General features: G+C 31.6%; 8 protein-coding genes and 1 long non-coding RNA gene across 26 annotated transcripts; 4 read left to right on the top strand and 5 right to left on the bottom strand.

Moving 5' to 3' along the window:
• The first annotated feature begins 725 nt into the window (after window positions 1-725).
• On the top strand, window positions 726-20,595 carry LOC106761861 (BTB/POZ domain-containing protein NPY3). Of its 11 annotated transcripts, XM_022780891.1 has the most exons (11): window positions 13,962-14,017; window positions 14,253-15,591; window positions 15,667-15,709; window positions 15,775-15,870; window positions 15,957-16,005; window positions 17,000-17,259; window positions 17,597-17,708; window positions 17,847-18,098; window positions 18,565-18,718; window positions 19,526-19,689; window positions 19,966-20,595. In XM_022780891.1, the coding sequence occupies exons 2-8, from the start codon at window positions 15,503-15,505 to the stop codon at window positions 17,873-17,875; spliced, it is 678 nt and encodes a 225-aa protein (XP_022636612.1). In that variant the 5' UTR covers window positions 13,962-14,017; window positions 14,253-15,502; the 3' UTR covers window positions 17,876-18,098; window positions 18,565-18,718; window positions 19,526-19,689; window positions 19,966-20,595. The 11 variants fall into 11 exon arrangements, 1 of the variants encoding a protein (XP_022636612.1); XR_002667886.1 differs by lacking the exons at window positions 13,962-14,017; window positions 14,253-15,591; window positions 15,667-15,709; ... (2 more) ...; window positions 17,000-17,259; window positions 17,597-17,708 and adding exons at window positions 746-1,127; window positions 2,415-2,671; window positions 2,756-2,842; window positions 3,333-3,920; window positions 7,995-8,082; XR_002667889.1 differs by lacking the exons at window positions 13,962-14,017; window positions 14,253-15,591; window positions 15,667-15,709; ... (2 more) ...; window positions 17,000-17,259; window positions 17,597-17,708 and adding exons at window positions 754-1,127; window positions 2,415-2,671; window positions 2,756-2,842; window positions 3,333-3,380; window positions 7,995-8,082.
• A 3,752-nt stretch (window positions 20,596-24,347) lies between these two features.
• On the top strand, window positions 24,348-33,447 carry LOC106762344 (transcription initiation factor TFIID subunit 5). The gene is made up of 19 exons (XM_014646210.2): window positions 24,348-24,601; window positions 24,702-24,783; window positions 24,873-24,951; window positions 25,058-25,155; window positions 25,264-25,320; window positions 26,580-26,667; window positions 26,754-26,863; window positions 27,319-27,426; window positions 27,617-27,768; window positions 29,459-29,569; window positions 29,652-29,721; window positions 29,828-29,867; window positions 30,424-30,588; window positions 30,687-30,763; window positions 31,382-31,498; window positions 31,889-32,154; window positions 32,270-32,365; window positions 32,960-33,032; window positions 33,124-33,447. Exons 1-19 carry the CDS (start codon window positions 24,429-24,431, stop codon window positions 33,175-33,177), a joined length of 2,016 nt encoding a protein of 671 aa, XP_014501696.1. The 5' UTR covers window positions 24,348-24,428; the 3' UTR covers window positions 33,178-33,447.
• Window positions 33,448-47,170: 13,723 nt separating this feature from the next.
• Window positions 47,171-59,212, bottom strand: LOC106762030 (transcriptional regulator ATRX). The gene is made up of 14 exons (XM_014645711.2): window positions 58,888-59,212; window positions 53,038-53,241; window positions 52,743-52,924; window positions 51,909-52,035; window positions 51,594-51,791; window positions 51,454-51,501; window positions 50,443-51,351; window positions 50,218-50,325; window positions 49,976-50,049; window positions 49,397-49,448; window positions 49,150-49,236; window positions 49,032-49,075; window positions 48,214-48,288; window positions 47,171-48,141 (listed from the first exon to the last, which is right to left on the bottom strand). Exons 1-14 carry the CDS (start codon window positions 58,987-58,989, stop codon window positions 47,697-47,699), a joined length of 2,655 nt encoding a protein of 884 aa, XP_014501197.1. The 5' UTR covers window positions 58,990-59,212; the 3' UTR covers window positions 47,171-47,696.
• Window positions 59,213-62,136: 2,924 nt separating this feature from the next.
• Window positions 62,137-62,984, bottom strand: LOC111241617. The gene is made up of 3 exons (XR_002667637.1): window positions 62,761-62,984; window positions 62,637-62,676; window positions 62,137-62,544 (listed from the first exon to the last, which is right to left on the bottom strand). It is a non-coding gene; the product is annotated as an uncharacterized LOC111241617 (long non-coding RNA).
• Window positions 62,985-64,298: 1,314 nt separating this feature from the next.
• LOC106762282 lies at window positions 64,299-72,765 on the bottom strand. Of its 3 annotated transcripts, XM_014646098.2 has the most exons (14): window positions 72,469-72,765; window positions 70,601-70,804; window positions 70,310-70,491; window positions 69,524-69,650; window positions 69,214-69,411; window positions 69,069-69,116; window positions 68,094-68,996; window positions 67,872-67,961; window positions 67,643-67,716; window positions 67,082-67,133; window positions 66,214-66,300; window positions 66,072-66,115; window positions 65,238-65,312; window positions 64,299-65,164 (listed from the first exon to the last, which is right to left on the bottom strand). In XM_014646098.2, the coding sequence occupies exons 1-14, from the start codon at window positions 72,568-72,570 to the stop codon at window positions 64,624-64,626; spliced, it is 2,727 nt and encodes a 908-aa protein (XP_014501584.1). In that variant the 5' UTR covers window positions 72,571-72,765; the 3' UTR covers window positions 64,299-64,623. The 3 variants fall into 3 exon arrangements, with proteins under 3 accessions (XP_014501584.1, XP_014501583.1, XP_022636611.1); XM_014646097.2 differs by having other exon boundaries at window positions 68,094-69,116; XM_022780890.1 differs by lacking the exon at window positions 72,469-72,765 and adding an exon at window positions 71,016-72,210 and having other exon boundaries at window positions 68,094-69,116.
• Window positions 72,766-79,877: 7,112 nt separating this feature from the next.
• LOC106762445 (stromal cell-derived factor 2-like protein) lies at window positions 79,878-84,474 on the top strand. Its single transcript, XM_014646363.2, has 6 exons — window positions 79,878-80,293; window positions 80,431-80,577; window positions 80,910-81,050; window positions 83,465-83,514; window positions 83,594-83,723; window positions 84,085-84,474. The coding sequence occupies exons 1-6, from the start codon at window positions 80,177-80,179 to the stop codon at window positions 84,166-84,168; spliced, it is 669 nt and encodes a 222-aa protein (XP_014501849.1). The 5' UTR covers window positions 79,878-80,176; the 3' UTR covers window positions 84,169-84,474.
• Window positions 84,475-91,306: 6,832 nt separating this feature from the next.
• On the bottom strand, window positions 91,307-93,539 carry LOC106760926 (U-box domain-containing protein 4). Its single transcript, XM_014644374.2, has 3 exons — window positions 93,354-93,539; window positions 92,648-93,200; window positions 91,307-92,555 (listed from the first exon to the last, which is right to left on the bottom strand). The coding sequence occupies exons 2-3, from the start codon at window positions 93,187-93,189 to the stop codon at window positions 91,610-91,612; spliced, it is 1,488 nt and encodes a 495-aa protein (XP_014499860.1). The 5' UTR covers window positions 93,190-93,200; window positions 93,354-93,539; the 3' UTR covers window positions 91,307-91,609.
• Window positions 93,540-97,409: 3,870 nt separating this feature from the next.
• LOC106761969 (pentatricopeptide repeat-containing protein At4g39952, mitochondrial) lies at window positions 97,410-101,813 on the top strand. Of its 4 annotated transcripts, none has more exons than XM_014645609.2 (4): window positions 97,410-100,373; window positions 100,568-100,658; window positions 101,003-101,117; window positions 101,195-101,813. In XM_014645609.2, the coding sequence occupies exon 1, from the start codon at window positions 97,791-97,793 to the stop codon at window positions 100,056-100,058; it is 2,268 nt and encodes a 755-aa protein (XP_014501095.1). In that variant the 5' UTR covers window positions 97,410-97,790; the 3' UTR covers window positions 100,059-100,373; window positions 100,568-100,658; window positions 101,003-101,117; window positions 101,195-101,813. The 4 variants fall into 4 exon arrangements, with proteins under 4 accessions (XP_014501095.1, XP_014501094.1, XP_014501096.1 ...); XM_014645608.2 differs by having other exon boundaries at window positions 100,998-101,117; XM_014645610.2 differs by lacking the exon at window positions 100,568-100,658.
• On the bottom strand, window positions 100,859-110,190 carry LOC106761968 (chaperone protein ClpB4, mitochondrial). Of its 3 annotated transcripts, none has more exons than XM_022780889.1 (11): window positions 109,782-110,190; window positions 109,049-109,267; window positions 108,732-108,969; window positions 108,088-108,283; window positions 106,856-106,910; window positions 105,659-105,809; window positions 104,566-104,874; window positions 104,114-104,379; window positions 103,096-104,025; window positions 102,409-102,749; window positions 100,859-101,200 (listed from the first exon to the last, which is right to left on the bottom strand). In XM_022780889.1, exons 1-10 carry the CDS (start codon window positions 110,043-110,045, stop codon window positions 102,444-102,446), a joined length of 2,934 nt encoding a protein of 977 aa, XP_022636610.1. In that variant the 5' UTR covers window positions 110,046-110,190; the 3' UTR covers window positions 100,859-101,200; window positions 102,409-102,443. The 3 variants fall into 3 exon arrangements, with proteins under 3 accessions (XP_022636610.1, XP_014501092.1, XP_014501091.1); XM_014645606.2 differs by having other exon boundaries at window positions 100,859-101,188; XM_014645605.2 differs by lacking the exon at window positions 100,859-101,200 and having other exon boundaries at window positions 102,202-102,749.
• Between the last annotated feature and the right edge of the window lie 13,092 nt (window positions 110,191-123,282).

Raw genomic sequence — 123,282 nt, 5'->3', positions numbered from 1 at the left:
AAACTAATAAAAACAAATCCTAAAAAATGAAACTAATAAAAACAAATCTTAAAAAAGTAAACTAATAAAAACAAATCTTAAAAAATAAAATTAATAAAATAAAAATCTAATAAAAAAAATTCTAAAAAATAAAACTAATAAAAAGAAATCTTAAAGTATAAATCATAAAAAAATAAAACTAATAAAAACAAATCCTAAAAAATAAACTGATAAAAACAAATCTTAAAAAATAAAACTAATAAACACAAATCTTAAAAAATAAAACTAACAAAAACATAATCTAAAATAATCTAGAAAACGCTTAAACGGATGTGGGAATCCGTCATCCGTTTTAACGGTTTTACGAAGGTATTACTAACCTCAACTCGAAGAGGATCGCTACTTAAAGGTTGGATACAACACCACCACACCAATGTAATGCAAAGATATAATAATTCAAGGACAAATTCTTTTAGAAGAAATCGATATTTCAATTATCACTTGAAATACAAGAAGAATGAGAGAAAAAATTTCTAGAAAAATAGAACAAAGAATTCCTGGGAAGAAAACGTGTAAAGATGAAAGCATGAAGATAAAAAAAAAAATAATAAATAGGTTATGTGGGGGGTGGGAGAATAAAATTATAAAATTTTATTTCTAAATATAAATTTTTACTAAAAAAATAAAATTGAAATAGAAAAAATAGAACAAAGAGTAAAAATGGAATGGAGGGTGGGTTGGAATTGGGGAGGTACACCCGTGTTTAGTGCATATGAAGAAAGCTGCAGCTGTTGCCGCGTGTTGGAGCTGCTGCCAACATGGAGTTTAATTGAAACAATGTGGGCTGCTGCCGCCTTACATTGGGTGCATGGGCTGACACCAAACATTAGTGATACGCAGCGTTTTGAGAGCAGCTGCCTTAGGTGATATTTACTTTGACAATTCATTTGGCAGAGAAGAAGGCATTCTCTCGAACATTTCAGAAGAAAGAAAACCTTTAGGGTTAGGGCAGAGCGAGAGCTGAAGAGAGCTGACTTGTGCGAACCGGAGATGGAAGATGCTGACCGTGAAGAGGATCAAACGGCTGGAAGAGAAGAAGGGGTGATCGTCCGTTGAGAAGTGAAGCGCGAATCATCCAAGTTGCCAAGGTTCCTTTTCCCATTTCCCTCTTTCGTTTTCCACCCTATAAAAAGGGGTTTTACCATGTAAACACTTTTTTTTAGACTTGTAAGGAGACCGGACACAGATATTTTTCTTGTCATTTTTCGTCTGAGAGTAGATAGAGCGACGCGTCGCACTCTTCGATTTTGTTGCGTAATAGAACCCTAGATCCTTGATTAGGCCTAGATTTTCAAGAGGTCTTCTTGAGAGATGTTGCGCTTCATAATTATCAAACTAAGTCAAATTTCAGTTTTGTATTTCTGTTCTTGTGAAACTGTGCATTGATTGGACAAATTAGTGGAAAGAGTCAACTTACAGTTCTGAAATATGAACTAGAATACCCTGGATTGGAATTGGATGTCTTCCGGAGAACTCTAAGCACTCTTTTATTCAATCCAATGTGCATTTCACCTATGAATTCAATTCTGTTTTGAGATTTTTAATTGTTTTGATAGTAATAGACTTTGATTTTGTTATATTTTCTTAGGCTTTTCATTTAGTTGTTGACTTTAGTTTTAGTTGACAATATTTCTGACTCTGATTCTTTGATTTTTGGATTTCCTGTGAATATAGATTAGATACATTAGCTTACATTCTATTTTTCTTCTTTTCTTTTTAATTTCTTTGTTTAATTTATTTTCCCACCTTGTCTGTCTTTTAGTTAGTAGTGATTAGAAAATAAAAGCAAGAATTAACCAAACACTTTAAATTTAATTGTACCGAGTCTAAAGAATGATACCTAGGTTGTCTCTTTGCTACATTAGTGGGGAAATCTAGTTTGTTCTGATTTAATTGACAGTACTGTATTTTTATGAAATTAAGATGACTGTGTTAATAAACTGGAGAGTTCTGGGACCTGAAGCATATTATATAATTTCTTTTCTTGATATGTTCTTAACATAACTGATTAATGCTTTGTCCTGTGTTATAGCATTGAGATTGTTCCTTAATTTGGAGTATGTTTCAGCAAAACAGTGTTTGTCTTCGAAGTTGCTGCATAAAAGAAATTTATGCCCTAGATTATGTTTATGATTTAGTTTAATTAAACACTTATTAATAAACTTATTGAAAGGTTATATTCTGCATTGTCATTTCTCATGTAAGTTTTCGATAGGCCAATATTCTGATATAAGCCAAGTTGAGATTTTGTGCATAGTTATCAAATTGAAACAAGGAAATTTAATAAGCTCAAATAAGTCTGCATAAGCTTTCAATAAGCTATGTCCTGTTGACATTGGTATGTGTTTTTCTCTTAACCAAGTCTTCGATGGCAGGGGATGTTAAGAAACTGCTTGCAAACAAAACTGGTTTGCAGCCTGAAGAGCAGCAACTCTTCTTCCGAGGAGAAGAAAAGTACAATGAAGAGACTTTGTACGTAGAAGGTGTGCTGGTCAAATCAAATATTTTTCTTTTGGATAATACTGCTAGTGAAGAGTGGAAAATTGAGGAAATTAGAAAACATAATGACATGTTAAAGGCTTTTGAAGCTGTTGCTGAAGTCAGAGCAGAGGTGGACGAGCTTGCTTAGAGGGTGAGTTTGTGTTTCCTGTATTATTATCCCTTACCGAGAAATAATAACAGGACCTAAGAATAAGGTATGCATATTGATTTGCAGGTATTTGTATTGAGAGTCGCTGCAGATGGAGGGACCAGGGTTTCTGACAAAGAGTTTTCGACGTGCACAGAGTTGCTTATGAGCAAGGTTATCAAACTCGCGAGTTTACCTAAACTCATGAGAGTCGAATATACTCGACTCGGAAACTCAATTCTTTAACTGTATTAATTGTTGAGCTTATGTCCATAACCACAAAACAATTCTATTGGTTTGTCATTTGCAATATGTTGGTTAGCACCTATTTCATTTATATTAGATAAGTTATCATTGGCGCAATATAGCTCAATATTTTGTGCCAGCATGTGGATCAAAAAGTTTAAGAGAGATAACTGTTGGCTTTTCCTAATTGTCTCTGCACATGCCTATTAGATATAGACGTGGCTATCTTTTTTGACTGGGCATGGTGAAGAATATGATGTGAAATTTGCTTGTTACTAGTTCCTTCTCTTCTTGCTAGCTAGCAATGTACTATGTTTCAATGTGATCTATATATTTTTTCTTCATTTTCTTGTCCATTATCCTTTTCTGTCTTGAGAAATTAGTACTGATGATTGCATATGGATGTCATCTTCTGCAGGAATCGGCATATTGTTCAGTACAAGACTGCTTATTATTCGTTTCACCAGTAAGTATTATTATCCTTTTTTTGGTATAACCTCGCTATTTTTGGTTTCCTCTTTGCCCTTTTCTTAGAAACACTGTTGCCAAATAGCTATGAGTTGCTCAGTATTTTACACTGCTAGAATCTTTAATAAACGTCTTTCTTCCTCTTGCTAAAAATCCCTACGCATGCGTAATGATACATCAAAGGGAGAAAGAGTGTTTAAATGGCTTTAGCCAACTGATCCAAATTAATCACGAAGAAAGAAAAATACAATAAAGACAGAAAAAATCCCAAGTCGGGGATGTGCCCCATCTTCCAAAAGGCAGAGCTGGAGAGAGGAGCTTTTTCGGGGCGTCAAATTGCTTTATCACGGCCCTTTTTGTTCCCATTCCATTGATCACATCTCATTACCACAGCCTGACTGAAAACTCTGGCCTCACTCAGCTCCAACACCAACCATCATTCCACCCTTTTACGGGAACCATCTTTCACCTACAACAGAAAAAGAAAGCCAGCCACAGGGAAGAGGAAACCGTCTGAGGCGAACAAGAACTCCAAGAAGTAAGCAACATCTTTGCACTCGTGTCGTCATGCTTTAATGTGTTAGCTTGCTGCATTCTATACTTCACTTTTATACTTGCTGTTGGAACACATTTCTGCTCTGTTTGTTAATGATATTGTTGTGTAAATATTCCCCTTTTTCCATCATTACCACACTTTATCTTTTACCTGGAAACCTCTAGAATGCATAACCACACTTCATCTTTAACCTGAAACCTCTAGCCGCGTGTTCAATCACCATCATCTCTGTCTTTTATAATGATCTCCATTGTTACCCAACACCATCTCCACCCTTCCCTCACTGGGTCCACTCTTTGATTTCTCTTTGCCATCAAAATCATCGAACGGCGTCAATACTTAATTATGACACCAATATCTCCATTCTCATCCTTCTTGTTACATCCTTCCTATTACATCTTTCTCCCATTTCCCCTGTATTCAGACAAAAAAAAAAAGAAAAACAGAAAAGGCCAAATCAACATCCCGGCCACAGCCATCCTCACCCACGCCCACCATCCTCACCCTCATCAGACCCTAACCTATACAACTAAAAATTCCAAAAAGCTCTTTCCTGCAAAAACAAAAACATAACAGTTTCATCATCCTCATCAACTTCATATCATTCAAGCCCTATTTCAGTTCTTCCACCATCTTTTGCATTTTTCAAATCACAAAAAAAATCACTTGCACGCGGTAGAGCACGAACCTGTTCAGAGCAAAGAGAAAGAGGAAGAAAAGGGATCCCCGGCTACGGAGGGCAACGGCCTTGGAGCCACATCCGACAGCAGGTTCTGTGGGGAATGGTGCTTATCTCAATGCGAAGATGAAAATGCAGAGAGGAGGAGTGCAGTGACCGGTGAGGTTTACAGTGGCTATTGGCGTTGCCGGCAACACCTTTGGCCATGGGGAGGGGGCCGTTGCGACAGCTGGAGCCAGTGGGAATAGGGTTGCTCGCGGAGAAGAAGAACCTCTTGTCTCCCACGTTGAGAATGAGGGCACAAGGAAACCCTAGTGGTTTCTGTTTTCACAAAAACAATTTTTAACAGTTTAATCTTTCACTGTACTCTTTCTCTTATCGATCTCGGTTTTTCTCCTGTTTTCTTTCTTTGCTTTCTCCTAACCTTTCTATGATTAAAAGAGTTAGAAAATAAAAGCTGTTTTGAATTAATTAAATTTATTTTAAGTTAAATAATTTTATTTTTATATATTTAGTATAATTTAATAAACATTTACATATAATATAATTAAAAATTTTAAAAACAAAACTTCAAAAATCATAAATCCGATACATGTTTTTCATATTATTTTTAAATTTTTAATAAATTTTTCTCACGGATTTTAAATAAATTTATTTTTTTAATAAATTAAAAAAATCCATACAAATTATTTTATAAAAAAACTTAAAGAAAATAAAAAACTAATATAATTTTGTGATATAAAATAAACTTATTACAGTACTGTCTCAACTATTTCAGAATATTTTAGTAAAAATCTGAGTTTCATTAACATTTATTCATCTGGAATTGACAACACAGTAAGCGTGTATGGTATGCCTCAGCCATTTTGCTACTAAGTTTCATTAACTTTTATTCATTACTGTTTGGAAATTGTCTTTTTGTGCACTTATTCTAGTTACTAATGATTAGGGTTTGAATGTTTTGTATTAATAGGTTGAAAAGGAACATAACCTTTCTATAATAGGTGTTTAAAGAGGATGAATGAAATGTTTTCGGTTGTTAAGAAAGGATGTGGGAACTAGCCGTATACTTGTTTAAAATGTTTTAAAATGTGGGAACTTGTAGTGCAGATTTTTAAAATGTTTTCTGTTGAAATTAACCATTTCACCATATTTATTTTGAGCCATCTTATTTTATTATCCTGTAAGCCATTTTTCTTGGTTAAATAGTTTTCTAAACAAATGTGTTGGACTTGCTTATATTGGTGGAAGCAGTTTCAGTTGTAAATTTTTCCCTAACAACTACATAAATTTGATCAGATTTTGGTATGACTCATGAACCAGAAAATTATTAAAATGCTACTAGAAATATAAAATAATTGAGTTACTCTTTCATTCCACCGAATGGGGCCAGAGTTAGCCATTCCCCCTTTCTTTGCCTTTTCTTTTCATTATTCATTGAAAGCATGGACCAAAGTCGATTTCTCGCATCTTTGCTGTCAAGTCTGTCCGTTTCCTCTTGGTGTACTAATGGTTCCTTAAAGTTATAAAATAAAGTTCGACCAGACTTTCACAGTGGTAAATGGTAGATAGTTGAAGATAAGAAATTAAGAATAGGACATGTACATGAATTAGATTTAAGTATGGCTTCTTAATTATCACGTTAAGGTTGTTGTTTTTGTTCCCAAAATGATTGTTTATATGTTGCTTTGTGCTGGTAGGACAACTCTCCTCTTATTCTCATTCATTAACTCTCACGGTGATAAAACTGTGGCCTTTCAATCATTGACTATTACATTAGCTATATGGAATTTGGTTACCATTCAGAACAACCTTATTCTCCTTGGTTCTTCATCCTTTCTAGATCAAAATTTCAGATTTCTTCCTTTGATGGATAGACCTTTGTTTAGTTGATATAAGGTAGAATTGCTACTCTCTTATATAACACTTTGAAACTAGTTTGAAATCTGAATTATGTGATGAAAACCTCTTGAAATTAGATTGGATCTCAGTTATGTTTAGATGTGAACCTTTGAGTCCATAAGTTCCTCCTTGTTTATGTTGGTTGAGCGAACCGAGGGGAACATGTCCTCCCCCTTCCTAGTCACGTTTATGTGTGTCAAAACTTGATCTATATAGAAAGCAAACTCCCTTGGAATAATAACTCCTTAATCTGATTTGAAATCTGATTGTAGTATTGGTAGCTTCTTATTCTGGTTTTGGAAACTAACTTAGGAAAGAAATTCTAATGGGCGTATGAGGGCAGTAGCTTGTATGCAATTAGATTCTGTTTTCGGCTGGATCTATGCTTCAATGGTAGAAAGATAATATTTATTGATTAGGAAATTGAGTTTGGTGAAGAGACACGTTCCAACTTATAATGTAGTCAAGAAACTGCTGGAACGTATTGGAGTAGTGATGAATTATTTCTGAAATTTGTTTGTGCAGAAATTTTATGAGATAAGGTTAGTATATATATAATTTAGTGTTAATTGTGTATGCTGAAGAAGCACCTTTGTTTATAATATGACTGTGAGTGTATTTAATTGGATTGGAATTTAAATTGTAGTGAGTGGTTTATGTTTTAAGTCAAAGATGCAGGACGTAAGGAATTATTCCTAGGTTAGTCTTTGATGTGGCTATTCAGTGCAGCATGGTTAACCAAATATTCCTTGGTTAGTCTTTGATGTGAGGACAAGTTGGTTAGGATTTAACTTTTAGAAATAAAGAATTATCACACCCACTTTTGAACAGTGACCAACATGATAGTTAAAATCTAAGGTGTTAAATTGGTGGTTGGTGACTGAAATTAGAAGTGTCCTTGGAAGCAAAATAAGTGCAGACCAAAATTATTGAAATTAAGTTCATTAAAATTTCTTTTGGGCTACATACAATGTTTAAGTTATATTTTAAAGTAGTGAATATCGTTTTACGTGAAAGACAATTTTGATTGGTACATCTTTTATCTTGTTTTAAAAAAAATTAATAATATAAAATAATAATAAAAATAAAAATTACAATAATAATAATAATAATAATAATAATAATAATAATAATAATAATAATAATAATAATAATAATAATAATGGTTGATGAATTGCATAGCATTATTTAAAATTTAGACAAATTAAGTTTGGTGAGATTTTCCAGAGTTGGTGTTGTTTTAATGTTTTGTAATTGAATGGATGGAAATTTGATATTTTCACGTGATAGAAGGAGATGGTTTCTTTCATTTTAATTGTTTTTATTGAAATTTTATATCTTATTTGAATTGATTAAATTATATATATATATATATATATATATATATATATATATATATATATATATATAAGTATATATTTGTTTGCATAACTCATGAATAATTTTTTTAGTTTGTTGGACTTTTATTATACAAGGAGTAATAAGTATGATATATCTCCAGAGCTTGCTTTACCATTAAGAAAGGTGCAAGTAGGAAAGAGAAGAAGGAAAAATGCAAAAGAGGTATTAAACTAAACTTTTATGTTTTTGAAAACTTACAACTATTGTTTCCATAAGGCTATGTTATTGTTTAACATGCGGTATTGGTTATGTTTAATAGGCCGAGTCAATATTAAGTAACATACAAATATCTATAGTTTTATAATGATGAGGTGTACTATTTTCATCGGGTTTTGTTATTCATTGATCAACCACTAAAACGTAGGTTGTGTCATCTGATTTAATCCCAATTGTGCTTCTATATTTTTGTATGATGTTATCTATGTTATTTTACGTATTGGATTATATGAAATTGATCGGAAAATGATTGAATCTCACATGTGCAAGCTATTGGTTCATTGTGTTTATGGATAACAAAGGGAATAGAAAATTAAGATAATCTATTTTTTTTCTTTATAAAACCGTAAGTTACATACGGATTTTTTGGTATGTAATTATATTTTTAATTACATATCAATTCTATATACGAATTTTTTCGTATGTAATTAGATAAAAATTTTCTATACAGAAATTTTTGTATTTAATTACATATGAAAAAATAGTATATAAATTATATATGGATATATCGGTATATATCTTATCTATGATAATCTAGTATATATTGTCCATGTGTAACCAAGTGTTATATATGGAATTTTGGTCTTATATACAGATTTCAGCTGGATGTAATTCAATTTTTTCTTATAGTGATTGTGTTTAGACAACAACTTCATAACTAAATAACGAAATACTGCCAAAACACAATACTAAAAACTAAACACCATTTTGATGTGGGTATATCCATCTCTTTCTATCAACACTAAACACAATATTAAACTAAAAGAGGTCTAAATTTCACATGAACTAAAAAAGCGGTTGTCAGAGTGTTAAAAACTTATTGGATAATTTGCAATGCAATGTATCTGCCTTAGAAGTTGTTTATCCAACGCAGATTAACAAAAGCTTAAAAGATGGTTTAATGTCTCAATAAATTCTTATTTTTGTCCAAAATCTTAAATAGGTCCATTTTTTTAGTGTCTCAATTAGGTCTTTACTTATTTTTTTAGTGTCTTAATTAGGTCCTTACTTTTGTTAAATGTTAAATGGATGACCGTTAAATTTAACTAATGGTGTTAATGAGGGTGTAGCTTAACATGGTGACAATCTAATTTTAATACATGTGTCATTAAAGTCGTGTATCAATTTTTTTTAATTTTAAATTAAAAATGAAGTAAATAGAGTGAAAATATAATTAATGAAAGGACAAAGTTGGAAAATCTTGTTTTAGTTTCTGCTGAAAACCCATCTCTGCAATTGCAAATGGAAATGAAATTGGAAAAGTTAGGCTTTGACAACATTGCCTCCATCATCGCTGCCCAGCACCGTTGGTTGGCAAGCTCTGATACCTCCGCCAGCCTGACCATTTCTACTTATATGACCTCAAAACCGACATCCTCTAATCGCGAACCCTAATCAAGTACCCCATCAACATTCCCCACCTGAGATCTCCATTGTCGACAACGTATCACCGATGTCGCCATCGTCCTCCAACACACCGCATGGAACTTTCGCCAAGGAAGATTCCAGAAAGGTGATGTCATCCTCATGCTTCACTACGCTTACGGTCCGTTAAGAAATCCATGGAAGCGTACTTCACTCGTGTCGGAAGTAATCTTGTCGAGGTTCCCCTCCTTTTCCCTGATAACTCCAACGTCGAGATCGTTTCTGAGTTTAGGAAGGCCTTGGAGAGAGGAAAAAGTAACGAAAATAAGGTTAGATTAACGGTGATTGATCACGGGACTTCCATGCTGTGTGTGGTTATTTCTGTCAAGGAGTTGATTCAAATTTGCAGGGAGGAGGAGGTGGATCGGGTTTTTGTTGACGCTGCTCATTCCATTGGATACATTAATGTTGACATGAAGGAACTGGCAATTTGCATAAGTGATTCTTTTATCCACCTTCAATTGTGTCCTAGGAACCTTAAAGGTTCTAGTCCCTATTTACATCATCCTGTCGTGTCTCATGAGGGATGAACTCTAAAAATTAAATTCCCCAATTTCATTTCATTTTGATTTTGTCGCAGAGACAATGGAGGCTTTTAGCAAAAAATAGGATTAGAATTACCAACCTTGCCCTTTCTTTAATTATATTTCCAATATGTTTACTTAGTTTTTTAATTCAAAATTTAAAGTTAGAATTGGGACACATTTTTAACGACACATATGCCAAAGTTATACTATTACCCTACAACTTGACACACTTGTTAACACCGTTAGATCAATTTGACAGAAAGGATTTATTTGTATAAATTTAGCAAAAATAAGGACTTAATTGATATGCCAAAAAACCCAAGGACCTATTTGAGATTCTAAACAAAAATAGGAATCTACTTAGACATTAAACTTTAAAAGATTGAATCACAAAACAAAGTCAAAGGCAAAATAAAAATTTTAAAAAACAGAAGAAACACATCACTGTTATACTAATAATAACTCGTTGTCAACAAAACAAGAAATGAAGTGCTCACTTGTCATCGCCATTTTATACAGGTAAATTCATCTCTTTCTGATAACACTAAACACAATACTAAACAACTAAAAGAGGTCTAAATTCCACATAAACTAAAACAAAGTACTTAATAACCATCCAAGACAAGTTTTAATAAGAATTTGACTCACTCGTTATGGGTTTCTTCAATTATGCTAGTGTCTAATGTGTTTTTGTCTTTGAATATCTTAAATATAAAAAAAACAACTTTTAATAATAGCATAATCAAACATAGTAATTGATTTAACATATATATTTAAATTGATTTAATACCTTTCCTCAAGAGTCAACAATACTATAACGGGTTATTGTTCACATCCAATGCATGACATAATAATCACATTCATAATTTCTATTTTGCCTATCGCACTGAAATATGATATTTGAAAAGTTAAGCTATTTGAAAAATAAAACATAATTATTTGAATAGTTTGATCAAAGTATTAAATACCTTAGAATAAATCTAGCGCAATGATGAAGGTTACTTAATAACCCTAAAAAGAAAGGTCATTAGTGATTAATACATTATATAAAATAAAATAACAATGCACATTGGAATTATGTCATATCTTTGTACCATAGTTGTCAAGTCTGCACTTGGCTTTCTATGTAATGAACAAAACCTCATCACAATATTATCGCCGGAACAAATTTGCATCCATTGTCAATGACACCTAATATATATAAATTTATTAGTGATGTTAGTTTAAGACTAAAACAAAATTTTGTGAGTTTTACTTATATTTCATAATAAGATGTCATATAAATCTTCTTTTGGATGATTTATGTTATCTCTAATGTGAGTCTTACATTCTATCTCTTCATCCCCAAGTTTTTGTATTGATTGGGGTTCAAGAAAACCATACATTTCAGCCTTCCCTATGTTTATAATCACTTGATTCATACCTACATTGACATATAAATATTAGTGACAATGGTAGTTATCATAAAATTAAGTGAATAAATAATATGAAATAATTTAAAGTATATTACTTATATTATCCATAATTGAATCATTCAAATGTTTAACATTTCATTATCTGTAATGATTTGAGAGACATCTTGTTTGTTTATGTTAAATAACAAACATGGATTAGATAAACTCGAGACTATAAATTTCTCACCAATAGTGAGACAAAAGTTCCAAGACCACTTGTTTGAAAGGTTCTCCAACTCTTGAATTGGATTAACATTTTCTTGTGGTTCAAACACTACCCTAGGTGGAGATGGTTGACCTAGTTGGATACACTTTCGACATGGTGTTGAATTATTCAAATTCATGTCTTACTGTATCAGTTATTTCGGCTCTTATTATCTTAGTTAATTGATGTGCTAGCCTTTGTGTCAACTTTACAATGAGTTGCTCCATTTGTAGCTATGCTCACCCGAGTCTAAAGATTTTCTTGCTTTGCTATCTTGCCTAGTAATAGATCTGGTAGATGGTGGGCCAAATAATAGATTTTCTCAATTTCTTTTGGATCAAAACCATTAATTTGGTCATATTTTCTGTTAGTTATATTAATAGTCATATACTAAAGTGCATATACAATATGCAAAAGACCTTCTGCTTGATGTTTATTGGATATAAGTTGTCGTACCCAACTGACGTAGAAGTCACTGTTGACCAATATAGTGACGTTACGTAGCTCCGGTAGAGTTGTTTTGAATGTGAAAGGAGACTAGACTTAACCATGTGGATTTTGGATTATCATTTCTAGCCAGAAAATGAAAAATACACGCAATAGAGTTTATAGAAAACAGAGTTACCTACAAAAGACAATCATTATGTCACCAATCTAAGGAGAAAAAAAATAAGAATGTAATATAGTGAATTTAATTTTGACATTATGTAATTTTACACTCTAAACCAATTTACTAAATAAGAGACATTTTCTTGTAAAATGTTGAGCACGATCTTAACTAGATGAAATCGACTAACTTAACAGACTTTTATAATATAAATATGAAGGCACAAGTTTTATAACAATAATTACACATATAAGTTTGCAAGCGTATACAGTCATAGTTATAATTTTTGTCCTTTTCCAATCTGATAAAAAAAATGAAGGGAATGTCATTAATGTGAGATCAATAATAAAATTTCGCCCCATTACAAATACGTTGTTTTTAATATAAGAAATCACTTATCATGAAGTTGAAACATTTTAATAATGATAATTTAACAAAATTATCAAATTATAATTTAATAGAAACATTTTAACATGGAAGTACATTAACAATTTTATGAAACTATTAACTAAAATATAATATAAAAGTAAGATAATTACCTCACAAAAGTAGCATTAATTCTTCGAATGTGCCAAAGATGTAGTAAATTGACGTAGTTATCTATCTTTGGCCACACACTCAAGATAATTCCAGGAGAGAACGTGCAAATCATGTCAATAACAACAAATCTTCGTATATATTTAAAAATAATAAAATATGGGTGATACTCGAGTATACGTGTCTTTTTATCCATGTAAACAGCGAAAAATGCGAGAACAATGTCAATGACAAAGAAATCATTCAACACTGTGTCTGTGTCTGTGATAGAAAGGGAACGCGGTGGTGTACCCATAAACCTAAACTCAAGAGGAGTAATAAGGGTAATATAAAAAGCTAAGAAAGTTAAAAACGCATCCCATAATCTGTCATCGATTAAACATAAAGAATGTTAACAAATAATACTCATATGTAAAATCATATATGAAAGTTAAAAACGCATCCCATAATTTGTTAACATTCTTTATGTTTAATAGGTGACAGATTATGGGATGGTTTTTAACTTTCTTAGCTTTGTACATTGTCATTATTACTCCTCTTGAGTTTGGGTTTATGGGTATATCACTACGTTCCCTTTCTATCACAAACACAGTGGTGAATGGTTTCTTTGTCATTGATATTGTTCTCATGTTTTTTGCTATTTACATGGATAAAAAGATACGTATACTCGAGTATCAACCATATTTTATTATTTTTAAATATGTACGAAGATTTGTTGTTATTGACATGATTTGCACGTTCTCTCTGGAATTTTCCTGAATGTGTGGCCAAAGATATGTAACTACGTCAATCTGTTACGTCTTTGACATATTCGGAGAGTTAATGCTACTTTTGCAAGGTAATTATCTTACTTTTATATTGATTTTAATTAATCTTTCATAAAATTATTAATGTACTTCCATGTTAAAATGTTTTCATTAAATTATAATTTGATAATTTTGTTAAATTATTATTATTCAAATGTTTCAACTTGATTCTAGATAAGTGATTACTTATATTAAAAATAAGGTATTTGATATGGGACAAAATTTTTTTATTTGATCTCACATTCCCTTCCTTTTTTTTATCAGATTGGAAAAGGAAAAATATTATAACTATGGTTGTATACGCGATTACAAAATTATGTGTAAGTATTGTTATAAAACTTGTCTTCATATTTATATTACAAAAGTCTCTTATGTTGGCCGAGTTCATCTTACAAGGAAATATGTCTCTTATTAAAGTATTTGTTAAATCGGTTCAGAGTGTAAAATTACATAATGTCAAAGTTAAATTTACTATATTACATTCTTATTTTATTTTTTTTAGATTGATGACATAATGATTTACAATAACTTAACCTTTAAATTTGTCTTTTGTAGGTAACTCTGTTTTCCATACACTTTGTTGCGTGTATTTTTCATTTTCTGGCTAAAAATGATGATCAAAAATCCAAATGGTCAAGTCTAGTCTCTTCTGATTTCTTCCACAAAGAATTTCTATTGACCTCCCGCTGGATCCTCTTCAATCGGGTGATTACGGCCTGAAGGATCGAAAAATGTGGCTTTTTAGCCCTATATCGACTTTCATTCCCACTTGAAAGTCATTGTTAGGTAAAGAATCTCTAGCAGACGCTATCAATGAATCTTCTTAGTCGATCGGACATTCAAAACAACATCTACCGGAGTTACGTAACGTCACTATATTGGTCAACAATGACTTTTACGTCAGTTGGGTGTGGTGAGTTATATCTAGTAAGGTGTTTTGCATATTTTATATGCTCTATAGTATTGGACTATTAATGTACCTAACAGAAAATATGATCAAATTAATGGTTCTGATCTAGAAAAAAAGGGAGAAAATCTATTACTTGGCCCACCATCTACCAGATCTATTACTGGGCAAGTTAGCAAAGCAAGAAAATCTTTAGACTTGAGTGAGCATAACTTACAAATGGAGCAACTCATTGAATAGTTGACAAAGACTAGCACCTCAATTATAAGAGCCGAAAGAGACCTGAATTTGAGCAACAATTCAATACCATGTCGAGAGTGTATCCAACTAGGTCAACCATCTCTACTGTGCCTACGTAGGATAATTTCATTAGGGTGGTGTTAGAACCACAAGAAAATGTTAATCCAATTCAAGAGTTGAAGGACATTTCAAGCAAGTGGTCTTGGAACTTTTGTCTCACTATTGGTGAGAAATTTTACATAGACAGACAAGATGTCTCTCAAATCTTTATAAGTAATGAGATGTTAAACATTTTAATCATTCTGTTATGGATACTGTGAGTAGTATACTTTAAATTATTTCATATCTATTTTTCAGTTTAATTTTATGATAACTACCATTGCCACAAATGTTTATATGCCAATGTAGGTATGTAAATCAAGTGATTATGTACATCGGGAAGGCTGAAATCTGTGGTTTTCTTGAACCCCAATCAGTTCAAAATCGTGGGAATAAAGAGATAGAACGTGAGACTCACATTTGAGATAACATTAAATCATCCCAAAAAAAGATTTATATGGCGTCTTATTATGAAATGTAAGTAAAACTCACAATTTTGTTTTAGTCTTAAACTAACATCACTAATAAATTCATATATGTTAGATGTCATTGGCAATAAATGCTAATTTGTCTCAGTGATAATATTGTAGTGTGGTTTTGTTTATTACATAGAAAGCCAAGTGCAGACTTGAAAACTATTGTACAAAGGTATGACATAATTCCAATGTGCATTGTTATTTTATTTCATATAATGTATTAATCACTAATGACCTTTCTTTTTAGAGCGATTATGTCCCCTTCTTCATTGTGCTGGATTTACCCTAAGGTATTTAATACTTAAATCAAACTATTCAAATATTTATGTTTTACTTTTCAAATATCATATTTCAGTGCAATAGGCAAAATGGAAATTATGAATGTGGTTATTATGTCATGCATCGGATATGGACAATAGCCCGTTATGATATTGTTGACACTTGGGGAGAGGTATTAAGTTAATTTAAATAGATATGTTAAATCAATTACTATGTTTGATTATGCTATTATTAAAAGTTGTTTCTTTTGTATTTCAGATATTCAAAGACAAAAACAAATTGGACACTAGCATAATTGAAGAAATGGGTCAAATTCTTATTAAAACTTGTCTTGGATGATTATTAAGTACTTTGTTTTAGTTTATGTGGAATTTAGACCTCTTTTAGTTGTTTAGCATTGTGTTTAGTGTTAACAGAAAAAGATGGATTTACCTGTATCAAAATGACGATGACAAGTGAACACTTCATTGCTTGTTTTGTTAACAGCGAGTTATTATTAGTATGACAATGATGTGTTTCTTCTGTTTTTAAAATAGCTTGGTTTTGTGATTCAATCTTTTGAGCTTTTGTTATTCTACGTTAGATAAATCGGTTTCTAAGGCGGAAGGATTCTTAGTTTTAAAAATTGAGGTGTTTCTTAACTCAAGTATCTTCCGCTGCTGGAAAGATTCTATAATTGTTCTCCAAACTTCTAAATCTCTTATGCCATGGTATGAGGATCTGAAGATCATTGGGAGATGCATAGATTCCATAGCTTCTAAAACTAGTGTGGATCCAGCATACCTCACTTGATCTTACACTTACAATAGGAAATTAGCTGAACATGATATAATTGTTGAGGACAAGATGACATTTCTAGAAAAAATTGAGTCTGTTCCTAAGGATTGGTGGGTTGAAGACATATGTGAGCTGGACATTGATCTTTACAAACGAGTATTAGTTGCTGTGAAATCAAAGGGAAGAATGGATGGTTTTGTTATTGGGGAGGCACTAAAAACCTATGCCTTAAAGATGGATACCTGATTCTGTGGATACATTAGTTTCTGGTGCCAATGCCTCAAGGATTAAATCTGTGGTAGAAACAATTGTTTGTCGGTTCCCATATGATAATGGTATTGGTTGTTCGTGTAGTTTCTTACTGAAGCTATTGAGAGTGGCCGTACTAGTCTCTGCAAATGAGTCATCAACAAAAGAATTGATGAAGAGCATCAGCCTTAAATTTCATGAAGCTTGTGTCAAAGATTTACTGATTCCAGCAAGGTCTCCCCAGACTACTAAATATGATGTTCATTTGGTACAAGGTCTTTTGAATCAATACATGAATGACAAAAAAGGAAGCTGTGGCATGGAGGTTGTTGAGGAGAAACATGGAGAAGATGAATATATTTTAGCAGGAAGGTCTTCATTGAATGTTGGCAAGATGGTGGATGGTTATCTTGGAGAAATTGCACAAGATCCTGATCTTGGCCTCTCTAGTTTTGTTGATTTGTCACAATCCATTCCAGGTTTCGCTAGACAAGATCATGATGGTCTATACAGAGCTATAGACATCTACTTAAAGGTAACATTCTGCTTATCCTCCACGGTTTTGTTGGTCATTCCTGCATAGTTGTTAACTTTTGATTATTACCTGTCTCATAATCAGTGTTTAGAAACAAATATAAATCATACTTTATGAACATAATCAACACTCAGTTTTTGTATTGTTGATATCTTTTAGCAGTGTTTTTTTTACTCTGCTTAATAGTTTGTGCATTTTTTTCTCTATAATGAGGAAATACCTTATCTCCAAATGGGAGGTTCCTGGTTAAATTCATTCCGATCCATTTACTGATATGATAAGAAAACAGGCAATATATATATGTTCAGTATTAACTATGTTCTTCTTCTGTCTTCAGGAGCACCCAGAATTGACTAAAGCCGAAAGGAAGAAACTATGTGGACTGATGGATGTCAGAAAATTGACTGCAGATGTCAGAAAATGGATGTCAGAAATGCATTATGTTGATTGTTTGTTACTTTCTCTTAGTTGTTATCTTCTCAGTAGATATTTTTTCTAAAATAATTCTTCTCTTCTTCCATGTAGACTTCTGTTATCTGTTCAATCCATGATACTTTGTCTCATTATTTGTTACTTTCTGACTCTAGGTCAAGGAACTGGGAATTTACTTTACTGATTGTCCTGAAATAGCTGAAAAGGTTGAGCTGATGTTAGGAAGTGGAGAGAGAGCTTGTTAGGAATTCTTACCCGAATCCCTAACAGCTGTACTTTGACAATTTGTGGACACTAGCATCTCTCAATTCTTCAGCTTACACGAAAACAGTGTTTGATCAAGAGTGGCAGGTGGAGAGGAAGTTTCCTTGCGGGTCACATTTCATTGATCATAGAGAGAGGTGCAAGTAAGTCTGGGTCTGATGATTAAAATAAGTTTGCTTCGCTATTTTATTCTCTACTTTGATGTCATTTTTATTATTATTTATATTTGAACATCCTTAGAAAGTTAAGGTTTATATACAACAAAATTTCCTTCCTTCACTGGAATTTCTCTCTTCTTAGAAGAAAGAATTGTTCACGCAACTCTGTGAATAAGTGTTAGAACAATGTTAACTGTGTGTTTTTATACAAAAGGCTGGTTAGGATTTTAACTTCAAATAAAATGTAGTACTCTTATACATTAACATTAACAAGAGAGGCAGGAGGTGCAACTTGGTGAATGGTGTAGAAAACTTCAGAAAGCAAGCAGATTGAAGTTAATAAGTTTACATCCGCAAGCAACTTAGAATGGATGAGACAGTAAACTAACCATGAGGAAAAAACATCCTTTCATCTTTTTAGTTCATAACAGTATCGAATTAATTTTCACAGGTCACCTCTTCCTCGATATCTGAAGACTCCTCATGTTGCAGGATATCCTATTCTGTCTGACCCTTACATGTTTGTGGTTTCATTTCAAACCCCTGGGACTAACTATTCAACAAAGCTCCCCCAAGTCGGCTATCTATCCTTTGCACCCCCAGAGGTAATGTTTACTTGTAGTTATTTGTTTTCCAGGCGGAACCTAGACAGAAGAAATGGGTTGTTTTAGAGTTACATGTGCCAAATTGATTTAGATACAGAAGAGATGGATCTTCTAGTCTCATTCATTGAATAAAATTTGTCAATGCGTCTCATTGAATTGGGGGTTAGTGTTTAGGGCCCTTCCATACTTGAGCTAGGAATGGCCAAATTTGGGTTTAAATCTACAGATAATTTACCTTGCATCATCTCCAATTAGCAGAGAAATCTCTAAGCCATAACTTATGTTTTTAGTTCAAATCTGTCATTTAAGTCTGAATTGCTGCAGAAACTGCTCCCTTATTTTTCCATAATAGACTAGTCAAGGATGTCCAGTGGATTGGTCATAGGAATTTTGTTCCACTTCCACTCTTAAAGTTGGTTTGGTTAACATGTATTCTGCAGATTTCTAACGAGGTGAGAGTTGCTTTTCCAAGAGAAGTGAAAAACATATCAGCTTGCCATGTTGGTTTTTGNTGTAATTTATAGTGCTTATGCCCCAAAAATTTATTGCTGAAGCTTATGCAGCCACCCACCTGACATATTAATGAGTGGTTTATATTGCTGGGCTAGCTTGCTGTCAGCATGCATGTGAAATACTTTACACTATACGAAATACTTGGAAATTCATTCAAGCCCTGAGGCATTAGCTGAAAGCCTGAAATTTTTTGCCAATATTATTTTTGTTTTCAAAGAAAAATTTCCTGATGTAATGTTGCACCATTATCTTGAACATATCAAGTTTCAAATCTTCATTGGATCATTCCTGCAGCTATTATTTGGCAAATATCAAGCTGATGAGCAGGCATGGATTGATACAATCAAGTCTGTTGGAGATAAGCGGGCAGTTAGAATCAGTACAATGGACTGGTTAGGTCAGTCACAATTTATGGACCAAACATTTACTGGTCATCCTTATCCTCTGCAATATCAGAGGTAACTTCAAGTGTCATGGCTTCCTCTTTTTTCTTCACTCTTTTTGCTGTTTTTGCCTGTCTGAAAATTTTACCTTATAAATGTAACAGAATGCAAAGCATCATCATTCCTGAAACTCTTACAATGTTGTTTAGTACCATTTTGAGTGACATGTGCCAGAACATGACTCTATTCTCACTGGTTGCCACTGCAACCCTACACATCTCAAGTTTAGACTTTTCAACTTCATTTCTATAAAAAAATTCTCAAACTTTCCAACAAATTTCTTCCAAGCAGGTGGTGTTTTCGAAGAATGCAACAGTACAGCTACTGGTGGCATATTGGGCACACTCCATGAGTAACACAGATGTGTACCTCAAGTCTCTTCTCCACACCAACAACCTATTCTCTTCCTCAAAGTACAACAAATGCTCTGGGAAAGTTGAGATAAAATATTATGTGGTTCCTGATTTCAACATGACAGGACCTGCTATTCATGGAGGAACTAAACCAGGAAACAAATACCCTGATTTTACAAGAGTGAATCATGAAAAATATGCAGTTAGTGATGTAAGGGCTCACATTGGGACTAGCAACCTTGTATGGGACTACTTCTACACAACAGCAGGTGTCAGCTTTGGGACATACAACACTGCTATCATCTCTAAACTTAGTGAAATTTTCAATGCTGATTGGAACTCACCCTATGCTGTTCCATTAGAAGAGCTGGAGAAAGGTCACAAAAGTTCAATTTAATCAAAGACAATGTGATGGATCAGTCCCAGAAAGATGAAAAGATGAGGTGAACACTAATGTGTTGTTGGCATTTATTCGAATGTATTTTTATATTTCTTTTTTGTGTTTTTATTGTAATAACAATAAGTAATAAATTATTATTAATAAATTAAACAATCTCAAGAAATTCAATTTTACTCTTTGTTTTATTTTACTTTACTACATATTTTAAAACTTGATTTTCTTATGCGTAACAATTAAACATTCTTAAAAATGAATTTGAAAGTTATTTTCCTTTTAAAAAAATATTAATTAAATCTAGTTTTTTTATATAAAACGTTAATCCTATCTCTATATTTTGTATGGATAAAAAGATAGAAGACGTGAAAACTTAAAGAAAAGAATGGTAAAAAGTCGAGTTGTTTAAATTAAATCAAATGAGTGAAAATTTAAATATGTTTATTTATTATTAATATTGTTTTATTTATTAGTTTTATAATATTATTATAACTTTATTTTATTATAATAAAAAACATAAATATATTTATCTTAAATAACCTGTAGGTATTAAAAATATTTATGCTTATTTTCTTCCACTACTAAAGTAAATTTAGTCTTTAGTATCTAATAAATTGATTTTTTATTTAATTCTGTCATTATTTTTCTTAATCAGTGGTATGTTTATTAACTTTATAGGTAAGTAGTCCACGTGTATTTATTTTTACTGTTAAATATTATCTAGTCGCATTATTTATTGTTACCGTTTACTATAGCTTTAATTATTTTTTTATCCTCCATACAATACAACAGACATACTAATCTCTATTATTTGGGTCAACTTCATCTTCATTATCCGTTTTTATTTATTTTTCGATACCAACCTGTGTCACCTACTTAGGTTTTGCATTCTTATTTTAAAATATTCACTCACATTTCGACTTGTATATTTTAATATACCTCTACCAACTCAACTATAGTACATAAAAAAAAAAAACTTTTATTGCTTACACTTCACCTTATTTAAAGTTCTTTTGTAGTCATGTTCTAATTATGGAGTATTCATTAGTCCTATAAATAAATAAGTAACTATGGAGGGCTAAGTAGATAGAAACCAAAGAAAACTAATTTCAACTGAATGCTTATATTGGTCATGTCTACCTAAAAGACTGGTTGCAATCATCCCCAAAAGGGGAGGGAGGGAAAACTAATTTCATTTCAGACATGATTAGCAAAGAAAAACAGAAGTCATGAAAAATCTGAATTTCAAATCTTCAACCAGAACCCCAGAAAAGAAAAAACAAAACAAAACAAAGTTCCCGTGTTACAACGGTAATGGGAGGTGAAGAAACAATTTAAATGAAATAAGTCTTTTAAAATATTATTAAGTCTTATCTAGGAATTTTTTCCATGCATTCCCTTTCAACAATACCAAAAGATGTCATGTTTATCCTTATAAAAAATCTTCCTATTTTACATTCTAAATCACTAAAATACTTTAAATTTGAATATCTCTTATTATTACTGGTCCAAACATCTCGGTATCTCTTAAGAAAATATTAACTAAAAAAACATTTAAATACATTATTATTCATAAAATCTAATTCAGTTACATTTTCTTATAAATATCTTTATCTGAAAAAAAGTATTTATTATCTTAATTGAAATATTATTTACAAACCTTATTTATTAATTTTTTTAAAATTAAACAAGTCTTTTAAAATACTACTAAACCCTTTTATATCTAGGACTGAGAAAAATAACTGATTTGTCATGTATTATAGTTAACTGTACTATATTATACTATATAAAATTGATCAACTTTTATTAAAAGTTCAATATACTATTTTATGGTTCAGCTTTTAACCGTTTCAGTTCAATTAACTTGGAGAACTGTTTTTACTCTTTCATCTTCTCTAGTTCCCATTCAACTGCTTCGTTTTGTCAAGAAAACATTATTTAATAATAAAATATTAATAAAAGAAATTGTTCACATAAAAAAAAATAATAATTAATTTTTTAAGATAAAATTTTATTATCACAAAGTTTTATATTTTTTTTATCATTAAACTATTAACATATATAAATAAAGAATGTAATTTATATTTTTAAAGTTATATATATATATATATATATATATATATATATATATATATATATATATATTGTGTCAGTGTATCACGTTAATTTTTATATTTTTTTATGAATAAAATAAAATAGAATAAATAATATAAAAATAAAATAATTTCCATACACCTATAATAATAAAAGAGTTATAAATAAAATAGAAAATAATAATATCAAATAATGAAAAAATAATTTGTAAGGCACTTATGAATAAAATAAAATATTAAAATAAATTTTAATTAAAAAGAACATGTATTGTTATACTATTTAGTTTAAAAAGTACAATTAAGTTTAAAATTAGTACAATTCAGTTTAAAATTAGTATAGTTAGTAGTTCAATTTAGTTTATATTATAATTTAGTACAATTTAATATAGTTTACTTGATAAAACAAAAAACAGTTCAAAATTTGTCTGAACTTCAGTTTACACAAATTAGTTATTAGTTCAGTACAAATTTTAGTAGTGTGCAGTTCAATTTTATTTGTCCACCCCTATTTATATCTAAAATGAGTTTTACATAAATAATTTTATCTCTTATCATAATATTTTTAAATAAAATAATTTTTTGAATTAAATCATTAGTAAAACATTTACCTCTCCTTATTTGATTCCTCGTTTATTAGTAAAACGGCATTCAATTAATAAAAAAATAATAAAAAAATATGTATACTTTTGGAATTCAGTTAATAAGAATGACTGGTATGATTTACGAAATTAATATTTAATAAAAATATTATATAATTGAAAAGTAAATGATAAAATTTTTCATAAGTTAAAAAATTAACTAATAAAATATATAATTTAGAGTTGATACCATACAATATCACACATTTTTTATGGATCAGAAGTAATTAATTTAAAAGGCAACTTAGGGAAAGATAAAGAAATTGCACGATTTTTATGGATCAATTTTTCTACTGTGGCTGGTTGTATGCATGTGTGTTAGGAATTGATTTATTGATTGAGGAGAGTAGAGATTAAATTCATACAAAAAAAAAAAAAAACTAGGGGCTTTTCTATGAAATTAACATGTTCTTGGTTTTAGAATAGGCAATGTTTTGAGATCCAAACAAGATGAATTAGGGAAGGATGCGAATCCACGGGATGCGATTAGAGTTATAGTTTTTTGAGAATATGCATGTTCTGACTGATTTTAACTGTGTTTGCTTGGGAGTTAGTAACTAATTATCCTTGCCATTAGATCATAATTCTGCTCACGCGGTTAGAAATAATCTTGGTGTGAATAAAAAAAATCCTGATACTGTTACTGGGACTGTGGTTGGTTTGGCAACTGTTTTTTGTAACAGTGTATTTTTATTTGGTTCCTATCAGCATATGACTCTCAATATTTTAATGTTTTTTTTCTTAGAAGTAGTTGTTAGTGTATTTTAATTTTTAATTGTTTAAAATTAGGATATTCTTTAATTTTTTAATAAATTCTTTAGTTTTATATAATAGTAGTTAAAATTACATTTTTAGGAGTATATTTTGTATTCCTAAATAATTAGAAATTTAATTTTTAAAATTTTTTTTTGATAAAAATCTTTTTCTTTACTTTTCTTTTAATTTTGAATAGCTAAATCTTTAGAGTGTTGTTTTAAAGTAGGTCTGTATCTTTACATTATTTTAATTTATTTTAAAAATATTTTACATTTTTTCATTATTTTTTTATTTTAAAAATACTTTATATTTTTTCACTATTCTTAACATTTTTTTTTTCTCTCTCTTCGGCTCAAAAGCTGGTTATCGAGTTCAGCCCAAGCCCACTTAATTGACCCCGTTCCAGAAATAAGCCCAATGAAAAATCAAATTTCTACAAAAAAATTGAGTGCGTTCGCGAGGTAGCAAGAGCGCAGTGGAAGAAGAGGAAGAAGAAGGGGTTGTGGTGTGAGATCAGAGAATGGAGGATGATAAAATAGTTGGATATGTTACCGCGTACCTGAAGAAGAAAGGTTTCACGCAAACCGAGAAGATTTTCCAGGAAGAGTTTCAGCAAAACAAAACCAACAATTCCTCCTCCAGTAATTCCCTTCTCGAACCCGACATTGCCAACCACCTCCTCGCATTCTCTCAGTACTTCTCCATTCTCCAACCTCCTATCGTTACCCTCCGCTCACGCTTCTTTTCCTCACCGCACTCACTTTTTCCCTCTTTCAAACCCTATCTTTTGCAGATTGGAGAGTGGTCCGGCTAGGTTCCACGACGGCTACAGCAAACTGCGAACATGGACTTATTCTTCACTGGATTTGTACAAGGTAACGCGCGCCTTTTCACTTTCCTTTATCCGTTTTTTCTTTTTTCTATTTGGTTCGTTTTTGTCACGTTTATCGGCGTATTGCTGCAGCACGAGTTGCTTCGCGTGCTTTATCCCGTCTTTATCCACTGCTTTATGGACCTCGTGGCGAAAGGACATGTTCAGGAAGGTAATTTGCCGTGTTCTAAATGGGGGCGCTTGTGCGATGCCGCAAGTGTTTTGTTTTCTTTTGGTTTGTTCTTGTGTTTGTGTGTGACTGTAGTTGCCGTTTTCAGCTCGGAATTTCTTCAATACTTTCCGTGAAGACCACGAAATGATGCACTTGCGTGATCTTCAGAAGTTAGAAGGGGTTCTTTCTCCTACCCATCTAGAGGTTGGTTGCTGTCTAAAGTTTTGTATTGGTCTTTTAATTTTGTCGAGGTTGTTGGATAGTTAGCAATTAGTGTAAAATATTCCTACGGTAATGTAATTTCTTTTGCAGGAAATGGAATTCGCTCACTCGCTTAGACAGAGCAAATTCAACATAAAGATATGTGAGGTAACGAGTTGATTCTTCTAGATGTGTTTATCAGCTGCGCTGTAATTACTTTCTATTTTTATTTTGCACACATTCAAATTGAATCATCTCACTCAACTACTTTCTGCAACCTTTAGAACTCTAGTTCCCGGCCCCCTCTGTGGCTGCTTCCCTTACTGTTTAATGACGATTACGTAAGCTATTGTTTGAACCATTATTTGTGACGCCTTTTCTCCTTGGGGGTTTTCAGGTCATAATGTATGTCATGTTGGGTCATGCCTTTAACTTAAATGCAAATCGGTTTATAGCAGTTTGGTTTTCATTCAGCTTTTAAGTTGTTGTAGGTCTAACTCTCCGTTGCTAGTTATTCCAATGTGCTGGTTTTGTATGCTGGGCCATGGGGATTTGTGATACTAGTCAATTGCTTAATCTTATACATTGAAATTAATGTGTATAAGATTTTCATCCTTTCATTTTATGTTGTGGACAAACTTATTGCAGACAGGAAGTGCTTTTATGTTGCATCCTGTAGTTGGATATAATTATACTAAACTATGACCGTACCAGCATACAAATTAGAAGTCAATCTTAACCTGAAACCCTCTCAATTGCTAATTATAGTCAATGTCCCCTATCTGTATGCACTGCATACTGCAGGGATTGTGATTTAGGTAGCACCACAACCAGCATACAAATTAGAAGTCAATCTTAACCTGAAACCCTCTCAATTGCTAATTATAGTCAATGTCCCCTATCTGTATGCACTGCATACTGCAGGGATTGTGATTTAGGTAGCACCACACGAATTAGTGGTGGCAACTATTCATCATTTTGTATAGTGTCACACATGTTCAAGTGTGGAGCTTTGGAATCAGATAACTTATTGATTGGTAGTGAAAATTTGGGATGTATCCTAATTTCTAATCTCTGACTCACTTGGCTACCCAGCATTTACAGTGGGCATTTATGGTATGCCATTACTGTTGATTACCTTATCTTGGTGGATTTGGCTCATGCAAGGGCTTAATGGAGGTATCATGCAGGTGTTAGGCTCAGGATTGGTTTATATTTTATATTATAAATATTTGAAATTTATCACTATGTCTCTGGACCATGTTCAAAAGGATGACTTATTTTTCTTCTGAAGCCCATGAACCATCATTATCTTTATCTACCTTGGTGCTTGTTCCTTTTAACTTTTTATCACTGGTCTTTATGTTTTTCCATTAAAATGGAGCTAAATATATGGGCAAAGTTGATAGCAGTTGATGTTTTGCCAGTATTCCTATGAGCTTCTCTTGCAACATCTACACAGTACTCAATCCACCACTATACTCGGTATTATAAATGAGCATATTAACTTTCAAGGTACTTTTATTCGTTTTAGATTGCTTCTCTACTCATTTGAACTACTTATTATTGCGTACACTTCATTGTCTGTTGTTGTAATATAGTTTCCCCTGGACAACCTAGCTTAATTTCTGATGATCCGGAAGCTGTTACCCTTACTGGAAGCAGCCAGGAAGCAGCAAACCGGATAAATCAAAAAGAAATTCATTGGGGGGTGAGTCTACTAGTATTTCTACTAATTTTGATAAAGTTACAAGTTTTCATGGTTATATTGTTTCTGTCATTAGAATCCTATTTATTTACATTTGCAAGTTGGTCTAATGAAAGTGTCGTCCTAGCGTGAGAAACACTTGAAACTTCTTGAAATGCCTTGCTTTCACCAATAACATCCAAGTATTGCTTATTTTCATTTTGTTTTCTGTTTTCAAAGATTTGAACAATTAATGGTGGATTGTGTTGTTTTTTTAGAATTTTTTTATACAAATACATTATTTTAAAACAAGAAATAAAGTGTAAGCTCAGTGACGTGACAGCAGTTTTACATGTTCCTGGACACTTGTCCAAAAGGAGCTCTTATTCTATTTTCAAAAGAACGGAGTTACTGATTTAAATTATTATTGACTGATTCAGTAACTATCTGATTTAATTCTCGATGTGTATCTCCTGTAGTTACTTGAAGATTCTCTTGAAGAACGGCTAGAGAAGGCAGGGACCTTGCTTTCAGACTCGGAAAAGGGTGAAGGGGAAACAAAAGAGGGGGAGAATGACGAGACTAAGGTATATCTGTTATAAAATTCACATGACCCTGTCAGTTTATTAAATTTCACTTTTGCTTATATTATATGAGGAAATACGGCACCGTTTATTAGAATGTAGGCCTTTCAAAGAGTGTGTGTGCATGAATTTTAATTTGGGATGTCTTATTTGAGTGTTTTATCACTTTAGTTTTCGAATGTTTTTCTTTTAGAAAAGATCCATTGAAGGAGGAAAGCAAGGCGGTTCAGTAAAAAAAGTAAAAAAGGACAAGGGTGGTAGTACAACTGGAAAGAGTGCAAAACCTGAAGCTAGTACTGTACCTGCAGCTCCTCGAGTTAAGCCTGAACTCCCCTTACCCTTAATGTATTCTCTCTATCCCATAAGATATATTCATTTTCTTTTCATTAGAAATTGTATAGCTAATGTGAATGGCATAATTCTAAAATAATTGATGCTATTAAAGCTGGAGCAAAGGATTCATTTGATTGGTATATGTTATCTAAAAAGGATTTTTCTTTTATTGATGATTTTTCTTTAGTATTTGTAACTGTCATTTTTGTTTAACCATATAGCCAAATAAAAAAAAAATCAACATTTAGTCATTCACATATCATCGAAACTAAATTTAATACGGCTACCTTCCTGTTTTGGTTGGAATAAAAATTATTCTTATAATTTGAGTCCTTTTGCTTACAGAGTTTATCAAAATTCTGAGACTGGGCTCTATTGCTTGCAATGTTTTGCATGACATCTGCAATTAATTGAATGGAACCTAAATTAATGTATATCACTGAGTGAATTTATATTTTTAAAATTATAGTCAGCTTCTAAATTAGACTGAACTCTAAATGGTTTGTTTGTGATAAACATTTGCTGGGTCCCGTCAGTGCAGTTTTTGATTTGTTGTAGATGTTTTAGCATTGTGTTACTTTATTTAGCTCTAGGCTTAATGCTTGTTCTGGATCAGACAGGAAGAAAGTTCAACCTGATAAAAATGATATGGAGGTATGGGCATTACTGCTTTTTGTATTTTGGGGGGTTGTAAAATGAAGAAAATCTATTAGAAAGGGGGTGGGGGGTGACATCAAATAGTAGGAGGATAAGAAACCCTGCGAAAGAGAAACTCTAAATACAACCATAAACATGGAGAAGTTAAGAATTCGGATAGGTTTCCGAGTTTCTCTGTGAATGCAAGCCTTCCCACTATTTTGATCCTTTATTCTGTGGAAATTTGGTTGAAAGAAATAGAGAATCGAGATCAGGTAGAAATTTCCCATTTAGTTTGCTTGACACGATAGAAACGAGCAAGAGAAAATTTTCACACATATTCTCGTATGGAAACCTTTTTCTCATTTCTCTTTTTTAGTGTGGACTCTAAACTCTTTATTTCTATCCTTAATTTCTCCTTGTTTCTTAAAAAAGAATAAAAGTGTATACATTTCTTATTTTTTCTATATATTTCTCTTCATCCAAACTAAATAGAATTTCTCTTTTGTATTCATCCAAATAATTCATTCTTTTCTCTATATTTCTATTCATAAACGACAAGATGTAGGAGGGGAATCCTCTACTTTAAACGGGAGTTCCAAGTCTAAGACTTGGTTGATTTGGGACTCCTCTATGCTGCATCAATCCTGTTTAAATGGAAAGAGTGTTCATGTACTATGTGCAGATGATCCTACACTTCATGTACTATGTGCAGATGATCCTACAAATTCAAAGTACATAACTATTTACCCGTTATTCTATTTGTTGATAAAGTCTTTAGATCCCGCATTTCTCATAATTTGAAGGGTAAAAGGGCCGTTTTCATTTGTTTCTATCAAAATCCTAAAATTGTAGTTGAGTTCTTGAATTAGTTATTCAGCATATTTATTGGACGAGAAGTACATAATTTTCTAAATTCTCCACTTCTGTATATTTTGTTATCATATGATGCTAGCTACGTAATGCGAAGTATTAATATTACTAATTGATGTAAATATTTGAATCACCAAATTCTGAATTTTTTGTAACTTCTTTTAACTGAATTTTGTAATGTTGAATTTTGCAGCCCAACTGAGGTGGAACAGTCCATCCTTGAAGATTTAAGGAACCGTGTACAGCTCAGCAGTGTTGCATTGCCGTCAGTTAGCTTTTACACATTTATAAATACACATAACAGGTATTGTTCGACACATCTACTATTGTTATCTATATATTGTTTGGATTTCTGTTGTCCAATTCATTTTTGCATACCATCTCAGTTTAAGCTGTTCATCGATATCCCATGACGGATCATTAATTGCTGGAGGATTTTCTGACTCATCACTCAAGGTTTTTTTCTTCTCTATATTTCCTCTTCCATTCACCTCTAGAAAACCCTCTTTCTATGAAGTTCTAAATTGATTGAATTTCTGGTAATTCTGATTTGTATACCCAGGTTTGGGATATGGCAAAGCTTGGACAACCGACTGCCAGTTGTAAGTTTGTATTTGTAAATTTTTTTTGCTGTTACTGTTGCATCATTGCTTGAGAAATGTGAACATAGTTGACCAGTTACAATGGTTCAGAGAAAATATAGTTTAAGAATACACTGATGATATCAACCTGTAATTAATTTAAGCAAGACATTCAATGGTATAGCAGTTATACTTTTCACTGCCTCATGTATAAAGAGAAGAGAGTTTCTTAGCAGCAGTACCATCTTTCTAGTCATCTAGTGATGGAATTATTGACTTGGACTTTGTTAGTTTATGAGCATTTAATTCACACAGAAAAATAAATGGTGGTTTACGAATGTGATCCGCACCAGTGTGTTGGCATTCTATTTCAAAATGGTTTAAGAATGGATCAATTTTCTCCCCTCTAATTGTTAAACGCTCTACCCTGGTCTCTTACAGTAAAATTGAGATTTGAGTTGAATGAACAAGGCAAACTTAGGTGGACGAAAGCTCATGCAATTTCCTAGCATTTGGAGAATGACAAAAATGGTTTTTCTAGCTGTAAAAGTCTAGTTATCAATTTTTCTATCATTAGCTCTTTTGCAGGGTGAGAATGACACATCACCAAATGATCAAATATTTGGGCAAGGGGTTGGGAAAAGACAGTATACACTATTTCAAGGTCATTCAGGACCTGTTTATGCAGCCTCTTTTAGTCCCGTGGGTGATTTTATCCTTTCATCCTCAGCAGACTCAACAAGTAGACTACCTGATCTCATTTTTGTGCCGCATTCTATTTTTTTTCTTTTATATTATAGTTTTAATTCTGAACCTTATGCATCTTGAATTTTTATGCAGTTCGGTTATGGAGCACCAAACTTAATGCCAATCTTGTTTGTTATAAGGGTCACAATTACCCTGTCTGGGATGTTCAGGTAAAACAATTTATTGTGAACTTTTATGTTCTGATAGTGAATGTAGAACAAGATACCAGTTGCATGAATAAAAGTTTAAAATTTAAGCATTAAAATATGATGCCTATATGAAAGTTAGACCACATATCTTGTTAATGTGATCCACATTATTTAGTAAAGTAAATACAAGAGAGGAATGAAGAGCCTAAAGAGATGGCTTAAGAAATGACATCAATGTAGCAAAGCCTCCCCTATCTTTTTAGCATAATATTTATGAGGGAAAGCCTTTATAATCCCACCCTGTTTTTCTTGCATGTTTAATGTGGTATAGTATGTAAATGATACAAGTTAGTTCTTTTTGGCCTCTGTAAATTACTTCATAGTTTTTACTGGTAAAATGTCGTGAAACTTTTGTCTGTTACGATTAATAAGTTGTGTATATGACGGGCATGCATCTATGGGATTTGCTGAAGAGTCAATGCTGTGCTTTGTACCCTCAAATTAATAGTTGCAGCTTGCAGAATTCTGCTTTTTAGTCCAAATATACTTTATTCCTCTTTTTTCTTGCCTTGGGATGTCATTCTTGGCTGCATGTACATTCTGGATGGCTGGATTATTTATTTCTTTATATGGATGCAGTTTAGTCCTGTAGGGCATTATTTTGCCAGCTCTTCACACGACAGAACTGCTAGGATTTGGTCAATGGACAGGATACAGCCCTTAAGAATAATGGCAGGGCACTTATCTGATGTTGATGTAAGTTATTGCATTTAAGATTCTTTGTTGCTTCTGTTTTTTTGTAGAATTTTTTCTCTTTTGTGATCCATAGTTGGCTCTAGCTTATTTAATTTTATATTTAAATATCGATTGCTTCGGATTCATATACAGTGATTTAATTAGGTGTGCATCTTTAAGTTTATGATCGAGCAGGGCTTTGTGAAGTCTGTTTTGAATGGGGGAAATCATGTTTTGTTTCTCTTGTTTAGTCATAATAGTGTCATTGAATTCCTAACTGGTTATATATGTTCAAAATATTTGTCTCAGAAAACTATATTTTGCCACCTAATCTTAGAAGGTAAAGAATGAGCTATACTCGTCATTATGTATTTAAGCCACAATCCTTACGTATTTTGTGTTCATTTTTAGTGTGTACAATGGCATGCCAACTGCAACTACATTGCAACTGGTTCCAGTGACAAAACAGTTCGACTATGGGATGTGCAGAGCGGTGAGTGTGTCCGGGTTTTTGTTGGTCACAGGGGTATGATTTTGTCTTTGGCAATGTCTCCTGATGGTCGCTATATGGCATCTGGGGATGAAGATGGCACGATCATGATGTGGGACCTCTCTAGTGGCCGCTGTCTCACCCCTTTGATTGGGCACACGTCTTGTGTCTGGTCCCTTGCGTTCAGGTGATCCCTTATTGCTGTATTTTATCTCAATTAGGAAGTGGAATAAAGGTTTTTGAGCTTGCTATCAATTTGGTAACAATACTTACGGTCTACTCATAATGGTTGGATGTATCAGTTCTGAAGTTTCAATTCTAGCATCTGGATCTGCTGATTGCACTGTAAAATTGTGGGATGTAAATACGAGCACCAAGGTTTCAAGGGCTGAAGAAAAGTAAGTTCGTCTGTTGTGACAATTGTTTTTGAATCGTTTGTTGTAGGAAATATTTTATTTCTAACTAATCCAAGTTCTTGGGAAAATTTAAAAATGTGTCCGGTTATTATTCAACTTCTACAGGAATAAATAATATATTTGCCACGAGGTATCATTTAGAGGTGTATTAACACTCAATTATTTTCACTTACCCGTTGTTATCAGAACCTGACCGAACCGGCTAGTTGATTCAGGAATCTGGCCAGTGTTCGGTCCAAAACTTTTTAATATCTGGATTTCATTTTAATCGGGATAAAACTAGAAAAACCCACTGTTTAAGATATTTTGGCTCTTGAAGCGTTTTTTTTTTTTTTTTTTTTCTTTTCTGGTTGTAGCTGGGTATTTTAATAGACTTGTTGCTTGTAATGAATTTTATTTGTTATAGATTTTAAGTCTGATGTGTCTTAGATTTGTTTCTTTTTATTTATAGCATATTTGTTGTATGTTATGATTTATGACACTTTCAAGTAAAATTTTTTTTTATAAACTTATGTCTAATTTTTTTTATGTTGAATTTTTGAAACATGAAATCCATATCTTCCGTTACGTTGGTAGAAGTGGGAATGCTAACAGACTTAGATCGCTGAAAACTCTGGCAACCAAATCAACCCCAGTTTACTCATTGCGGGTAAGATCACTTGACGCTTAATTACATGATCATGGATAATGTTCATATAATTTTGTAGGATTCAATCGTGTATGTATGTTGTTTGAAACAGTTTTCTCGAAGGAATCTTCTCTTTGCGGCTGGGGCTCTAGCAAAAAGTGGGTAATATATTTGAGTACGTCTACTAATAATAGATAGATCAGATCAAAATTGTAGAAGCTGAATTTATCGCCTAAAAAGCAACGCACATCATAGTTTTGTACTCCCTCGTGTCCTTTATGTACGGAATCTTCACAAGGGCTGAGAAGTTCCGTTAAATTTTAATGATACTATATTTGTCAGTAATCTGTATATTTTTTTTATAGTTAATTATAAATTTATTCAGACATTATTCTCTTTTCATTTGATTGATGTAATTCCACTTCAGTTATTACTATTAATCTTTCCATATTTTCACGAGAAAGTAAGAAATTAATCTAATATGTTTATTGCTTTTCGATAAAATAAGTTTTATGATTAAAAGGATTTTGTAAGAAAATCCTTTGATTATTTTGTTTACTACACTTTTTTTTTATATTGTTAATTTTGCCATCGATATTTTTTCGTCCATATGAATCGAGGTACAATGTATATAGCAGTGAGAAATAATAGACTTTTTGTTGCGTACGCACGAAGAGTGTCAATATTTGATTGCAAGAAAAAAATAGTCAAATGACCCTGATTCTCGGTAGCTCTCCCCAATTTTTGTATTTCGAAATAATTAATATTTGATTATCGGTTAAGGGACATGTTAACGAAAAAAAATAATTCTGAATATTAGTGGATATATTAATTCATTAATTATAATCAAGACGCTGTCATTGAATTCATTTTTAATATATCTCAACTGAGGGAGAAAGTTCTGTCAAATTACGTACGGTCATGAAATATTTCAAGCCAATTTTAAGGTCCAAATGTTAGTGATGGAACATTTTTAGTTTAAATAGTGGTTTAATATGAGGTGCATTAAAAGTTTGTTGAAAATATCCACAGGTGTGTGTGTGTGTATATATATATATATATATATATATATATATATATATATATATATATATATATATATATATATATATATATATGCACAGATTAAAAGTTTCTGGGTTCATAAAAGAGAATTATCTATTTTACTAGATCCAACCTGTATTAATTAAAGTAATGTGATGTAATTAATCAAATGTGAAGTGTTTGAATACGAATAAATCGGCCGGAAATTTTGTTTCAGAATCTGATAGAAAGAAGGCATACATGAATACGATGAGGCTATAGTTTTTATGATTATAAAAACGCCCCAAAAGTGCAGGCAGACATTTAATATTACAAGGTTGTATGGTTAAGTTTCATCCTAAAACCTAAAAGTGGAGTTAATTATTACATTGGTAGGAGTTTAATATTGGCCATGACTTGAAACTAGTTGTTCCAAAAATATCTCCATGTCCCAATGATGACATGGAAGTTGCAACGACCAATTACAACCACCCATCATCACAGACCATTCTTTATATAGTGAATGCCTACGAAGATTCTTTTCTTATCAACTAAAGTATTTTGTATCTTTCCTTCTCATGCCCCTAAATACTACACTGAACAACCACTTCACAATCCAAAGAAACCTTTCATTTATTTGCATACCATAAGCCAAATAAACAAGGTCAATTATAAGAACTATTCACATAATAATAAACATCATAACACATTTTTCTTCCCACAAACCTAAAGTATATATGGTCGGCACAGCTACCCCACTGCAGTCCAAGGCTGCCTTTTGCTTTCTCTACCACAAATTTAAAATCACAATATTCTCAATCCATATTTAGTAATTAGGATGAATCCAACTCTTCATTATACCACACCCAAAATCAAATGTCAGTCCAAAGTCCAAAACATAATTATCGAATCTTCAACTTACAAGGAATCTCTTGTTGATTATTTGTGCAGAAAAAGAAAAAAAACTGCAGACAAATCAAGAATACAAATTTTGCATGTGTTGATGGAAGTTATAATTAATAGTAATTGACTTAAGATAAAAAGTATCAATTAGCCCAATAGGATCTTGACAATATTTTTCCTAATTACTGGTTTTGCTGAAAACTTGATAGATTTTACCGTGATACTGAGACTGAAGCTAATATATATATATATATATATATATATATATATATATATATATATATATATATCAATGACATCTTTCATTACTTTGATGCGTTATTAGATGAGCTCCAAAATGTCATTTGAAAATGGTTGATCATGAACAATTATCAAATACAAACACAAACACATCCTTACAACATGATAGGGTGAGTTTAATTTGGTGAATAGCTTAATTAAGTCTTTAATCAAAAAACTTTTTCCAATAAGAGCTTGCCTTGTAAGGTAAATTGCAAAGATTCATAAAATAATCCGTTTTTTTTTACAAGTTTAGCTGATATGTTTATTAGTTTATAGGGTAAAAGAATGTTAACGTGGAACGATATAATCTTAAATGAAGATGCAAGCTTAACCACAAAGACTTTTTGTGAATTAGAAAAAGATTTATAATACAACAATAGAGCCTGAATCATTACCCTAAACATTTTTGTATAAAGAACAATCAGACAAACTTAGGGCCATTTGGTTTGAAAAAGCTTTCTATTTTCACTTTTACTCAAAATGTCATTCTATTTTCTATTTACAGAAAATTGTATAAAAAATGTAAACAAACACGAGTGCCATTTTTGTGATTAAAAGTAAAAATTAGAAAACCTTTTCTGAAATCTAATAGATTCTTACTTCAATTTTAAACTAAAATTTACACACTTCAACATACAAGAATGATTCACTGGTGCAATCTTTAACCTCTGGAATACAAATTTTCTGTGGCAACGTTTAAATCAACTTTCACTTCAGACAGAAGTCCACTTCCAATTCATTTTTCTGTCTATCTCATATTTCATCATGTTTATCACTTTTGCTTTTATTTTTCTTCTTTCATTACAGAAATCTAAAAGGTTTTCATATATATTAGTCTGGTGGGGTGATAGTAAATGTGTGGTTATCTGACCTAGGTAGGGAACAACTGTAATGACAAGACAAAAAAACATCACAGGAGTAGCAACCTGTTACCTACAAAAACAATAGCGTATATGAGTGAAATGTTTTTCAATGAATCAATCCACTGCTATATAAACCAATAATCCATGTAGTTATATAAGAACAAATGCTTACAATATATCTTCATTTCCCACAAATCTTTTCTAGTTATTCAGAATTACAAAGCAAATTGAGTTCCAAGAAGTAAAATCGAATCACATATATTTACAACTCGTGATAAATGTAGTGATATATATATATATATATATATATATATATATATATATATATATATATATAGAAAATTGTGGAGCGTATTTTTGAGATCATATATAGAATATAAATACAATTGAATCTAAAATTCCAATAAAATAAAATAAAATAGAAATGCAAGCATATCCACGAATTACTCCTTCTAAGACAGCCACCAATTCCATGTTCTCTTTTCATAAATGGGGATATATATTGTCTCCATCAAAGGAAAACCAAAATAAATGTGAAAAGGATAGGTGCTTCATATTACAACTCCATAAAAGATAAATTCTCAACCCATTAAATAAATATCGAAACTTCGAATTTAAAAACTACAAAACCTTGTTATAGCACTAAAGATTATAAATTCTAAATAATAATAATTATACCAGTGCTTACAAACCAACATAAATATAGACCAGAAGACCAAAAACAGTTTTTTTTTTTTTTTTAAGAAAAAAAATTACGTTTTCCTTTTTGTTTCGAGATCTTAACACATGGAGGAAATAAATGGACCAGTAATCTCCACCTTCCAGTAAAAGGGAAAATTTGTTAACCTTCTTCACAAGAGTGGAATGAAGCATTGGCATTAGAAAGCACTGTGTAGAGGTGGTAGTTGGTGACTATGCTATGAGTAGTTAATATCATTTGATTTTATGTATAGAAATGAATTTCCATTAATTAGACACGACAGGTTTTGATTAGCCTATGTCTGAGATTGAACATTAACCTCTTCAATTCTCCATCATTCACGTTATATCATACCACTACCAGCTTTAGCTTGAACAAGCTATTTCTAATAATTAACAGAAAGGAGATGGAAGTAGTCACCAGAAAGAAAAACAAAAACGTATACAGTCACCACATAATCATGGTTCTTTTCCAACATTCTATAAAGAAGTAAGAAGGGTCAAAGCCTAAGCTTAAATCTGCATCAAACTCAGAAAAATCAGAGTGCAGCTTGTGCTGAATATCAATCGAAACATTTATTTCCACACTCAAACACACTGCAAAATTCAAAAGTAAAAATAACTTAACAAGAAAATCTCCTAAAAGGTGAAGACGTAGCAAGGAGTGAATCAAAACAGTGTTTACATTCCCAAACTCTCAAACAAGTTTGTCGTAGCTGAGTACAAACAACGTACAATACAGTTAAGGTGATAGGGTTTAACATATAAGCCAGCCAAAACCGGTTAACACACGCATCCAAAAGTCCAAGAAACTAGAATCTAGCTAACATGAAAGTGGGCACAAAAACTAGTGAACAGGAATCAGTACCTCAAAATAACCTCGTTGGCATGTGCAAGAATTATAAAATATAGGGAATGATGAACATGAAATCAGGAAGACAATGTTAGACAGAGAGAAAAAAAATCTGTGAGGACCATTCTAAATGACGTGAATGGTCCATGGTCCCATGCTATGCTATACTTATTAAAAAAATTGCCGCTAATTAACCTGCACTGTTGATGAGGGACTTCGTTCTGCCACGCTATCAAAAGTCACGCTTTCTGTTTGATTACAGATAATATAAAATTGAATCATGAGTAATATATAACAAAATCCTTCTATCATGAAACCGAAACATAAAAATAGGGGAAAGAAGCAAAAAACGACAGCGGTTTTCACTGTTTGATATAATGAATTAATAAACGATGAACCTGTTGTGTTGTGAGGCATGGATGACGATGTTGTTGTTGAGTTGAAGTCCATTATGATGAGAGTGTGTGGGGTTGAGTTGGGGTTTGTTTGGTGGGAATTGGAACAAAGCAGAGCCAGATTGGAAGTAATTTCCAGCAATGGAAGTTGACAGAAAGAGAAGTGAGCACGCAAAAGTAACAGCATATAACTATACCAGGTGCCTCTGTGTGCTCACTCTCTTCTGTCAATTTCTATGTTCCAAGAAAGAAAAACAAACTGGAAACTGCCCAAATTTGGAAAGCTTCACGAAAAGGAAAAGTGGATTTGAACAATCAAAAGGGGAAAAAAATCTGAATTGATTCAGATCTGGAGGAATAGAGAGATACCCATTAAAGGAAAAACGAAGGACTGTTATATACGATCCACACCACCCACACACCATCTTATTCATCCACAATTCAATTACTAGAAAAAATCTATTAGGGTTTGACTATTGACAACTATATATCAAGAACATATCTGAAAATAAAAGGAAAACTTACAGGTACATATTAATTTATGAGTAAGTGAAAAAATGTTATGAATAAAAAAAAAACAAGAAAAATACATATATATATGAGTATGTAAAATCTTGAACTGATATAAAAAAAAAATACTTGTTAAGAAAAATAAGAAACAGGAGAAAAAAGAAAAGAAGAAAGATGAACTTTTATAATCTGTGTGGGAAAGGTATGAGAAAGCCCTTACTCATGCAACACGTCCCAATGACACGTATGAGATCCCAACCCACCCACACACCCCTCAGAGACTCTGAACTTTGAATAGTTACATACACCTGCTGCATCTAACTCTCTTCAAAGATGAAGAGCTACAAAATGGAAGTCATATTGCAGCTTTTCTCTGCACACTTAAATAGTTAAATGTCACAAATGACATTCCACTTCATTTCCTCTTTCTTTTTCTATTTTTTCCTTCTAAATCTATCAATCTTTTCACCCAAACCAAACATCATAAATCATTATTATTTATCAGATAGCAACCATAATAATAATAATATTTTTAAGGTTCCTTTGGTTCACAGACGGAGGATTAGAGTGACAAAGCCGACACACGAGATTATGATTATGATTATCATCGTATATATTATTTTTTGTTTTTTATTATAATAATTAAGAATTAAAAATAAAATATTCTTTTATTTTGTTGTATGAATCCAGTGTGTGTGATGGGGAAGTGAATGTGACGTTTTAGGGGAAGACAAAGAGAACAGGAAGGACACGATAAGAGAGAGAGAGTGTGTACGAAGAGAGGTTTCGATATGATGGAATGATGAGCGTCTGATGAGGGCGGAGGCGTTCCCTGCCGTGTGATCAGAGTGGGTACCAAAGCTGTTATGGTGGTAATGATGGTATTGGAAATTGGGCTGATTGGACTTTGGGCCTGCGACATTTGGGGGAGACAAAAAACCATTAGGATTCACTGCGACCACACGTACTATAACATTTCCCTAACATCACCTCACTCACCCTATTCCTATTCTACTCTTTCTTTCTCTCTGCTGTTCGCACTCTCACCTTAATAACAATTTTATCTTCTTATTTATAAAATGATAGTAAATATTATTAAAATATTGTTAAAAATTGTTGTTAAAATATTATTATTATTTTATTTATTTTCAAAGATTAAAACACTGAATTTTTCAAGCTAAAATATGAACATGTGGTTTATGATTTTACGAAAGTTAAAGTTTTTGTGTTTTTGATGAAATATGACTTTTTTTTAAAAAAATATTTGTGTATGTTTTAAATAAACTACATAAATATTTGTACTAGTCATATAAAGCAATAAAACAAGAAGGGTACAAAATAAAATAGCATGATTGCAAAGACATGTCAGTATTTTAGTAAATAATTCCATTGACTAAAAGGGCAGTCAAATTATATAATAAAGAGGGGAACAAGATGACGCTTTTTAATTAAGGAAGATGTTTTGTGGTAGGTTGAAAGCAATGTGGTGTTATTATTATAAGACAAATAATTACAAATAAAAAAATAATTAATTTAATTAGAGATGGGAACCTGACAGAAGCATGAAAGGTGTATTGTACTATACGATGACCCAAAACGGAATGGTTGGCCTTTGGAGTAAAATTGAGGCGCCATCCATTTTATATTTTATTATTATTATTAATTGAAGGAATAAATAAATAAATAGTAATAATAATAATAATGTTAGCCGTAGAGTGTAGCAGAGAGAGGCAGGGAGCAGGGACCGTTCCTTGGTACTTTGTACCATTTTTCTTTAGTCGTTATCGTTATGTTTCTTTTCTCTTTTTAATCCAAAGAGTGCTATCATTTACTTTAGAACAATGATACTTATACAATTTTTCTTATAAGATTTAAATATTATTTATATATAATTATGTGGTTGATTTAGAATAATGTTTATAATTATTAATATTAATTATAAAATAATTTTAGATCAATCACGTAATGACACATAAATAATATTTAAATATTATAAAAAAAATGTCGACTATGCTTTACTTTATTCTAATCCTTATAATTTATTAATATCGCATCTGCCACCTAGCTGCTAAATTAACGTCTACATCATCCATTCCCTCACAATAATTTCCTTAAATAGCTTTTTGCTTTTACAACTTCAGATTTTCTCAACTAATCCCTAAATTTGGAAGTTTCGTATTTGAGGAATACATTCGAGAAAGAGTGAAATAATGAATTTGAGATCATGAAAATGAAATTGCACTGTTGTTTGCATTAAGATAAGAAATTTGAATGGATGAATGAAAAGATTTGAAAAAAAGAGTATATGACAGTTTAGGATATAATGAATATGATAAATTAAAAAAATAAATACCTTGTGTAGAAATTTGATATAAATTTAGATTTGATAAGTGAAAATTATATTAAAAGAATTAATATTGATAAAGAATTAAAATTGCAAAATTAAAATTTATAAAAGTATTTGTAGGATAAATTTTAAATATTATTTCTTAAATAATAATTTGTATATTATTAAAATATTATTGTTAAAAATATATATTAAATTTGACATAATAAATAAAAATATTCACATTTATAGTTAATTGAAATAAATTTTGAATAATTCGTTAATACAAACACAATAAATTAAACTTAACAAATTTGAAAAGTTATTTAATTAAACTTAACAAATTTGAAAAGTTATTTAATAACTTGCATCAATTCGATCTTCCAAATTTTGAAATCTTGTGTAAATGTTGTCGAATTCTTGTCTCACAATCAATGTTAAATTGAAAAGGTTATTCTGGATGTTATCAATTTTGTTCATAGTTTATATAAACCTCTCATTTTCATTGAGGATTCCATCTAATTGTATTGATTGTTGTTGAATTTAGGGTTGTAATCCAATGTTAGCAACATCTTCTACAACATTTGGAGTGTCTTCATCATCATCATCATCATTTGCATTCACATCCTCTACCCTTCTATGTTCCCAAATGTCGTCGACATTAACAATATCCAATTTGAACAATTATTTTGTAGCAAAGTAGTGATTCCTTCTCAATTTAATGAGGCTCTCATAACTGAAGTCTACCTCAAAGAGAATAAGTATTCTTGTAATGAACATTATATACGAAAGAGACATGTTGATCTTCCTCCATTTTACCATGTGTTGGATAATGCTATGTGACCAGTTGATAACAATGTTATTTTTCAAACACCATAAGAAGAATATGTCCTCATGAGTTAGTTTAGCAAAATTTGTATCTCGAGGTGACAACATATGAACAAACACATAATGCAGGAGTCTATCATTGATATTTAAACTTCCTACATTCCTAACCATTTGCCCATCCAAATGAGGTTTGACCATGAAGTTTAAAGCTTTAGAGTCATAGGTTTTCAGATATGATTTGAAAAAAATAACTTTTGACCTTCATATAACAAATTGCATATAGTGATCCAATATGCAAGTTTAATTATAGTATTTGTCGATTTCACCTTACTAGAGGTATGACCATTATCATTAACTTTGAGGTTTGTGTAGAATACTTTAACGAGTTTCATATAGTAAGTAAGATTGTGGACCTACACGAAAAATTTTAAATCTTGAAACAGTAGGGATTGTATGAAGTCCAGCCCCGATTTGTTGAAGAACAACGAGACTGTGATTTTAGGTGACAATACATGTTGTATAAAGAAGTACGCATTGTAGTGTAATAGTTCACATATTGTTTTTCAGTAACATAATCAGGAGGAGTTACAAGTGATTTTTCCTTACATGTTTTACCACATTTTTGCCTTTTACTTGAAGACAAAGCTCTAGTCCAATGATTTTATGTGTTATAATAAATATAATTAGTGATCAAGTCATTAAACATATGCATACTAAAAGTCAATAAAACAAAAGAGCAAAACAATACATACTAAAAGCCAATAAAACATGTCAATTTAGTTAACCATAAAACATGAGTTGCTACATATCAAAGACAAGTTAAATGTCAATGTACGATACTGAACCATAGAATATCACATATGATTAATTTCTAGAAAGACTAATTTAAAGAACCACCACCCAAACTCCCGTTGACAATAGTTGGAGGTCCATATCCTTCGTCCATTTGTAGGTCTATTTGTAGTTATTGAACTCAAACTCAATATATGTAACCTATATTCAATAATGCACAACATTATCATCATGCTAACTTTTGTCGTCGTAATTATTGCCACATGTGTGGAAGAATATTAAAATTCACATATACGACATCGTTTATGAAGCCTTTCTCATTGATAGATTAAAACTTTTTTTTTCCTTCAATGTCTACATGTCAATTTAACACATTTATCTTAAACGTGAGATAAATCTAAAAATATTAAATGTATTATGATTGACATAACATTTTACATCAATATAAACTTAAATTAAAATTATAAATAAAGTAATTTAGATTATTTATATCAAAATAATTAAAATCTAAATATAATAAACTATTTTTAGTTAAACTTACTTTACCTAAATTATAATCAATATCTATTTTTAAACCTAAACTAAATTAAATAAAATTCTATCCATGTTTACCAAAAGAAAATATATTAAAACCCTATAATAAAATACATATATCACTTTACACAATAAAAATATTAAAACTCGCCATAATGAAATACATATATGCCTTTTATTTCTATTTATCACACTTTTTTCCTAAGCATTTCCAAAAATTAAAGTAACCAAATCCAAAGAAACAAGTTCTACTTAATAAGGTCAAAGATACCAACCAAACAATATATTAACCTATCAAATTATTTTTCTAAAATTTGTATAATTACAATCTATACACATATGTTGCTTCCATTCAAAAAACACGTTAAATTAAAATGATCTAAATTGACTAACATTTTCAATATATACATGATAAAAGGTTTCTTCTCTTATTTATCTCTTCTGATATCTCTTTTGTCACCAATATGTCTTACTCGTTCATATATGCTAATTATGTCAGTGTGCATCTATCTATTAATAAGTTAGATGACACTAATTATGTTATTTAGACATCAGAAGTTAAACTTTGACTTAAAAGTCATGGGTATGTTGATCATATTACTCATAACGTGATGAGTATCGATTCCGTTATGGTAACCCGTTGGTTGAAAATTTATGCTCAGTTATGCATTGTTTTGAAGGATACCCTTCACTCTTCTTTAAAACAATTTTTTTGTTCCTACTACACATGTTTTGAAATACGGGAACATGCCAAATTATTATACACCAATGATACTCAACATATTTATGGTGTTTGATATCCTTTTTTCAATGTTGTTGTTCTTTTACATTAAGACTTTAATTATATGGATAAAATTCATGCTCTTTTTCGTGAATTTAATGAGTTATTGTCTCTTACCTCTACTAATGTCTAAGAAATAGAGCAAGGGTCAAAGTTCTTCATGATATTGGCAATACACTGGCCTTGTTGATAATATTCTCATATCCTTGATCGAATTTTGGGTTCATGTGTTGTACCCACTTTGACTTCTACTTGTTTCACTCTTTTATGTATGCCAAATAAACCCATCAATGATATACTTGTTTCTATTCCTCTATGTTGACATCTCAAGGTGATGATCGAAATCAGTCTCGCAACCTGGGAAAATGACGTCATAAGTGTGACCATTGTGGTAGGCTAGGCCCAAGATTGACAAATGCTATGCATTACATGGTATCAAAATCATTATTAAAGTTTATTCTAACAAGATTTGTATTTGTTTGACACATAATTTCATCTGTTATCCGACTACTATCTGACTATTCATTAAGGTCTAGTTTTACGCATAATATGTATATAATGGAAAGGTTCGTTGGAAATTCCATAAGATCAATTTAAAGTATACATGAGGATGCAAACCTCACTTTACTTATAAAGTTAACTTAGATTTAAAGTTCAATTCTTATTTTATCAAATTTTAAAATTTGTTGATAAAATTTATATTAAAATATTATTTTTATAAAAAATAATTTAACTTAGAATTTAGACAATGTTGATGAATATAAATTTATTTACCAATATTTTAGAAAAACTCAATATGTTTACCGAGAGAATCTCTAAAAGTGAAATAAGTTAACACATTCTCACTTCTCATCACACACACGTGTGTGTGTGTATATATATATATATATATATATATATATATATATATATATATATATATATATATATGCTGTGAACCAAAATTTAGAAAAGATGAGACATAAAGCAATGTATGCTGCTTTGCACAAGCTAAGAATAAATTTGTTTTGTGGGATATACTAAAGAATACAAGAAAACACATTTTTTAAAGTAGATTTTATCACAATCACAGTAAACTGTTTAGAATCTTAAAACAAAACAAATATGGAATCGTTTATCTGATGTTACCAAAATGGTTACTTGAAACATAACTGACAGAAGTTGAAAAGAAAAGTTGCACGACTGCAATATGAGCAGTTGCAGTTCCTGAATGCAATTTATATTTAGTATGGAAGAAGTAAATTTGTTGAGGAGAACAGAGAAAGAAAAGAGGAAATGGGTGGGACAGTATTAATTAATTACAAAAGAGTGGAAACTTAATTGCTATCCATTAACATCCGTACTCAAGGAGAAACCAAAAGGAGGTTACAACTTGCAAACCCATGTGCATACACACAACTTTCCTTTCCTTTTATTAATTTTTTTTCTTTCCTGTCAAAACTTTTCTATTTTAAATTAATCTGTTTTTAAACCATTATGATAAAATTTATTATTTTATTTATTTGGTTTAATTACGTGGTAATTATGATCATCAAAGTGTTTAATTATAATAAATATGTTTAAAATGATGTTAACTAAAAATGTTGAAAACTATTCTTCAGCTATTGTGAAGAAAAATTGTAGGATTTCTCCCTTCATTGAAAGAAAAAACATAAATAAGTAAGTGATAATTTAATCAACCATTACTCTTGAATACCACGTTCACCACAATTCATATCCATTTTATTTTTATTCAGTCATAAAAATCTTCTATAGAAAAATATCTCACTAATGAGAATGAAGAGTAGACAGATTATATACATCATCTAACATAATGTTATATGTAATGATTCTCAAGAGAGAAAAACTTTGTAATCCTAATTTATCACAAATTCTGAGTTCAAATAGATTTTTATGGACCTTGATTTTATAATCAACGTCCTGTTCAATAAAAGAATCATTTTTCTTCTGTTCAATATCACAAAACAAAATTCTTACGTAATATTACTTGTAAATAATGATAATTTAAAAAAAAACTATTAAAATCCAATTTAAAGGTAATAGAAATAAAAGAGGATAGGTTAGACATAAATAAATTATGTAGATAGACAATATAGTTTAAATTTTTTTATAAATTTTTCACCCTCTTGTAAAATATTTCTAAACAATAGAAAAGAAAAATATCAGTTAAATCTATTGTTCATTATAGTTTATAATTGATAAAAAATGTAGGCTGTTATGAATATTAATTAAAAATTAAATGTCAGTTTATTTAAAAGATGTAAAACACTCAATCAGAAAGAGAATATACAGATTAAAAAAAGAAGTAAAGTTTACAAATCAAGGAGAAAAATTCTGATTGGTGATCACCATAATCAGTACATGTGCCTTTAGCAAGAGGACAAAAAAGCAAAGTCACTTTTGCATGACCCATATATTCAATTGGGTTTTGGCCTCTTGTAAATTCACTTTGCAGCAAAGTTTGACCAATAAAAAGAGTAGAAAAGACTAGTAAATAATAATGACCAATAAGGTGGAGAGAAAATAAAAGTACATGCAGTTATATTCTTTAACCTGCAACACTATTTTTAAAATCTACTATCTAAAGTAGCTAAAGATTTGGAGTTCTAACAACCAACAAATTATGAAACGACAAAACCACCACTATCTGTTGTCTGTAACAAAAAGGGGATATTGAAACATAGTAGTCTGTAGTGGTGTAGATTTGAGATCAATAATTCACAAAAGAAGACAGCTAAGACCTTTTATTAAATTTGGATTTTTTTTCAAATATATAAACCTTCTTTAAAATTTAAAACTCGAAATTCATGTGATTACTTCACAGCATGGTTGAAGCCATCTGAATACCATGATAATCTAGTAATTTCTGATTATATTAATTATCCAATACCATGAAAATTAAAAAAAGAATATAAAAAAAAACACATACCAAGCTTTCGTCCATGTGGCAATAGAATGGGTTGTGGCCCAACGAAAACTACATTATCATGCATTAGTTGAGACATTAATACAGTCAACCTAGGCCCACCATAACAAGCATACTTCGTATCAGGACCATCATATAGACTAACAGGAATTTCCCCTTTAGGTTTGCTTATGATTTTCATTCCTACTTTTGTTTTCTGTTTTCACCTTTTCATTCATAACAAAATCAATGCAAAAAAGCTGCTTACTTCACTATGAAATGTCCATCAATAAAATTCGGCCAAATCATCTCTAGGAATATTTAAACTAAGTACAGCAATAAAAAAAAAAGCAGCCTAGTTTGGTAGCCATATTCATATAAAGCAGAATGTTAGTGGAGTTTAAAAATACCAAATTTGGGAAACGTAATGTAATGCGGTGATATGCATGTATTCATTGACTAAAATGTGGAAAGCTCAAAGATACAAATTTTAACCAAATAAACCGTACAAACATTAGCTTTCACCACATCAATTATGCTGAACGTGTTGTCTCAACAAAACAACACCACAACCACAGCTCAGCACCGAGCAAATCAAAGAACGTTAATTAGATAGGTGGTAAGTAGTCAACCCTCAGTATCAGGTACTGTGCCAAAGCATTCTTTAAATGAAGGTTGCTAGCCAAATATTTTCAACTGTTGCCTTAAAAATAACATCCCTCTAGTCTAGAAAGAAATGTAAAAGTGATTAAGGATACTAGCCCATACTACAACTAAACTAGCCTAGCTAATTAACATGAGAAAATAATACTTACCAACAACGAGATTGATTACCACAAAATGATGAACAGCTAACCTGATACAGTTAAGGAATAAACAGTGAGAATAAATACCCACTTCTATGTTCTTTGATGCTTCTTTCCCCTCTTCAACTAACTCCCTTGTGCCTTTGAAGATCTTTAAGTCATGCCCTTGAGATTTTCAACTTTGATCAAGCATCTGAGTTTTCATCCTCCGCATATTTTCTCTTTAAACCAGATTTCATCTTACCAGTACCATTAACATCACTCTTTCCACCACCTTTAAGAGGTTTTCCTTTAGAAATGGCAGACTTCAAGGTTTCTTGCTTGGATTTCCCACCTTTTGGAGTTTCTTGCTTAGACTTGGCAGCAGATTTTGGCTTGCTAGTGTCATCATCCTTTGATTCGTTAGCCTTGGAAGTATCTGAGCTTTTGGATTTATTACTCGTTTTCTTAACGGCAGCGGCAACGATTTTACTGCCACCACTTTTAGGAGTACCGTCCTTAGATTTTCTGCTAGCTCGGTCCTCAGATTTGCTAATAGTCTTGGAATCTTTGGATTTGTTTCCATCTTTGGACTTTTGGCTAGACTTCATGGATGCACCCTTTGATCTACTGGATGCTGCTGCTCCACCGCTACAAATTTAGGTAAAAAATTTAGTCCTAAAAAAAGGTGGAAATGGAATAGATTATTTGATATTCACAAACCTTTTGGAAGAACCGTCCACCTTTCCTTGCTTGGTTGATTCATCAGCACTGGTTTTCCCTTTCTTCTTCGGTGGCCTGAATAGAATCGGAGAACAATAAAATGTGAACAAGACCAAATAAAGAAACAGATGAAAACCACACTATGTGTGCGACAGCATCAAAGAAAAAAGAAATATACAGCAATAAACAACACAAGTCCATTTGAATCCTTCAAAAAGAGGGGAAACATAAAACAATCTACTGAAAAGTTCTTAATTAATAAAAATCAAACCAGTGCAGCACATAGCCTAATTGCTTCACGATATACAAATACCCATGTCATACAATTGATCACTTTAGTGAAATAAAAGGATACAAACACTATTTTTTAAAATATCTCTTTTAGCACTAAAAAATCACACCCCTTACATGCTCTGGAATTCCAAAGGCCAGACAAAATTGGAACATCAAATATACAAAACAAAAATATGACTATCCTGAACCGACAAGGAGTAGGGGGGACAAGTTCCAAATTATGCCATGGGGGTCAAATCATATCAAAAGATCGCTAATCATCATTCACAAAAAATACATATTTGAAAGAAGTGAACGCTCAGTTTTTCACGCTACATATACCATGGTAGCTTTCTTTGAAACAATATATCCATCAAAACAATAATAAGCACAAACAGCACCAACTAAACCAAGAGCATAAATGCACAGAATTTCTGAAGGGCAACATCACAATATATGCACACCCCATAAAAACATGCGTAAGAAATATAGGATAATAGAAATAAAATATGTCTACAAAAAATGACATTAACCATAGAACATACATATCAGTGGAAGCATCAAGACTTTCACGATCACTTTGTCCTTCCTGTTAAGAGAAATAATTGCCATTAATTTATGTGCAGAGAAAATTTGGTGTATAAAGAAATGCCGTAGGCCAACCTCGTCTGCATCTGAGCCAGCTTCAATTAACTTCCATTTTTCCTTCAAGAGATTTAATGTTTCTTCATCACCATCATCGTACAAGACCTAAAATAAAGAACATATGTCAGAAGATAAAATAGTAGGGACAAGTTCCGAATTCCATCATGGGCACAGCAGCACAAAAGAACAAAAAGAATAAGTTTAATGTCAATAAATAATGGAACGGGGGAGGATAGAGAGATGACTTGATAAACTGTCAAATCACCTTGTGCTTCTTTTTGCCAGAATAAAAAGAATGAATGACACCTTTGTAAAACCTGTAACAAATGAGGTATCTGTGAAATTTTGTAGCAAATATTTCTATTATATAAAAATGAACAGGCAATCTAATCATAAACATAATGTGCATGATATAGCCTAGTTTTATAAAAACACGTATTCCCTCATTATTTCACATCAAACATAAACCCTAGTTTAATTATTACAAAACAGTTTCACATACAAACAGATCAATTAAATCACACACAAACACATTTAAGCTAGTAAAGAAAATCTAGAACACAAACCATCAAGACCACAATAACTTCAACAGAATGGTTTACAAAACCATGCATGTAATAAATGTGACAGCAATACAAGTAATGCAAACATCATGAACACAAAGCAACATTAGTCCAGATTAAGATGTGTAAAAACAAATGTTCCCCAGCTAAGACAACCATAAAAGAACTAGAGATTACAATTTGAAAGTAAATGCCAAATAACAAGAAGCACTTCCTGGCCCCTTATTAACTGAAATTTCCAGTGACAGCAGGTCAAAATGGAAGTCATGCTAAGTACTTACTCCTGATCCTCAGGCCACCAAACTTTGACTCGTAAACCAACAAGGTTTTCACCATAGTCCTTCACATCAGACTCCTGGTACAGGAAAAGATAATTACCAACCAAAGCAAGAATACAATGAAACTTTTTAAATTAGCAAGACCAAGCTACATAAAGGATTTTCCCAAAACAAAGGTTCCCTTACAAATATATCAAGGAAGTTCCGGTATCATAATTTAAAAATTCAGAGGAAAAAGGATATACATTTTCTTTTCCTGAACTGCGTTTCCTTTTCACATTTGCCTTGGGAGTCTCCTCCGAACTTTCATCTTTAGTTGACTTTGTACCAGGCCTTGGAGAAGAAACCACTTCCTAAATAATTAAAATTGATTTGTTTAATGCTTTACTTGAAAAAAAACAAAGCAGAATAAAACATGTAGCAATAATAATAATATACAGAAGCAAACACGTATAAAGTGTGAAAAATACCCTGTCCACATTGGTAGCAGTTGATTTTGCTAGATCTGTTTCAGGGTTAGCTTTCGTCCTCCCTCCCTTTTTCTTGTCCCCAATCTGCTTTGAAGAGGACCCGCCACTACCCTTTTTGTTTTCATCTAATTTCTTTGCTGAATGCTTCTTAGCATCTGCATCAGTTGCTGCCCCACTTCCTTTTTTAACTGAATCTACAACACTAGCCTTTCTCACAGAGCTCTGACCAAGTGCCTTTTTCATTGACCGCCTCGAAGGTTTGGCTTCTGAATCACTAGCTCCTCCTCCAGAAACCTTAGAAACATCCTCTCCAGCCACATCTTTTACAGGGCCATCTTTCCTTTTTGTTCGCCCAAGTTTCTTCAATCGATTTTCATCATGGAGGTTCTCACTTAGTGGAGAAGCAACTCCAGATTCATTGTTGTATACCTTTGATGATAAAGTCTTAGCATCAACCTCTTTGTCATTCTCTGAAGGTCCTGCTGCTTCAACAAAATGGTCCTCGTGAGGGGAACTGGGTACTTTCTTGCTGTTGTTTTCGTGGTCGAGCTTTTTCTCAGTTTCCTTATCATTCGCAGCAACTTGACCCTTGGAAAGTTTTGCAGATTTAGTTGAAGAGCTTGATTTCTTCCGTCGTCTCTTGGTAGATTGTTCTGGCTTACTTTTACTATTGTCAACTTTTTCAGAGTCTAAATCATTACACACCTCATGACCAGATATATTCAAACCTTCAGAGTTATTAGAGCGTTCAGCATCCTCTTGCTTTTTAATGGACTTGGAATTAGTTAAAGCAGTACCTTCTTCAACGCATGCAACACCATTGCTCATGACCGACTTTGGAGATATATTCACATCAGGATTTTCTTGTTTAGAGGGACTACTAACTTCCCTTGCATCCTTTTCTACTACCTGATAAAAGCACAATCAACATATTCTGGTGTTCAATTCCAGATGACAACTTCAGAGCCACAAGATATATAAAAAACAAAAAACATTAAAGTGGGGCCATACATGTGCTGACTCCTCACGTGGTCGTTTTGCCAACTCACTCTTATCTTCCTGAAACAAATCAATATGACAATAGTATAATTTCAGGATTCTCTTATCATGAAATGTTTCAAATATTAACAAATGACCAACAGAAAACTTACCGTGTGCTCACTTGTAACACATGTATAATTTTTCTCCAAGGCATCAGATGTGTCTTGGCATATTGAAGAAAGTACCAAACTATAATCACCCATAGGTATACCCAAGGATTTCACTGCTTGACCCAAATAGGGTTTAAGCTTGGTTGCACAACTTTCAAGGACCCTCTCACCCAATTTTTTGGCAATTGGAAAAGCTTCCTATATCACAATGATTATCAATGTCAAACCAATAATAAAATTCAAACAAAAGCAAATGTTCAATATCAAAATTGCAATCAACTAAAAGATATGAAAGTGAAACTGCAAAACTACAACCTCGTCATCTTTTTTAACTCTGGCCAGAAGTGTAGACAGCAGGTCTAAGGATATATCTTCACTTTCCTCTAGAACAAGGGTCATAATTGTTTCCATGGATGAAAAAACATTTTCTGGATGATATTCCCTGAAATTTTCAAATAGACATTATTAGAACTATGTTGTCCATCCCCAAAATAAGAGTTTCCAACTATCTAAAAAAATGCACTAGCATGTACAGCTACAACTATGAGCACTGGGTTTAATAATTTTTAAGAAAACCAGGATAAAGATTTTATGTTAAGCCCGATATAATTATATTTATACATGGCTTTCACTTTTCTTGATTTCTATCAATTTTCTTCATATAGCTGATATCTAGTTCGATTTTCTTGATTTCTGTAGATTTCTATACATGGCTTATATTTCATATTTTTGTTGGTCTTTAATCTCATGCAAAAGTTATTGAAAAAGCATAATTGCAGCCAAATTAAATGATTTTTTTTAATTATCCAAAGAAAACATGAACACAAGGAGACTGAAGACAAAACCAATCAAGTTCTAATAGGGAGAATCATAACATATGTGTATCAGACTGTCAGTATCCACCAGAGGTAAAATATGTATACCTGGTCACATTTAAAGTATTTTTCTAAAATTATATTGAAGGAAGTAATCAGTAATCACACTAATATGTGCTTACAAGATAATAAGCAAGAAAAAATAAACACATTAACTTAGTAAAAACAGACTAAATAGTAACAAATCAGAATAATTAAACCATGCTTGAAGTAGAATTACAGATGACAAAGTATTTGAAGCCATGATGAAGCCAAACTTGACCATAAAGGGTACCTTATTGCTTTAAAGAAATGCTGAAACATCTCCAAAATCAGGGCATCACATTCAAGATCCAGCATTACAACACATGATCTGACTTTTGCAACAGTTTCAAGAATTGAGGTCCTCTTTGCATATGATCGACTTAACGTATCATGTAGATTTTCAAAAGAAGATACTATTAATTGAAAGACCTCCTGTAAGAAATGTCATTGGTGAAATTCAGATTGATCACAGATTTACAGATATTTTTGTAAAAACTAAGATCACAAGTCTATTTATATACTGTAGCAGAACAAATTATGCACACCTTCATTTGATCATCATCATAAGGAGCATCAGGTGCAGTGATTCTTGTTATTTCACTGATGCAAGAGGCAACTGCGACTTTGACATCATCATCTGAGTGCCTCAGAAGTTTGTCTGCAATCAATGCTTTCAATGATGGAGAGAGTGCAATTTGCATAGAGTTTGAAGGTGACTGTTCAACCTTTGATAGGAAGCTCTCTACTTGCTGCATGGCAAGGGAGAAAAAATAATATGTAAAATCACAAAAATATATTTAGTCCTTTGACCAACCATTTAGTTAGGGCTACGTCTTTAGACATAATCAAGCAACTGTTCACCTTCACCCTCAGTTCAGAGTTCAAAATCGTGATTTACTTCAACTTTTATTAGATATTAAATCACGGGCAGATGAATTGAGACACAAAATTATGTATGGAGAGGTTATATTTTGAATTGAATCATTTTATACCATGATTCATAAGATTCATAAACATTAAAAAATGAACCATACTTAAATATAAGACAAGTATAACCATGCAGATACAAAATTCATAACAACCACTAAAAGAATAGTAGTTGTATGTATATTTATGCTGCACATTTCAGTAAAATAACCTCCAAAAAACCACTGTTGTTGCAGCATGAAATTCCTAAAACAATGATTATAGCTACCTCAACTATTGTTGTTGCTAGTATTACTACATATACTAAACAACCTAAAAAAATTTTATCCAAATCATTCATATTTCATCCTCTTCCTCTCCAAGATCTACATCGCTCAAGTCATCTTCATCTCCTGTGAAAAGTTCTTCTTCCTCATCTCCTACTATGGATTTTCCATTTTTATTGGTCTTGGCGTTTAAGTTTCATATCTATAAGCAAAAGAAAAACAAAAAAGTTCTATTTTGAACGTTGAAGTTCAAATTTCTAGAATTCTAAAAAGTATAAATAACTACCTCGCTTCCTATTTTTGCTTGGAGCTGCCTCTTCAACATCAAAATACTCATGTACATTCATCCACAAGGAATGACTAGGCAAGAAATGAAATTTCTTTTCCCGTGATCCTTCATCACCCGGCAAACATATGGGACCATAGGCTTCCCCCTTTCCTTCACTACTACTTTTGCCTCATCTCAAGTTGAATACACCAGACCATTTAATCGTTAAGGTTCCAATCTATTTGTTCATTTATTATGCAGCAGGTAAAAAATGCACTGATTCCTTTCACACCTCATTACGCCACATGTGAGGCTCAAAATTTTCATGGCCACCTTTTGTAATTATAATGTAATTAAAAATCTAAAAATTAGATAAAAATGGTAATGAGTAATTTAATTATCAGGTTGTTCGTTGTTTCTAGTATTTATTGCCATGTCCATTCCAAAAAGCAACTTTGCTCCCTTGAACTTTTCAATTTGTTGATCCATTGCAATTCCTGTTCTTGCAGCCAAAGCCATTCTTTGAAATGTTTCACACAAACCAACCAACACCTCACTATGTGGATTGAAAGTGTTGTCATAAGGATATCTACCACTATAAAAAATAAGCTACTGAGAACAAGGAAGGAAGTGCTTAGTAGGACAAATGTAACTAGCTTACCTAGGATTGAGATAATTGGCTGCTGCAAGGAGAAGCCTATGTAGTTGTAAATTCTATGTAGTGTCAATAATTTTCCACACTTTTTTATACCTTGTTTCTTGCTTTTGGAATTCAGCAATTTGCTCCTTAGCTCAATCCATTGCTTCATAAATGGATGGCATGGCTGGTTTTGTACCAACATCTACAAACCTCAACTTTTACAAGTGGAATCACACATTTCAGGAAGTATGTGATTGATCTTCAAAATCTACCATCACTCAACACTAGATTCATCGCTTGCTTAGCCTCAACTTTAGTAGCATGTCAACTTTTATTTGCATTTTTTTTTTGTTGCTTAATACAGTTGAATGTAAAAGTAAAAACACGTGTGACAGCTAGTCTTGCTAATGTTTTCTTTACATTTCAGGAGCTCCACAATTGTTTCCTTCACTTCATCTCAAACACTAGGACAAGGAATAACATCTTTGTAAATAAGATGATGCTTTCTCCTTGCTATGCCACTGCAACAAGCATGAGAACAAAATTTACTTTTTACTTGTAGTCTATTAGTATCAGGCTCCCCTTTTTTTTTCGTCTATATCTATAAAGCAAGTGTACAGAAGAAAACCCACTCAGGAGTAGCACATGTAATAAAAGGCAAAGGACCAGCAGAAAAACGTGTTGTTGAAGGGTAGAAAGGAACATCTAAGAGACCACCAAGTAGACATGAGGAAAAGACAGAAATAAGTGGGTAACAAGTGTAGGCAGAGAAGAGAGATTATGGATAAGAGTCTGGAAGGGAGGAAAATGTAAAATCATAACTGGGCATGGCTGGAGGGAAAAGAACAACCATTTTACTTCTCCTCCCATGCTGATTCTCGCAAAAAATCAAAGAAAAATTAGGGCTTTTTCAAACAGGGTCATGCAAACTAACCCATTTCAGAATGTAACCCGACCTGTTTCTGAGTGCAACCTGAACATGGTCTCTCTCCCACGATTCAAGGCACAATTCAAACAAGAATGCAATTCATGAAATTCCAAAAGAGATTTGAATGATACAAGATAGATCCAGGAGCGAAAACCAACAGCTATGACACCATAGGTGTAGAGAATGGTATCATACATACGGATAATGTATCACTTAATTCTTACTACCATGATTAAAACTATAACATCAACCTTTCTACGTGTTGCCTGAGTTCAGAGGCATTATTTAAATCAGAACAATTCTCTACTCACCTAAAGGTAAGAAGTACCTAGGTGAGGAGGATAAACAATGCTGATTCTTCACACTACTTAATTATGCCCATGGCTGTAATTTATTGTCATAATACAAACTAATTGACCCAACAAAAGGACATATAAGAATGGCTTAGTGATAAAGTTGGAAGGAAGGGTAACTCCCCCACTTACCAAATACTAACAACCCGATCAAAAAAATTGACCCAACAAAGAGGAGAGAAGGCCAACCAAAGCAAAGAAAATGGAACAAGAATTTCAAATCCAACACTTGAATACCATAGATTTATGTAAGATAGGATATGATAGTATTTATCATAAAGAGTGTATAAAAAAGACAAATTCAATAAGAACACAATCACTTAAAAAGTATTGTGGAACGGACTCAAGGTGCAAAATCGGGGAATTGTAGGATTTCACTATCTAACTCCCAATTTTAACTACTATGAGCATGATTGCATCAACTATTTTCTTCGATAAAGTAATTAAAATGTTATTGCAAAACATAGTTAACTTACAATGCAATAGGAACAATTAAAGAGATAATTAGACTAAATCATACCATCGATACGGTATATTTAATAATAAAGGGTTCAGATTATATAAATGATGATAGGTACTAGTAGAAGTTCAAAGACTCAAATTATTTTTTTTCTAGAAAGATGGCCTGATAAGGGTTCTGTAAGAAATGCAAGGTGATTCCAATTGGGAGCCTTACTACACAACATAAAGATTAGGTCCATGATGTTTGTCTTGAGTATTAAAAAAAAAAACACGTAAAGTTACCAATCAAAGTATCAATAGGTGCCAACTTAAGGGAAATGGTTATTCAACATTTAAGAAAAAGCTACCAGAGGAAGGAAATTAGGAATAACTTGGTAATGCTATTGTCAAGTGGGATGAAAAGTCTGAGAAAATAAGGTTGCAAAGATAAATTTGGGTGGAACAAGAGATTTAGGTTGGAGACATACAGAATTTTGGTGGTGGAATGAAAATGTCAAAGACATGGTATAAAGAACAAAAGAGAATGCTTTAAAATCTTACATAGGTGCAATAGTACTGAAAATTAGAAATGGTATAAAATCCAAGGAATGAGACAAAAAAACAGTGTAGGAAGAACCGCCTAAAAGTTTATACAAGAGATTTGGATTAAGTAAGAATGTAAGATGAACCAGGTAAAGTTTGGACAAACCACAAACGAGGAAATTTGTAACAGAAGAAGTAGAAATACAAGAAAATGAACAGAAAATATAGAATTTGAATAGGAAAAGTAACAGAGATCCATACAAAGAATAGATAATGGCATAGTTGTTGGATCAAATGGTATACATGTTGAAGTTTGGAATGTGGGAAAACAAGGTAGCATTTTGCTCACTAAGCTTTCCACAAGATTTTGACATATACGAAAATGCCAGATAAGTGGAGGAATAGGGCTTTAGCCATATATTTAAGAATACAGGATATATTCATAATTGTGCTAATTATAGAGGTGTAAAACATACGTGTAACACTATGAAAATATGATCAAGGGTGATTAACAATAGAAAAAGGGGCAAAGTGAGGATCGTACAAAATCAGTTCAGTTATTTTGAAAGAAAGGAATAGGATCAGCTAGCAAGGGACATACAAAAACCTGTAACTTTTTGCACGTTTTTTGCGAATGATAAGTTTTGGTTGAGATATCAACGCAGCAACTACCCTAAACTTAAACTTTGGAACAGACTTTGGAAATAAAAGCTTTCACTTAAGTGGGAATACGATAGCGTACAGGCATCATAATTTGAATAAGACAAGAAGAATCTCTTGTAGAAATAAAATTGCAAGAAGATGTCATACCCATAGGCTTCTTAATTTAAGTATATGGGAGCAATACTACAAAATGATGGGGGTGATTAAAACTGGAACAACGTGGGATTTCAGGATACAGACAGGTTATTTGTGACTAAATAGGGCACCTAAGAACTCAAGTACAACTTTTGTCGTGTTACTGTATGTCCCGACAATGCTCTATGGTCATGAATGTTGGACTTTACAAAAACAGAGAGAAAAAAGTCAGAGTAGCATAAATGAGAATGTTATGATGGATATGAGGTCACACAAGAAAAGAAAAAACACAAAATGATTACATGAGAGTGATTAGTATGGCACTGGTCACAAAATCTCCAAAACACAGAATCACTGGTCACCAGTAGCCCAAGCCAGTACCACACCAAATCTCCAAAACAACATGGATAACTTTCATGCCCTTGTCACAAACATCCCAAGTTACAGCAACAAGCCAAAAATGTCAAGATACACATCAAATTAACAAAAAGGTGGAGAGTGAGATGGGAAAGGGAGGTACAGGAAGCATATTGCAGGATGCTACAATAATATCCAGAGGAGGACAACCAGTGGTATGGTGCAGTGATTGCAACCCCTATGCCACAACCACTACCACCAAGCCAATGTCCCCACTCAGACCTGACCTAACGTAATTGTTGGCCCCACTCCAAACCCTCACTCCCAATCTCAACACAACCAATAATCAATAATCAATAATTTCATCAATTGACAAAAACTGAACAAGGCAATTCCAAGACCTCATTCAGTTTCTTCACCACCATTTATTTCATACATCCATAACCAAACAATAAAGAAAATTGGTGTCGACTGTAATTAATTCCAGCATATTAATACTATTACCCATCATCACTTACCAATTAGAACTCCATCACTTTATGTGCAGCAGAGGAGATAATATATAATATACACCATATCATATTATCTTATATTGGTATATCTATTAAATCTTACGCTATAACAATCATCCCTTCACAATCATCCCTTCACCCCCAAGACAATTTAGGTATCAAAGATAACAATTTCAAATCAAACATTCCATGCATTCGTCCTTGTATCAAAACCACACACAAACATCAAAGTCAAATGTTCTAAACGGTCAGATTGTAAAAAAAAATGTTATACATGCATCGAACAATAAAAAAACAAAACAAATTTGAATATCAAAAGCGAGTGTTTAAATAACTTTCAAAGGGAATAAATGTGATATTACGTCTAGAAGTGAGAGAAGTTCCTCAACGGATGACGGAGGATCTGCGAGTTTGTTACCGGCCTCGAGAAGTTGCTCTTCCAATTCTTTATCTGTAGTCGCCATTGGTTGTGTCGTTTCCGTCTCTTCCTCTTGATCTTCGACAGACTCAAGCTGCTTCACTTCGGTCCATGTAAAAGTTTCAATCCAACCCGATTTGAGAGTAGATGTGGATGGAACAAGGAAATTAGGGTTTTTTCAATTATTTTTCTTCCCTTTCCCTCTTTTCCTTGCCAAAAATGAGAAACAGAAAAGAGAGAGTGTGTGACAGATAAAAGAAAAACTAAAGAGAGAGAGTAAAGTTCGTTTTAAAAAAATGGAGAGGAAGATTTCTTATGAATTATATCTATTTTCCTGTCCCTTACAAAAAGCTAACATTTACTACTTTCCTATTCCCATATAAAATAATATTTTTATCCAAACAGTACATAAAATAATAATAATGTAATAACTTTTATTTATTTATTTATTGTACTGAGATGTAGTGAAGATACTAATGTGTCTTCATGAAATATTGTTGCAGTAAGTAAATATTTAATAAATCATTTTATAGATTTAAAAAAAATCATTTAAATAATAAATTACATGAATTAAAAAAATACCAATAGAATCATTCTTTAGAAAAAAAAAACATTTTTAGGGATAAAACATATTTGTAAGATTGTTATAAAATTCTTTGAAAATAATAGATAATAAAATATACTTTTTAAATATTAAAACATTGTCATGGACTAAATAATTGATAGTTCAAGCAAGGAGAATAAGCAGTTGGACTACCTTGGAGGCAAAAAGCTCATATTAATGTTTTTAAATTTTATGATAAAAATATTAAAAATATTCATAATGTATTATTAATTATTTAATAATTAAAATTAACTTCATTTTCATAGATAATGATATGCATCCCTAAATTAAAATATTAATTGTAATAAACATTTTATTATTCAACAAGATTAATAACATTAAATAATTTTATATTTATTTCTTATTTTGTTTTACCTAAAAGATAGTTGGCAAGAAAATTATTTCCAAAATATATGGTTTGTTTATACGTCAATGTTAAATAGTAAAATAAAAAATAAAAGCAAATGACATCTAGTTAACTAAAATGAATAAATAGTAATCACATTTGAGTAGTTAATTATGTAACGCAATTTCTCAGTCAAATATTTATCTCATGCACCACTTTTTAAATCCGTGTCTACAATAGAAGCTTACACAGTATATTTGGGGTATGTATTAATTATATTTGATAAATAGTGTTTTCATTTAATTGTATTTTTGTTATTTTTTAATTTTTCTTTTTGCAAATACAAACCTACAAAAACTTCATGAAGAGTGGAAATAGCATATGTTTTAGCCCACTTCTTAATTAAATAGATTTATTTAGATACATTTAGTTGTGTTTTATTAAGTTGAAAAATAAATAATATGCTAACATATAAAAAATAAAAAGTATATTAGAAGAAAATACATACTTATATAGATTGTTTCCTTTTTTTATTTATGTACTTAGAGATTATTATTATTGTGTCAATTAACCAACTACTTGAACATAATAAAGATCAATCTAATCCACCCCCATCATATATTGAACAATGATTAGAGCTTTATAAACAAAATAAGATTATATTAATCATGTTGCACAAGGCTGTGCTTTAATCTATTATGATGTGTTAAACAATACTCAGAGCTTTATAAAAAAAAATAAGATTTATAAACAATTATTTAAGATTAAAAATAATTAATTAAGGCTAAAATTAACTATATCATTCAGAAAATCATCTCTTATGTTATTAACCCAGTATTTTTATTATTTTTATATTTAACTTACACTTTTCACAATATATTTATATTTATATTAAAATATAATTAAGTTTAGTAATAACTTAATAAATTTAATCATGCATTTTATAAATATTTATTATTTTTACAAAACAGTTTATAACTGAGTGACAATATAATTTTTTTAGATATTGTTAATATAAAATAATTTAATCACTTAATTTTTCAATATAAATATTCTTTATTTGTTATATTTAAAAGTTCAATTTTTTGTTTTGATATTTTTTATCATTATTTATTTTTAAATAAAATAAAATCATACTAAAAAATACAAGATAAATGTCATTTTAATAAGTATATAAAGTTTGAAAATCAATTATTGTTATTTTATTGAAAACGTATGAAAATAATATTTAATTCAAAGTTAGAAGGAGTACAAGTGTCATAGAGATATTTTAAGATTGATTTTTTTCACAAAATCATCTGTCTATAGTGTTTTAATACATTTTTAAAATTTAATTTTGTAGAAACAAATAGATAATAGGAGCTCTCTCAATTGCAGCAGTTAAATATAATTTAAAAACTATTTTAAATTTTAAATAAATTTTATTAATTAAACTTATAAATAGATATTTAATTGATACCGACTTAAAACTCCCTGAAAGAAAAATAAATAAATGAGTAATGAATATAATTATTTTATCTGCCAATTAATTGACACCCTAATTTATAACATGATCCATGATAAATAAAATGAACCGGTTCAATAGAATAAATTAGAAAGTGTAAAAAGTCATCCAAATTTATCACACATACATTGAAAATATTGAATGACTATAGTAAATGCCCAACAACTTGTGACACTTTCAATGAACCAAAAAAAACAGAAATCACGTAATTATAATAGTTAATAAATTATAATACAATTAAGCCAAAAGTAATAGATAAATCTTACATTATTATTATACTACAAATATGACTACTTATTAACTCCTTTTTTTTCACTCATTCATATATAATTTATCACTAAATACAAGTTTACAGAACAATGATATATTATTTCAAATACCATGAGTCCTACCAGGTGTTGTTTGTAATGAAATATGTGCATTTTTTATATATATAATGTATTTCAAAGGACAGACTAAAATATGTACATTTTCTTTTTATCCTTGACATTATCAAAATCACCTGAAACTGTAAAAGCTGATAGTTACTTCCCACCAATAAAGACATGCAAAATAATACTTTCACATCATAAAATACCACAAAAGTAATTGCTGGTCATACCAAAACCAAAGAAAACTGAAATATACTAATATTATATATACAATAATAGGATGAATACAAAAATTAGATAAGAAAAAATGCATTAGAATAGGATTTGCTGCTGTGACTTTCATAGTCCAGCATTTTCTCAGTCTCGTTTTCATTAGTAGCAACATCACCCTTAGAAGGTTTTGCTGATTTGGTTGAAGTGTTTGGTTTCTTTTGTCATCTCTTGCTAGAATGTTCTGACTTTTGTTTACTATTGTCAACTTTTTCAGTGTCCAAATAACCCTAAGAGTGATCAGAACAATCAACATCTTCTTGGTATATTGAAGCAAGTACCATACTATAATCATCCACAGATATACCCAAGAATTTCACTGCTTGAACCAAGTAGGGTTTAAGCTTGGTTGAACAACTTTCGAAGACCTTTTCCTCTGTTCCGGTGTGAAACCGAGTATCAAACCTACACAATTTCCTCTCCTCAGACCGTCCGCTAATTCCGAAGTCTATTCTTCAATAGTCCGCCTTCTTCCTTCTCCTATGTTCGATGTGTTCGGAGGGTACCTGCCAAAGGTACTCCGATACTTAAGTTAGTCAGGTTGTCCGATCGGGTATTTGAACTCAGAAGTAAATGCGTAATAAATAAACCTACTTACCTGATGCCTCTGACATGTATTTATAGTGCTGGATATGGGCCTAGTATTAAGGCAATCTTAATTAGGGCCCAATCACAACCAAATCACCTTAATCATACAATTATCCTAATTACCTTGGCTTTACCTTAATCATGCAGACCATCGTCCGTAGCTTACCGTCTGGTTCCTGTCATTCACGCTAATCGGCCGTCTTGAAAGGATAGCTGACCGCTTCCACTTATATATCTTCAGTAAGCTGGTTCGTCTTAACCGGTAGGCTGTCCGATTCTATTTCAGAAGGCCGGCCGGTGATCCCTAGTACATTCTCCAATTATTGGGCAATTAGAAAAGCTTCCTAGATCATAATGATAATCAATTTCAAAACAATAATAAAATATGAACAAAGGTTTTCACATTACTAAAATTAATGAAATTCAAACATTAAACTACAACCTCATTTTTTAAATAGATCATAAATATTATATAAGTGACTAAAAGTGAAGGTGATATGTTTTAAACTTTATTTAGGTTTATTTTTTAATTAAAATACACTTTTTATAATACTTATTTAATTATATGCAGTGATTTTTTTTTAATACATATTTTAAATAATATAGTTAAAATGTTTGGGAATTAAAAATATTATATATATATATATATATATATATTACAATGTCATCTATAAAAAATATAATTATTTTTTACCATGTTAAATGTGTTGATAATAAATTTTCTTATATATACTATTTAAATACGTAAATACCTCTGCTCATAATATTTTTTTTATTGTCTTATAATTAGAAACTTACATTTAAATTTATAGGCATCTAACTCATGAAAATAATAAATCTAGTTGTTTAAAAACACAAACAATATACTGTGGACTAATTCATTTATGAAATATTACTGAAAAATGATGTGCATGTCCACTTTTTTTATATAACACAGAAAAATTACTAATATGATATTTATCAAAATAAAAAATATGCTTAATTGTGAAATAAATTTATAATTTTATTATAGTATTTTTTATTTATTTATTTTGTAGATTTTTTTTTTGCATGATTTAATTTAAAAATAATAGTAAAAATTGTGTATATAAAGAAATCCCATTATTTTGATTTAATTATAGAAAAAGTTCTTTAAAACACATTATTTATGTAAGATGTTTATTTACTAACATAACATTATTTTAAAGCACAAAGTTATTGAAAGATTTGGAATGGATTGTGTAAAGGTTTACTGTTCATATTGCATAGATGGTTTATAAAATCATTTTTATACAATAATAAACATGTCACAAAAATCATGCTTTAATTAATTCATAAATTTATATACTATAAATAAAAATTTTAAGAGTAGTCCATAGATAATTATATTTTGTTTGATATGAATTATAAGTAAAAAAAAAAAGTTAAATAAAATTAGCCTTTTTTAAAAAAAAAAATTATAGCATTTAAAAAAATATTAATGTAATGTAAAATTATATATGAATAGTTTTACATATAAAATATCTCATTTCTTTCCTTTCAATTTCACCCTCCCTTAATAAGTTAATACTTCTTTCCCCCATTCATTTTTTTCATCTCTTCCCACATTTTCTCTACCAACTACCAGACAAAGGGTTATGGTTCCCAACCAACCAACTTTAATAGCTTCCACCACATCAATTATGCTGTTAAATAAACAATAACCATAGCTCAGTAATAAGCACTGCAAATACTGTTTGAGTTGATTGTGTAAGAAGTCAGCATTGTTTGAAATAAAATTGCTAGCCAAATATTTTTGTGTTAAAGATAGTAACTTGTACTATAACTAAACTAGTCTAACTAATTAGTAAAGATAACAGTACTAACATTAGGATAATTACCACAAAATGATGAAGAGCTACCTTATACATGCTTAAACTCATTTGGTCACTCCAGCCTCAGAAAGAAGAGTTAAATGCTATGAGGAAACTGATAAAAGCACCCAATTAAGGAATAAACAGCATGAAAAACTCCAACATCTAGCTTCTCCTACGCTTCTTTCCACTCTTGACCTCACTTCCTTGTGCCTTAGACGAAATTGAAGTCTTGACCTTGGCATCTTTTAGCTTTCCTTCTGAAACATCTGAATTATCATTCTCAAAATATTTTCTCTTCAATGAATCAGATTTCACCTTGCCGGTACCATTAACATCAGCCTTTCCACCACTTTTGAGAGGTTTTTCTTTGGAAACGGCAGTCTTTGGGGTTGTTTTTTTGGATTTTCCACTTTTTAGAATTTCTAGCTTAGACTTGGAAGACGGCTTTGCCGCACTACTGTAGTCATCATTTAATTCCCCAGTCCTGGAAGTATCAGTATTTTTCGATTTCTTACTCAGTATTTTAGTAGCAACAATGGATTTACTGCTAGGACTTTTAGGAGTGTCTTCCTTAGATTTTTTATTAACTCCATCCTCAGATTTGCTATTTGTCTTGGAATCTTTCAATTTGTTGCCATCTTTGGACCTTTGACTAGACTTCAGGGATACACTTTTTGATCTACTATTCGTCTTTATTCCACCACTGCAAATTGATGGAAAAATTTAGACATCCAATAAGAGGTGGCACTAAAATAGATAAATTGATATTAAAAGACCTTCTGGCAGAAACATCCATCTTTCCCTGCTTGGTGGTTTCACCATCACTTGTTTTCCCTTTCTTCTTTGGTTGCCTGAATATGATCAGAGAACAATGCAAAGTAAACAAGACCAAATAAACAAACAGAAATCCATGTCTGCCACAACATCAAAGAGAATTCACAAAAAGAGCACTAAATAAGACACATATAGTTGAAATCCTTCAAAACAAAGGAAGAAGAAAATATCTATTATCACACTCTTAATTGATACAAATCAAACCAATGGACAGGAGATAGCCCAATTACTTCACAATATACAGAGAGCCAACTCTAACAATATGAGACTCGATCTCTCTCTTAACAGACAGTTGTTTCCTTTAAATTAAAGGATAACAATAGTTTTTTTTATTTTTAAAATATTTCCTTTAGCATTCAACACAATATATTAATCTATATGAAATTCACAACATTTACATGCTCTCAATGTTCAACCTTCAAGAATTAAAGACCACAGACATGAATGGAAGATCAAATACAAAACACACCATGACTGACTAGAAAGCACGGGGAGAGGAAGACTGGTTCAGAACCAAGCCATAGGACAAATCATCATTCACAACATATATATACAAAAAGTATCATGGTATCTTTCTTTAAAAAAAAAAGTATCCAGCAAATAAGTAGCAAACACAAACAACAGCACCAACTAAGCCAACATCAGAGACATAATTTCAGAAAAAAGGTCACCATAATACACACAACGCACTCCATATAAGCATGCCTGAAAAATATACGATAATACATCCCTACAATATCTCTACAAAAATTTATATTAACAATATGCAGACGTACATATCAATGGAAGCATCAAGACTTGCACGATCACTCCGATCTTCCTGTCCATAGAAATAGTTGTTATTAATTTATAAGCAGAAAAGTTGGTATTATTTTATAAGCAGAAAAGATGGTGTAAAAGGGCAACACATAGACCAACCTCATCTGCATCTGAGTCCTTTTCAATGACCTTCCATTTCTCCTTCCCTAGATTTAATATTTCTTCATCACCATCATCATACGATACCTAAAATACAGAATAGTTGCCAGAAGATAAAATAGCCTGTATTTGGACAAGCTTTGAAAATAGTGTACAAAAAAGATTTATGATCACGAGCTACTCATTCCAGCTAATAAGAAAAACACTAAAATGACTACCCTTTCCATTGTGTTTTACATTTGTTTTCGAGAAAAAAAAAACATTTCCAGATACTTCCCTTTTATTGTGTCATACAGATAAGATTTTAAGAAAGTTTTGACGATTTCTTAAAAAGTCTTCCGATTGTTTATTGCATTAATTATTTTACCAAAATACTCTAAATTACTTTACATTGTTTGTAGTAAACATATAAATACTATAAATTAAGAAGATAATTATATTCTCTATTGTGTTAATTAGAGAAGATGATAGCAAAAATTACCTAAATCTGATGAGTCCCAAATAATCAGAAGGGTAGTTTTCGTAAAATAGTACAAATTAACAAGTTTAACTACCGACTACATTAACTAACCCTCTTAACTTCCATGAATTATACGGAGAGAGGTCGATTTTTTTTTTCAACTTAAAAAATGCATTTTACTTTTCTCTTTAAAAGTGGCTCAAACAAATGGGCCATAGTAGTAGTAGAATGTTGCATTTTTTTCACAATTTGAAATAATACTAATATTAACGAAATAATATATAGAGTATAGAGCAAACGTTAAAGATTCTTAAATGGCAGTGCAGCACAGAAAAAAAAAAAGAATATAAAGCTTTTTTGTCAGTGATGGCAAGGGTAGAGAGGAGACTTAGCAAACAGTCAAATCACCTTGTGCTTCTTTTTTGCAGAATCAAAAGAATCAATAATACCCTTGTAAAACCTGCAACAGATTAAAATGTCACTAAAAATATATATTAAATGTTTCCATTACATCAATTTGAACAAGCAAACTGATCATAATTCAAAACATATACTATGTCAATGTATTTCATATCAAAACTTAGTCACACTAAATTTTAAAAAAGATACAAGTTTTTTGTGTAATTAGTCCAATACATAAACTGTCAAAATAAATTAAGAAAAAGTGTGTGGGACAAGAAGAGAAATCAAGACCACGATAACTTCAACAAAAAGCTGTACACAAAGATACATGTAGTAATTGTCATTGTAACTATGTAATATGCATAAAAAAAATATCACTATCATTGAACAAAGTCAGATTAAGAACTATAAATATGTACTTCACACAGCTCAGACAATCATATGCTACAGAAGTACATATTAAAATTTAAAAGGAAATGTAAAACAGTACGAAACAGTCCCCTGCTGCTTCTTAAAAAGATTTACAGTGACAGCATATGAAAATTTGAAGACATGCCAAGTACTTACTCACGATCCTTAGGCCACCAAACTTTGACCCGTAAACCGACAAGGTTTTCACCATATTCCTTTGTATCATACTCCTGATACAACAGCCAGTTAATTGGAAATCAATGCAAGAAGACAATTCTGGAACATGCCAGATAAAAGACTTTTTCGAAGAAAAAAGTTCCCCGATGAATATAACCTTAACAAATCAATGACAATTTAAAAGTTCACACAAAAACGGGATACATACATTTTCTTTTCCTGAAGTAAGTTTCCTTTTCTCCTCTGAACTTGCATCTTTGGCAGATTTTGTACAAGACCTCGGAGTAGAAACTATTTCCTAAATAATTAACAATGATTCCTTTAATGTTTTACATTTAAGAAAGAACAAAGTAGAATAAAATCATGTAGCAATAATCTTGATAAATAGTAGCAAACAAGTAAGCACAAAGTATAAAACATAAAAAAATACTTTGTCCACATTCATAGCAGATGACTTTGCTACATCTGTCTCAGTCTTTGCTTTTCCTCGCCCTCCTTTTTTCCTGTCTTCCACCTGCCTTGAGGAGGATCCACCACTACCCTTTTTGTTTTCTTCTAATTTTTTTGCTGAGTATTTCTTAGCATCTGCATTGTTTGTTGCCCCACTTTCTTTTTTTACAGAATCTACCGCACTAGTTTTTTTCAAAGACTTTTGACCTAGTGCCTTTTTCACTGACCGCGTCACAGGTTTGGCTTCTGAATCACTAGCTCCTCCAGACACCTTAGAAACATCATATGCAGCACCTTCTTTTACAGAGTCATCTTCCTTTGTCGATCGTCCAAGTTTCTTGGAGTGATTTTCATTGAGGCTCTCACTTGGAGCAGAAGCAACCACTTCAGATTCATCATTTACTGCCACTGGTGATGAAATCTTAGCATCAATTTCTTTATTACTCTCTGGAGATCCTGCTGCTTCAACAAAACGTTCCTTGTGAGGGGAACTGGGAACTATCTTACTGTTGCTTTCACAGTCAAGCATTTTCACAGTTTCCTTCTCATTAGCAGCAACTTGATCCTTGGAAGGTTTTGCCAATTTAGTAGAAGAGCTTGATTTCTTTCGTGGTCTCTTGGTAGCTTTTCCTGCCTTTTGTTTACTATTGTCAACTTTTTTGGTGTCCAAATCTCTACCCACCTCATGACCAGATATATTCAAACCTTCAGAGTGGTTGGAACAATCAGTATCCTCTTTCTTTTTAATGGGACTGGAATAAGCTAAAGCAGTATCTTCTCCAACACATGCAATACCATAGCTCATGCCTGAGTTAGGAGATTTATTCGCATCAGGATTTCCTCGTTGAGAGGATGTAACTTCCCTTGAATCCTTTTTAACCACCTGCTCAAACAACAATAACCATAATAAAAGTCTAAAACAGCACAGAAAAAAAAGGAGCATTAAAGGAGATACATGTGTTGACTTCTCCAGTGATTGTTTTTCTGAATCGCTCTTATCTTCCTGAAAAAAGTCAAAATGACCATAAGAAAACTTCACGAATGCTCTCATCACAAAATGTTTCAAACATTAATAGTCAAAAAACTGACAGAAAACTTACCGCATGCTCACTAGTCACACATGTATCATTCTTTTCCAAATCATCAGATGTATCTTGGCATATTAAAGCAAGTACAGCACTATAATCATCAACAGATACACCCAAGGATCTCACTGTTTGAACCAAGTAGGGTTTAAGCTTGGTTGCACAATTTTCAAGAACCCTCTCCCCCAATTTTTGGGCAATTGGAAAAACTTCCTAAATTACAATGATTATCAACATCATGATAACAATAAAATTTGAACGACAAAAACATGGTTCAGGTTTAAAATCACAAACTACTAAAAAGGATGAAATAGTAACTGCCAACCTCGTTGTCTTTCTTAATGCTGTCCAGTAGTGGGGACAGCAGGGCTAAGGATATATCTTCACTTTCCTCGACAACAACAGTCATAATTGTTTCCATGGACAAAACAACATTTTCTGGATGATGTTCCCTGAAATTTACAAAAATAAACCTGGTCAAAAAACCATGCCCCTATCCTTATGTTTGTCTAACTCTGGAAAAATGCATTTGCATATATGTAACTAAGTTGCACATACAATACACTAATTGAACAATTGTTTAAGAATCAGGACACAGATGAGGCACTATATATCAACATATTGCCTATAGTTTTATTAATATGTTTTCTTATTATACCTTCAATTTTCCTTAATATAACTGATATTAAGGTTGATGTGCTATATCATCATATTTTGTTGGTCTTCACTGAAAAAGTATATTGTAGCCAGGTCTAAATAAAAATGCTTGATTTAAGTTAAGATACCGATTCCTTCATTATATATACAAGAGGGTACACGATAAAGACAGCTTTGTTCTGATACTTGGGTATTGTCAAATTTAAAGTATTTTTGCACTAAGTGTAAAAATACACTGAAGGAAGTAATCAGTCATCATACACGTTAGTAAATGTTCATAAGGTACCAAGCAGGAAAAAAATAAAAAGCACTAAAATAGTTCACAGACTATGCGGTAAAACATCATAAAAATCAAATCATGTTTTAAGTTAAGAAAAAAAATATGGGACGAGATATTTATATTTTGAAGTTGTGACAACAGGGAACTTGGTGAAATCTGATACTATAATCCTACCTTACACCTTTCAAGAAATGTTGAAACATATCCGAAATCAGGGCATCACACTCAAGGTCCAGCATTACCACACAGGATCGGACTTTTGCAACAGTTTCCAGAATTGAGATTCTCTTGGCATATGATCGACTTAACTTGTCATGCAAATTTTCAAATGAAGATACTATCAGGTGAAAGACCTCCTGCAAGAGAAAGTCATGATAAGATTCAATTGATTTAGTGAGACCTTTCATAAAGAGTATGATAATCGTCAAGTGCATTCATAAATTGTGGTATGAAAATTCCACGCACCTTCATTTGATCATCGTCATAAGGAGCATCAGGTGCACTGATTCTTGTTATTTCACTGATGCAAGAGGCAACTGCAACCTTGACATCATTATCTGAGTGCCTTAAAAGTTGGTCACCAACCATTGCTTTCAATGATGGAGAGAGTGCATTTTGCATAGAAACTGTTGGTGACTGTTCAACCCTTGAAAGGCAACTTTCTACTTGCTGTAGAGCAAAGGAAAATACAATATATAAAATAAAACAAAATAAATTTAATAATTTGACTAGCCATTTGGTTAGGAGTATTTTTCATAATCACGTATATTTTATCAGAAAGGAAGTTTTCAGGTACACCTGACTTCAAAGTTCAAACTCAATATAAAGGTTTTTCCAAAAAAAAAAATCAAAACAAAAAAAAAAAAACTATGAAATAAACCTTTCCCGGAATTGCCTGGATTCAGAGACATTAAATAATGTCGGTCTTTCACACTGCTGTAATTTACAATACATGATAAATAACTCAAAAAATAAGAAACCCAGAACAACACCAACAAAGCTGATAGGGCAACCAAAGTATGTAAGAACATGCAACTGAAATGACAATCCAACACCTGACTACTTGAGATTTATGTAAGATCATCTACGACATAAAGTGTTTAGTAAATAGCATAAAAAAAAAATAAAGACAATGTCAGCAAGGGAACACAACCACATATGTATATGAAGAGTCTCGAAATTCAGAATATGGTATATTGGGCACCAACAAAAACTATTGACAGAGGATTATTGATAATTTTACACTTGTGAACAAGCCCTGTTGTACCATAGCAATATTGGACCATATTTTGCAATATAAATTACTTCCTTTTTAAACTATCCTGCTTTAAAAAGTTGTATTCACGAAACCCAACATTGCAAAACCTATATATGAAAAATATGCCACAGCTATAGTTTAGTTTTAACCATCAACTCAAAAAGATATTACAAACATACTATTAAATTGTCCAGATCAAGAAAATATATATAACCCAGAAACATACCAGATCATATCAAATGGTTTCCATGTGACTTGAAGTATATATATTTTCTATGATCAAAAAGTTCCAAAATTTTATTGCAGAACATAATTATTTACAAGGGAACGGAAAAAATCTGAAGGTATAATTAGTTTTTTTTAAGATTTTTATAACCCTTTCTTCAATTTCACATAAGAATCCCCTCCACAGTTGCAACACCCCTGCCAACACTACTACAACCAAGTCCGACATCCTCATTCCTGGCATCACTGTTGGCAGTTGGCACCACTCCAAACCATCTATTACTAAACTAACCTGCGAACCAGTAATCAACAATTGATAAAAACTGAACATAGCATATTTCAGGGCCTTATTTAGTTTTCTTCACTTCCATGGTTTATCTCATACATCGCTACCTAAACACTCAATAACACCGACTCTTATTATAATCATAGATTACCATTACCAGTTAAAATCTCATAACTCGGGAAGGGAAAACAGCATACATATGATATGATTATATTGGATGTCTATTATAAGGTGACACACATATGATATGATTATGATTATATTGGATGTCTATTATAAGGTGACACGTACCCCTGACACCTATGCCGTCACACCCAAACCAGATGATGTTGTAGAATAATAACTGAAATAAAAAATTTCATGTACTCGTTGTTTCCAACAAAATCTTACAAAGCATCAAAGCCACACAATATCAGCAACAAGTTGGCCTTTTCCAGACGAAAGACAGGAACCACATGCAATAAACAACTCGTATTTAAAAATAAAAAATAAACAGCCCAAAAAAAAATCTCAATAATCATGAAAACAATAGTTAAAATAACATTTGAAAGGAAAAGGAATTACCTCTAAGAGTGAGAGAAGCTCCTCTGCAGAAGACGGAGGGTTTGCAAGCTTGTTACCGGCTTCGAGAAGTTGTTCTTCCAAACGTTTATCTGCAGACGCCATTGGTTGTATCCTCTCTGCTTTTTCTGGTCTTACAGGGACTATCACCACTTTCCTATGCTTCACTCCATTAATGCCCTAAAAAATCACACCAATCCAAAATCTGATTTTAAGAGTAGAAGATGGAAGGACAATGTTAGGGTTCTTCTTTAATTTCTTTTGTTTTCCCCCCTTTTCTTGATAATGAAAAACAAACAGAGACACATCAATGACAAAAATAAAATCTAAAAAAGAGAAAATAAAGTTTATTTGTCTTTTTACCATTTTTCTGAGAGTAAAACTTAATATATATATATATATATATATATATATATATATATATATAATATTTATTATCTGTATCTTGGTATGTATAACGAGTACTTAAGAAATACTTGTAAAATAAAATAATTACTTTTTTACTGTATTTATATTAATTATTTAACATATAATTATAGTAAAAATGTTTTTGTAGTATTATTTAGTCATGCACTATTCTGTTTGGTAAATTTATATGTATTTATATTTATATTTATATATAAAGGGGATTTTCTTTTATTTATCCATATTTTTAGTTTTATCTTTTATGTTTTTATTTTATTTAAATTTAACTTATTTTTTAAATTTAACTTATTTTTTAAATTTAATCATTTTTTTGAAATTTAACTAATTTTTCAAAAATAGTAAATAAATTTTATATACTAAAAATTAGCAAAAATATCTACAAAATAAATAAAAAATATTTATAATTAAATTGTAAAATCACTTATATTTATTTTTATAATTACAATTTTATTATTTTTATTATACACAGCGTCTATTTTCACTAGTGTGTTACAGTTCACGTTTATTTTTCATTGGTTGATCATTTAAATTTTTGTATTAATAGTCAATAATATATGCTCCAAAAAAATAACAAACAAAAATAACTAATTTTAATTAATTTAATTTGAACATTTTTTTAATGAGTATATCTTGATCAAGAAGAAAATTTGGAATTTTAAGTTGTTTAACTGACAAGTTTTTTCAGCGGGCATGTGATAAACTCTTTTTTATCAAACTTTAATATAAAAAATATTCTCTAATAAAAAATACGACTAAAATATTATTCTTTAAGTTTTGATATAATAATTTATAAGATGTTTATTTTAATTATATTTGTTATACATACTTAATATTTATTTTAGGGCAATGACTTTTTACTTAATTAGTTGAGATTCAATTAATATTAGAAGAATAGATCTAAATAATTGTAACAAAAACTTAATTAAAGTTAATACTAAAAATAAATTGTTTAAAATAGAAACTCTTAAAACTCATTTACATTCTTATCAAAATCCAATCTGATATACATGTACATCCATTAACAAATCAAACCATTATTAAGACAATCAGGACACACTTGTGTAAGATTAAAAGTTGAATCGTAATTAAACAGATATTATCAAAATAGTATTAATTAAACAATATATAAAATAACATTAAACGTATATTACATCAAAACGAAAATTCTAAGAAAATATAAGTAAGATAAATATTTTTGAAAAAAAAAAATATTTTGCAGCTTTTGTTTTTAAGGGAAAAAAAAACATGCTTTTGCAGTAAAAAGAATATGTTAATTTAAAATAAAGTATTAATCAGTTGTAAAAAAACTTTTGACTAATTTTAATTGACATTTCAAATTTTAACCTTTTTCAATGACGTTCAACTAATCGGATTTGTTATTCAAATAAACATAATGTCATACTAATTTTTCAGCATAGTTTTTACCACCGAGCAGATAGCGAACAAAAGTTTAAGACCTGAGATCAAAAAATCATATATGAAGTGTTTTGTTTATTTGTAAATTTTGAATTTATTTTTTATAAAACACAACTTCTCATTAAAATTATGTTAAGTGATGTTATTTTCAACAGTGTTAAACATTCAGTTATGTCAAATAATTTAATATTATATATATATATATATATATTGTTAAAATATGTTTACTGCACAATATGTTTAAGAATCGGTATTTATTCAATTGAACTTTTTAATTTAGAATACCTTTACCATTTAAAAAAGAAAACACAATAGGGGACAAAAATATGATACCTAATTTAGACAAAATTCTTATAAACCAAATCTTCTTTGCTTTGAACTTGTACAGAGTATATATTAAATAAGTATTCTTATGTTGTGGTTCAATTGGCTCTAATGTTAATCGAATCAGTATGACAATTATATACGATTAACTAATTTAATGATGTGTATAATAAATATAGTAAAATATTGTAAGTATTTTTATTAAGTACGTATTTTTTATTTTCTTGTGTACAGAGGTTTTTTCTTTTCGATAACTATCTTTTATTCAGGATGATGTTCAAAAACTTTTGTCCTCCTTGGTCAAAGGTGTGTTGTTTTCTAAAGTTGGATGTTGATTTCTATTAACTTTCTCACACCACTTGTATTAACGGTGTTGACTCATTAACCCAGTGATAAAGAATGACATGCCCCTGGACTAAGTGACACAACTTTTGATTTTGAACTTGCAATTATTGTTGTTAAGTCTATAACTCATGGTAATGTTGTGTGTAATTTTTTTAAATGAGCTACCAATTCTCCTCTAAACTGTTGTTATATCCCTACAATGGTTATCAGGAGGTTTTCCTCATTTTTGCTTGTGGCACCTTGTACATGGGTTTTGATGGTTTTAATCGTTTGTTGATCCATACCTAACATATAAGAGTTAAAAGATTTGTTTTGGTCATGCCTCAACACCATCCACTTGTGAACAGGGGAAATGATGTTACTATTTTACGTGGATCTCATACTTAAACCTAATACTTACTAGGTCATTTTGGACATGACAATAAGAATATTTTTGTAGGCTACGAAGGTAAATAATGTTCTTACGAAATTTGGTTGAGTAATCATTTAGGTGGGTTTACCTTATTGTTGATATTAATTGAGTATTGAATAGCCACAAGTGTAAAACCCGAAAATTTATACAATTTTAGGTATAAATTAATTATTGAGACATTGTTCATTAATAAGTTATTTTTCACAAGTGAGTTGATTAGCAAGAGGTTGTTGTGGGATATATGAGTTTTACATGGCGTGAAATAGTATTTACAAAATTAAAAATGAAAATAAGTGTAATGTGTAAAATAAGGATAACTTAAAGGGGTATTAATTGATAGGAAAACGATATGTTAACACCCTTTTGTTGACACTATTTTAACAACGCGAGATGGCGTGTGTCAGTTGGTCGTTGATTTGAAGAATGAAAAAAGTTTTTTAAATTAAGTGAAGGGCATATTTGGAAAGGGAAGAAATAGAAATTTCGTTTGGCGCCCTCTTTCATTCACACTTTCTCACGGTTTCCTCTCATTTGTGTCGTTCTCCCATCAAGCGCTTTCGTTGTCGCACATCATCGTTGTCGCTGTGGTAGTCGTTTTGGTTCAGTCATCATCGTTGTCGTTGTAGCATTGGGTTTCTGTGAGTTGTGCGTTGGGTTTATGTTCATTGTGAGGTGTGTTTCGTCCAAGCCCTATTCCATTACTGTAATCGGAGTTGAATCCCTGTTGCAGTGCTGGATGAATATGACTTTGTGAACCATTGTTAAGATTTGTTACATGTTCTTATGTATTTTAAATTACAATGTAACTTGTACAAATAATATATGTATAACATGACATTGTTCATGACTTGTTGATGTCCTGATATATATATATATATATATAAGATTACATTGTTGATTATAAGTTCATTTCCAATGTCTTTTTGGTTACACAGTGGGTCTAAAAGCGCCATATTAATAATTGGTTTAATTAAAAGCAAAGTTTTTAAAGTTGGATGAAGTCCTCAGAGTTTTACAGTAGAGAAGTGAGTGGTAATCGTTTACCAAAGACTGGTAAACGATTACGCGAATCAAAACCAGGATTTGGACACAAACCACAACTGCAGGAGTCCCAATTTCAAACGCAGAGGACCATGGTCATTCTCTGNAATGGTTTTATGTTTTTAAAATGCTTTTTAATTGAAACCATAAGGGAAATGTGTTAATAGTGTGGGAGGTGGTGTTTGGACACCCCAAGAGGGAGGAAATGATCCATGGATGTGATTGCATGTAGTTGGATGAAGTCCACAGACTTTTGCAGCAAACAAGTGACTGGTAATCGTTTACCAGAGGTTGGTAAACGATTACGCGAATCAAAACCAGGATTTGGACACAAACCACAACTGCAGGAGTCCCAATTTCAAACGNAGAGGACCANGGTCATTCTCTGNAATGGTTTTATGTTTTTAAAATGNTTTTTANTNNAAACCNTAAGGGAAATGTGTTAATAGTGTGGGAGGTGGTGTTTGGACACCCCAAGAGGGAGGAAATGATCCATGGATGTGATTGCATGTAGTTGGATGAAGTATACACCACTGAAAGACACCCAAACAGTTCCTTTTCTGATATACATTCAACATTTTACACATTGGTCCACTGTGAACAAACCAAGGGTTCCATGTGATGAACTTTGTGTCCAAATCACGATTTCAGTTCGCGTAATCGTTTACCACACACTTGTAAACGATTACAACAACTTTGTCAAGAACTAAACTAACTTTTATTCATCACAATGTAGACTGGTAAACGATTACCACAGACTTGGTCAAACAATTCAATGCAAACTTTATTCATTCACAACATCAATTGGAATTCAGCTGCTGAGTAATAATAGCTTAATGAAGGCAACTTTCATTTTTATAAAATTCAACATCATACAAACCAAATTACATAACAGATGTCCAGGTTACAATAACTCTATACTACAATGTCTTATGAAAGGTATACAAATTTCAGTCATATTTTATTCTAAGCAATCCTACGTAAGGAGTCCTAAGCACTCTACTCTTGTAATGCCTTCGTGACCCCATCCTCACATATGTCTTCACTGGAGGAGGATCGGTGGACATGCCTCCCGGGGAAATGCCTCCTTGGTAGATGCCTCCCGGGGACATGGACGGTTCTTCACGTGGCACACTATGTTCACCATCCTCTCGTCGAACTTTCTTAAATGCCACCTCTTCCTCCAACACATGAACCCTCATTTTAAGTTCTGCAGGTAGACTTTCCTGGTGGTGTATAGTTTGCATAAAACTCTCTCTGCGTTTTCTCTTAAGTAGCTTCTTTGTTGATGGCTTGTCATCTTTAATTTTTTGTCTAAGTTCATCATTAAGATCATTCTCATCCTTCATTGTACCAACATGAACATCAACATCGACATCATCAATAACCTGAAATTCAACAATCCAAATCACTACAACACCCAAACTCAAAAAACGCTAAACACCAAAACCAACCAAGGATGAACGCGCTTACCCTGCTCGAAGAACTGGCCATTTCGCAAATGAACACACCAACAACCAAGATAACCAATGACAGCGGAACCCACACCGTAACCGAAGGCCGATAAGCCAACACGAAGGACAATCCACGGTCCGATGGCAAAACCGAAGCCAATGAAGATATCTGAACGAAGAAACCCAACCAAACAAACGTTGCGGAATGGAGGAAATTGAAGAAACCCAAATTCAAATTTGGCGGAACAGAGAAAGAAAGTGTTAAATTCAAATGAAAAATGGGGAAGGGCAAATTTGGAAGACAAATTTTCAGATCTCTGCACAATGAATGACGTCACATTTATGGTTTTTTGTTAAAAAAATTTCCGCCCAATGAAAAGTCACCACGTGACGTTGTTAAATGAGTGTCAAAAAAAGGGTGTTAAAATATCGGCATCCTAATTGATAATATTATTAGCGAATTGAGTTTGTCCCAATGATAATGGATGGTGTTCATGTTGAGTGTTGGAGGAGTAGAATTTAAACTACGTTGAAGCCAAAATGTATCATTTTAGTTTTATTTGCTTCCAATTGATTTTAGTTTTTTTTTTTAAATTATTCTTTTGGGTCGAAAAATCGCAAGAAAGGAATAGAAACCCATTATTTCTTCAACCTTTGACACACGTGAATGGTGTTACTTGTTTACCATTGTATTTTGTAATTGTGGTTTCCAGATACAATAGTCTATATGTGTGTTTATATATACAAAAGTATATATGTTACATGTATTATCGAGGATCGACAATGAGTTTGTGATGATGTAAATATGTATTTGCATATTTTTGTATGCGTCAATTCCTACTAGTAAATATCAAATGTTTTCTTAAAAAAATTATTTGAAATTTTAGAAAATATTAAATACGTATTATATAGATTTACACTTTTGTACTAATTATTATTATCCATAATGAGCTCAGACGACTTAATGAACTCAAAAGCTCAATGTGTTTCACACTTTTTTATTGGATGGGTTGACACTGTTTCTCTTGCATTGCTATCATTGTTTATTTTTTGGGTTAAACTTGTTTGTAGTCTATATACTTAAATGAAATATTAAAATTTATCATTGTTCAAAATTTTAATATAATTTAACTCTTAAGCTTTAAAATTAAATGATACAATTTTTTAATCTAATTATGTGAATTTTTCTTAATAGAGATTAGTATTTGAACAATTTATATCATTTGACACGTACAAACTCAAATGTGAATATTGAATATATTTTAACAAAAAAAAGTAACATTGTTCGGTTAAAAAACCTATATTAATTTATTTTTAAATTTTGAAGATAAAAATATATCAATTTTTAAAACAAACAAAATACATTTTACATTATAAACCGAAAACGTATTTAACTTTTACTTTTACTTTTCAAAGTTTTTATACGTAGATATCAAACAGCACGATAAAAAAGACATTTAATTTTTAAAAATATATAAATATTTTAAACTCTCAACATAATATTTTTTTTATTGAAAACTTAATTGAAAATATTAAAACTTACAATATACAGAACCCATATTTCTTTTAAAGTATTATTCAACATTATTATTTGGGGAACAATGTAATTATTGAACTACAAAAATACGTTATAAACATTTTACATTCCATTTTTTTTAGATGTACAAAGTGTAAAAAATAAAAATTCCAAATATAATTTGAGACATATACTATTTTTTAAAAACTAAGTTATGTTTCTCTCATGATAAAAACTCGTAACAACAACAACTAAAAGAAAAAAAGAAAAAGGAGGTAGCTTAAGAAAAAACAGGTGCGAAGAGCAACAATAACATGAAACAGCCCACATACTACCTGGGCGTATGGGATTAGAGAATTTGAACCAGTAGTAGGCTTCCACGTCATGCAAGAATACACGTGTTAAATTTATATTGGTCGAGAGATCGTAGAGTAACGTGTCTCCGAGACTCCAGCGTGGAACAAAGTAAACTAGCGTGTCGTTCCCGGTCCGCGTTGGGACCTTGCAGAGGCCATTTACAAAGCAAAGCAAATTTGGTTGATTTGGCAGGGACGTGAATGTGCTCTTCCCCTCTCTTTCGATCTGGATAGTAAATCGGGTCGAACCGTGGCTTCCTCAGGGTCGCAGAACCTCTCTCGAAGAAAGGCTTCTTCTTCGTCACCGTCTCAGCAACAAACTTCCGGGCCGACCCGGATCGTTTACCGGGAGTCGCGGAGCACCTCGGAATCTGATTTCCCGATCTGGGCACAGAACTGGTTCATCGCATTGCTCTTTGTCATGGCTCTCGGATTCTTTGCCCTCGCTCTCTTCCTTTTCATCACTCTCGACTCTGACGTTGTTCCTTCTTCCGCTGCCTCCGCCTCTGCCTCCGCTGCTTCCTCCGAAGGCGTCGAGGTTTCACTTTCTCTTTTCCTTTTCCGTTTCGTCGCTGGCGATATCTAATGTTTTATTTTCCGATGCAAATTTTCGATATGTAACAATAAATGTTGATTGATAAATACTTTCTCGCTGATTGATCTTTAATTGTGCAGGTTCAGATTACATATGGTACGGTGCTGAAGCTTATGCACGAGAAGACCAAATTTCGGTTGCATTCTCATGACGTGCCCTACGGTTCTGGCAGTGGACAACAATCGGTCACTGGTTTCCCTAATGTGGACGATTCCAATAGTTACTGGGTAGCTTTTTTATCCATATTGTTTCTTCTTACATGAATTGAGTTCTGTAAATAAATAAAAAACAACCTTATGTTTTTGTAACGACTTCAGTGCCACGATTGCTACATTACCTTGGAGATTTGAGTTTTTGTTGTGACTTTTAATATTTAGGTTAGGAATTATCCTACATGTGACTTTAACAAGTAACCATTAGTGGTAAACGGTTTTTTTATTGTGTGATAATTTATGATTAGATGACAGTGTAGATCCGTGTTTTATAATTAAATTTCTTAAAATTTGCTCTGTAGCCTTTGGTTTTTGTATTCACTTTAGATATGTGCATTGTCTTGTAGATTGTTAGACCTCAGCCAGGAACTAATGCTAAACAAGGTGATTCCATTAAAAGTGGTACCATCATTAGATTGCAGCACATGAGGACAAGGAAGTGGCTGCACAGCCATTTGCATGCATCCCCGATATCAGGCAATCTCGAGGTAAGTGCATCTTTCTCTAGTTGTTGCCTACCAGCATATGCTTTATGATTTGTTGATGATTGCTGTAACTATGTTAATGTTGTAATGTAAGCTACATTTGCTATTTTCTATGTATGATTGATTACAAAGACTTGCTACGAGTATCTAGCGTGGCACCTTCTTTTGCACTTGTTTGTAGTGTTTTAGTTAGATCTTAGATTGGAGTTTTCTTCTCCAAATATTGTTTTATATCTGCTTCAACTCGCAACTCGCTAGGTAATAAGGCCCTCGTGTTAGATTTTGATTCATACCGATTAATAATAATCATAAGCAATAAACCCAATCAGTTTCCGATTAAAACTGATTTAGTTCTACATGTGGATATAATCAATGGAGGAGACTTATAAAGTCTAACACATTTGTAATATATATATATATATATATATATATATATATATATATATATATATATATATATATATATATATATATATATATATATATATATATGACAAATCATTAAATGTGTTAGGGCTGTTATATTTTGTTAGCCTTTATAAGGTGATCTAATTAAAAAAATATGACTAAGGGTATATATGTCATGAAAAGTATATTGTGTAGAGATCAGCAATAATTTTAATTTGTTAAAAGGGTCAAATTATAATTATTGAAACTAAAGAAAATGTTACAAAAAGGGTCATGGTCCGCATCTGTGAGCACATTGTATCATTCCAGTTTCTTTCTCTTTGTCCCCATCATCAGAAGAGAAATTACAAAAGAAACTAAAGGTACTCTAAAGAGGAAAGACGAGAGACCAATTCAGATTACTTATTAATTATTTCCAATGTCTAATCCTTTACTGTTATAAATGATATTGGGAACTGCCCTCATAATTGGGTTTATTGCTTATAATTATTATTAATCTGTATGAATTATAAATCTATCATAGCCGTTCTCAATATCCCTTATAATAGTAGAGTGGAAGTGTACCTGAAGGATTAGACATTGAAAATAATTAATAAGTAACTTGAATTGGTCTATGATATTTCCTATATAGAACACTTTTAGTTTCCTTTGTAATTTCTCTTCTAGGGGCAAAGAAAAAGAAACTGGAATGATACAATGTGCTCACACATGGGTACCATGACTCTTTTTGTAACTTTTTTTTAGTTTCAATAATTATAATTTGGTCTCTTCAACAAATTAAAATTATTGCTAATCTCTACATTATACATGACATATATACTTTAGCCATATTTTCTTAGTTAGATCACTATAAAATTGGCTAACAAAATATAATGGTCCTAACATATTTAATGACTTGTTATATATATATATATATATGAATGACCCAAAATTCCTAACACTTCGTCCACACAAAAGGCTTTCAATGACCACTTTAGGATATTTAAGGATTTTTCTGTATTACAATTTACACATTTACTGTTAATGTACACAGTCAACGGCTTCCTTGTCCTCCCCCATCACTATCTGTAAATCAAACTCCAATATATTAGAAATAATCCTCTCGCTAAATCAAACTTGAATTTTTCATGTTTTTTCCCAAAATCAATTGGTCCAGTCCCTGGATCTTTATGGTCACGTCTGCACTATGTATCTTCCTAGCGGATTCCTTTTCATCTTTAATTTTAATGTTATTTTCCCCATGGCTTTCAGTGAACCCATCTCTTTTCATTTTAATGTTCATCTTTTATTCGAGAAGTCTCATCTGCGGTGCATTCATTTTTAATATTCTTTGAGCTGTTCGACTTTATTTCCGAACATGCCTGAATAACACGGCTAGAATTTGGTTAAATAGTTATCTGAATATGTCTGCGCTTGAGGAACTAATGTTAGACTGATTTATTGTGAAAGACATTGTGTTGGATTTTATGAATCTTTTGCCCCATAATCAATCTATCATTTCTTCTATTCTCTCTAATTTGGTACCTTGTATTTAGTACCATTCGAATGATTCACATAACATAAAGAACGATTGCGTGTAAAGATTCTCTTCACATTTCCGCTTTAATTCATTTTGATTTCGGTCTCAACTGGTATAATATCTCTCCAAATTTGTCTTTTGTATTGAGCTACCAAAGTTAAATTGAAGTAACTTACTATAACTCCCTGATGTAACTGTTATTTCCTTTTGTAAAATAAAAAAACTGATATTAATTATCCCAAATTGTTCAATTAATCTACCCATTTATATAGTTGACCCTATCTACAGGGATAAGTTCTGGTACTATAAATCTACACTCAATTAACTACTATTATAAGCTATCTCATTGTACCTCTGTTTCTCCTTCCTCTTTTACCTACTTTGCATTCAAATGAACTTCTAATGAAAGTTAAGATTTTGATTCAAATATAATCTATTTTGGACTCTTTCTGTTATGGAACATCTGGCTTTAACTTCGAATTGAAAATAGGTGAGTTGTTTTGGGGGAGAAAATGAATCTGACACTGGGGACTATTGGAGGTGAGTCCTTTCTTTCCTCAATGGATATTTAGATCTCAATATTCTGGAAGGTGCTTTATATAGGTTTCGTTGTCTTTAGGCTATTAATAGAGGGAAGTGGGAAGACTTGGAAGCAGGATCAGAAGATTCGCCTTCAACATATTGACACCGGAGGCTATCTACATAGTCACGATAAGAAATACAGCCGCATTGCTGGGGGACAGCAGGAGGTGAGAAATCGCCTGCAACATGAAAATCTTATATTCTCCTTTCAACAGTATTTTATATAGAACTACAGATGTGCCAGCTATATTTTTAGATGCTCACTGCTTTTAGCATGTTTTTCATTTGGATACCGAGTTTCATATTTTAATTTTGCTTGCATCAACAAAATCAGTAAAAGTGTTTTTGCAGATGACTTTAGCACTTAGCTAGTTTTCAGGTTTGCTTTGTGTTTAGATAGTACAGTGGGTAATGGATTGTGATGGTTCTTCGTAAATGTGATCAAATTTCATAGTGATCCCATTTTCTTTTATAAGTAACCACTTGGAATTATATTAACATTTTTGTGATTTATCACACTCTTATCAGGTTTGTGGTGTTCGTGAAAAGCGTGCTGACAATGTCTGGTTGGCGGCCGAAGGTGTCTACCTTCCTGTCACTGAAAGCAAATGAGTTGATTGGTATGAAGACCTTTATGTACACGGCTGGCACTGATTCTGAAGTCTGATAGCATATGCAGAGATATACGGGAGTATTTAGGATGAGATAATGGTAGTAATATTTTTCATAGGTACACTTTACTATGTAGAAAGTCATGCCCCTTTCTCCTCTCAAGAACCACTTGATGTGTTCGACGTATGGTTAAAGCAGTATGCTAATTGGTAATTTTCTGTTAGGACTATGAAGGACAAAGTGTGGCAATGAATCTCTTTTTCAATCAGACTTATTAATTATACGATGCGTTTTCCTTTTTGATAATGTTAAGAAAGATCCAAATGCTAGAAATACAATGTTTGAATTATTAATGAAGGCACATTTTCCTGAAAAGAAAAGAAAAAGGTTCGATTGTAATTTTGATCTGTGTAAGATCATGTGCAATTTTGGATCCTCTAGATTCTTTTCAGCCGTTTTGCTAACAAGAGGTGCAATCGGCCAAAACAATATTCAATTAAAGGAATGATAAGCTGGAATAGCAATCGGGATTGTTTAGTGTTAATTTTTTTTAATATAGATAAATTTGACTGTTCTGTTAATTTTTCCCATCTGAACTCTTCAATTTTATTCTTGTGCAAAATATTTAGAAGTTTATGATAGATTTGACATATAAACAGGTTTTAAATTTATAGATTAACTCGTGAAAATGGGGAAAATGATTATTTTATTGTGATATGATATATTTTTTTGTTGGTGAGTTCTGGTTTTATGAAGATTTAAATTAATTTAATAGTTTAATCTGTATAAATTTCACACTAAGAGATAAAATGTAGAAAAATCAGTAAAACACTTTATTTCTCACTCTGACACTAAGAGATAAAATGTAGATTAAATCCCACACTAATCTTCATAAATTTTATTTTTAAATTCATTTTCATTTATTTAAAATCTATTCAAATAAATAACAAAAAGAACTTCTTTCAAATTCTTTCAAATCCATTCAATCACTCTCTTCTAAATTCATTCAAGTGAACAACACATTAATTACAAGACATTTTTAAATATTAAGTTTTATAATAATCATTTTAGAAGACATTTTTAACAAAAAAAAAAAAAAAATCCCTTTCCTAATTTTATTTGGCTAAAGTATAAATTATAATGGATCAGGTATGTAGTGTTTATTCTTTATTCGTGCCGTCTAAGATAATTTGTTTCATCATTTGTCCAGTTACCCATTAGAATGAAAAAATATTCATTTTTTTTTATATTCGTGTGTGTGTCTATATCTATCTATATATATATATATATATATATATATATATATATATATATATATTATATAAAATTATTAAAAAGTTCATTAAAATATAAAATTAAATAAAAATAATAATTTTTAATTACTATTCAAATCAAATTATTCATTAAAATATTAATATAACATAAATTTGAATGAGTTGGACTAAGATATGAATTTTAAAAAATTAACTTCAATTTAATCACTTGATTTAATAATTAATATTTTTTTACTAATAATTTGAATTTGATAATTAATGTTTTTTTCATTAATAAATTTAATTTGATCTTTTAATATATATATATATATATATATATTAAAAATAAAATTTAACAAAAATATTAAAAAATAATTATAAGCCGATAATAGAGAGCTATAGGTCAAAAAATACCACAATACTTATACACTCATCTCATCAATAAAGAGATGATTAAATAATGTATCCATTATTTATAAAAATATCCATTAAAAATATATATTTAGATATGTTACGGATTGTGTGGATACGGATTTTTTAAGAGAAAATCTTAATAAAGTATCCTATGGTCAGTTTGGGTTCGGTCATCGTGCATCTGTCTTGTAGAAAAGAAATTCAATTTCTAGTCTGTCAAAAACATGTGATTCATACCTCTTCACTTCAAATGTATATCTTTTAAGAAAAACTAATCTCTCATAAAAATAAGATGTAAATCAAATTAGGATAATGATATTTAGACAACATTTTTTTTACAACATTTGACTATTGATTAAGTGTTAATCTGTGATTGGTCAAAAATTATTCTACAATCAATAATAATAATCATAAACATTATTGTGGAGTAATTTTTGACCAATCACAGATTGACACGTAATCAATGTTCAAATTTGTCAAAAAAATGTTGTCTAAATATCATTATCCATCAAATTATATATTCATTTTTTTTTTTACTTTGCAAAATAAAATACATTTTATGATATGAAAATGTATATTCATGAAAAGATGCATGAAGAGTCAATATCTTATATAGACAGTGTTTGTTTTTTTGCTAGCTCTGCATGACTACTACACATTAATGAAAGACTATAAAACCATGTGAAACAATGTTTGAGCAGTATTATTGCATCAGCTTTCATTTTCTTACAATTTCATTACAAACTTTAATTGTTCTCTCATTTGCTTCTACAATATCGATGTTTCATTATTATTATTTTTCCCAAATAAAGGTGAAAACAGCTCATATAGAAGTGTACAATCATGGTTATCCATTTCCAGTATAAAAGCAATTAAAGAAGAATAAAAAAAAAAGTAGAAGTTCCACTACAGAACTTGTGCATTGTATATGATAAAGTAATGCATGTGCATGTGGTCACGTAGTATATGTAGCAAGTACAAACGGAACTCCATAGGGTAATACTTTTTATGCCTTTTCTTATTACTTTTCAATCCACATGCCCATATTTTCACACAATAATGAACATTTTTAATAAGAAAAAAGTTCTTTTAACAATAATTTTTAACAATTTTTTGATAACGTATACGTGACAGTTTATGATTGGTCTGTTTTAAATATTATTTTAAACATAAATTTAAATAGATTAATAAAATGATGACACATGTCCCGTTATAAAAAAAGTTGTCAAGAGATGTTGTTAAAATATCATCATCCTTTTAATAATATTTGTGATCATGAATAAGAGGTAAGGAGGAGAGAAGATTGATTTATAATGAAGTGAAATGTAAGATAAATTTTAACATAATTTTGAAGCTCAAAGCAATGGTTTATTCAATTCTAGTTCGATGTTATCACTTTATTGATATTGAAAGTAAGAATTTAGTTTCTAAGAAGACTAAATTATGACGTAGAAACAAAACTATGTTATTCCTATAAATAATGTGCTATGTTGATAAGAAGACTCCAACTATTCTATGTTAAAAAAATAAAAAAAAAATTGTCGAAAAAAAATTCAAAGAAAAACATGTTCACATTTAAATAATTAAATATAAAAATACTAAATTCTTAAAAATATTTCTTTACATTAAAATATTTAAATTTAGGAAAAAAATAGTCAAATTTGTTTCAAATATCTTAAATTGTTATATTTTTTTAATTTCTATTTGTATATTTAGTCTAAAATAAATCTCTATACTTTTTTCTATTTTCGAAATTCATGTATTTTTCTGTATTTTTAAATTTCTATTTTAATATTTTTTTTCTAAATATTTAATAGATTTTAATACTTTCTATATTTTAAAAATTCTATAAAATTCAATTAAAAAATTAATATTTTTTTATATTCTTAATTTTGTTTATAATTTTTCCAAATAGAAATTTATAGTTTTTCAGACAGAAAATAATAATTAAACTGCATCTACAAGTTTAATTGAGGGAATAAAATGCATGAGTCTGGTGGTGTATTTGAAAGAATCTACTAAACAAAACAAAAAAAATTCCCCAAACATAGGTTAAATAGGAGAAACAATGAGAAAAAGAAAAAACACTGAATATTCGAACTTAAAAATATTCATACTTCTGGACTCGAACAGTAAATGAAAAAAAAAAAGAAGAAGAGGAAATTATAAGCACAAGTGCAATTCATAAAGGTTTCAATTTGACTACATTGCATGTGATAAAGAAAGGAGTTCAGTTTGTGTGTGATTATAGGTTGTATATTCATCAATTCATGGTAATATATCAAGAAGTTCAAGTAAATTTAAAAAAACTATGTGGAAAATAAAATTTAAAAAGCTAAAAAGGTGAAACTTATATAAGATTTGTTTTTACTAAAATGAATGTTCTTTAAATTATATGAGATTTTATATGAATAGGAGATATCTTTTTCAAGAAAAAAGTTATTATTTTAACTTGTCTTTACAATTGCTAATTATATATATATATATATATATATATATATATATATATATATATATATATAATTTTTTCATTTGGAAAACTTCTATTGTTTTGACTATCTTTAGCAAGTAAACTTATGTGATAAAAAGTTGAAGTTAAACTAAAAAAAAGTGCTTGATTCAAAGTTAATAATCATTAAGACTAAAATAGTTATGTTCATTACAATGAGAATTAATATTTTATTTATAAAAAAAATATCATGTTTATTCTAAAAAATAAGAAATATTTTAGTTAAAAAGAATAATAACCAATCACAAAAATAAAAAATATAATAATTACATATTGGATCTCTTAATTAATAGACGAATTTAGGTCTAAATTATAGTCAAATTTTTTTGTTTTCATAGGTTTAGTGTGTCATTAAGTGTCAATTCATTTCACGGATGACTAATAATGAAGTTTAATCAGTCTTGATGAAGATGATCATTAGTCTACATAACTCAACTCTTGTTCCTACTTAATCTTCATGCAGAAATATATAATTATAACATATCTTTTTGGTTGAATTTAGGCACACTTATTAGCACGTCATTCTCTTGAGTTTGATGAGTAGCTTACTTCTTTAGCTTTAACTTCTCTATCAACTACTAGTGAAATTCAATCAGTCTTAATGAAGGTGGACATTAGTCTACACAACTCTCACTCCTACTTAATTTTGGTATAAAAATATATGATTGACTTTTAATAGGTCAAAAATAAGGCACATACACTAAGAATAATAATTATTTATCTTTTTTTTTATTGAATTTAGACATTCATATTAACACCTCATTCTTTTCAGTTCGATAAGTAATCTGTTACTTTAACTTTCACTCTTATATTCACTTTTTCTTAGTGAGGTTGAATCAGTCTTGATGAAGATGGACATTAACCTACACAACTCTTGCTTATGGTTGGCTTTTAATGGGTCGAAAACAAGACAGATATATTAAGAATAATAATTATATATTTTTTGAGTTGTATTTAGATATTTGTATTTACAGGTCATTCTTCTTAATTCCATAAGTAGTCTATTCTTTTAACTTTCACTCCTTAATCCACTTTTTTTATATAAATGTTAGTTTGATCCCAACACTAACTCATTTAGACATATCTAATTTAGTTTCTAAACATGTAAGATTCAATAAGTGACTTCTAAATATTATAATTTGATTAAAGGTAATAAAAAAAAGTATTATAGTTTGATAAAGTATAGTTCGAGTTTAGTATTTAATTTGAAATCATAACTTACTAAGAAAATGGTTTTATTGTACTTTTACACATTAAAAAATTTAAATCAAAATTTTATTTCTAAAAATCTAAATTGAAAACATTTTTCATATTAAGAATTTAATTGATCATTCATCCAATTATTTTATTTAAAAACAGTTAATTGTATATAGATTGATTTTATTATTAGAGGTTAATTAAACTTAAACTCAAGATTTAAAATACCAGAATTGTATTGTTATGAAATCACTGTTAGGATGTTCTTGGATAAGGAGATAGATTCGAGGGAGTGAATTTAGAGAGAAAAAAAATGTAAAATTGGGATGGTTTAGATTAAGAAAAAGACGGTGTGATTTAAGTAGATTTAAATAAACTTTTGTGAAAATTTGTATACGATGTAATAAGTGTGATATATTAAAAAAATTATTATAATGTATAATATTATATATTTACTAAATTATCTTTGAGAGAAATTGTGTTATAAATTTAAATTCTTATTATTATTGTTATTAGTCACTACATGGAGCTTGCGTAAGAAAAAACTGAAAATAAAAAAACAACGCAGGAAATTGATAAATTCATAGGAACATATACCTAAAGGCACCAATATGAGTTAGTTTCCCTTCACATTTTTGCGGGTGATAAAAAGGTAAGGTAAATCACATTTCCATTTATCTACAAACAAACATGCTAAAAGACCTCCAAATCAATATTCCTGCGTATACAAGATAACGATACTTAAATAACATTTTTTTTCATAATATTTAAATATTATCTATATGTTATTTTGTAATTGATTTATAATAATGTTTATGATTATTATAAATTGTAAAATAATTTTAGACTAATAAAAAATAACATGTAAATAATATTATAAAAAATATTTTCGTAATAATTCACCCGAAACAAACCCTTCCAAAATCTAAGTTTTTAAAACTCGAATTAAACCCAAATACAGAGTACTATGTAATTAGCTGATATAAAACATTTGATTGTACTCTAGTACGAATTTATTAGCCATTAGTTAGTACTAGAAATTTGTGGTCACATCGTTGTGTGGGATGCAAATTCTAGTCTTTCTTGCAATCCAACTAGAAAACACTGCAGTTCAAATAATAGAAGCACGCTTTTGGAACCTCGGGCTCAGAGCAGGCTACAAGTTTATAAAAGTCAATGAAAATGGGCCCTCTGTGTGATCAAAAGGTTGATGTAATTAATTTTTATATTGAAATTACATTGACAATAGACGTTTTCACTGAAATTCAACAGAATTTAAGCACTGGATAGAAGTAAACATGGCATTATTTCATATGACTGTGGACCCCACAAAAAATACCGAGAAAATGCATCAGGTCATCTTTCAGATCAAACAAATCCCATCTAGCATTTATTTACAGTGAACCACGTCATGTGACAGTAACGAATTCTGTCATTTATGAATTTTTTATCCGACAAAATTTATGGCTTTGACAGCCAAAATCTTAGTGCAAATGTTTAACAAATCGTGTTCGTCTCTGTTCTAATCCAGGGATTCTTGAAACTCAACATGTGAAATTTTTTGTGAACCAAGGGAGATTAGATTCTGAAATAGAAAATGGCAGTGAACAGTCCCTTTAGCTATGTTGTAGACGAAAATGACAGACACGTACACCCCACCCAATTTATTAACTACAATTACAACAAAAACAAATAGCCTGAGCAAGTGGAAGACAAAAGTGTGTTATGATCAGAAAGTGACTATTTGAAAGCAGAGAAGCTGGTATAGAGTTTGCATTCTTAAAGCAAACCTGAGATTTTCCATTTTTTCTGTCATGCCACTGATGGGGAGGCACCAACAAACTACACCAAAACCAGCAAATCTAAACCTCAAATTCAAATAGCTCAAGCCAAAGAAACAGAATGTGTCCTTAGCAGATACCAAAAAACGATAGAACCAAAAGCTACACGAAGTGGAAATTGATACTATTATAACGAGTAATCTACTATTTTATAAGTGCTAGGAAATAGCTACAAGACTAAAAACACCACGAAACTAAAATGTGAAATCCTGTTTATTCATTGTTATTCAAAATGGGAGGCTCTTGGAAGTGGAACTCGAAGTGAGTGAAGCAATTTTGGCAGATGGAACGAAATCCCGACGCAAGTTGGCCCTCTTCACGATTTTGATCATGTTATTCTGCAGACTTTGCTGCACCAACTGTTTCACTGCTTTCTTTTCCTCACTCATCATCATTCCATCTTCCTCCTCCACCAAGGACCCTCTTCCCCCTCCACCACCCTCGGAGGAAGAAGAGCCACCACAAATAGGAGCAGAGACACCCAAATTCAAGTTTGCAGCGTAGCTCCCTGAAACCTGTTTCCCCTTGTCCACCCTCAAACACTCCAATATTCTGGAGGCTCTCTTCTGAGCTAACGTGGTTCCGACAAGCGTCAACTCAAGCAGCGACGACACAATCCCTGCCTCGATCATGGCCCTCCTGTCCCCGTAAGTTTTGTGTGCCATAATCATCAGCACATACGACGCCTTCTCTTGGCACTCTGGGGAATCCGTCCAACTCAACACATCCACCAGAATCGGAATCGCATCGCTCACACCACTGATCGCTTTTCTTCCCTCCGGAGTCGACACTAAATTGCTCAGAATCGCCAGACTCCTCTCGCTCACTTCCATGTCCCCTATCGCGCTCACTAAAAACCAAACCAAATCAGTCTCCAGAATAACCGAAAGGTTGCTCTGACATATTGAAAGATTGTACAAAGCGCGCAGAGCATCTTGCTTCACTTGCGATTGGGATGGTGATACGGTTTTACTAGCCTCTAAATTTGTTAGGGTGCAAACAAGGAACGGTATTGCACCGGAGGAACCAACTATCGGTTTATTCGAATCCAAAGCACTCAATCCAAGGAAATTCGCAACAATCGCTTCGGCCACCGACGAATTTGAATCACTCGATTCAATTAGTTTCAGCATCTTGTGTACAGTGCCGATTTTCACTATAGTCGCTTTGTTTCTGAAATAATTAAATTAACATCAAATTTCAGATATATGAAACATTTGGGTAAACACTACGGTGGATTTTGAATGAAAATGCAAATTACGCACGCATCGTTGCCGATTCCGAGATTGAGCAAAGCATAGAGCGAAGCGATTTGCGAATGAGCGTCTTCCGAATCGAGCATTCCGACGAGAGGAGGAATTGCTCCGAGCATTGCGAGATTCGCTCTCGCTTCGGCATCTTCCTTCGTCAGTGACCTCACTCTCTCCGCCGCGATTCTCCGCATCGAGAGGTCTTCTTCGCGCAACTCCTTCACCACTCGCTTCAGCTCCGCCAATGCCTCCTCTTTCCTCTCCGCCTCCGCATCCGTTTTCGTCTCCGCCGCGTTCAGCAGATCCGACAGCTTCTCCGACCTCTTCTCCGACCTCTCCTCCTTCTCTGCATGGCTAGTCACGGAGCTGAAGTCAGCAACGTTTCCTTCGCCGCCGCCACGTTGGCGATAGCGGTAGCGGGAGGTGCCGCCGCAGCTGACGGCATCGAAGATCAAGCGGCGAAGCACGCGGAAGTGGCCGCCAGCAGTGGCATTTTTCTCCGTGTGTCGGTGGTCGAGAGCGATGGATCCAACGCTATTCCGGTGACAGTTTGCCATTCTCCGGCGACCTACATTGGAGAGAGAGAGAGAGAGGGAAAAAGAAGAGTGAAGAATCCCTGAATTTTTTAATATACAGAAAGAATTAACTTTAGGCTTTTGTTCGTTTGTTTGTTTCTCTTATTTTCAGTGTGGCGGTGAGTGAGTAAGCAAGAGCATAGTACCTTCTGGTGCACGTTGTTGTGTCCTTTGACTGTTTTTATAGTTGTGAACCGTGACGATGCTGGAAGGAGCGCCAAAACTAGTCAGTCTGGTTAGAGAATGCTTTTCAACGTTGTTGCCGTGTTTCAAAAATGAAACCAACTTACCACTCTTTTCATTTTCGCATTCATAGAATCATTTCAGACAAAGAAACTACAAAATCGGAGACCCATACCTCCTTATATTTCTCTTCACCTTCTTTGCGTTTTGTCTTTTCTATAAATTATTTCTTCTCAAATAATTACTACCTTTTTTTCATGTAACAAAATGTTGTTAAGGAAAGTTGCTCCAGATATCTTCAATTTCGAGCAACTCTTGAAGCAACTTTGCTGCATTGGACAGCAACTTTCTCATCACTCCATACAGCTCCTATTGGTATTCTCTTTTATTTTTTAAGTTAAATTCATATATATAAAAAAATAATGAAATTAGGACTAGGACATGTTTGGTTCATTTCTAGAATGAGTTATTTCCACAGTACCATGCATATATTCTTAAGGTAAAAGAATGTGTTTGATTAAACATAGAGTGTGAGAGTGGGGATTTTGTGTTACTGGTTGCCAGCTATAACTGAATTTGATTGAAGGAATAAACGGTGTTAGGTTAGGTGTGTGAGAGTTCAGTATAAAATACAGTAAAATGTCTCAAAATCCAAACCCACGTGTCACTATTAAAAATACCTACAGATCTTTTTTCTGTTCGAAATCTGCGCATGGACCTCACTCTATTATATAATATATCATATGTAAATATTTCCATTAAACCAATCTTTTTATATCCAAAATTTTCAACCCAAGTAATCTGTCGGTAAATTGATCTCAGATATCATATTTAGCCTAGTTAAGTTTTGGATGATGATATTTTTACAATTTTTTTTTACAACTTTTTTGACAATAGAACATATGTTATCATTTTATTGGTCTATTTGAATTTATATTTAAAAAATATTTAAAATAGACCAATCACAAACTACTACGTACGTGTTGTCAAAAAATTGTTAAAAAAATGTTGTTAAAAAATTTTTTTCTTAAAATTTTAATATTTGATGTAACTGTTTTAGAATATTAAATGGTTAAGATTGATTGGAATAAAAGTTCACTCTTCTTTCTACTATAATCCAAAAATCAAAGTCCAACTTGTTCTTAGTAAATATATTATCCATATTTACTAATTTCAGCCTGAAACAAAACATAATTATCACTCTTCATGTAAATCTAAAACTAAAACACATAAATCACATGTTACCTTATATATACATAATTAAATAAATTAGAGTTTGGATGTAAGTTAAATTTAGTCATTGTTTTTTAATTTAACTCGTGTTTATATTAAGGAGTCCTTACAAATTTATATTACCAGTTATTAGCGTGAGATAAAAAAATAATATTAATAATGTAAGTTGTAATCCTACCTTTTGGATTCATTATTTAAGTTAATTACAGATTATAATTTTCTTGAAATTTTGAACGAGTAACCATAAAAATAAATAATTAACAACGGTTTTCCTTTGCGAGTGACTTACTAAAAAGAACACTAAAATTCTCAATTGGATTACTAATCAATCCCACAAATTATTTCTAACAGTTGAAAATTGTAGTGAAAAAAATATTCTGAAGGAAGAAAAATCAATGTTTAGATTTTTTTTTATACGAACATTTCTTATTTGTTGTGTAGATTTATTGTATTTGTTAATTGATATACTCTTTTAATATTACTAAAACCAAATAAATATCAGAATTTACTCATTAAATATACATCAATATCAAATAAACAGTATACCAAATACTGGTAAAGAAAAAAGATTGAATAAATCCTGGTATTATTAAGACGAGTGAAAAAGCATTCATCACAATAATTCATAAGCTGAAGAGCATGAGTGACAGAGACTAGTGGGTAACATTATTTATATTTTTCTTAACTATAACCTTTTTACTCTTCATAGATGGAAAGTATTACATATAACTCCGATAATTTATAAGGAATATTAACTGCTATTATATCAACATGAAACTTTTTGTACGTCTATTCCATCAAAATTTCATAGTTAAGTGTATTTAGTTGGAGTAATTTAAGAATAAATGACCTTCTGAAAAATTTTTCCAAAAAAATTATAGGTGAGAACAATAAATTGCCGGAAATATACAAAAGTTATTTTGAACAAATAAAATAATTAGCTTATCTTCAGTATATATTTATTTGATTTCTCCTTATTTACGAATAATTGTTTTCTTAACTTGTCCTGTGCTTTTGACATCAAAGAATAAGGAATTTTCAATTTGTTATTTAATATTGCAGCATAAAATTAATAAATAATGATAACTTGAGATTTTCTACCATTAATAATCCTTATAAAAAGAGAAAAGTTCACCTGCCAATATATACTTGTATGGAATATTCAGCAATATGTATCTATCATTCAACTAATGCAATATGAATCAAGATAGAATTTTATTTTATTTTATTTTTCCACCTAATTGTTACCGTCTATGTTAGTTATTTTATCACCATTAACTTGTCTATTCGAATTCATACTCAATTTGTTACTTTACCCAACTCATCCCAGTAAATAATATCTCTATATTATATATAAAAGGAAATTATTCTTATTGTGTTTACATTTATAGAAATATTTACAAAATAAATAAAAATTATATACAATAAATTTACTATGTTATTTTAATTTTATATTAATAATAATTATATTTATTATTATTATGAAAAATATGTGAACACAAGTATAAATTACATAATGTTTTTCTATTTTATTTTTCAGTAATATTTAAATATTATTCAAGTTAACCAACTAATCACATAATGTTCAAATGAACCACTCTGAATCATAGATTAAGCTAAAATTTAATTAACCTAATCTAGTTCATGTTTTAGTGAATAAAAATTTTGTAACCTGACATACACCATGATTGGCTGATAAATAAATTGATTCATTTAAAGATTTTTTTTCTAATTTTTTTTTTTATATATTTAAAACAAGACCATTGAAGTATTTACCCGACTAATTAGTTTTTATAATATTCCGGTCAAAGTATTCACCTATTTCACTAAATATATACTTTAGTTAATAATTAATATAAATTTATATAATTTGACAAATAAATCAATTAAATATTCAAATTATTTAAATATCATTAAAAATATTTTATTATTTTAAAATATAAATTTTTAACATAATCAGAATTAATAAATAATTATAATAAAAAATTTATGGAATAATGATAAATAAGAATAATAAAAAATTATTATTTATAAACCTATTGGTCAACTGATTCTATCTTTAACTCATATAACGCACAAGTTAATAGAGACGGAATCAATTTAACCCACATTAAAAAAAACGATTTTTTTTCAACTTAATCCCATGTCTAGATTAACCTAGATTTTAACTCAATTTGACATCTTTAAACGATTATATTTCAACTTTTCACAAGCTTTCTTAATGTCTTGTTCTTGATTTGTACAAGTAACCCAAGTCAACTTTATGACTTTATACAAGGATTCAATTTTATTTAGATAAATTACAAAAGTGAGCCTATTATTATCCTTAACTCAAATTATAAAGCTATTTTTGATAATTACGTATGCAACCAGAATCCGATCATTGGCTAATATTTCCTAATGTAAAATCAAATAAAGTAGACTAGAATAGCTAAAATATGCCTTAAAACAAATCTGTATAACTAAAGGATATATCTTAATCAACACTCATAATACCCTAGATATCATGTATGAGCCATATCACATTGACTAATAGATTCTGCTATTATTCTACAAACGAATCGTCAAGTGTGTTTGTTTGTCCCTACAACAATCTAATTGCATTATTGATTTCGCTTGAATTTTCTGAAATCACAATTGTTGTCATATTATATCTAGTGGAGTATCAGTATAAAATAATGAAAATATGTCTGTAAAACAGTAAATCTAGTTTTTTACTGTACCTATGGCGTATGGTTGGATAAGACTAACGAAAACCATTCGATCAGGTATAAGTAGAGGCCAGACAGTTTTAGTAACAAAGTGCTTTTTAAGATATACTAAGAACAAGGTTAAGGGTAAATAATTAGTATAATGAAATTGAGATTAATTCGTGATTAGGGTTTCGCTTATTGAGGTAAAGAGATATGAAATTACATTTATTGAGAATTTAAAGCAGAGGAAGAAGTAAAAGCATTTTTGTGAAGTTGCTAGATCCTGGACCCGGTTACAATCCCCATTTTGTGGGGGTATTAAGGACTGGTATTTTCCTAAGATGGATTCCGACAAGAAAAAGTTACAGTCACCTGATACAAGGATGTTGGTTGTTTTTCTATGAATCCGATTGAAGTTTGTGTTGATAATGGTTGAATGCGTGATGCATACGAAAACCTTTAGGAGAGAGAGGAATGTTGATACCCAGATTGAACGTGTATGATGCAGGGGAACTCATCTTGCTCGCCAAGCTCGTCAAAACCGTAGAATCCCTCCGCCGCTTCCACGCGCTCACGGTGACGTGCGGCCACTCAACCAACCTTTTCATTGCTGCAAAGCTCATCTCTCTCTACGATTCTCTCCAAAATGACCACGTTTCATGTTCCACTCTCTTCTACTCTCTTCCCTCCAAAGACACCTTCGTCTACAACTCCTTCCTCAAATCCCTCTTCTCCCGCTCCCTCTTCCCCCACGCTCTCACCCTCTTCTCACACATGACACGCGCTTCCAACCTCTCTCCCAACCACTTCACTCTCCCCATCGTTGTCTCCGCCTCTGCGCACCTCTCGCTCCTCCCCCACGGTGCCTCGCTCCATGCCCTCGCCTTCAAAACCGGCCTCTTTCATTCTTCCTCCGCCTCCTTCGTGTCGTTTTACTCGCGCTGTGGTGAGATGGACCTTGCATGCAAGGTGTTTGATGAAATTCCTGTTCAGGACGTAGCTGTTTGGACTGCACTTATCATCGGCCACGTCCAGAATGGGGAGCCGGAGAAGGGTTTGAAGTGTCTACGTGACATGCATGAGGTTGGTGAGGATTCTCAAAAGCCCAACGTTAGAACGTGGGAGGGTGGGTTTTTGGCGTGTGGAAATCTGGGGGCTGCGAGAGAAGGCGCTTGCTTGCATGGGGTGGTTATCAAACACGGGGTTGCTTCTTTTGTACAATCTTCCGTTTTGGCTATGTATTCCAAATGTGGGGTCCTTCGAGAAGCGTATCGAGCATTTTTTGAGGCGACTCACAGAGATCTTTTGTCTTGGACGTCCATCATCGGGGTTTGTGCGAGGTTTGGGATGATGGGGGAGTGTGTGAAGTTGTATAGAGAAATGCAGGAAAACGAAATACGTCCAGATGGGATTGTTATTGGTTGCATGCTTTCGGGATTCGGTAATTCCATGGACGTGACTCAAGGGAAAGCGTTTCATGGAATGATTATTAGGAGACAGTACGTTGATGCTGAGGAAGTTAATGATTTGCTGTTGTTTATGTACAGCAAGTTTGGAATGTTGAGTTTGGCAGAGAGGATTTTCCCAATGTGTCGCAGGAGCGCAGAGGGCTGGAACTTTATGGTTTTTGGGTATGATAGAATGGGGGAGAGCGTGAAGTGTGTTGAGCTCTTCAGGGAGATGCAATGTATAGGTATTCGTTCTGATTCAATTGGGATAGTTTCAGCTATTAGCTCGTGTGCTCAGTTGGGAGCAGTTAATTTGGGAAGGTCGATTCATTGCAACGTGATAAAGGGTTTTCTGGATAATGACATCACGGTCACCAACTCGCTCATAGAGATGTATGGAAAATGTAGTAGGATGACCTATGCATCGAGAATATTTAACCGGTCTCAGAGAGATGTTGTGTCGTGGAACACTTTGATTTCGTCTCATGTTCATATCAAGCAGCATGAAGAGGCTGTAGATTTATTTGATAAAATGGTTAGAGAAGGACAGCAGCCCAATACTGCCACACTTACGGTAGTACTTTCAGCATGTTCTCACCTAGCAGCTCTAGAGAAAGGAGAAAGAGTTCACCGCTACATACAAGAAAGTAGTTTTAGAGTCAATTTACCTCTTGGCACAGCGCTGGTTGATATGTATGCTAAATGTGGTCAGCTGCAAAAGTCAAGAATGGTATTTGACTCTATGATGGAGAAGGATGAAATTTGCTGGAATGCAATGATTTCAGGTTATGGAATGAATGGATATGCAGAATCTGCTTTGGAGATATTCCGACGTATGGAGGAATCAAACGTTATGCCCAACGAAATTACCTTCCTCTGTCTTCTCTCAGCATGTGCCCATGCAGGACTTGCTGAAGAAGGGAAGTACGTGTTCGCGAGAATGCAGAGTTATTCTTTGAGTCCCAATTTAAAGCACTACACCTGTATGGTGGATCTTTTGGGAAGGTCAGGTAATCTGCAGGAAGCAAAAGCTATGGTCCTATCTATGCCTATGTCTCCAGACAGCGGTGTCTGGGGAGCTTTGTTAGGTCATTGTAAAACTTACAATCAAGTAGAGATGGGAATAAGTATTGCAACTTATGCTATTAACTCTGAACCAGAAAATGACGGCTACTATATATTGTTGGCCAATTTGTATAGCTCCATTGGGAGGTGGGAAGAAGCAGAAAATGTGAGAAGGGCAATGAAAGAGAGGTGTTCAACGCCAAAGAAAGCTGGTTGGAGTCTGCTCTGAGCTGAAACTTTTCTTCCCTCTAAAATTAAGAATATGTTTAAGAAAACCATTGGACGTTTGCCAAGGGCCAACGTGCTTAATCTTCTAAAGCTTGCTCATTTATAAGCCATTCATGAGCTTTGTCGTTGAGCAATTGAGCTAAGGAAGCTGACATATTATTGTCGTGCAATACTTTCCGCATTGTATTTGACACTACACAAAACTAACCCTCTTGATGGAGGCTTTAATTCTGTATATCAGAAGAGTTCGTGCCTGAGCTAGCAGTGAGGCACGTGAGGGTTGGCGGGAGAGAAAGAAGATCGAGTTTCCATACAGGTGGTATTTGATTCGACAGTGCACTGTTCGATTCCTTGAATTTTGATGCTTTACTAATTTCATACCTATGCTCCAAAAGTGGGTGTTTCTTTTTTTTTTTTTTATTGATTTGTTAAGATAATTTTTAGAACGAAGTTTTTTTCTGAAGCTTCCTATTGTGGTGCCTAAAAGTTTCAATGGAAATTGTTTTTCAGGTCATTAAACGTGCTTCTGAAACTCGATTACCTTTTTTTTCACTTCTTTCTCAGATAGTTAAACACGTGGCAGAAGCATTGCTGATTGGGGGTATTCTTTTTCTTCTTCCGTTCGCTATTGAGTTTCCGAAAAAAGAATTATAAATAACAGGGATCATGTGTTTTGTTTTCTGTTTGTACGTTGTCCATAGTCATGAAAGAACTGTGTGCAAATGTTTGACAAGTTTATTTCTCTCTTTTTTCTTTTTGTAGTCTTTATTTTATGATGATATTGTCTTGAAGGTATTGATTTTGACGCAGTATTCATAAAAATTGCGTTTAATGCATGTTTTACTTATGTATCCATTACATTTTAGTATTCCTATTAGGCATCGGTTAAAGAATGGTTTCTTGCATTTGCTGATTGTTGATAAACTTCGTTGCTGTCTAGAATAGCAATGTGGTCAGCACTCCTATTCTTGTACACAAGTTTGATCTTTCATCTCCATCAGCCTGAGCAGAAAAAGGGTGTTCAAGAACCTTTCTTTCTTCACAAATCTTCCATCTTCAAGTTAGTGCGTCATTCCGCCTTAATTTCTTCTATTGTCTCAATATTCTTTTATTGTCTCCTCAGTCTTCCATCTGCAGGTAAGTCTCACCACAACATAAGAATTTGAACAAGAGATCAGGAACAAGAACACAACAATTCCACAGGGAAAGAAGGTATGAGCGATGATTTTGGTTTGGTTTTAAGTAGAGAAAAGATGTTTGCTAAAACAGAATACGACGAAGGACGAGCGTTTCGTGCAAAGGTGGAGAGATGACACTAAAGAAGGGGAGTGAACAGTGAATGAAGAAGATTCAGAGTGGAGTCAAAAATGGAGAAGTGTGTATCATGGTGGGTGGACGTGGAGTCGAAATGTAAAATAAGCTTTGGAGGTGCAGGAGGCTAGGGTTTGCAAAAGAAGTTTGTGTCGTGCTGGGTGGGTGTGTGACTTTATTAGGTCAGAGGAAAAAGCTATTTTTTTTACCTAAATTAAAAACATTTTTAACCAAGGTTAGTTTTGGTATTTTCTTGAAAAGTTGGAGGTGCAGAGAGCACTTTTGGAGGTGCAGGGAAAAACACCCCAAATACTCTAAATAAATATTCTTAATGAGTATGGTTGATTATACATCCTACATCGACAAAGGCATGTAATAAATATAGATCATGTGCAAAGCTAAAGATGAAAAAACAAATTTATAATATATAAAGATGAATGATCTATTTAGTTTCGTACAAAATAAAAAATTTCAATATAACATTAATACGTCATATTTCTTTTATAATTTTTAACAATTTTTCTCTTTTGATAATATGCATATAATTAACGAAATATTTACTAACTCTTTAACAACTATTTTTCGCACTTTCTAATACTACTAGCTGTTATTTTAACTTATTTCAAATTATCTGTTATTCCATCTTAATTTACCATTATTTCTTAATATCATCAATAAGTGAAGAAAAGGACAAAATAACAAGACCAGATATAATATAGGCTTTTAAATTGAAGATATTTAGTGACTTTAGTTGTACCAAACTTCAAATGAGAGTTTTTGTTTTTTTATATATTAGGAGTATCTCTAAAAGCATCAATAGACCAAAAGTATAATTGCAGTTAAATATGATTAGATTTTTTTTTATAAAAAAATTCACGATATTTAGTGACCTATGCTATCTAGAGTGAAACAATAATCAACAAATCTTCTGAAACAGAATATTCTTATGACAATGATTACACATAAAAACAAAAACATTAAGAAAACACAAGGACTACGGTCACGTCCTACGGAGTTTAAAGAAAAGAGGTGTGAACTACCTTTTATCTATGTGAAAGCTTTGCAGCGGGTAAAATTAGTGATTGACAACCATGGCATCCGCAACAGGGCTGTCCAACTTCTTAATAAGCAGTCTATTCAGAGAACGTTCTTTGGCTGATGGAGTCACATCAGCATCCACAATGATTGAGTCTTCTTCTTTGAAATCTCCCCTTAGAACTCCCATAGCAATTTCATTTTCAACTAACTGTTGTATCACTCTTTTAACTGGTCTTGCACCAAAATTTGGATCAAAACCCAGTACACCAAGATGTTTAACAGCTTCTTCTGTGTAATGAAGATCAATTTTCTTTTGCTTAAGCCTGTTTTTCACTCGTTCCATCTATAGAAGGTAAGAAAACGTACATTAGCATGCCGCTCCAGCAATCAGAGTAGCATAATATACCATCAATTTGGTTCCTACAGTATTACCTTCTAGTTGATAGATTTCAATACTTAAGGGACTACTTATATAAGTTCATTATATTATTTTAAAAAATATTTAGAAGAGAAGGTAATACTTGAGAAGTCAAATCGATGGTTTATTCAGAACGAAATCAACCCAAAAGAACAATCTAAAGAAACTTCAATAGCATTATAATTTTTATTAAAAGAGCAGCTATTTACTGAGGAAATGGAAAAAATCAAATTAAGTTTAAAGGGATTAAGTTAATAAACATATCAATTACCTGGAGCTCCACTATTTTGCTTATCTGTTCGGAATCCAGAGGCTGGAACACAATATATTCGTCAATGCGATTCATAAACTCTGGACGAAATGTTTGCCTAGCCAACTCAACAACCTGTCTCTTCATCTGATCATAGACTGCAGTTTTATCATCTTGTGTGCTACGAAGAGTTTCAAGTATATAATGCGAACCAATGTTTGAAGTCATAATCACAACACAATTCGTAAAGCTAACAGTCCTTCCTTGAGAATCAGTAATCCTTCCATCATCCAACAACTGTAACAATATGTTGAAGACATCGTGATGTGCCTTCTCTATTTCATCAAATAGGACCACGGAGTAGGGTCTTCTCCGGACCACTTCAGTCAGCTGACCACCTTCTTCGTAACCAACATAACCAGGAGGGGCTCCAACTAATCGTGAAACAGCATGTTTCTCCATGTACTCACTCATATCAATTCTAACAAGAGCATTTTCAGTGTTAAACAAGTAACCAGCCAAAGCCTTGGCAAGCTCAGTTTTGCCAACACCAGTTGGACCCATGAACATGAAGCTTGCAATTGGTCGGTTTGGATCAGACAATCCAGCCCTTGAACGGCGAATTGCATCAGCCACAGATTTTACTGCCATATCCTGACCAACCACTCTCTTGTGAAGAACCTGTTCCAGCAAGACTAATTTTTCTCTTTCTGTTTGTTGGAGGTTTGATAATGGTATACCAGTCCATTTGCTAACAATCTCAGTAATATCAAGGTCAGTGACCTCTTCTCGAAGCAAAGATTTTCCAGAATTTCGGAAGTCAGTTAGGTTCTTTTCAGCTTCTTCTAATTGGCGCTGAAGGGACATCAAAGTTCCATACTTGAGCTCAGCAGCGCGGTTCAGGTCATAATCACGTTCAGCAGCTTCCATCTCTAGGTTGACTCTATCAATCTGAAAATGTTTACAACATGTAAGGTTCAAAATTCTTTTCCAGGGGAGGACGGGAGCTGTGACTGACTATATACAAACTAAACATTACCTCTTCTTTGATTGACCTTATTCGTGTCATAAAAACTTTTTCATTGTCCCATTGTTCTGCCAATTCTTTTTGCTTCTGTTTAAGTAAACTCAAATCATTTTCAAGCTTACTTAATCTTTCTTTAGATGCCTTGTCAGTGTCATTTTTCAAAGAGAGCTTTTCCATCTCCAACTTCAATATTGCTCTGTCTATCTCATCCAATTCAGTAGGTTTAGAGGTTATCTCCATCTTCAGCTTCGCAGCAGCTTCATCCACAAGATCAATGGCTAAAAGGGAAAAAATATTCCAAGCTATTAACAATATATAGGCTTTTAACAGAGAGGGAATGCTTTTTTCTTTTCAAAACTAACATTATGCTGTTCTAGCTAAAGACCAAACTTCTGCACATAACCCTAAAATAAATTATTGCAAAGGAATCAACCCGTCATATATGGGCTAATGTCACATCTTACCTTTGTCAGGTAAAAAACGCTCTGTAATGTATCGATCCGCAAGAACTGCAGCTGAAACAAGTGCACTATCTGATATTTTAACTCCATGATGCAATTCATAGCGTTCACGCAACCCACGAAGAATGGATATTGTATCTTCAACAGATGGTTGACTGCAAAACACTTGCTGAAATCTTCGCTCAAGAGCAGGATCTTTTTCAATATATTTTCTATACTCATTCAATGTAGTTGCTCCTATACATCTAAGTTCACCTCTTCCAAGCATTGGCTTCAACAAGTTCCCAGCATCCATTGCACCACTTGTAGCCCCTGTTAGTTAGGGAGCCATTGACCAAAAAAAGACCGTATTACTAATTGGTTGCATATAGGTACTGGAAAAAAACAAGGTGGATAACCATATATGAATCAGAATGTCACTCCGATCTAGCTAAGAAAACATATAATCAAAGTCGTGCAAAAACTTAATTAAAGCATAAGTAGTGGCGTCCAACCAATTAAAGGGTCCGCTAGAGACAGTATGACTATAGATTTATGTTCTTTTACTTTCTTCCATCACTCTACAATCAGCAAATTCCCTGCCCCCAATTCTGCAGATATTATATTCAGATTAACCTGCTTTCACTGCAGCAATCAACTATTTTATTCGTTAATAGATTAGAACCAAGACTTGATAACAAATATTCCTGATTTTTAGGCATAGGGGGTAAAGGGCATTGAAGGTGGGTTCAAATAAATGTCCTGAACCTAAATGTCTCAACAGCCTAAGTTAAGTGGCAGCATAAAATTGGTTTAATATGGCATGTCCAAGTGACACATTTCAGAGAAAAGTTAGAAAAGAAAATATGAACAGACCCACCTATCTCGAAAAAAAATATCAACATTTTATATAAAAATGAGGACCGGCCAAGATCAAACTCAGAACTACTAAGCTAAAGAGGCTATGGCACCATGTAATGAACCAACTATCCTAAAGATTTAAGTTATCAGGTCATGGCATGGTAATATTGCATCTCTAACAAATTAAAAATACACAATATTCTTAATGTCCATATTCTAACTTGTAAGGCTTGAGCAACAAGCATAAGGTACCAACCTGCACCTACAACAGTATGAATTTCATCAATAAACAAAATTATTTGCCCATTTGATGCTGTAACTTCCTTTAGGACAGCTTTCAACCTTTCTTCAAAATCTCCTCGATACTTGGCCCCAGCAAGCAATGAACCCATGTCAAGGGAAATCAACTATAAACCAAAAAAAGAAAACTTTAGTATAAATTTAAACAACAAAAATTACAGCACTGCATTGCCTGCCAATACTCCCTAGGAAATGTTAAGCAAAAGTGTAATATGAAGGCCATTGGACCAAAAAGTATAGCAGATTAGGAAGAGCTTTACAGCAGCAAGCTACACCTCATACCAATTTTACATTTCAGAGAAAAAAGTTAGAAAAGAAAATATGAACAAGTGACGCATTTCATAAGTGTTCAAATTACAAGTTCTATGTCATAACTGTTCATGGAAACAACAATAAAGCTTGAGAATTATGAAGGAAACATCCAGAGTCTCAAGTAGGAAAAATTAATATTTTTAAGACAACTGATTACAGTGACAGCATTCTCCAATGATATTTTGCTCACCACTTCAAATATCTAGTCTTGAACGTTAATATTATAATGTATGAAAATATCCTAAAATTATCTTTTTTGATCGTATCTTGGCATATTTCAATTATCCTTTAGGATTAGTTTCCTATTTAGATATCTCATAATTTGTTTCCTTTCAGTTAGGATTATGGTTACTAAAAATAAGGGGAACTCTATGTTTGTAGTCATATAATCACATTTACACGTCCTAATCCTTAAAATAATAATATTAAAAGACTCTATTCTAAATTTCCTCCCCAATACCAAAAAATCTCATAATTTCAACAGCAGGAAAGAAGCATGATTTGTATTTTAGGATAGCAAAAAAACTTTATCTCTTAGTAGGAGGAGACTTCTACAAATTTGGAAGTATCTAAGCTTTGTGATAAGTCTTGAAATGAAAAAGCTAGAGGAATAAAATGGACCTTATAATTGTAAGAAATATCAGTTTCAGGGTATCAGGAAACTACGACACTATGAGGTGTTAGGAACTTCATTAGACCTTTTTCAGAAGCTTTTATATAATCAGCCCGCATGGACACTTGACACTACATAAAAATTTATTAAATAAAAAAAAAAAAAAAGAAAAAAACTCAACTCGTTTTATAAGTTTATAATCAAAAGAAAAAACAATAGGAACTCAACCTTTCTATTCATCAATGGCTCAGGAACATCGCCACGCACAATACGTTGAGCTAATCTGTAAAATAATAAAAAGGTTTAGGTACAATAAAGAAACAACACATAAGATAACAAAGGGAATACTTGGTCCAGTATAAAAAAAATTAAGTTACTGCCACTTTAAATATAACATATATCTTGATGGAAAACCGAAATCAATGAGTATTGAGAAGGATCCGTTGATGAAATAACTTGTGTTAGTTATTCTGCATTAGTTTTATATAAGAAACTACAACGTGAAAATTATTTACATTACATTGATACAACACCAGTTGGTAAACTAATGAAATGCAACACTGAACATGAAAACCATACATAATACAGCAATGCACTTGCTGTCTCGGAGATGGATAATATTCTCTACCCACAAACTGAAAATAATAACATACTTTCCAAATTATATTTAATTCTAAAAAATACCTCTTCACTACCATCAGCTATTTTCCATGAATAATTTTCATCATGAAGTTTCTAATACAGAATTAATGAAAAATAACAAAATGAAGACAAGTTAATTTCTATCACGTATGCTCCTAATAATAATGCCCTTCAATACATCAATAGATCATTCCTAACCCATTTGGATCTCAGTTCCCCATCATATTTCAATTGTTTCACTTCCTCAATATCATTGGAACTTGAAGCAGTTAGTTAAAAAGGCACGGCATCAAAAAAGTGTTCAACTTAATCAGCATATATACAGACAATTTACAGAGCTCATAGCAACTAAACAAAATATGTATATATCAGAAAAATCGGTGCTTGTTTCATGTCTAAGGATTTTAGCCTAGATTCAAAACCTTGACTAAACTCCCATGAAGAAAGAAATCGCAAGCATGTGCTATAAAGAGGCTCACAGACCAAAAACTATAGGGTTTTTCAAACCATCTTATTCAGACAAAACAGTGAACACTTCAACCCATTGGGAAAGGTTATTGCGAAGTGATAATCTTACAGGCAGAAAAGCAAGACATATATATAAACCAAGAATTTAAAGTGCTCATGATAAATTTTGTTCTCGCAAATAAGAGAAGCATATCAATAGCCTAACTCAACCTTCACTTAAGCATAATGAAAAATTAAAATAATGCCAAAAGGAAAAATATGCTCAAAGTATAAGTTACAAAGTAAAACATGCAGCTATATTGTGTATAACGCATTTCAAAATAATTGCTATAAAATTGTGTAAGACAAACCCTTCAGCAATTGCAGTTTTGCCCACACCGGGTTCACCAATGATAACTGGATTGTTTTTTGTTCTCCTTGATAATATCTGGATACAGCGACGAATTTCATCATCTCGACCTATGACAGGATCAAGTTTACCACGCCTAGCAAGTTCAGTCAGATCGTTTCCATACTTATCCAATGCCTCATATTTCCCCTCCGGATCTACAAAGTTATTTCCAAATAAGAAAAATAATGTAAGATAAAAAACTGACAAACAGAACAGCAACAAGAGAATATAACAAAGTAAACCAAACATGACGATACAACGTAAAAACAAGGCTTAGCTTAGAAAATTATAAAATATGACACATAGGCCAGTTGAAACAACAGGCACCTTACAAATCAAATATGAAAACAAATTATAACTCACTACTTAAGTTATTTGTTCTTTTAGGCTCTAGCTTATAGGAATCATAAATAACCAACATCCTCCCTTTTCTCTAGTCATCCCAGCAAACTTAATATTATTATACTTCTAATACAATTTGGTTCCATGTTCATTTCTAAATTTTAACAGTGTTCAACTTTATTGTAATTAGTAACAAGATGGAACCAATCATGTGCACCTATCTTTCTGGAAAAATAGAAACATTAAAATATAGATTTGTACTTTGATCAGTCACTCTTTGACTTCCACGGACAGCTTGTACTGCATCCTTCAAAGTCGTCTCGCTAAGCTGAAGATTCTTAAACAACTGCTGCCCAAACCTCTTATCTGAATGAAATGCAAGCAAAAGATGCTCCACAGACACATACTCATCCCCCATTTCTTTCTTGTACTTTCGTGAATTGTCCAAGAGGGAGCTAAGATGTGAGCCAATAACAGGTCCAGTAGTGTCGCCAGTAACCTGCCAAATAAAGCAACTGGTCAGAGTTTGCCACAAAACACCAACACAAATATATTATCTATATCACCAGCAAACACACCTTAGGTTGCTTCGCTATAAAATCATCAGTAGCCTGTAGAACAGACGTGTTGTCCAATCCTGCCTTAGTAAATACCCTTCGCGCCAAACCATCCTTTTGCTCCAAAAGGGCTTTCATTAAGTGCTCAGACTCCACAATTTGCTGTTTACTAACCCGAGCCGCATCAACAGCACCAAGAATCCCCTCCCATGCCATATCTGTGAATTCAGTCTGCGCTACCTGATATGTAACAAACAAACACATCAAGAAACCAGGAAAGGGAGACACACAGATTTGCTCATCAATTTACAATTTTATTCTCCAGCAACAGGGTCCAAAGAACCGTTATGTTGATACAATTTTCAGCAGACAAACAGGATAAAAAGCGATATTTTAACAAACAGAAAAAGGGAAAAAATCAGACCTACATCCAGCAAAAGGAGCTAAAACCAACTTATGCAACTAATCTTTTACAGTAGTTAACCGAGAGAGTTTCTATTAAAGTTAAGTTCTTGAGTTCATTTTAATTCGTCACAGACACACAAGTCATTTTACTTAACTATTTTCTTCTCCTTTTAAGTGTTTACAGAGAAGCTTAGTTTATCATTATCAGAATCAAATTATACAGTTTGCCAAATAATTAAGAACAGAATATATTATAGGCAGAAATTTCACCCTACAATTCAACTTCCTCGATCATCAATCATGACTTAACCAATGAACTGACGAAAGTGTGTGAAACGAATTGTGACACCTGAGAGCTTGCAGCAGAGCGGAGAGAGGGATTAGTGGCGTGGAAGCTGCGGGTGAAAGAGACGGAGAGGAATTTGGCAGAGGCGACATTATTGGCTGCAAGTGCGTCGACAATCTGAGACCGAAAAAGGACAATCGGAGAATTCTCCGAAGCACGAGTGATCGCGGAGAAGAGTCGTCGTGCGGACCGGGAGCGATAGGTTCTAGAAGCAGTTACGGCGGCCAAAAGCGATTTGGCTAGCGTTGGAGTTCGTCTTGTAGCCATTGACGGCGAGAGCGAAGATTATTTGGCCTGAGTCGTGTTACAGTGTGGTTTACATTATCAAGCAAGCAACTACAAAAGCTTGGGAAACGAACATTGCGGAATGTTCTACTTCCTTACCCTTGATTTTCTTTTCTTTTTTTTTCTTTTTCTTATTGAACCTAAATTTTCTTGCATCTTATTAGCTCCTCCTACTTTCATTTTTGATAGATATTAAAAATTCCAAATATATGTATTTTCATCCAAAACTCTCTTATCACAATAAAGAAAAAGCACATTCTTTTAGAGGCAGTTTTAAAAAAAGTATTTGTAAAATTAAGATGTTTAACTAATGTTGAACTTAACACTTTAAATGATTCTTATTTAATGAAAAAGTTAAAAGAAAAACAGCTTATATATATATATATACATAATACCTTACACAAATTTATTCTATAATTACATGTCCTTTGGTAACAATTTAACTACAAATTGAAATGTATTGCTAATATATAATAATAGGTTTAATACCTATTTTGGTTCCTCCTTTGGGAGGGTTTGTTCAAAGTGGTCTCTCCTTTTTTCAAAAATTTACTTAAGTCCTATCTTTTGCAAAAACAGTTCAAAGTGGTCCTTTTTGCTAACGGCGTTAAGTTCAATAACGGTAGACGTGTCAGGTGTCTAATGTCTGATTATGTGGCATTGTTATTTGTTTTTAAAAAAATATTTAATGATGACGTGTAAATTATATTAATTAGGGTAAAATAAAAAAACGAATTAGGGGTAATTAATTAAGATCAGAAGATTGGGGTAATTGGGGTTAGGTTAGGGTTCGTGGTTCGTGGATTACGATTGGGATTGGGATTGAGATTAAAATTTGCTGGTTTTAGATGGTTTTAGATGTTTGATGGTTTTAGATCCCTATGGATAAAAATTTGTTGGGCCAAACCGTGAAGATATTCAACACCTCTGGCAACATCTAAGGCAATGGAAAGCCTTCTCTTCCATTCCAATGGTTGTATTCCTTGCTCTTTCCAGTCAAATAGATGCTTACTAAGAGGACCCTGAGGCATGTATTCATACACGAGAAGCTTCTCATTTCCATCCAAGCAGTGGCCTTCCAGTGCAACCAGATGTCTGTGTCGAACCTTAGTCAGTACTGCAATTTCAGACTCAAACTCAGTGAGCCCCTTCTCAACCATCATTCCACATTCCATCCTTTTCACTGCAATTTTTGTTCCATCGTACAATTTCCCTTTGTATACAGTGCCAAAACCACCTCTCCCCAATATGTTTGCCTCACTGAAATTGTTCGTAACTTGTCTCAACACTTGGATTGAAATAACCATATTCCCAGATTCCACATGTTGAGCAGCCACCAAACCAATTAAACTAATACCTCCCAACACAGAGCCAATAATTGCTCCAGTATTATTTTTCTTAACTTGACCTCCAGATTTACCCTGAGGATTTGAGTCAGGCGGGGCTTGAGGCTTATCCTTTCCAATATCAGGATTCCCACCAGTTTTAACAACTACACCCTCACGAAAAGATAGCACCTTGTCGTGCAATTGATTATTGGAAACATCCAATTCTACCAGACCAGGCATGCGGGTGAGTTCACTTGGTATGGTACCGGTGAGGGCATTGTTGGGAAGAAGCAGCTTTGTCACAGATGTAAGCGAAGCAAAACTGGGAGAAATGTTGCCAGAGAGATTCATGCTCTGCAAGTTGATGACGGAAACGTTACCATTTGAGCAAACATCCCAATCCCAATCGCAATCCAGGAACCATGAACCATAACCTGACCCCAATTACTCCAATCTTCTGACCCTAATTAATTACCCCTAATTCGTTTTTTTTTATTTTACCCTAATTAATATAATTTACACGTCATCATTAAATATTTTTTAAAAAACAAATAACAATGCCACATAATCAGACATTAGACACCTGGCACGTCTGCCGTTACTGAACTTAACGCCGTTAGCAAAAAGGACCACTTTGAACGGTTTTTGCAAAAGATAGGACTTAAGTGAACTTTTGAAAAAAGGAGGGACCACTTTGAACAAACCCTCCCAAAGGAGGGATCAAAATAGGTATTAAATCATAATAATAATGTAGTAGTAGTAATAAACATATTCAGATTTTTATTCAAATTTATTCTGAATTTTGAGTATTTATTTCTGGAAAGTGGTAGAAAATAAAGAATATTTACTATTACTTATACTTAATTCACTTACAATAAGATGATATAAATATAGTATTTAATTTAAAAAAAAAAACATAAATAGCTTCTTAAAAATTTTCAATATATGGATTAGATTGGATTTGAGTAATAACATATTTGTAAGAATATTTAAAGCAAATTCAAAAGCATAAGCATAAAAAAACAAATTAATAATTTAACTGTTCTCATTTTGTATGTTTTTTAAGAGAATGTCATGCATCACTTTAATATATTTTGAGTGTTTTTTTATACAACGTGTCATTTTACATGGTAATTAAAAATTGAATTGAATTTTTTTATCATATGAGATTTGACAAAAAGGAGAAGGTGCTACTGATTAAATGAATGAAATATAGGTTTTGTGTGGCATATGTGATTCTTTCTTTTTTTTATTTTTTTTATTTCTCTCTTTACGTGGCGAAACTCTGTTCATTTTTATTATAAGGAATTCTTTCTCTCGCATTCATGGTATAAGTTTGATGTTGTTATTTCACAATATGTTTGTATGAATTTTTTTTCACTGTACTTCTTTATTTATTTAGTGGTTAGTTTTCATATTGTAAAAAAAGAATATAGGAAACATATGGCATCCATGGATAATGAATAGTGTTTCGGCTTTGGGGTTAATATAACTCCGATCATTTACATATCTCCTAAATGTTCGGTATCTTCAATTCCTGGTCGCTGGATCCTTGACCTTCCTATCCTAATATCCTCCAGTCGGATAACTATTAAAGTCCTCCGATGCTCAAATCAGTATATTAATGACTTTTAGAGATGGAGAGAGAAAGAAAACCATAGTAAATACGCAATGAACGTAACCAACCACCTCTTACCTTTAACCCCTATTTATAGTTGTTGTCATGGGTCTGTGATTAACAGAATCTTAATCATGACCCAGTAGCTAGTCTGGTACTCCTAATCGTACTTTACCTTAATCAAGTCTTAATGATGTATGTGACATCCAGACGATTTAACGTCCTAAATTCTGTAAGATCCGTCGGGGTCGACACCTTCATCTCTAAGTCGGCTTGCTTGTCCAGGCGTCTTTTGCATAATGTCCGTCCCTCTAGTACAAATACAAATCTTCCTTAATTCTAAGATGTTTTAGCAAACTTTTGAACACGATTTATACTTATTCACACATTCTTAAATTCCTAATTACTCATTGAAATAGTGATTGTCTGATATTATTTGATTAATTTATGAAGGTTAGTAACAAGTGGTTGCCTCAACACATTTATGTGGATAAAATAGACTACATTTTTTTTTACTTTTATACTTTGTTCACTTGAATGGATTTGAAGGAGAGTAATCGAGAAGATTCAAAAGTAAATTTTTTATTGTTTATTTGAATGGATTTGGAGGCAAGTAAAAAGTGGATTTGAAAGTAAATTTTTTTAATCTATTGTATCAATCAAATCCTATATTAATTCTCACACATTTAACTTTCAAATCCACTTTCAATCACCTCTGAATCCACCTAAATAAACAAAAAAAATATTTACTTTTAAATCTTCTCAAATTTCCTCAATCATTCTCCTTCAAATTCATTTAAATAAACAAAGTATTTGAAACTTGTTCATGCATAATTTTAAGTTACACATTTTATTTGTTGTATTTTCTTTGGATAACGATTTTTTAATTATTTTGTGTAATTATATTACTTTTTTCTCAATGTTAATGATAAATATTTAGTTAACTTTAACCAACATGTGTATAAATGTGATTTATTCTTAAGATTGCATTTTAGGCAACATTTTTAATAATTTTGAAACATGACACATTTCTTTAGACCACGTTTATTATATTTCTAAAAAATTGTTAATGCATTGAATCATCAATTTATTTTGAATATTACTATTATATTATAAATATAGTAAATTAGATAAACTATAACAAAAATATTTATTCAATTTTTATAAAATAAGTAATCAATAAATCTATTAAAGATAGATAACATAAATAAAAACTTGTAACAGTTAAAATTGAAAATATATTTAAATGTACAACTATCACAATGTATAATAGAAAGCATGATCGTTAAACTGAAAACATCACACATTATAGACTAATGTTCACATTAAAATTTAAAACAATTATAAATTATACTTAACAAAAGTATTTTGTTTCTACATTTTGGCAATTATCTCCTTCGATTCATCTTTAGTTCCACCCTGCAAAAATAAACAAATAATATCAAATTGGGAAGATAATATTGTTTTCATTACTTCCAACTTTTATATATTTATGTTACTTTTTAAATGTTTAATTATATATATTTGTCAGTGTAAATATCTATAATAACTCTTATTGAACTTCAAAGTTTTTGAAAAGGTGTGCTGAAATGGAGTTGAAAAAATGAAAGAAATATTTAGGGAGAAAGCTTCTGTAAAAAATGATTTTGATTCGAAACACAAGAAACAAATATAAAAAATTAAACTTCACACAACATAACATATGAAATGTTTCATTGCATATTCACTTTTACATTTATTAACTTTTAAGTATCAAACAATGCATATGTACATCAAAACAAATTGACACAACAAAATTATTTCACACATAAAATTAGGTTGGAAATCATTCTACGAAAAATTAGACACTTTGATTTCACACATAAAATTAGGCTGAAAATCATCCTACAAAAATGGAGAAAAGCAAATCAATCATAAACATATTCACATAAACACACACCATTATCTAATGTATTTAACCATGATATATTCCACGTATCTTTTGACTTTGTACAAAAACATTGACCAACGCCTAGAAGACCACCACAAAGCACAATACATACGAAAATGTTTGATACTCAATCACACCAAAATAACAAAATATTACTTTTTTTTGCAATATGAAAACTAACCACAAAACAAATGATAAAGATGCAATTAAAAAGAGGCTCAATAGTTATTACCAACCGTGTATGAAATAACAACATCAAACTTTCACCACAAAAAGTAGGAAAAGTTATTTTTTGTGAAGAAAATGGTTGAAATTTCATCACTAGAGAAAGAAGCAAGTCAAACACACAAAACAAAAACTATATTTGATTTCAATAAAACTATGGCCTTCTTCTTCTTTTTTTTTAAATGCGAGCATGAAAAAAAAAATCAATTCAATTTTTAATGTCATTTAAGATGACAATTGGGTTGTAAAAAATAGTAGTCAAAATGTCATTTTCATTTAACAAAATTAAAAAGAAACAATTTTTTTAATGTGTGATATGTTAAAAAAATAATACTACAAGAAAATTCAACGATAAATCAAAATAAAAAAAAATAGTGAATAATGTTTTAATAAAAAAATCTCTAAGATGATTAAAATGTAGGATGAATAATTATTTAAAGATTAACTTTTATGAATAAATTTTAATTATACAAATGTCATGAAAAATTCAAATTTTCTTTGTCTAAGAATTAAACTCAAAACCTTGAATCATAAAAACTCACAAGTTGGTTTCATTAAGGAAGACCTCCCACTTGCTAAGCAGGTGGAGCTCTAACCAACTCACTTGTGAAAACATCGTATATTAATTTTATCCTTCACCCATGTAATTTGTATATTTTTCTCATCCTTGTTTGCATTCTTTAAATTTTATAATCAATTATATTTTAATATTTAATTATTTAAATATTATATTATATTTAGATACATTATTATATAATAAATATGTATTACGTAACTTAAACGTGTGATATCTATTCCTAGCTTTTTAATAAACCTCGACGTGCTTAAAAAAACTTCATTTTCCATATATGAATCTTAATCGTCTAATTTACTAAAAGTAGAAAAAAAAAAACGAATTTGTTTAAGTGAAACGCTGTATCTTTGTAAAATTGATATGGCTGTTAATACTCCTTCCTTATCTTGTTTGTAAATATTTTGAATACATACCAAGTTCTTTGGTTTCAATGTGTAAATTTTATTTCCAAGAAAGACGAGTAAAATTTAAATACGACTTTCGTCCAGATATTTCAATTCGATGTTGTAGAAAACAACACCATCACGTATTTCAGTACTATGTAAACAGTAAGAATTTCAGCCTCGCAGCTATTCAAACCTCTCACTCAGGTATTCTATCGAACAGTTTATGGACATTTTTTGGTTTACGTATTCAATGAACCATACCCCTGTCAAGCCGAAGCTCACCTTCTCTTACTAGTGTATTGGAAAAAGAAAACGTGTTTTACGTTAATTGAAAGGTTTTCTTTTTTTTAAGCACGTCCTTCATGTTAACTGTACCGGACAAAAAAGGGTTCCTTTTAAAAGTGACAACACTAATAGAAGTTGAATCTAACGAAATAGGTCAAATTATCATAAGTCAAATCAAAGTTCTTAACTTAATTAATAAGAAAATATTGGAAATTAAATAACTAATACATGTCTGGAATGACCATTAAAACCATAGTGACTTTAACCTTGTGTTTTGTAATATAAAGGGTGATCGGTTGGTTCGAGAGAGTAAAAGACTCATCGATCAAAATCTAAAGCCATGGAGATAAAACGGAGAAGAGAACTGGGAAAGCAGTGATTAAGGATGGTTAGTAACGTTAATTGACGAATATTATAGAAAAGGAAAGTAAATGCATACGATGTAACGGTTATAAGTGATGGAACTTGGTATAACGATTACAATTAATACTTATTATTGGACTTACCGCCTATAAATATCCGCATGTTAATCAGGTATTTCACATTTTTTCTAATCACTTTTACACTAAAATCATGGTGACTTTGCTAACTTGAACGTCATAATACTAATTTGTAGGTCACAATCGACCGGTGTGATAGTGAGAAAGATCTTCGAAAGTGCACAGAAGGAACAATTTAAAGTGTCTCTGATCTTGGATTCCATATCCAAAACATGTTTGATTCGGTGTTTGTTCTTATTTCTCTTTATTTCTCATAATTTTTTCCATAATCTAAACTATTTCATTTTCACTTTTTTTTTTCTTTCACGAAATCACTCATTTTCACTCTCCTGAACACAATCTAAAGCTATTCCCTGGTGGAAAAATCATGGAAATTTCAACATGCTGACAACCAGACGATGAAAATGGTAAAACATCGGATTTACAGAATGTGAATGTGTGACGGCGGTGAGATAGAAATGGCACACGTATTGAATATTGAGCTGCCATTTTTGACCATGCAAGGTATGGTATGGTATGAATGAATGATGAAGGTGACGTGGATGGGAGTTGAGAAATAACTTCATAGTCAATTATTATTCATTCTCATTCGCTTCACTTGACCCTCGCCATCCTCCATCATGGTGACCCACTTTAATAATTAAAAGTCATTGCTATCAATATATTCCAAATATAATTGTCTAAATTAATAATTTCATATACAGTAAAATATCTCCTACTATCACCACACACAAAAATGTCTTAGTTTTATGTAATACTCCAAAATTTTATGGTAAAATCTATAATCAACATTAATTAAAATAAAAACTTATTCATGTTTTACTAAAAGTCTTAGTAAATAAAAACATTATTTTTACATTATTAAATTTTATTTAAAAATAACATTTAAGACTAATAGACTACCTTTCACAGCCTTTATACAATTATACATTTACGTTCCAATCCAATTAAACACATATTGACATGTCATTATAATTATATTAAATAACATCTATTTCACAATTCAAATTTATAAAAAACAATACATCATGTATAAACAAGAAAACAAGAAAGAAAAAAAAAATAAGAATTTAAGTTTCCATCTAGCTCTTACTCTTCATCTTCAAATCAACTTATTTCTCACACAAACATGTAGTCATTTATTCAATTAGTATGCATATTTACAAAACTCACTCTCACATTTAAAACCGTGAATACTCATAAAAAAAATTTAAGTAATTTTAAATAATCATATATATATATATATATATATATATATATATATATATATATATATATATATATTTCAGTTTCTTAAAAAATATCTTTAAATATTGTATATAATAAAAATCTCACATAATAAATTTGATATCTTTTCAATAATATAAAAATAACCTTTTTTGTAACTGTTTATATTATAATAATTATTTTATATAATTTTTAGAAAATTTGTTTTATAACAAATACTTTATACATTTTTAAATAATTAATAAATCATAAATATTTTTAAATAAAAACTAATAAAACACCATATGTATTTCCTAATTATTAATAATTAGTTTTTCAGGATTTTACACTTCCTCAAAGTTAAATTAGCACAACTTAATTAATAATTTTTTATTACTTATTTTTTAAAATATTTAAATAAAAATGATTAACAATGATAACTAATATCTTAAACTAAATATGATGATAATTATATCCTTCGTGTGATTAGCAAAGAATTAATTAAAATACTCGTGCATAAATATCTACTAAAAGTAATAGATTGTTATCATCTACAAATCTTAAACTTCTTGTATACTTCCATCATTTCACATGTTTGTATTCTGTAACATCCCAAATTATATACCAAACATATATAAATATAGAATGCAAGCAACCATGATAATGGAAAACAGTTAGATGTACTAGATGAGTGTTTAGTTATACAGTCATCCAAAATTAGAGAAATTTAAAAGTTTTACAATTACATATAAAGTCTTTCAAAATGAAATAAGATAAAGAAATTGAAAGTAAATCTAAGAGGTGGGAGCTACAACTCCACTGTCCAGAGCTTGCTCCAAAGGCGTGTCATCTACTGGTTCTGCTCACATCCAAAAGTAGGATGATCATCGCAAGAAGGGAAGACCAGAAACATGCAAAATACACACATACATTGCAAGGGTGAGCTAGTATTTAAAACATAAACATATTCAATGCATTTTCAAGAAACAGAGCATACAAGCAACAATCAATAAATAAATCCTAATTGACCCAGACTCGTCCGGACTAGGAATGAATATTGATCTTGGGCAGGTTGTGCACTTGTGGTGGACTCTACTGCTTTGCAAAGCCATTGCCGAGGGGTTTCACCCGACCACACACAAGGCTAGTCCGTTACCGCGGAATAGACCTCCAGTGAAAGCGTCTACCCTAGGACTTCCCACTACTCTCACCACCCGCGTCGATCCTCTCTATTTGAGAATGAAAGACCGTCAGAGTATTAGGGATAACCTCCCTTGAAGGAGCCTCAATATTCATTCATACACTAAAGTGATCTCACCCAGAGATCTTAGAATAATTCTCAAAGTACATAATCCATATCACCAATCTTGTTTCACTTCACCAACCTCATCCAATTAATCATACAATCTCATTTAGAAGAAAAATAATCATATATAACTCATACATTACATATCTTCACAAAAATATTATTTATTAATACCAATTTATTTATCAACTATAATTACCTATACTTAAGAAATTCAAACAGCTTGGAGACTCTCACCAATGGCTCCGGAAGGGTTAAAAATCCCCAGAACGACCTAAAGAACATCCAAAACGGACGTCCGGAGCTCCTAAAACGTCAAAAACATAAAAAATACACAACCTATCGCGAAAATTCGCTGAGCGCACACCCCGTGGTGCGCTGTGCGAATTTTGTCTGCCAAAATCATTCGCAGAGCGCACAGAGTGCGCTGTGCGACTCTGCATAATCTGCAAAGCGAATTTCTGCAGATTTTAGGAACTCACACACCCAAAATTCTTTTTAGGCCAAATTATGAGCTTTGGATGATCCTAACTCGACCTCTATGATGTTTTAGACTTGTCTAGATGTTTTTAATCTATCCTAACACAATTCTCTAGCTAATATGCATGGATTTACCTCTTAAAATTTCAATTTCATGAACCTAAGGGTTCAATTCTGATTTTACCAATTCCAAGTTAATTTAGACCAATTGGGCACTTCCTATAAGTCATAAATGACTTAACTAAAGATCCTAAACTGGTCAATACAGTGTATAATCACATAATCAAAATATGACTACTCTAGTTCCTATAGTTTAGCCTAAAGTGCCTAATTTATTTAGATTTTTCCTATGAATTCATATACTCATCAATTAATCCCTAATTCAGTACTTCATCTATCATACCAAAGTTAATAATCAATCATGCATCAGAAATAAATTTCACAACACCCATTCTACAGTGTAACAGTTTCATATTACAAGCTCATTTTCATCATTCATATCCAAAAACAGTTTCTTCACACGCATGCATTCAAATTTCACAAAATGATAATCTATTTCTACAATCAATCGGAAATCAACACACAGAACTAGCCCCCCTTACCTGGATCCTTGCACAGGACAGCTCAAGGCTCTCTTCTAAATGTCCTAACGTTTTCAGAATTTATCCTCCAACCTAAAGATCACAAGACAGTGATCAGAACAACTTTTAAAGCTGGAATTGAAAGAGAAATTGAAGAAAAAAACTGTTAATAGCACATGCAATCTGTAGATTGCATGTTCCAAGGCTTAAATCGGTGAAGAAAAGGGAAGAGCAACTTACCCTCTTCGAACGCGGAATGATCGGTGCAACTGGAATTCTTGGAGTCCAAATGCTTTAGACAGCTACAGGAAGGAAATTTAATGGTTCAATTTGGAGAATTTTGGGAGAGAATGCAATGAGCAGAAAGAGAGCTTGGAAGAGGTGGTTTCCAGACAAGAGTTAAGGGTTCAAAGAAATCAAATTTTTGAACTCAAATGGTGTTTCAATTTTTAAAAGCCATTACCCTCTTATCTATTACCACATGTCCCCATTTTATACTCACTAGATCCCAAGTCTTTACATATTCTCTTGGGAAATCACAGAAGAACAAACAATAGTTGCACTAATCTTTAGTTTATAAATTTAATTTTAGATTGCTTTGGTTTTATACAATCAATGTTAATTAAACGAGTTTAGGCGAAGTAAATTATGTTTTTAGAAGTGTTCTTAGCGCCTTTAAAATCGAAATCGCTTGAAATTACTTTTTAATTTAAATTTGGCTAACGTTTTAAAAGAAAAATCACGTGAGTCAATAGAGGCTGCCCAGGCCAGTGCACGAGTAGTTATACCATTTATTGTTCGAGAAAAAAAATTACAGTGTAAAATGTTTTAATATTTTTTTAAGTTTTAAAAAGAAAGAGATAATCTATATTTGTTTACAACCAGAAGGAGCATTTATATTATAATTGATATGTTTGTTTAAATTTCATGTGAACCTTATTAGCAAATGTGATACAACGTCAAAGTTTTAAAATATGTTTGATAAAATAATCTTACAAATTATTAGTTGTTTTACATGTTTTTAGGGTTATTTTTTTCACTTAAAGTTGGAATTTTATTTTGATAATAAACGATTACACTTTTAGATGGCATAAAATACAGAATTAAAGATAAATAGTAATATTAAAAAAACATTCATATTTTTTTTTGGATTAAATAGAAAGTGAAAAAAAAAATAGAGAGAATGAAATTTTGTTTGGATTCAAATGTTGTTTATGAATATTTTAATCCTTGATTTTCCCTTCACGTAAATATCTTGTTATTGTTAAGTTGAAGTTCAATTACCAAAGGAAAAAGAAATTTCAATATTTTATTTACCTTGAATTTCAACCATTGAGTATTTTCTTAAAATAATTTCTAATCGGTATAAACAGTTAAAAGTATACATTCAGAGAAAAATAAATTGAGAAGTATTTAGTTGATTTTTATGTTTTAATTTAATTTTTTACAATTAATATTATTGAGAAAAAAAAAACAAGTGAGAGTTATTTAAGATAAATAGGTAGTTAAAAATCTTTTACCTCGTTAAGGATTTAAGTCAAGTTTAGTAAACAATTCTGTTTATACAGGGAAATAAATTTTAAAGCTTGATTAAGAAAATTTTAAAAGCTTTAAAATCAAAACAGTTAAAATTTAAAATATGAAAAACCTGGAAATAATTAATACAACATTAGAATTTGTTTAATAAACTGATAAATTCTAGAAACCAAATGAAAATGTTTTAATACATTTAATATTTTAATGTCACACATAAATTGAAAAGGACAAAAGTAATTTAAATATGTATTTCTCTTTATCGTATGTCTTTTTTAAGATAAGTTAAAAAGAAATTAAAATTAAACAATCATTTTAAAGAAAAAAAATAACTATTATTGTGCTTTATTTACTTAATTATTTATCTTCGTGAATAATGTGAAATAATAAAGAGATTTGAAACAATTAAAAAATTTCTTATAAAAATGGCTACCTAAGAAATCCTCTCTAATTACCAATCAAAAAGTTATAAAGACTAAAATTTTATATTGGTTTATTCTCCTGGCATTTGTATTTACTTTCAATTTAATTACTATGTGATTAATTATTTTATTGTTTTTTAACAGATAATACATTCTACTATAAGCAATGAGCAACGCGATAAACAATATATAAAGCTTGCTCAAAACCTATAAATAGTAATTACTTAATGTAGAATTTTATTATACTAATCAGGATATATTTGAGATTTTAGTTTAACTAGACCCACTCATTATAATGTGGTTAACTTCCATAACTCGTGTTGATTGATACGTATTATGTTATTCGATTATTAATTACTTTGTTGATAACATATATTATGTAATTCGTGTTAACTAAGAACTTTGTGAAAAAATAAATTAATGTATATACTAAAATTGAAAAAATTACTTTTAGTTTATATGTATAGAACAAAAATTTTGGTGGGTTAAAGCCCTCGGCTCGCCAAAAAACAAAACAATAAATTATTGAAAAAAGTAAAAGAAAAATATATAAAATAAAATTGAAATGATGTCCACCAGAGGATGATTCATGTTGATCGTTTGATCACCTTTATACGCGAGCATATTGTGACATCCCTATTTTATACCATACATGTCTAAAAATTAAGATGTCCACATTGATAATAAAAGAGAGCAGTTGAAGAGTAGAAAAGTTAATCAGGTTTTGATTACAGTAATCCCGAAATCTAGAGGAAATTAAATAAACAAAACACATGGGAAAAATTCTAGAGTTTTTCAAAATAGATACATATGTTCAACTAGAAGGTCAACAAATTATAAATCCT

This window comes from Vigna radiata, chromosome 5 (assembly GCF_000741045.1).
Source record: "Vigna radiata var. radiata cultivar VC1973A chromosome 5, Vradiata_ver6, whole genome shotgun sequence".
Taxonomy (NCBI): domain Eukaryota; kingdom Viridiplantae; phylum Streptophyta; class Magnoliopsida; order Fabales; family Fabaceae; genus Vigna; species Vigna radiata.
This window is presented reverse-complemented; position numbering and strand designations above follow the sequence as displayed.

Coding starts and splice junctions, on each gene's coding strand:
- LOC106762282 (XM_014646097.2), bottom strand. CDS start 72,570: ATGGCGTCTGCAGATAAACGTTTGGAAGAACAACTTCTCGAAGCCGGT. Junction 70,492..70,600: donor ATGACGATGATCAAATGAAG/GTGCGTGGAATT, acceptor TTTCTCTTGCAG/GAGGTCTTTCACCTGATAGT. Junction 65,165..65,237: donor ATGGATGTTTCTGCCAGAAG/GTCTTTTAATAT, acceptor ATCAATTTGCAG/TGGTGGAATAAAGACGAATA.
- LOC106762030 (XM_014645711.2), bottom strand. CDS start 58,989: ATGGCGACTACAGATAAAGAATTGGAAGAGCAACTTCTCGAGGCCGGT. Junction 52,036..52,742: donor CATTTCTTTAAAGCAATAAG/GTACCCTTTATG, acceptor TGAAAATTTCAG/GGAATATCATCCAGAAAATG. Junction 51,352..51,453: donor CACGTGAGGAGTCAGCACAT/GTATGGCCCCAC, acceptor TGCTTTTATCAG/GTAGTAGAAAAGGATGCAAG.
- LOC106761969 (XM_014645610.2), top strand. CDS start 97,791: ATGTTGATACCCAGATTGAACGTGTATGATGCAGGGGAACTCATCTTG.
- LOC106760926 (XM_014644374.2), bottom strand. CDS start 93,189: ATGGCAAACTGTCACCGGAATAGCGTTGGATCCATCGCTCTCGACCAC. Junction 92,556..92,647: donor CTCGGAATCGGCAACGATGC/GTGCGTAATTTG, acceptor TAATTATTTCAG/AAACAAAGCGACTATAGTGA.
- LOC106762445 (XM_014646363.2), top strand. CDS start 80,177: ATGGCTCTCGGATTCTTTGCCCTCGCTCTCTTCCTTTTCATCACTCTC. Junction 80,578..80,909: donor ACGATTCCAATAGTTACTGG/GTAGCTTTTTTA, acceptor ATTGTCTTGTAG/ATTGTTAGACCTCAGCCAGG. Junction 83,724..84,084: donor TTGCTGGGGGACAGCAGGAG/GTGAGAAATCGC, acceptor CACTCTTATCAG/GTTTGTGGTGTTCGTGAAAA.
- LOC106761861 (XM_022780891.1), top strand. CDS start 15,503: ATGCTAATTTGTCTCAGTGATAATATTGTAGTGTGGTTTTGTTTATTA. Junction 15,710..15,774: donor TGTGCTGGATTTACCCTAAG/GTATTTAATACT, acceptor ATCATATTTCAG/TGCAATAGGCAAAATGGAAA. Junction 17,260..17,596: donor CTATAGACATCTACTTAAAG/GTAACATTCTGC, acceptor TTCTGTCTTCAG/GAGCACCCAGAATTGACTAA.
- LOC106761968 (XM_022780889.1), bottom strand. CDS start 110,045: ATGGCTACAAGACGAACTCCAACGCTAGCCAAATCGCTTTTGGCCGCC. Junction 109,268..109,781: donor GCTCTGCTGCAAGCTCTCAG/GTGTCACAATTC, acceptor GTTACATATCAG/GTAGCGCAGACTGAATTCAC. Junction 106,911..108,087: donor AAAACTGCAATTGCTGAAGG/GTTTGTCTTACA, acceptor ATTATTTTACAG/ATTAGCTCAACGTATTGTGC.
- LOC106762344 (XM_014646210.2), top strand. CDS start 24,429: ATGGAGGATGATAAAATAGTTGGATATGTTACCGCGTACCTGAAGAAG. Junction 29,722..29,827: donor TTTCTGACTCATCACTCAAG/GTTTTTTTCTTC, acceptor TTGTATACCCAG/GTTTGGGATATGGCAAAGCT. Junction 30,589..30,686: donor ATCCTCAGCAGACTCAACAA/GTAGACTACCTG, acceptor ATTTTTATGCAG/TTCGGTTATGGAGCACCAAA.